The following is a 144,179-nucleotide window of genomic DNA, read 5'->3' as shown; positions in this document are numbered from 1 at the left end:
ATGGGACACATAGGAGATAAAGGGACAGAAAGTTTCAAGAGATACAATTTTTTTTTAAAGATTTTATTTATTTATTTGACAGAGAGAGAGACAGCCAGCGAGAGAGGGAACACAAGCAGGGAGAGTGGGAGAGGAAGAAGCAGGCTCCCAGCAGAGGAGCCTGACGTGGGCCTCGATCCCAGAACGCCGGGATCACGCCCTGGGCTGAAGGCACACGCTTAACCGCTGTGCCACCCAGGCGCCCCAAGAGATACAATTTTTAGATAGAGTGATCAGGTCACTTTTCTGAGGTGATAGTAGTTGAGCAGAGACAGTGGATATCTGGGGGAGAATTTTTTAAAAAACTTATTTATTTATTTTAGAGAGAGAGAGCCTGAGCACTAGCAGGAGGAGGGGCAGAGGGAGATGGAGAGAATCTCAAGCAGACTCCCTGCTGAGCACGGAGCCCACGTGGGGCTTGAATTCACACCCCCTGGGATCAAGACCTGAGCCAAAATCAAGAGTAGGATGCTTAACCGACTGCACCACCCAGGCACCCCATCTGGGGGGGGAGGGAATATTCTAAGCAGAGATTAGCAAAAGCAGCCTGGAAGCAGAACAAGTGTGGTATGTCTGACAAATAGTAAGAGGAATCTTGTGGCTTTAGAAGAGTAAGTGGGAGAAGGAACTGTAGGAATTGAGGTCAGAGAAGTCTTAGACATCTGACATCATAGGATTGAGGTAATGGTAAGGATATTATTCTGATCTATACATACATATCCCTATGTTAATATATTTGGACATTATTTTAATATAGTATGGGAAACCACTGATGGTTTTAAATAGAAGGCTATGATTTCTTTTCGAAATGATTATTCTGACTTCTCTGTGAATGGTAAATGGGAGATAGGCAAGAGTGAAAACAGACAGACTAATTAGAAGGCAAATTGCCATAATCCAGGTATTGGCATGGAATGATAGCAAGTGGACTAGGAAAGTAATAGTACAATGAATGCAAAATGGTTAGTTTCCAGATTCATTATGAAGGGGAGCCAAGGGAAAATATGGAGGAGAGGGAAGGAGAGGAGGGGAGGGAAGGGGGAGAGAAGAAAAAAGATAGTAATATCTAGTAATAATCTACTTTCCTTTTTGCTTGGAACAGTTTCTTCCCATTTTTTATAAGCCCCCCAAAAGTGAGATTGATCTTGTGATCTAACCTATGTATTAGACATATTCAGTCTGAGAAACACATTCCATCTCCCCAACTTGTGAAGCCATGTCTAAATAGTCCCTTGTGGGATGTGCTGTTCCTGTTCCCATCAGTTGGTCACCTAACTTAGCTTACACTTAGGTCCTTACTTTGCAACACTGCTAAGGAGCTATATAATAAATAGCCCAGAAGTTTGGACTTATGTCTGTTACATTTATTCAGACTCAGGCTCTGAAGGACATTTTATCTATTAAGGTCAGTTTTGCTCTAATTTATAAATGCTTTGAAAGTAAATTATATTAAATGTCTTCTTATCGGGTGTCTTAACAATAGGCTTCAGTGTTTTCCATTGTCTACTTAAAATGCACTGACTGACAAGAATAGTCACTGATCACTCCCAGCCATAGGCTTCTCCTCAAAGTCTGTGCCCTTCTATTTCCTCTTGGGTTAGGCTGTTTCTTAAGATTGTGTTCGTTGCCTGTATATGCCACTTATACTTATCAGGGCAATACCTAACTTGATGAGATATTTGCAAATTGACATAACATGAAAACAAAATTTACTGCATTGTTAGGTATTGATGAATACAGGTTGCTAAAATAAATCCAAGGCTTTGGTGTTGGAGAGGTAACTAAAAACTAGGATGATATTATAAAGATTAAGGAAGGATTGTGACCAAGTCCTGAATTAACATCAAGTGTTGAATCCGGATTGCTTCCCCTGCCTGTTCAAGCTCTGATTAAACTGAAGGAGGGGAAGGAGGAGGGGGAAAAAGGAGGAATGGAAGTATGTAAAAAGAAATCCATAGAGGAAGACACAAAAAAGAAACAAATTGAAACTAAAAAGATGTATTTGGGATGTGATTCGTGTAAGCGAGACAATGTAGAACTTTAATTAAATCCACAGAAAATGCCACATGTCTGCATCTTTATACCAAATATTCACAAATAAATGCTTTCAAAATTAAAACTAAAATGTTTAAGAAACGTCTGTCTCATTTTTATTAGATGCACTGTAAAACTAACTTTTTATACCTACCACCAATTTTCTTATTATATTGGTATTTATCTGTATGGATTTATTTCTGGCTTAGAATAACTGATTAGGTTTGTTTGGTTTTTTTTGTTGTTGTTGTTGGGTTTTGTTTTGTTTTGTTTTGTTAAGTAGGCTCCACATCCTACATGGGGCTCAAACTCATGACCCTGAGATCAAGAGTTGCATGCTCTACAGACTGAGCCGGCCAGGTGCCCTACTAACTGATTAGTTTCATTTTTTAAAGGGGCCAATGTTGGGGAACCTGGGCTCAGTCGTTAAGTGTCTGCCTTTGGCTCAGGGCGTGATCCTAGGGTCCTGGGATCGAACCCTGCATTGGGCTTCCTGCTCTGCTGGGAGCCTGCTTCTTCCTTCCCCACTCCACCTGCTTGTGTTCCCTCTCTCGCTGGCTGTCTCGCTCTCTGTCAAATAAATAAATAAATAAAATCTTTAAAAAAATAAAAAATAAAAAAAATAAAGGGGCCAATGTTGCTGCAAAACAACCTGGCAAAAATAGCTTATTATGATGAAAGAATTTAATAATCAGTTGACCTGTGTCTTTGAACCTTTCATCCCATTCTCATCATTATATATGCATTTATTCTTGTCATTACATATTCATTTGAGTGGAGTTTAAAGTTAAATTTAAAATATGTAAAGTACACTTTACAGATTTGGCTTTAACAGTACACAATTATCAATATTTATCAGTTTCTTATTTGTTAATTTTGAAAAACATAACATAAATAATGTAATTAAATATGCTTATTTGGAAAACAAAATAAAACATCTGAGTCTTCTAAAAAAAAGGGAGAGAAAATTGATTCAGAAGAAGAAAGAAATGGCAGAAAGAACTACAAAGGAAAAACGTTTCCTGTGTCACTTTCAAATTCTCAGAATAGAATGCATTTGTGTCTAGTTGGGTAGATAATTATGCAGACTTTTATGATTTTTTTTAATTTGAAAATCTGTGTTAACTTTTACGTGATTTAGTAAAGAAAGAATAGCCCAGCTCCAAGCTTAGTTTTATTATGAGTCTCCTGTGAGATAGTTCCCGTTTTCAAGTATTTGCTCTAAGCCAGGCACTATACTATCGCATTTATTCCTTCTAACAATCCTTCCAAATAAATATTGTCATCCTCATTTTCTACATGAGAGATAGGGGCTTAGAAAGAGGCGAAACACACAATGAATGGCCAAATGGGGATGTGAGCTTACCTCTGCCTCATAACAAAAGCTGCATATTTCACCACACCCTAAACTGTCTCAATTCATCTGTTCATGTCTCAATTTCTTCTGCTGTAAATTGTGGGAAAAAAATCATCTGCTTTCCCCAGAGTAGGTCAAATGAAATGAAAAATGAGAAAATTCCTAGTGTTTTGCAAATGTCAGGTTGTGTTTATGATTATTATGATCAATCAAAGAAAGAAAACGGTCAGAGAAAAACAGAGCAGAGGAGCTTGTCTCGGAGATGTGGAAACGTGTTCAGCCCTCAGTGTCGGCTCGTGCTTCCAATCCGCCCTCTTGTCACCCCTGTTCTCCCCAGCAAGGGCTCGGAGGGCTGACCAAGGGGTCCTGCATTTTTCTGCTGCTTCTCAGTGGCTCAGAGAATTGTCAGATTAACTTCCCACAGAACTTCCTTTCGTAATAAGGAGGAACTAGAGGTTGGGTTAAGTCCAGGTTCTCTTTTTAACAGGAGCCAGTGACCAGCTATCAGCAAGGATGGTTGCTCATGATGAAAGGAAACGATAAAATGAACACTGCAGAGAGTTATTTTACTGTCTATTAGGTAAAAGGTAGGGAGACTATTTTGAAAATACATTTGAACACATGCCTGGTTTTATTAAAATGTGATGTCAATGATGAGAACTGTGTAAGATTCCTAAAAATAAACCCAGAACAACCCCAGGTTTACTTAGGAAACAAAAAAATCCTGAGTAAAAGATAACAAAAATGTAGTGTCTTTTCCAATTGAGTTTAATAAATCAGTTTTTTAAATTTGTCACTGAACTAAATGGTTCTTGGCTATATCAACAGCAAAAAAAAAAAATCAAAAGAAAAAATCAAGGGATTTCGAGTCAAAATGATGGCCAGATAGAAGTGGCTTGGGGGTAATTATAATCAAGATTTTACTGAACAGGATAGAAGATAATATACCTCATGAGTGAGTTTTAGGGGAAACGGTGAGATCAATAATAGTATTGAAGTGATAGTATTAAATATTAGTATTTGTCGGGAGCATGCCCTTCCAGAAACCCACTAATAAAGTAAATCTTTATAATTATTTTTTTTCGAACATAATGTATTAACTTTGACTTGATACCTCAGGGAGCAAGGGGCTAGAAGAAGGTGAACGGAGGGTTAAGATACATATTGAGTAAATAATAAGAAACCAATAGGGAACTGTTCAAATTCCCACCCTTGGGGGCCTGATTTCCGGGTGTCGGCAGATGGTGCTTCTTCTAGTTTCCCACAGTGTCCTAAATGAGAAAGTTTTCCAAAATACTTAGCTGAAAAAAAAAATCAGAGTTTTCCATCCAAAAATCGAGTCAAATCACCCAAGAAAACAGAAACAATACTTACAGGTGAACTTTTATTATGTGCCTGACTCATGAGAGGACTGTAATAGGATCGTGAAAGAAAATGCTCTACTCAACAAATTCTCAAATGGCAATGTTCTACCAGATTTTAGCGGGAGTGCTTGCCGGTGAAGTTTGGGAATGTCTATTTTTGTTTTCTTTGCACATTCACAATGCACGAGAAGTTGTGCTGTAAAGAAATCAGCCTAGCTTTGTTATACCAGTATTTCCTATTTTATTTCCCAAAAGTACAGTTTTTAAAATTCTTAATGACACACTGAGTGATAGCTTCCTGAATACCTATGGATATGGTTGTCATGCATTGGGACTGATTCATGGTAACTCTCCCTGCGTTCTTGCCCATAGGTGCTAATGGGCAGAGAATACTGCCTGTCTCCTCATTTATGTTGAACGCCTAGCACAGTGCCTGGCATGTAACACATGCTCAGTGAATATCTGTTGCACTGAACTGAACAAGACCCGTTATTCTTTGATTGATATTTAGTCAGCGATGTGGTCCTAATAATGAAATATTCACACTTAACACACACATGATGCATACTCACACATGGAACTGATATTTGAATTACAGCTTAGAGTTTACAAAATAGTTTTAGGTGTATTGTCGATTTTATCTCTGTAAGCACCTGTGAAATAGCGTGGAGAAGGTGGCTAGCTGTCCACCAAAATTAATATTTCTTCATTTGTAATATAACGTCATTGCTGAAAAGTGACCATTTAGGTAGAAACTATATTTCTCAGTCCCCCTTCGTTCCTTATATTTGGCTGTGACTATTTTTCACCAATGCAATGAGTGGAGGTGAGATTTATCACGTATGGGCCAAGGCTTTTAAGCAGTATGTGCACCCTTTTCTTCACTGTCATTTGCCTTGAGCAACTGCATAAATTCAGCAATGTCACAATGTGGGCAAAACCTGGGTCTGTATATTGCCTTGGAGAGAGCTGAGTACCAACGTGGAACAACCACATTGGACTGTTACATGTAGAAGAAAAAAAATTAAAGTATTGACACTGGGTTTGTTACAGCAGCTAGTGTTACCCTGCTAAATAAAAATAGCTATTGGTATTCTAGCACGTTAGAGAAGGTGAAATGTGGAAGAGTTAAATGTCTTAATTAATGCTAATTTGTGAAAAACCCGTTTGCAATCCAGGTATTTTCAATACAAATGCTGTGCTCCTTTGAACACCCTATGCTAACTGCCAGCCAAACACTCATCAGCGTTGGCCAGGCAGAATTATCGGTGGAAGAGTTCCTTCTTTCTAAAGGCTCAAATTCAGTATCTTGAGTTCCTGAAGTCAGTTTGACAACTCAACATGAGAATGGTAATTTTAATAATGAAAATAATAATATCATCATACATTTTCAGTGCTTTATAGTTGATAAAGTTTTTTTCTTATATGGCTCATTTAATCAAAGGAAAAAAATAGAATAAGAATTACCCTACTTGGCTCTCTGGAGCAAAATATTTACCTAGCCGTAATCATGTATGCACGATAGTGCCTGGGTAGTGCATTAATCAATGCACGATAGTGATAAAACTAAATAGAGCCTATGAGATAGAGAGGTGGGGTTGAGTTGTAAGAGACCTAAATCCTCATAGCAGGAACTCTGTGGGTAATATTTGGAATCAAATAATCAGAAAATAGCAGTCTGTGCATGTTGTTTGTACATAGAGAAATAACCGCTAGAGGAAACAGTGGGAAGGATTAAACGTTGTTGCCTCTGAGGTGATGCAACTTAGGGGTGGGGTGCAGGGTTTAGATTTTCAGTGTACATCTCTGTAGTATTGGGGGTTTTAATCACATGTATATGTTATTATAATTAGAAGTCACATTTATTTTAAGTGACTTTAAAAAATGAGAAATGCCTAATACTAGTCAGCATGATATATTTATAGATCTGGTGTCCACTTCTTATCCTGAGGGAATCCCCTAGGGCAGGTGGTATGGTTAACTTAGATCCCACAAGGCAAGAGCTAGAAGTGGAAGCACCTCTTACTCAGAGATGGGGGTGTGTAGGGAATAGGCTGTAGGGGGGCAAGAACAGGTGTAGAGAGAACATTCAGCAGCAACTTTCATAGACTAAGTAACAGAGTTTAAGTCTGGACTAAAGAGAAGAGTCCGTGAGTATGGTAAGGATTCTAGTTTTGAAGGCAGAAACAATGGATTTGCAGATGGATTGGATATTGACTATGTGAACAAGAGGGAAATCAACAAGGACTTTACAGCTTGGTTCTGAACAACACAAAGAATGAAATTGCCATTTATAGAGAAGACTGTGTAAGGAACATATTGGGGGATTAAAATCAGGATTTCATTATTGGACGTGATAAACTTAGCTCTGCCTATTAAATAACCCCTGGGTGGAAATGTCAAGTATTTAGATATTTGAATTTGTGAATTCGTGAATAGTTCTAAGATAGAGATATAAAATTGAGAGTCAGTGGGTAGATGGTATTTAAAGCCACAAAGAAATGAGGTCACCTAAGGAGTGAGCATAGAGAGTGAAGAAATACAGTCTGGGGGTGGAGTCTTGATCACTCTGAAGTTTAGACATAGGGATAAGAAGGATCCAGAATAGGAGACATAGAAATGGCCAGGAAAGTATGAGGATGAGCCCAGGTGGTATCCAAGTAGTCAAGAAAAGATAGCATTTCAAGGCGATGGGAATAAGCAACGTTTTGTATGCTGTTGAGGAATTATACTGAGGAGTAAGTGATCCTTGCATATGACCACATGCAGGCCATTGCAGTCATTAACATGAACTCTTTCAGTAATGTGATTGGAGCCAAAATGAGTCCAAGAAAAAAAAATGGAAATAGATAGCGGGAACTTTGAGTCTAGACATCTTTTTCTGAGTATTGCTGAAAGAGAAGCAAGCTTATTAGGCAGTAGCTAGGGACGCATGTAGGGTGAAGAGAAGGTTTTTGGCTCTTGTTTATGTTTAATGAAGTATGTTATAGTATGTCTGCTGATGGGAATGAGACTACAGTCAGGGAAGAATTCATGCTGTAAAACAAATGGGGAAAATGAGTCGAGTTAGGCCTTTGAGAAGACACGAGGGAGCGGGGCTAGTGCACAGGTATAAGACATGAGTATGTGTGTAGGATTTCGGATCCGAGGTGGGAGCATGTGGAAGTTCTCTCTTAATCTCTTTGCTTCTGTTTTCCCTGGGGAACGAGAAGTAAAATAACCTGAGTGAGGCCAGAGGAATTGTGGAAATTTGAGGACAGACAAGTGAAGTCACCACGCAGCAGACTGAGAGAGAAGGCTGCCTGAAGAAATGCAGGATGGTCCTGGAGCACCAGGGGCGCGCTTGAGGGTTCTGGTCACGACACCGTGTGTTTCTCTCCAGCCACATGCGGCTGCTCAGGTGCCTGAACACTAGCCTTATATGTTCAGAGTTGGGTTCAACCAACACCGGCGTTTTCCCAAATTAGTTCAACAAGGTAAGAGGGGGAATGGGAAGGGGTCTATGCAGGGGAGTGGTGGTGTGGGTGCACCATGGACTTGGAGTTAGGTGAGAAAAGACGAGAGATCATGGTTGATGACGAGGCAGTAGGGTCAGTAGGTCTCAAATATATATGGAATTATAGGAATTGAGGTAGGAGAAAAGAGGGGTGAGAGCTGGGAGAATAGAGGCAACAAGAAGGGGTAAGAGGCTGGGTATTGAAGACGTTCGCTTCAAAGAATCTGGGTGTTTAGGGAAGACAGTGGCCTGGCTGTTGCAACGAGTAGCAAACAGGAGGCTTATCCACCTTCAAGCTGAGTGGTACATGGGATATAACAGGGAAAAGAGCCCCAGCTTATGGACACTACAGGCACTTGAGCCTTCTGTATGGATAGACAGATGCCCGACAAGAGAAAGAATGCCAATTTAGCCTCATTTCTTTTAGAATTTTTAAAGAATGTGATATATTTTTTCTGAAAATAAACATTTCTAATATTTTTTCTAACAAGATATTGTAAAGTAGAAAATGTATAATTTATATAATATGTGTCTCTATATCTACGCATTTGTTCTCCTCTATTATAAGAATGAGAGGAAAAGGGAACTGGTTTCAAGAAACATTAATATTGCGCACAACCATTACTGGATTGTCAAGCTGCTTTCTCAGAATTTTGTTAACTTAAATCTTACACATTAGCACCAGTTTAAAATATTCCTTTTGTCACTTAAATATTCACCACTCAGCGTTTTGCAAATGACTTCATAGTATCTTTGTTAGCAATAACTTCCTTTGGCTCCTTTGCCAAGTAGTCGATATCCAGATGCTCGTAAGCACAATAATGTGTTGGCATAAACTAATTATCTGCCATGTGCAACTATTTATACATCCTCACTACGTTAGTAAGATATGAAAGCGATTTACAATTCCCTTTAAATAGCCACATGCACCTGCAGGCAGTTTTGGTTCAATAATACAGAAATGAATGATAAAGATAGGTTAGGCATCTTTGTTCTTTATGGCTTTAAGAGTTCAAATGATTATGAACAAAACATTTCCTTTCACTTTGCAGCATTGCAAACACTGTGACAGCTTTCTTGGTAAATTCCTGAGTTAATTCTGGAGCTTTATATCTTGGAAGCAAAGAAACCGGAGTCCTACAGACTCATAGAATTCAGGCAGATAAGGTTGTTACATTATTATTATTATTATTGTTTTAATTTGGGAGAAGTGAGAAAAAAAGGTGAGACTGGTGATTTGATGGTCACAATGAGAGAAGTAAGTAGAAGAACAGGCTTTCTGAATTCAGTCCATAGGGATCGAGTGAATCCTGTGTCTGCACGGCCAGCATAACTCTTAGGCACAGTAGGCATGATATGTGGGCCCATGGTTTTTGTTTTTGTTTTTGTTTTTAGAGACTCACAAAATATTTTTTTAAAAGATTTATTTATTAATTTGAGAAAGAGAATGAGAGAGAGCGCAGGAGGGAGGGGAAGAAGGAGAGGGAAAAAGAGTCTTAAGCAGACTCCACACTGAACACAGAGCCCTACACAGGGCTTCATCTCAGGACCCTGAGATCACAACCTGAGCCAAAACCAAGAGTTGGTCGCTTAACCTACTATGCCATCCAGGAGCCCCAGAGACTCACAAAATATTTTACTTTTAATTTCTCTTAAAATCAGAAAAGAAACAATTAAACATAATAATGATGAATATATAATAGTGAAGCCAGGGTGTATAATAATTGTCTTTATACTTAAGCTGTTAACAAGATACTGCTTTTCATTTTATTGTTGTTTTATTAAATTATTTATTATTATTATTATAATTATTATTATTTTATTGAGGAAGGGGTCCACAAAGGCAAAACAGCCTGGGATTTATGAAGTTATCATACAGATCTGAGCGGCTCTATCACTTTGGATGAATAACTTAGAATAATTTAACCAGGTTGTACCTTATTCTCCTAATCTTTAAAGCAGAGCTAATAGCCGAGAGGGCTGTTAGAAGAAACTGGTGAGATCCTATATATAAGGTTCTTTGTACAGTGTCATGCACAGTCAATAAATGTGAATTAGTATTGTTTTACCAAAAATGTAGAATTTTGCCTCCATAGAAAAATGGCTAAGTAACTCCATCTCTCTATCTCTGTCTCTTTCTTTTAACACTGCTTACTACATTGCTACTGGATGAAAGTGATTGAGAGGTTTGGCAGCTACAATTAGAAAAGTTCTTTATAAAGATAACCGATGGCTAGGGCACCTGGTGGCTCAGTCAGTTAAGGGTCTGCCTTTGACTCAGATCATGATCGTAGGGTCCTGGGATCGAGCCCCACGTTGGGCTCTCTGCTCAGCAGGGAGTTTGTTTCTCCCTGTTCCTCTGTGCTCTCTCTCGCTCTCTCTCTCTCAAATAAATAAAACCTTAAAAAAAAAAGATAACTAATGGCTTTATAAGTTAACTGCTTGTTTTTAACTACCCAGTCATTGAACTGAAATATCTTGGACTCTTCAACCTGATTCCTTAGTTAAGCAGAGCCCATGTATTTCATGAACTTTGTGTCCATTTACTTTTTTTTTTTTTGATGATTTGTAAATGAGTGAAAAACTAAGTTCTTGACCAAATTCCTAAAAAAATGACTAGAGACAATTTCTTTTAATTTGAAAAAGGATTGTGTATGAACCCTACTTCTACCATACGAAGTATGGTAGAATTCTTATGAAATGTAACTGATGAAACTAAAGTCATAGTATCCTTCCTTCCCCAGCAGCCAGTGATAGAAGCCAGAGTTTCAGCCAAACAGTAAAAACCCAGAAACATTCCTAATTTTATTTGCTGCTTTTTGGTGAAAAGATGATGGAGAGTGAAGGGAAAGAGGAACCTGAACATTAATCTTCTCCAAATAGACTCTGATATAAATGTCAATCTGCATGTGGGGACAAGGTAGACCTTCCCAAGGTCAGATGGTGTAAGACTCTGCTTGGTTTCCTGTTTCTATACTGTTCTAACCTTCCCAGTCCTGGTTATTAACTTATTAATCACGCCCTCCCCCAAGTAGAGAATCTCGTAGTATCTAATGATTTCTTGGCCAGTAGCTTAGACTTGCTAACTTTTCCTCTGTCTTGAGCTCTGATCCGTGGCTATAAATCTGTTATCTTTCAGTTTCAATCCTACTCATGCTAGCATGTGCCATGGCAAGCCTTCTTTGGGGAAAGATACTAAAACTTAAAATATCTTTGGCTCTGACTTGTGTACCAACAACCATGTTTAAGAGTTGCTTTCCATATTATCTGCAAGTGTTCTGGAAATAAAACACCTTTTCTGCCCCAAACTCTCCTATCTATGTGGTAAGTTTCTTTTCCCAGGGAGACCCTGTCCAAGTATAAGAGCCTAGACTCAAATGTGAGTAAGCCTTCCCTTTTTGTACCCACTCCAGCCAACTTGTGTCACTATTGCTACCTTTAGCCCTATGCCAACTAGAAAGCCCTGGCAACATTTTCTTAAACACCAGCTGCTCACTCCTTGTTTTCTCATTTTCAAACTCTACAGTTCCTTTGAACAGTTCCAAATTACTCAAGTGTGCCAAAACCAATTTGGTCCTTCAGTGAATGTCAGGTTTTCTTGGTAAACATCAGCAACCACCTCTGGTTAGAGGCAATCCCCACCCTGCTACCTCTCTAGCAGATGTTAAGTCACCGTGAAAACACATCTTAAGCCAAAATCTGCCAAATAGAAGACATTTATTAACAACCAGACATAATAGCAGAACTTTTTAAGCTTAATTAAGAAAGGTTTATTCTTTTGCCCTCAGGTTCACAGATGAGCATCATCCATGAAAAAAACTCAGTCTGAGTGAGGCACAAGACGTTCTAAGGGCAGGATCTGCAGGCTGCGTAACTGGAAACAGTGGGAAAATGTTTCCTGGTGAAATGTCCTAGAGATGGAGTGTTGCACTCAGGCCATTGGTTGTTGTTGAGCGTGGTCTTCTCATACTTCAATCCTGCAAGGATCTTAAGCTCCCCTTTACTTTTCACATATCCCCAATCCCATTACTATCACCAAGAAAAAGTTATTTCCTATAGGTCTAATGTAAATTAATTAACCCAAAGGGGCTGTTTGATAGTGAGACATTTCTTAGGCTAATTAAGTCTCTCCAGAATATTGGTTAAATTTAATTTGTCCATACATATATGTCATAGTACTTATACTGAATTATTTAAAGTTAATTACATCCAGAAAATATAACAAGCAAACTAGTTGGTGGGATGGTGGTGGTGGGAGGATTCTTCAGTAATGTCCTAGATGACTTAATAAAGTCAATGGAATCTTGAAGTTTTTCAGCTTTAGAGATCAGACATACTTCAGGTAGAAGTGGATAGTAGAATAAGTATAGAGGGCATTTAAGGTCTTGTAACACTTGAGTCTATGATTCTCTAAAGTCAGTGTGCTTCTTTATCCATTAGGCTTTGTTATCCTTTTCTAAGATTGTGCTATTTTATGGGCCAGACCCTTTTTCACTGTTAGATAAAACGCTAAGAAAAGACAAAGAAGAAATTAAAGAAAAAAATAATAACAGAGCCAGGGGATGCACAGGGTTCAAGATGGTGATTTGAGGTCCCCAGATGACCAGGAAGAACAAAATAGTAACTGATTCTTTAAAGAGAGGGGATATTAAAGAGGGAGCCAAAGCAGGAGTCTGGTGTGAAATAATAAAGTGGGATCCCAAGTATTGTCTGGGAATTATTAAATTAAATAATTAATCTAACCAAAGAACTCTATTACTTACCACAACTATAGGGACAGATCAGAACGGAACCCCAAGAAGTCTGACTTGAGGTCTGGTCATCAAATTCTGGTTCCAGGATATTCTTCATTGTTTAGCTCTAGTTATTTTCAGAGCTTAGGGTGGGATCCACCCTTGGGAACAGTTAAATGACCTACAAAGTTTTACAGGAACAAAATAGCACCTTCTTGCTTTTTCCCCGATGTTTTCCTAGTGTTAAGAATAGTTAGGTCGTTGCACTAATATTTTCATGTAGTCATTCAATGTTCCTACTGTATATTTGAAGGAAGTCTCTCACTCTCTCCATAGCCACTTCCCTGTTTTATTTAGATATCCATAACTTCTACCAAATAATAGTAGAAAAGTCAAAGCCCAAGAGTTCACATTCATCTGTAGAAAGACCAACATTTTGGACTTTGGTTTTGAAAAGAATCAGTTGCTTGACAGTTGGTGGGCAATGATACCTGAAGAAAGAATTCCATCTGCTCTTGTTTAATTTAATTTAGTTTTATCTCTGCTTTCAGATACTTTGATAAAACTTCAATCGGTGTGAATTGTTATTGTTTAGTTCATTACATTTTGTAAGTTAAATAGTAGAAATGTTTTAGGACAACCCTGTCACAAAAGACAAACTGCGCTAGAACACCAGGAAATTCCTACACGGAGTGTAGGTGACAATGGACAGGTGACATCAACATGAGTACTTATAGAATTATCAGGTAGGAAGATGTTTATCTGCACAAAACATATTTTTTCACCTGTCAGGCCAACTTGTTTCAGGATCTTATGACTGATGGCTGGTATAGTCATGTAGAATATCAATGTTCCTTTGACCCAGTCGTCCATCCATATATCCATTTATCCATTCTTTCAACAACTTTTTATTGAGAACTCATTACTGTGCTATCAGAGGGGACACAGAAATAAATCATTAGCTTCTGTCCTCAAAGAGTTCACATTCCACCTGGGGAGATGGGTGAACATATTTTGACAATATAGGGTGATGATTTGAGCAGAAGCTGATACTATGGGAGCACAGGGCAAGGGCATGCACTGATACAGAGGATGTACCTTTAGTTTTTGGTACAGATCACACATTCTTTCATCAAACTCTTTCTTGAAAAGGTGGTGAACCTGTTTTTGTTTTGTTTTGTTTTGTTTTTAATTTTAAATAAGGCCGACCAGAGTTGGCTTTACATTTTATAAATTGTATATACAAATATTTTTAATTCTTCTTTTGGAAAAACAAAGGCAACTACTTAATTCTCTTAGTCATTTTTTGGATACTAATTGAAGTATATTCCCACAGGAGCTAGAAAGGAGACTTCCAAATAGTAATTGTTGAAGGAAAGTGTAAAAGAATCGCCTTGTTATGCAGCTTAACGTAAAACTCTGTTACTTAGTTCACAGGTTGGTAAGCTTTTTGTCTTAAAGGATCAGAAAGAAATGTTTTGGGCTTTGTGGGCCACATGGACTCTGTTGCAACTATTTGGTTCTGTCTGTAGCACAGAAGAGTGGAATACATAAATGAACGTGCATGGCTGTGACCCAATAAACTTTCATACACAAAAGTAGGTGGCAGAACAGATTTTGCAACAGCTATTTACTGACTCCCGAGTCTTAACTGACTAGTTCCGATCATGTTATAAATATATGTATATACAAGTCTGCAAAAATTCAGTTAGTTACATATTTATGCTAGGTAAAATACATTTCTCTGAACATATACTTGGATTGATAAGGATAAAGAACAGATGAAGAGTTCATTTAACTCAAGAGCTTAGGATTTAGTAAAAATTGATGCAAAAAGATAATTATCATTTGTAATAAAATTCCTCGGGAAATTAGATAAGGAGAATTTTTATAAAATAAGAATATATAAGTAATAAAAGTCATCTTACAGTTCATCTACTGCAATTCCTTCATGACAAAGATCTTACTGAATACTTATTGAACTTGAATCTACATGGTGCACATGGGGCTGCTAATTAGTCATACAATCTGGCTAAATAAGGATAGGTCACCCCATTATAAGCAGAGAATACTAAGGCAAGATTTATTGGAATGCTCAATTCTTGAACACTGGAAAACACATGTATTTTGTCTTATCCATTGAAGTCAAGAATCCATTGACCTCCATTGTTACCACGTGGTTGTCTTTCTTGTCATTCCTTTTTCTGGTCTACCTTGACTGAATTACCTCCCACCCACTTGGTATCAGCAAAGTGTGTCCTCTTCTCATTTCTCATGACATGGTCTTCAGCCAGTAGTTCTCCATAGACTCTATGAATGTGGCAACAATCCAAATTACTGAACTGTAGTATTTATTTTTAGGGGTATGAGATGCTAGTTTTGAAAATGACATTATACATCTAATCCAGTGTTTTTTATACGGTCATTTATTCCTTCATTTTGCCCCCAACAACTACTTATTAAGTGCTTACTCTAAGACAGACAGGATACTAATTGCAGGGGATCAATGTTAAGGAAAAATAAGCATTGTCTCCGAACTCCTGGAATATATAGCATAGTTGGGTAACAGATCTTTATCAAATAGTCACACATACTGATTTAAAAAAAAACCTGAGACAAATTCTCGAGGAGAAAGCCCATTTAATAAAGAAATCTAATAGAGACTGGTGGGTAAAGGCTATGTCAGTGAGGCTTATTGAGGGAGTGCTTCCTAATTTTTTATATGAAGGCTGAACAGGTGTGTAGAGGGGGTAGGAGCTTTCCAGCAGAGAGAACATGTGCTACAATGCCTTATGGCAGGAGGAGAAATAACAGTAGGAAGCCAGGCAAATTCCAGGAATCGAAAGGCTGCTGTTCATGGAGCAAGGGAATCAATGGTTCAAGGCCAGGCAGGAGTCAAGGCATCCAGGACAGCTTTCATGATAAGGCTCTTGGTCTTAACCTTATGAGAAACAGGGAATATTTGAAGGATTTTAAGTTATGCAGTGACATGAACAGATCTGTATTTTGGAAAGATCACTCAGACCACTGCATGGAGGCCAGGACAGAAAGGTCAAAATGACGAACAGATGAGCTACGGTGAATAACATTTATGAACTCTTTGACACACCCTTGCATTAATTTATTCATTTATTCATTTATTTATTCACTCATTTATTCTTCCTTCAATTAACACTTACTGAGCACTTAGAATATGAGAAGTCTGGTAAGGGTAAAAAGAGAGACAGATCATAGTTTCTGGTCCCTTGAGAGCTTATTAAAAACGTATATATTTGTCTTCTCACAATTTGAATGTTAAATTGTTGCAAGAGTTGGTATTTGAATGACGTTGACTGACTAGCTAAAAGCAGTTTCAACCTAGAAATTTTTGCTCCAGTAACTTGTGTAATGACAACAACACAATTTGTATTAAAATCCATGACTAACTGGCCTTTTCTACCTTGTTGAAAATCTCTGAAAATGGCTTTAAAATTTTCACGCTCTATATTTAGGTCAGAGTCAATTCCTTTTATTTTTCTTTATGTTGTAGACATAGGGAGATAAATCCCTAACATGAATTTCTATTCAGAATCAGTCTTCTCACCCATCTCTCTTCAACCTCAGCGTCTAGTACTTGCTATCCAGTCAGGTCTCTTGTCTCACCTCTTCTCTTTTTATCATTTTTCCATTTTATTTCTGGGACCTATTGGATGTTTTGGCAATGGGAGTTCCTGTTGGAATTCAACGAATATCATCCCGTCCACCCCCTAACCCCTCCATCACCGCTATTTTCAATGTCTGGCCTCAATGGGGAAGGATGAAGTAGAGATTCAGAACTGTTTGTCAAAAATAACCTCAGACGTTGTCTCAATCCCTCTGGATGCTTAGGTGCAGAAAGAAAGCAAAGGACCATTAAGAGATGGACACAAAACACAGATATTACCAAAGATCAATTCGTTCAGACTTAGGCAAGCAAATATTTATATGCTGTCATTTCAAGATCTTTAAGAAAGTCTCCCCTGTCAGAAAATATTTTCTGTGTCACTCCATCATTCCAGAGTTGGTATTAAAAAAACAAACAAACACACACACACACAAAACAAAACTTCCTTTTCATCCTTCAGAATTCAAAGTCAAAATAGATCAAGTTATTTTGTCATTAAATACCACCCCAACTTTTAGAGACCTAAAACAAATATTTATTTCTAGCTCATGCTATATGTCCAGTACAGGTCAGCTGGGAGCTCCGATCTTTGTTGTCCTCACTCAAGGTGCCACTGAGTGATCACCAGCTACAGTTCTCACTGACCACAAGCAGACAGTGGGGAAAGAAGCAGCACGGTGAGCCTGACACTGGAGCATTCAGAAATGGCCATGTAGAAATGGCCCCTGTTTCTTTTGCTCACCTCTCATTGATCAGAGCAAGTTTCATTGTCACCTGTAATTTCAAGGAGAGTAAGGAAATTTAATCTGTTCCCACACCTAGGCTGGAAACTGGCAATATTTGCTGGATGGTACTAATATCTGTCATTAAGTCTCTTGGAAATGTCTGTCTTCAAAAAAGACCAAAAACCAAAAAACCATAAAACAGCCCTTGAAGGATAATTTGGTATCTCCTAACTCATAATGCAAAGAGTTCCCTTATTTCTTGTTTCCAACTGAGTAGCTTAAAGATACTGGATACCTGGAAGTCACACACAGAAAAAAAGGAGTAACTTGTAACCATATTTTAATCTAGGGTATGACTAGCAAGATACCCAGAAGCTTCAGTGTGGATTACTGGCTTTGGCTCTCTGCATATTACAGATGTGGATCTCTTTTAAAGAGAAGATTCAATGTGTAGCAATTTCTTTGTTGCAGGCAAACCAGTAGCCAATTCAAAGAAGAAAGTCATTTGACTTTTCTATTCAGTTCATATAATGAATCAATAAAATACACTCGAGTGGATTTGACAGCATGACTTATACAGAGACCTACACACAGAAACAGAGGCAGGGATGCCCAGGGCTTTGCAGTGCTGGCACTCACATTTCTATGCCTAAATAGACTCTTTCTTTTCCATGTCTGCTCTTCTAAAACACCTTCCTCCATATGACAAAAGACAAGCGTACAGACAAATGCAGACTTACGCTGTGTATGAATATTATTGAGAAAGGGAGAGGGAAAGGGAACAATAGAGAACTAATAAAAGGTGGAAATGCAGGCCAAGCTGCAATAAAAAGGAGGGCATGGTATACTAAAAAGAGGACGGGAAAGAGAGAGAGAGGCAGAGAGAGAGAGAGAGAAAGAGAGAGAGAGAATGAGGGAAACAATGTCTTCCTGGAAAAAAAAAAAAAAAAGACACCATAAGAGAATGTGGGTATTTCTGGAGGGTTCTGACTGATTGTTGTGCAAAGGTGGGAATATGAATGTTAGTAGGAAAGAGTAGATGGGAACATATGGAAAAAGATGAGTCAAAAGATTCAATACATTTAGTGGCAAGGAGTACAACTCATCTCATCTACTAAGTGTCAAGGCAGTGAACTAACAGCTTTCGAATACTTCAGTACTATCAGCAAACACTGTGTGGTATTGTCTACGATCCAGGTGTCATCCTGTGCACAAATACCAACTTACAGAGTATTCACGAAGATCACGTGAGTAGAGTCACAGTTACCGTTCCTCTACAAGTGAGACAACAGGCGTAGCAAAGCTGAAGAATTAATCTAAAGTTGCATAGTGAGTAAGTAGTAGAACCAGGATTTGAACAGCACCAGAGTGCTTATTCTGACCGCTATTTTCCATTGTACCTCATTTCCTTGGAAGAGAGAGAGTACTGTGGTTCTCAGCATGAACCTGTGAAGGCACAGATGCTCATGTAATCTCTCATTTAGTCATCAGGTTGTTCATTCATTCATTGATTCTTTCTTTCTTTCATTCATTCCTCAAGAATTTCTTGAGATTATATATGCCTGGTTCTGTGCTAGACACTTGGCAGAAAAAGATGATTAAGGTGAGGCTCATTGTTTTTAAAGGGTTCACAGGCTAATAGGGTAAGATAGAAACGTTAGTAAGTAAATTCAATTGGATAGTCTTTAGGCTTCATGTTACTTGCCTGTGCTATGTTCGGCAGGATTACAAAAGGTGGTGTGGACAATTTCATCTGAAAGGGTAAGAAATAGTCTATAGGCCTGAGGTTTGAAGTGTTGCCAGGTAGACAGAATGAAAGTGGCATTCCAGTTGAAGGGGACAATGAGAACCAAAAGTGTAGAGGCCTGAAATATTTGGTTGTTGAGAGAAACATAAGCAATTTCATTTGTAGGGAGCAAAGAGGACAGGACAATGGGTTCTGTGTGTACATGCATATGCACATGTGTGACAACATGTGTGTGGAAACAGGGGTGGCTCAGTCGGTTAAGCCTCTGACTCTTGATTTTGGCTCAGGTCATGATCTCAGGGTTGTGAGATGGAGCCTTGCTTTGGGCTCCACACAGGGCGTGGAGCCTGCTCAAGATTCTCTCTCTCTCCCTCTGCCCTGCTCCTCTGTCCCTCTCCAAAAAACAAACACACAAACAAAAAACAAAACAAAATAAAACAAAACAACTTGTATGTGGAAAGAGCAGAGTGGAGGCTGGAGATACAAACAGTGGTCAGCGGTGATATACAAAAGAGTTCACACCCTATACTTTTGTCAAGAAAGGATTTTAGATGATCGAATGACACTATCCAACTGGTTTTGGGAGACACGTGTTGGCTCTGTGGAAAACAAACTGAAGAAAGCAGAGATTGGAGGCAGAGAAACTAGTTAGTAGGCTCCTGCTTATTGGTAATGCAGTCGTCCAAGTGAGGACAGAGCTAAGGCCATGGAACTGGTAATGGAGAGGATGGATCAGAGACAATGATAGATAGCAGACATTTTCTCAGCAACAGCAAATGTGTGGTGGTGGTGGTGGTGTATGTGTGGGTGTTGAGAAAAAGAGTCTAGAATGACTCCCAGTTTTCAGGATTTGGGTGGGGGGATGGTGGTAAGATAGAGAACATTAGAGGAGACAATTTCTGAGGAAAAAAACACGTCTACTGGGGATACACAGTGAGCTGTTAGAGATCTTAGAGACTTTCCAGGAGATATTATAGCCAAGACTGCCCAAGGTCATGCCATTTTTAACTCTGGTACCAAAGCTCCCAATTTGTATTCCAAAGCGCTTAACTCTACGAAGAAATCAGCGATTATTGATTGTGCGTCTCTGAGCAAGTTCCTTTGGCAAATACAAAGAGGTCTCTAGCAAGGAGAAATGATCTACATATTATTATTTAAAATAATTTGATATCCATAATTAATTTGCCATGGCATTATTCACTTTTTCTTAGAAATAATTGGTTTCTATTTTCCCTTTCATATCTCTTTGACTGACCATGAAATACTCATAGCCTGATTGTATTTTTCATTTATTTCTTCACAATACATATACTCTCTCTTCTTCTCAAGATGGAACAGTTTTGATGTTAAAAATAATGATATTGAAATATTTCTTCATTTGGGACCAATCTTAGCCCACTTGAAATGTATGTAAATGGGCCCAAATTAGGTCCTGGATTCCCTCTTTTCTCTGATTTTGTTCTTGTTATTGGCTGCCTCAGCATAATTTTACCTGTTATTATTCGGAAAGTATCCGTAAAAACTAGAAATTTTTTCATTCTGGACATAAACTTTTCCTGGTCCTGGGAGTTCGTAGGTGGCTTTTTTGTGCCATAGAAAGTCCTTAATTATGTTCATAATAATAATCCATTTATTAATTGTTATATGGGAACAACTCGATTTATAAATTGTTAATTAAATGTAAAACTCCCTGTGTTGAATTTTTTTTTTAAGGTTTTATTTATTTATTTATTTGACAGAGAGAGAGGCAGCAAGAGAGGGAACACAAGCAGGGGGAGTGGGAGAGGGAGAAGCAGGCTTCGTGCAGAGCAGGGAGCCGATGTGGGGCTTGATGTGGGGCTCAATGTGAGGCTGATGTGGGGCTGATGTGGGGATCGATCCCAGAACGCCAGGATCATGACCTGAGCCAAAGGCAGACGCTTAATGACTAAGCCACCCAGGCACCCCTGCATTCTTTTTCTTAAGCTGTGTGTTACTCCTTAGTCAAGATAGTATTGTTTGGGAAACATTTAAAAGTTTTTAGAGTATATGTATAAGCCTGGGCCATTAATTTGTTTGCAATTAATAGCATATGTTACTTCATGCTTTCTGAGGGTAGGGACCATGTCTTAATCATCGTTATATCCAGAGTGGTACCTAAAGAGTGTCTTGTAAATTGCAGACACTCAGTAAGACTTGTTGAATGAATATATGGCTGTTATTCACAGATTTACACTACCTTCATAACACTAACACATTAACAGTTAAATATCTCATCCAAAGCTTCAATGGTGAGACTGCACATAAGAAGTTAGAAGTTTGGCTGCCATGGAGTAACATAGAGGCAATATAGTATAGTAGTTAAGCGTGGAGACTATGGAGCCATATTGCTGGGTTCTACTCCTGGCTCTACCAGTAGGAGACCTTGAGCCAGATTAAGCTTTCTGTGCCTCAAATTTCTCACCAGTGAAATGGGAATAATAAAAACCTAATCTTTACTTGTGAAGGTTAAGTAAATTAATACATGCAAAATATTTGGAATGGGGTCTATTTTCTTATACAAGTGAGGACGTTACAGGTTTATTTTTATTATTTCCATTACTATGATTATTATTTACAAATCACGCCTACAGGCAAAGGTGGCCAGTCATGTAGCATCAAGAAATGCAGAGTATATTTTTGTTTTGCATTACTGGAATATTATCTTTGTTTTAGGAAGTAGTTCAATACCTTGGAAATAAATTTTATCTATAATTTTATGAAAAGAAGGCAAAAGGATTTCCTTACAAATTACTCTTTATAAGTGTTTGATGTAAGTAGTCTTCAAAATCTCAGAAACCACCAGGATATCCTGAATGCATGATATATTTGATTTGCAAGTTAGATAAGGATTTGCAAAATTACTTTATAAACAGACTTACTCTGTTTGAAGAAGGTAATATGCATAGTTCATCCAAGCTAGTGTACATGATATATTTAGTTCTAATGAAATGTGACCTAAATACATTAATGTAACAGAGTAGTTTTGGAATTATTTGTTTATAAGGCTAGATATGCCCACCTTCCAGCTGTTTCTTCTTTCAAAAGCTTCGAGTCTAGCGGACATATTAGAACCATCCATCTAAATTCAACTCCCAGGAAAAATGGAGCTTAACCACTCCACGGTTATGACCAATTGGGTACTTGTTCTAGTTTTTGTTTGTTTACTTGTTTTGTTTTTAATCATAATGTAGTGAATATATGAGAACAGACTTGCACTCCAAGAAACTTTGAAATTAGTAAAGCATTCTGGGGAAAAATATAGAATAATATTTAATTCTGTGAAAACAGGAAAATGTATGCTTTAGTTCTTAATTTTTCACAAATTTATGTTCTCATTCGAATGGATGACTCAGATGGGATGTGCAGTTAAAGTGTATATAAGTTTATTATATAGAATACATGCTGATATTTTAAAATTGTAAATACAGTGAAAGGCTATTTCTGTTGAATTCTTGTACTTCTCTTCAAAGTAAATAAAAATCACTATGATTAAATTATGTTATTGAGGCTAAATGCACTTTGTAGAGATGTATTATATAAATGTTATCCTCATTAAAGTCCTTATGCCTATTTTTATTAGTTCAGATATCTGTCTTTCTACAGATAAATGTCTGTATATCTGTATGCATGCATGTGTGTATATAATATATATAATGTATGTATATATTATATGTAATATACACATATTACTGTATAGAACGTTAAGATTTATGAGGTCTCCTAGGGCATATAGAGTAGTAGTTCCCTGGAACAGTAGTGATAAGTCTATATGGCTGGGCCCTAAAAAGGGAAGTTCTCCAAAACATCTGTTCCAAAAACAACAACAACAACAACAAAAAAAGTCTTATAATGAATTTTAAAAATGTGCGATATTGTAAGATATCTATCAGGAAAGAAAAGTCAGAAAAAGCCAAGATCTCCCCAATTCCTTGTCTTTCTTTTATTCTTGTTCTTCATATGGAAATGTTCTTAGAGCCTAGGGTGTTAAGGATAAGGAATTTATAAGAAGTGACCCCCACCCCCCACCTCCCAATCCGATTTGTGGGAGAGTAATCCAAACAAATTCAAACAGAAGGTTTTGCACTGCCCTAGCCTGGGCAGAAACAAATTTAGATTTACTGGCAACCAATTAGTTGTCAATTCTTTTCTACAGGACTGGTTGCCTTAGGACATGCTCCAAAAGGAGTGGGTAGGAAGAGCTTAGTCACAACCTACCCAGGCTGGCTCTCAAATCACAGGCAGTGCACCGTGCTCCATCACAGAGAGAGAAGAAAGAAATCAGACTGGATTTGTCGGGTATTTGTGGAAGCTGGATGATCCTCGAAGATATTTGGCTGGACTAGCAACACAGTGAAATATCAGTATAGATAAAGCAATAAAAGTAAAGGTCCACTGCCTGCAATAAGTTTTTCTGATTTCCATTTCCTTTAATGTACTTTGAAGTCAAATCACAGCTACCCAACTTCAATAACATTGCAAAACATTTTGTGGGGAAGAACTAAAAAGTATGGTTTATAATGAATTATTGGAATCTAGTTTTTACTGAAGTCTGTCTCAACTAAGTACATACCCAAATCTATAGATTGTTTGAACATAATAGTTAAAAAAAATGGTGAAAATCATCCCAAATAGCTCGAACTTTGTGCAATTCCAGGTAAATGGGCCATATGACAATGAGATTACAAATTTATTAAGGGTGCTAATGGGAAAGCCTAATTTTTTTTTAGAACACATCATTCAAATAGATACAAATTTTGAGGTAAAACAAACAAACCTAAAATCGATAATTCAGCATTAGAATCCAGAAAAAAAAAACCTACATTGGTAAATATGAAAATAATCTATGAAAATAATCTATGAGGGTATTTACAAAAATTGTGACATTCATAAAAGAGTAATTTTGTGGAGCAGAAAGTTAAGGTTGGGAAGAAACCATGAGCTGTTCAACTTCCATGATCAAAATATAAACAATTTAGTAGTAATATAAATGGCACTGATAGAGATCTTAATGAAGACTGACTCACAGAAATGGAAAATAGGAAATTACAGTAGGAAGTAAAGTGTTCACACCAAGTAGAAGATGTTTAGATTCCCTAGCTGCAAGGTTTTAAATGGCATGCTTTTTATCTTTGTGAATTTCAATTAGACTCTGCAATGGGCAAGTCAGGAAGGGAATATTAATGATGGAGGAGAAGGCTGGGTGGTGTTCCATTCTTCACAGAGCCAGCTAAATAGGAGAGCAAATGTTTGTTTAGGTTGTAGCATATTAAATGCTCATTCAGAAAGTGGTGATTAATAGGTTAAAAAGAACAGCTTGAAATATTTACAATGTAAAGGTTTTACTCTCCTCACATAATCTTCAAAGCAAAGCTAAAATTTACTGTAGATTAGCAGTGTCTGTTGTTATGAAAACTGCACCATCTAGGAAAAACATCTGAATTTTTGGTTCATAACTAACGAAATTGAAGTGTTTGGCACATATTGACTCTGAATGTAATATGAGAAAAACATATCAGCATACTTATCTTTTCCCCCTTTTAAAGTGTCTAACGTTTATAACAACTTCTTGAAGAGCTAAACACCTGCTCTGCTTTGCCTTAGTAGGATGTGCATAACATTCTGTCTTATGTGCAGTACAAAAAGAAAAATGTCTTTCTCTCTCTCTTTTTTTCTGTTCAAGTTGGACATTTGGATTTTATCTTCTCAGATAAAATAGAAGAGAAATGAGACAGATCAAACACAATACTGAAAGTGTACTATGGGAGTGGAATTACAACAGGTCCCTTTACCAGCGAAAACCCTACATGGGGAAAACCTCAAACCCTGCGAGACTGCGTCTCCTATCCGCCCCGCCCCCCGACCCCCGCCCCAAGAATTGCAGAGACAGTAGAAGCACAGCTTGTACCTTTTTGCTGGGGTGGGGTGGGTGCGGGGGTGCGGGATGTAAACTTTTTTAGAGCTTTGTTGATTGAGTTTGATCACGTAGGGAGGACGCCCGTTAAAAGACGTTGGGGAAAAGAATTGCCCAGAGGGAGCGGGAGGTTTCCCAAGGTGCATAATCTGCAAATGGACTTCGCTGACCCGTTGGAGGGAAGTCTCCAGCCCTCAGAGCTCTGAGGGGAAATTGGTCCTGATTGCAGAAGTGTGAAGGAATGAGTGGTATATCAAGAGGGCTCAGGAAATCAAAGAAACTTCCTGCTGTCTGATTCCACGCAACATGCGTTGAACTTGATCCTGCGTGGATGCGCTGATGACTAAGTCGAGGCTGATTAGAGTCCCCTCGCCCTCCAGCGGGAGTGGTACCTCTTTACCTCTCCTCAGCAGCCACGTAGCTCCGGAGCCAGGGGATGTTGGGGGGCGGGCGGCAGGGCGAGGCCCCAGGGATCTACGGCCGCACATTCACACTGCGTTTCCTACTCCGCACCAACACCCACCGGCAGCCTTCCCCCCCCCCCCACGCCAGGAACCTCGGGGGCTCGGGGGAGCACCGGCGGGCTGCGGCCGGGAGCAGTCCGGGGCGGCGCGTGGGCTCCGCTCCTCCGGCGGGGCGTGGGCGCGGGGAGCAGCGCTCGGGGCGCACGGGGGAGCTTGCAGCCGCCCGGGGCTGTGCCGCCGCAGGTGCCCGGCGGGGGGCGGGCGGTTACCCTGGATCCGGGCGGGGGTGGGGGTCCCTGCGTTCCCGGGAACCTCATTAGCCCTCCTCCCGGGCCTGGCTCCTCCTCCTCCAGGCGTGGGGCTCGTGCCCGCCACAGCCTGCGCGCACCGCGCCTCGGCTCGCGTCCCCCCCCACCCCGCCCGCTCCTGCCAACGCTTCCCCTCCTCCTCTTCCTCCTCCTCCGCCCATCACCGCCACTACGGACGCCTTTGCCTCCATCTACTCCTCACACCGTGGCCGCCGCTCTCCGCGCTCCCCTCCGGCTTCCACCAGCCCATCGCTCCCCGCTCGCTCGGCTGCTGCAGTCGCGCGCTCTCTCTCTCTCTCACTCGCGCTCTCTCTCGCTCTCCCTCAAGTTTCCTATCTCCTCAGATCAGGGCAAAGGGAAGAAAACACCCGATTCTGCTTGCTGTTTCAGGTAAGGTCGCACACGTCGGTCCCAGCAGGGACCCCTTCCCATTTGCCTTTGCCTCGGGTGCATGCCTTGTCTCCCCCACCACACTCTCCGATGCTCCCTGAAACCCAGGAGGTTCAGGTCGCCTCCTCCTCCCCAGCACATTTAAAAAAATAATTTCGATACTCATCACCAGAAGCGTATCTGCAACTACAATAAGATCCGAGACGCCCGCCCTCCCGCCCGGCAGGCGGCACGTTAGCCTGGCTCTTTTATAGTCTTCAACTTTGCACAGTGTGATTGCCGCTGCCTGCCTGCCGCGGCTGGATCCGGGAGCCTCGCGCTCGGGCTCGGATTGTGGTCCTCGGCTCCGGAACAGCTGTCAAACGCGTCGTTTCGCAGCAGTTGATCCGAACCCGGCTGCCTCCAAGACGTGGTCTTGGGCAAACTGCAGGGGCAGGGAGGGAGGTTCTTTTCTTTTCTATTATTTTAGAGGGAGTGAAGAAGTGAAGACGTGAGGACTGCAGTTCACTGTAATGAAAAGAATAATCGAAAAAGTGGGCTGGCCGCCCCTTGCTTTTCCCGCTGGGGTTGCGGGGGTGGCCTTGGTTGAGGAGGTTGTGGCACCAAGTACCCATCTCTCCTACCCCTTTTCACTCTCCCCTCCGACCCATTCTCTTCTTGAGCTCCTATGTCAGTTCAGGGTCCCGTGTGTTATTATTACGTGTGTGTGAGCACAAAACAGTTTGCTGACGATGGGGCTGGGGGAAGTTCCTGGCAGAGCAAAGTCTGATTATTTGGTCATCTTGCTGTCAAAAGAAAAAAAGAAAGACAAGACAACACCCCCCCCCGCACCTCCTCCACCCCCACCCCCCATCATCACACCCTACACTCGCTCCGCTGGAATAATTCTGTAGCTTTAACTCCAGTTCTCAATTGGATTGACATTCTTTGGGGCTATTTGGATGGTGGTACTGAATGTAATTTTAAGTGTATTTTATTTTTCTTCCATGGCTTTACAAAGAGCGGCAATGAAGACGAAATTAAACACCTACAACATGCAGTTGCTGCTTCTTGTTTTCTTGGTGTGGGACCCAGCCAGGTGAGACATTTATTTATTGTATTTGACTTTTTAAATTCAGGGTAACGGTGTGTTTCTTGAATGCTATCAATGCTGAGGTGGCCTTTGAGAAGCTGAAGTATTTTGAAGAGTCCACTCGAATGAAAAAAAGAGGTTGTATCAGGAAATTGAACTATGAAGTGGCAGAGGCTATAAAAAGTTCACTGCTTCTTGTTTTTAATGATAAAAAACAAAAGTGATCAGAAACATTTTCTTAAAAAAAAAAAAAGAAAGAAAGAAAAGAAAATCTCAAGAGAAAAGACTTATCTTTTGAATGGCATATTCTTGCAAGGAATGGAAGTGGTTAAGTTATATGTGTTTATAACACCAAGATTCAGTAAAATAGCCAACAGTTTTTCTTTAAGCCAAACAAAAGCACAAGCTAAAATGATTTGATTAACTTTTTTTCCCTTCCTTCTTTTTTTTTCTTCTTTCTTTCTTTCATCTTCCCTTTTTTAATGGTCTAGGCTCTCTTCAGTCAAGTAGAAAACCCAGAGGATGTGTGAGTCTTTAACCTCTAGGTGGAGGTAGTACACAACTTCACAACCACAAACAATAAAACAAAAGCTTGATTTATTAATCCACTTTTCGTATTAGTGATTTAGAGATCTTTTATTCCTAAAATGGTTACTGTCATAAACAGTACTTATTTTAAACATGTAACTAAGTTTGTTTTGCCTATGTTCTACAAACATGAAATTGATTTTTATTGCTTTCAGTAACGTCTTAATGGTAGTCTTTTCTGATTTTTATCATCACTTGGGCATTTTTTATTTATTGTCTAAATTTAGGATATGGTTTTCAAAATATTAGAGGACTTGAAATATAAGAGTTATAAGAATGTTCATGTAACCATTCCTTTGAAAAATAATGTCTTTATTATATTTTTATTTCCTTTTTAATTTTTCATTTTCCTGTCCAAGTAATTGTCAAAGTATGAAAATACTTTCTAGAATTGAGAAGAAATCTCTTTATGAGGCTTATTTTTAATTGGAAAATAGCTCCTCATTTAACATCTTAATATTGAATTTAGAAAAAAATATGACATGTGATCAAATAACACTTTTCAGTGAAAACCTCTATGTGGAACTTTATGATTATTGTAGTGATTGGTTTTAAAATTAGCTTAAGGTAATATAGAAACTTTTGATGATGGAGTTTTGATGAACTAATTTGCTTACGTAATTTTTAAATGTTTACCTTTGTATCAGTGTTTTAATATTTTCTCTGCCCTCAAGACAATATTTGTTTGAAGTTGGTTACCAGTTTTTTAATGTATCGTGACTATTTTTAGTTACTAGCTGTGTAATCATTTAAATGCAAATGGACTCTGTCAGTGATATTTTATACAATACACCTTGCTCAGAATGCAATCACATATAATCTTTGATTTTAAGGGAGTGAACACACCACGGTCAATTAGTAATCATTGAAGATCCTCAGTGCTTAACCATATTTCCCTCTACTAGTTTTCTGTTCTATATTTGACCAGTAATGCTCATGCCAGTATTTTATTCTATTATATAAATGATTCTTTTTTGGGGCCAGTAATTTAAATCTCTGAATCATTCTAGGGGGAAAAAATGGCAGGGAAAAGGGACATTCTGTTTTATGCATCCAGTTGCTGCTGCACCAAATTGCTGGATGTCACAAAATCAGGTCTCTGGCTTTCTGATGGAGAAATAATGGAGAAAATCACTGTTTCTAACCCTTTTCTGATGATATTTTAAGACCATTTGTTCTTTCCGCAAATTTATCACGCACACACACAAAAGTGGCGAGGCATTTTAATCTTCAGGCAACCCCTATTGCTCTCCTCAGAGACCAGTCAGGAGGGGTACTCCTCCAAGGCTGTGTGCAGCCCTGTGTGTGTTCCTGTTCCTTTGAGAGCCCACCTCCACCGCCTGGCTACAGTGGAGCCTGGAATACAGCCAGTGGAGTTTCCCTGATGTCTATATTGCACTTGGCCATTGGGTGGAGGTATACCCAAAGTAAGGAAATAATCTTGGTTTAAAAGAGAAAAATGACATAAAGGGGAAAAAAAAGGCATTTATGAGGAAGATAGAGACATTTTCTGCCTCCAGGGAGACGATTTATTTTCCAATTAATATTCAGAGCACTGAAGTATTATTTTAGGAGCCGTTTTGGTTATTGTACCTTTCTTACTGCAGAATAACATTACTAATAGTGTCTGCATGTGATCATCTACAGTCATAATAGATTCTAGAGGATGGCTTTTAGACAAAATGAATATTCTACACTGAATGCTAAGTGGTAGAAACCTGAAATAATTTTGACATCAAACTTTCTGATAATCTTGTATTTAGTGTCCATTTTCAACAACATGTTTATCTCCTCCACAGATATGCTGGTATTTATAAAAGTGATAAAAGGAGAAAATGGGTGGCCCTAATAGCTTCGAGAGGCTTAGAATTCAAACCAAGGAAGAAGAGCATGCTGGCACTTGTACAACACACATATGTATATGTGTGTAAGTGTATATGTATATATATACATATATATATATATATATCATCTTGTAAAATTGTCTGTTTAGGATGGTGCTGGCTAACATCCAAGAAGATGAGGCTAAAAATAACATTACCATCTTTACAAGAATTCTAGACAGACTTCTGGATGGTTACGATAATCGGCTTAGACCAGGACTGGGAGGTAAAAGTAGTTTTCCTTTTTTTAAACTCTCACGAAATAATGCTTTTAAAAGTTATGAGTAATATTAATATTCTAATACATTTCATATATGAATGCATGTATTAAAAAACATAAATAATAGAACGTAAGGTATATGAAATAAATGTTCCTTTTACGCATGCACAATGTACTTAACATAAGTTTTAAGAATGCCTAAAGTCATATGGAGCCTAGACTTCCTGCATGAAGAGTTCTTAAGTTAGTTTATTTATAATTTTTCAAACTTAAAGTATATTACAATGAAACATTACTGGGCAGCTATGCTTGTATAGTATCTTCACATTTTACAGATGCCTATTTTCACAGCAGTATAGATACGAAGAATTGAGACACATTAAAAAAAGTATCTGGGTTGTATTTCAACAAATACACAGTTTAGGATCCTATGATGCTATTTCTTTACACATACATATGATGTTTCTAAAATGCAGCACTGGTTTGGCATTCTTGAAACTTTCAAAGACATTTTAGCTATACATTAGCTCTAGGCCTAAATTTACTGGACTGTGGCATAGCTTGATTTCAAATTTAAATATTAATTTTCAGCTCAGAAAAACAAATCTGTTTTTATCCATAAAAATAAAGGAAATTAGGCTTGGCCAAAATGTTAATTTTTAAAATATGTATAATTTTAATTATCCTCTAATTATCCTTAGCTAGGTGATACCAAGGAAATTAGGTGAAGGTAAAGTAGATTAAGGTGTGCAATTCCTAAAGGATTCTGAATCAAAATGTTGTTACTCATCAATTATAACATGACATATATATTTCCATACATACATTTATCACATGTATGTTATACTTATTTGGATGTTTGGTTTAACCAGTAATTAAAAATTAAGAAAAAATAGTTGAACAATTGATACTAATAAAGATTTATATAATTAGCCAGGTTATTACTGGCAACTTTGTAATATGAAATTGCTTACAAAGATGTGTATTGACTAAATGCCTAGATATTTATGTAAATACTTTCTTTGAAAAATGTAGGTGGTGGTTAATTCTATGTATATTTCCCAGTGTATGGTTTGGAGTGTCCAGGACTCAGAAAAAGTCAGAAAAAGACCCAACTTGTTAAATAATATGCCATTTAATGCTGTTAGTTTTTACTGGAATCCCTGAGAGGTATCTCTCACTTTAAGATAAGTACAGGGACGAATAATATTAAAAAACATGGCCCATTGTATCATTCAGAGAAAAGTCCATTGCTTAATATACACTTCGTTTTCTAAAAGGAAAAACTAAAAGGAAAATAATATTTCTTCAGTAATTAATATTTCTAATGAGCATGTATGTAAGGAACCACTCTCTGATTCCTGATGTGACAATGAGCCATTGCCAAACTCATACCGTAGAAGTGTGCCTAGCATAAATCTGTCATCATTCATGATAGTGGTTTAAGAGGTAGTTTGCACTAAGGCAGATAGTTTTCCTAAGTCATAGATTTTATTTTTTATTTTTTATTTTTATTTTTATTTTTTTAAGATTTTATTTATTTATTTGACAGAGACAGAGATAGCCAGCAAGAGAGGGAACACAAGCAGGGGGAGTGGGAGAGGAAGAAGCAGGCTCATAGCAGAGGAGCCTGATGTGGGGCTCGATCCCATAACGCCGGGATCACGCCCTGAGCCGAAGGCAGACGCTTAACCGCTGTGCCACCCAGGCGCCCCAGATTTTATTTTTTAAAATAAATAATGTGCTGTCAAGAATCTTAATATTTGAGCTAGACCTTGGGTTTTGTGTCTGGGAGTTTTTAGGGCAAGTACCTACGCTGTCGGTGCGTGCTTGGGGAGTAGAAACTACCTGTTTCAGGACGTGGGTCTTGCCATTTAGCTCTTCATATTTCTTTGGTAATATCTCTTACATTCTTTTTTACTTGCATTGTCGCTGCTCAGATATGGATCCTTGTCACTTTATTTGGGTTAAGTGACTCTTCTTGGCAGGTGTCTTCTTCCCCAGTCCTTCTCTGATATTGCTCGTATGCCAATATTTCCCAGTCGGATGAGTTTTCTTTTATTCTTACAACGCTTTCCACATACCCCTCACTTTTCTTGATCATAGAACTTCAGTGGCTCCCCTTTGCCTTCGGCAGGTGGCAGGAGTAGAAGAAGGTGGTAGAAGGAATATAGGCCTGGGAGGTCGATAGATCTAGGTGCAATTTCAATTCCATCCACACACGAAGCTGTGTCTTGGCCAGATAATCTCTGTTTCCTTTCATTTACAATGGTCATGATATATCTACCTTTCTGCTTTATAGGGTTGTTGAGAGGATTATATAAACAAAAAGTGTCTACAAAGCTGGTGCCACATAGTAACAATTCAACAAAGATGTAGTTCTTCTTCCTTCCTTAGAGTCCTAATTTGCCAATCAAGGTTTTCTACATTCTGTTTCTGGGGCTTCATTTTTATTTTGCCTTCCCGTTCATCCTGTACTTCAAAGCATTGGTTCTCTGTCTCTTGCTAATCCATTCCTATCTGCTCCCTTGGCCTTTGGTCATATTCTTTCCTTTCCCTGGAAGTATTTTTCTCATCGTCTCTGATGATCGAAACCCTTCCTTTTCTGTAAAGACCACCTCAACACTGGTCCTCTAGTAAAGATCTTTCTTAACTGAATTGAAGCACCCGGATTCAATTTTCTCTCTGTTGAATTTCTTCAGTGGTTGTTGGCTCTATATTTCATTTGGAACTTATTATGTGCTGGTTTGGATTATTTATTACCTTTTTGTGTGTCTCTTGTTACCTTAACAAGATTGTTAGTTCGTGGAGGCAAGATATTGTATCATAAATCCTCTGTGCTCTTAGCAACTGAATATTGATTTGCATATTGTGGCCATCAGGTAAATGTTGATTGCTTGATTAACTTTTCTATGACCAGTTAATCATCTGTAAAATGGGGCTACTTATATTTAGCTGACCTTTTAGTTAGAAGTGTTGAGGCGATAGGTCAGGCATCATGTTGCAGGAAGGTAGTGTGGCTTAGTGAAGACCTACCTAACTTTAGAATGTGGAGATTTAGGTAAAATCCCAGCTCTGGTCCTGAGCAGTCCTGTGACCTTGAAATACTCAGCCTCTCTGGGTCCACATCTGTCATCTATAGAGTGTGATTACTCATACTGTTCTTAAAGCATTTGACGAATATGACATACAATGATATACGCAAAGAATTTAGCACAGTGATATGGTAGAGAGTTAATGAATAACAATGCCTAAAAGACTTTCAAAAACTTTCTAAATTCACTGTTGTAAATTTAAATTATTATGATTACTTCTGCATCCCAAATTCTTAGCCTACATGTTCATATGTTATTTCAAATAGAAAGTCCAAGGAAATTACTTGCATCATTATGTCCCAGAAATTAATAAGAAGGAAAAAATGAGTTTGATTCGATTTTAATATATCAAGCTGAACATCTCTATTGATGAAAAATCTGGATAATTAATCTCAATTATTATTTTCTTTCCTTTATAACTTTAAAATGAGTATATAGGAAAGAGCAATCAGTTTTGGATTACGAGTTAGAAAAATTGTTCTTTTTCTCCTGGCTCTACCACTTACTAGATTTTACCCTAGCCAAGTTGCTTAGGCATTCTGACTCTTGGTATTTTCTTTGGGAAAATGGCAATAATGGTATTTTATCTTGAAAGGAGGAGAGTAAATTGAGATTCATATATATGATAAGGATTATATGAAACATTGAGCAATAAAATTTTAAGATATTTTATGATTAATAATAGAGTCTCTTTAAAATTTAAGTTACGTCATGCCACTCAACTGCTCAAAATTCTGCAATCATTTCTACTTCACTCAGAATAAAAATCAGGTTCCTTGTGGTGGTCTCCAAGGCCCTGCATGATCTGACTCCTTATTCTTTCTTTGACCTCCCCTCATACAACTCACCTTGCTAACACTGCTGCAGTCACATTGGCTTCCTTTTTGTTCTTTGAACACACCAGGATATTCCTTAGAGCTTTTTCCCTGGCTGTTCCCACTTCCCTGGATATCCTTTGATCTCACCTTCTCAATGAGGCCTATCCTGACCAACCAAATAAATACTATAACCTGTCCGCCTCTTGATAATTCTGATCCCTTGTACACACCTTCATTTTTTTCTTTTTTCCTTAATACTTATTATCCTTTAATATTTAAGATAATCTATTTCTTTATCACTGTTATGTCGATTGCTTATTTTTGTCTCTTTTGCTAGAATGTAGGCTCACTGAAGTCAGGGATTTGTGTCTGTTTTGTTGCTTGATTCACTGATGCATCATCTATCCCAAGCATCTAGAACAATACCTGGCATATAGTAAGCTCTCACATATTTCTGGAATGAATTTTAATTTAACTTTAATTTAATTTAATTTAATTTAATTTAATTTAATTTAATTTAATTTTTACTGTGCTATCATGAAAAGAATTGACTATAGAACTTACCTGATCCTTAAATCAGTGGAGCAGTTATCATTTAATTAACACACTGAACTTCTCCTGTTAGCATCAGCATATTTTAGGCTGACATCTTGGTGAATTAGAGCTATTATTACACCAGTTACTCAAATCCTGACTTAATGTTAACCATGATTCTGCCTTGAACTTTGTGATTTTGGGTGATTCATTTATCCCATCTGTGACTTAATTTACACATCTGTGAAATGGCAGGAGAGGATCTACTCATTCTATTTAAATCTCACAAGGATACCACGTGGTTAAAGTAAGTTAAAATTCTTGAGAGATCGTAGTGTGAAATACAATTGATAAGCATTAGTATTGTCAGGAATATGAAAAGGATTATTCCAGAAGAACATCTTAGGAGGCAGTGTCCTTTGAAAACATGCCAAGAAAATACTGGTATGTCTTGTGCATTTGGTAGGCTTACATCTTTGTGAGTCTGGAAACCTGAGATGGGCTTGCCTTGATATCTTATCTACCAAGACCATGCATTTAGATCACCTAGAACTAATAACTGGATTAATTTTTCCTCTTGTCTTCATTTTAGTCATTAGAACTAACAATTTGGAGTATCACGCATGGATTTTTACATTCCATAAGAGGCTTTCAAATTGTTATAAATAACAATTTATAAATAAAATTTGTAAATAAAAAGAGCAGCATTTGTTTTTTGGACCAATTTTGTGGGGTCATTGGAAAAATGAATGTGTAGACAGGTCTCGTACATTTATGACAGCTAACATCCACAGTGCTCAACAGTGACAACTATTAGAAATGACAAGGCTTGGTATCTAAATTATAGATTCAATCTGGAAAACCTAGATTGAGCACCATGCTTAACTGCATTTTGAAAAGCTCTTTCGAGGAGGTCGTCCAGATAGATTTTTTTCCTTCCATGCTCTTGTTTTATACTCTGAAATCTTGAAGAAACTTTATGCTTAAATCCATGAAAAACATGATGTCAGATCATAGGCTTGGGGTCTGAGTGTCAGTTTCCAAGTTCGTTCTTGGATATTTATCTTCAGGCTGTAGAGAGATAGATGACAACACATTTCTATGAATTTTACTGCTCTCAAATTTATAAAAATAAAATATAGTCTATTCAATGAGAGAAATTAATATAGAAAAATCTGATCCCTCCCAGAACCTAAGAGGAATTCTGACCTCAAAATAGCATGATATTACTGTATAAAGTAACGCTTAAGGTCAGTGCCTCTGGATACCAGCACCTTTGGATTTGAATTCTGTTGCCACCGTATGATAACTACAGAACTTTCAGCATGCTACTCAATCTCTCCTTGCTTTGGTGTTTTATTTGTAAAATGGGAGTAAAAATATGTGACTTACTGGTTTGTTGGGGATGTAATTTTTTTTTTTTTTTGACATCTTAATCCTTTGGACAGGGTATGGCAAGCAGAGTAGGAACGCAATACACGTAAGCGTTAATGCTGCTGCTTTGGCATTAGAATGCAATAGAGAGCATCACCCAGTGGTTCGCTTAATGTATAAAAGCTATGACTTTTTAAAAAAATGATAAATTTGTAGTACACATAACCCAGTTTTATTTTTTTAAAAAGATTTATTGTTTTGAGATAGAAGGAGAGAGAGAGAAGGAATATGAGAGGGAGGGGCAGAGGGAGAGGGAGAGAGAGAAACTTAAGCAGAGTCCACACTGAGCGGGGAGCTCGACTCGGGGCTCGATCTCAGTACGCTGAGATTACGACCTGAGCTGAAAGCAAGAGCGGGATGCTTAACTGACCACACCACCCAGGGGCCCCCGCATAACCCAGTTTTAAAGAAAGGAGAGATTGTATATTTCTCATGCAATTAGTTTCATTTTGTAGACACACCTTTGTATGTGTACAGAATCTCTGAAAACAAAGGTAGTCACCAAAGAAGTATGACATATGGGTTGCTCTTTATAATTATTATCATGACATGCAATAATTTGGTATCATCAATTCATGGTAATAAATTTGCCTTTGGGAGAAAAGATATAGTTACAGAATAAAACTTTAGTCTGTGACATTAATGATGATTTGAGGGACATAAAACCAAAAGCGTGTCCATCAACCTTACCTGGGATTGTGCCAGGTACTTGAGTGGCAAAAACTCTGGGTCTTGCAGCAACAGAGTATGTGCCCGATGCTTGAAGGTGTCTTTTGAGATGATGGGTGATGGAGGCAATGGACTAATAGAACATACAAAGAATAGTCTGAGATCTCTACATGCTATTAGAAATGGAGGGGGGAGTGGGTTGCAAGATGAGCAGGAAAAGAGACATTGAGTGTTACGAAGTTCTGGTCTCAGATGGAGGCAGGGTAAACTCCAGGACTGGGGACCCCCCCCTCTCCGTAAAGCTGTGAAGTTTGGCATTCTGCTCCTCTTTCAGAGTCTGTGGTTGGGGCTGATGTTCGCAAAGAGGCCCGAGGCAGCTGAGAATATCATCTCCCTTCCCTTTCTGACTCAGCCTTCTGGGGCTCCCTGCAGTGTCTGGAGTAGGCTAACCTTCAGAATAAGCTGTAGTAGGCAAAAGAAGATTTCAGAGCCTTTTTACGCTCTCGGCCACTGTCTTCTTCGCCCACTTGAGTTTGCCTAAAGGTCACAGGGAAAGCTGCATTTGATTATTTCATGAGTGAGAAAATGGAAATAAGTTGGGGAGATTTCACACAAGTGTGCAAAAGAGCTTTTCATAAAAGTGTAAAGGATCATTATCATTTGTCATTTCCTGTCTATTTAAAATTATTTTGTGGGAGGTACAAAAGATAAAAAGCAGAGAGGTACTGGCTGCTTGAAGTGGGGTGCTTTGGGGAGGCTGGAAACTCTGGGTCTGACCTCCAGAAATCGGTTCCTTCAGTTTTGTCTGGGACCTGTTGTACTACTCTCCCTCTGGCATGGAGATAATATGGGCTTCATCACAGTGCGAGCTCGCTTAAACTAGAAGCATGGTAATGTTATGTACAGTTTTCTGGATTCTTTTTGATATTTTGATGCAAGAACGTCGTAGCATTTCTGCACACCCTCTCTAACGCTGTGTTGCTTGTTCACTCCCTGTCAGAGAATGGCACTAAGACAGGCTTCTTCAGAAATGGTTAGATTGAGGTAGTTTGCAGAATTCTTTCTCAGTTTGTTGTATGAACTTGTGCACAGCTTGTGATTTACTTTACAGGAAAAGCAGACTGGATACATGGCAGCAAGGGTATGCATTACATTAGATGGTGGCATTTTCCTCCCAAACAGCATCTCTCCGGCAGAATTCAAGGTGACATCATTGAAATGCGTGACCAAGAGAATACTACTCATGTTTTCATAAAGTAACGCTAACACTTTGTTTTCACCTTAAAAAATACTTGATTAGCCATTTTTTCTCTCAATCATTGCTGCTAGAAAAGCATTGCCCTCGGTCTTAATTCTGAGGGATTATTATTTTTGTTTTTTCAGGCACAAGCATGCTTCACTCACTGTGTTTTCTGGCTAGCATTTAAGCTCAGGTGCAATCAGCGTTTCTCTTTTTACCCCCTTAACACAGTGGATAAATTGGACCATAGGCATGACCAATCCATTTGTTTTAGTGTTATTTTTTGATTGCTACAGCTCAATCATATTGTAGAAATCTATATTGGTAGTGGAGATGGCCAAGTGAACAGCTTGGCCAGTCAGCAATTCATTACTTTTCATTGTGTTAACATGCAAAGAGTCAAATTAAATTATTCTAGTATTCTGTTTCTTAGCACATGTCTATTGAAGGCTTATGATTTCCAGACATTCTGCAGAATATAAAGATGTGTACATGGTGTGTTATTGGTCTCTGGTGATTGAAGTCCCTCGGAAGGCAGATAAGGTAGATACGCTATGATTCTCAAAATAACTTGAAATATTACAACATACATTTTAAGAACATGTTATTGAAGTTTTGAGAAGAATTCACTTTTCTTGTACCATATAACCAGAGTTGGCCAAGTTCTGTATCTATAATCATGGTTCATGCATTCAACTATTTCTTATTAAGGGCCAGTTATTTGCTGAGTCTTATTTTAAATGCTGGAAATATTTTGATGTATAAGACCCAGACTTTGCAGAAATTCATATCACACCATATTTTGGTTCTTTCTGCCTTTCAAGTGTCCTAGACATTGACTTCTTCCTTTTCTCCTTAATTAAAAATACCATATAACCACCCTATGTTTTCTTTATTGAATGTTATTGATTGTCTTTTCTCATAACGGGAAGAGTGAATTTTGGTTTATTTACTGTCAGCCTGAGAGTTTTATCTGTAGGGGAGTATGACATTCAGAGAGCGTGTCTTTTTGGGTCTGTAGCAGAGGTGTTGAGGGTTAAGTGTAGTATTCTTAGAGTCCAGTTGAAGCTTCTAGACATTTCTCGTTCTCTTTTTAAAGAAATTTTTTTGCCTTATTTTAAGTTCTTTTGAGCCAGAGATGCGTTCAATAATAACTAGACATTCCTTGTGAAATAAAAGAAATAAATTACATGATGTGGAATGTAATGAGTATTAAGTTTATTTCTTTTGAATTTTTAATGGTCTTGACACCATAAAGAATTCTGAAAACTTGTTTTTAACTTGAAATATGTCATCCTTTGAGGTACAGATCTTATCATTTAAAAGTAATGTATAAGAATAAATTAATGTTTAAATCTAAACATATTTCATATAGAAGTTCACCATATCAAGGGTATCACTTATGATGAGATGTAAATCTCTCAAATTCTCCATAGTTTTTTGCATTTTAAGAAACTTTGATTAAGTAATAGTTTTGATATCTTTGTATGTTTTTATTAGACCTTTGCAAAAAATAAAAAACTAGTATATAGAAAATATGAACCCATCTCCATCTTAGTTTGACGTAAGTTATGATGTCAATTTTTATTTTGTCTTTCTTATGTTCCTTCTTGTTTATTTCAATATTTAAAACATGTTAAAACAAAAGAAAAAATTTTCCCATAAAATTAAAAAAATAGTACTATTATAAGAACATAATTTTAAGAAGTATCTTTATTAGCATTCGGGATGTTAGTTTTTTTCCTCTTTTTTTTTTTTTCCTAGGGGAAAGAATGCAAAATGTAGCACAAAGATTGTTCCAGGAACATGTGTGGTGACATTCTTTCTGCATAAACGTATTTCAAATTCTTGGAGGATATGTTTAGTTAGGACATTGCTAATTTGATTTAAAACACAATAAAAGAAAACGTATGGCTCTTCTTCTGATATAGTACCCACAGGAAAATATATGTCAAAAAGAAGATACTGCTATTTCAACTATTTTGTGGAGACAGTTAGTAAATTGTAACAGATTTTAGGGATATTTCAGGACTATGATATAATGAGTAGTACAATTGGATTTTGTTTCTGAATAAAAGAGTAGAGTTATGTCACAAGATTAAAGAAGGGTGAAGAAAGGATAAAAATTATAAATGTCTTTTCATAGCATTCCCAAACCTGTATTTAGACTGTTTTGTGGGGATACCTATGGTATCTTAGTAAGTATTAGGGAGATATTTGACTTTTATTAAGAAAGTAGAAGGCTTGGGTGCTTTTAGAATGGTATGTGTTAAAAGATTTCTGGGACAGAAAAGATCTCCAGACTTGAATTGGAGGAGTGATTTGGAGAGGAGGAGGGACGTCAAGGGGGACTTTTAGAAAAGGATTAAAAAAGAAATAAAAAAGAGAGAAGTCCACTTTACCTCTAATTACTCATAAGAAGATTTTAGCTTTTGAAGCAGAAGATGCTGAGTTACTACCTAGATATTTGGGTTGGAGAGTCCAAATGCATTCAATTATATGAACTCTCTAGAAGCCTTTACAATAGAAATTAACCAAATCAGCCGTAGTCAGAAAATAGGGTAAATGGAACAAATTCATTTTTGTTACCACGATTACATAAACTCTCCAGTTTCTCAAGAAAGGAAACAGTGGGCTAAAATGCCAGCCAGGTTTACATGGAAGATTAAAATGTGGATACCAAGAGAGAGGGAGGCTTAATTAAAAGAAAATGGAATCACAAGGCTGGTATTCAGGTCGGGTAGAGGAGAATATGGGAGGGTAGACTTAATTAGTTATCTAGGGCATGTAAGAGGATAATCATCAAAGCAAAAAATGTGAGGCTGACGACTGTGCTTTGTAAAATAGCAAAAGAATCATCCAACATGTATTGGAGGAAAAGAAACTGTAGACCCTTAAGAGAGTAAGTGGGGTGGCTTGAGGTGATGAAAATGTCACAAAGGAATGGGAGTGAATGTAGAGCCATTTTAAAGGAAGTCATCATTGGAGCACTCCTGGGAGAACAGCAAGTCCCTTGATAACTAAAAATTAAAACTAAGTATTCTTTCATCGTCTTGAGTAGCTTCTGCCTTAATAATGATAACAGAATTGCAGGATCAAAGATAACTAACAAGAAACTATATATAGAACCATATGACTAGTAGTGCTTATATTAAAGTATGTCGGCATTTAAAATAGATTAAATGTAAAAAAAAAATGACTCATTATTCTTAAAACATACAAAATCAAGTAATAGTGTCTGAATTCTTAAAGGACCAGGCAGATAAAGTAGTGAGGAGAGTATCTGTAGCAGAATTCTTTTCAACGGTCTTTCTTTCAAGATTCCCAGATAATCTGAAGGGCTCTTGAAGATGTTTTTGGCTGCCGCCAAACTGATGGTATGACTCATAACTTCAGTAGGCAGGGTGGGTCATTTAGGATTTACATTATTATCTGTGAAATACGGGGCTGATGAGAGGTCCCATGGGACCCAGTTGCTGACTCAGAGATGTGTACACTTCGATGCAGTTCTGCTTGTTACGCTGGTGCTGCCTGCCTTCATCACTCTCCTTTGACTGCTGCCACGCCCGATCTAGACTTTGTCGTTTTTGGTGGCAGCTTCTAATATAGGCGTCTTACTGTCAGACATCTGATTGCCACCAGGTGCAGAGAGCAGCTGCACTTCCTGCCGCTGTTGCTCTGCCTTGGAACAGCTGGGAGGTTAAGCAAAACCTATCAGCAGATACGGAAAGTGGGCAGGTGCATGTTTAAGTGAGTGGATATGAAAGTTAGTGGGGTGGAAAGCACATGTCTCTTCAAATCCCTTCCTTTTAGGGAACTGTGTTGTCGTCTGTCATTTCTATGATTTTCCCCACCTGGTCGGAGAGCGTGGTGTAACACTTTACCTACTTCTGTTTGAGGACATTAGAAGAGGATATAGTAATGCCAAGTGGCTTTTTATAGTGCAAGTTTGATTCCAGTTGGAAATATAGGCGGGAGCAAGCATTGGAATAACAATAAAATATAGGTGAAGGAATGTTATCATAGCCTATATCCATTAGGGATGTGTTTGTCAGAAACGAACAGAAAAACCTATTGACAGTGATCTCAATGGGGGTCAGTTTTTCTCACAAAAAAAGGTCTGTAGGCAGGTGGTTTCAAATGAAGACTGAGCTCTTACATGATGGCATCAAACTTCAGGAACCCAAACTGTTTTTATTTTCCCACTTCCTCTTCCTTAGCATTGGCTTTTGTCCTTAATGCTGTCACCTCATGATCTCAAAATGGCTGCTGCAGCTCCAGCTATGATGTCCACAGTACAGGCTGGAATAAAAGGAAAGGATGGCACTAGCTCTGTTACTTCCTTTCATTTGAAAAATAAACCTTCCCAGCTCTTGCAGCTGATTTCCACATTTATCTCATAGCTATTCCAAGCTAAGAGAGCATCTGGGAAAATTGGAGATCTATTAGAAAGAAGGAAGATGCATTTGATATTCAGTAGGCTTCTAGCAATGCCTGTCACATCTTACTGATGCTAATGGAAAAATTACTTAATTTCTTTGTGCCTCAATTTCCTGCTCTGTAAAATGGATAATATTAGTTCCAATGGTTAGTTTAGATTTATCTGAAGTATTTAAAACTTTAATTTGCATATGAATAACCTGGATAGTGATTGTCAAGATGCAGATTTTGATTCTGTCTGTGACTGTGGAGCTCAAGATGCTGCCTTTGTAACAAACCCCCAGGTGATACCAATGTGGCTGGTCCTGGGGCTACACTTTAAGTAGCCAGGAGGTACTCAGCTAAGGCTACCATGTTGTACAACCCTCAGGGGCCTCTGTAAAGAATACAGTGCAATGGAGAGGTTCTTTGAGTGCTCACGAAGTGGTGGTGGTGTTATTATTATTATTGTTATTACTACTACTACTACTATTAGTCATGGTTTACTCTGACAATTACGAATTCATAATTTCTGTTTCTAAAGGTTGTGGTGATAAACCTTATTTTGACCACAGCATAATCATACATAAATTTATTCCTTATAACGTGCTTTTACAACATTGCTAGTAAATATTAGATTGACCATTAATTCCTGTGAATATGCTGCATATTTTTTAATTTAGTTATCACTAAATTAACACTCTAATGCTACCATATTCTGTAAAGAAGAACATATCCCTGTAAAACGGAAAACACTAATCTCTGATAATGCCATGGTGGAATCTGAACTCTGCTTGATTAAGATGTGTTGGAGATTGCAGCTCTTACTAGTTGTGGCAAAAATAATATTGACATGAATGTTGTAAAATAAACTAGTATAAGTAATTGATGATAAGAAATGAATTTAATCCTTAAATATAGTATTGTGGTAAATAAAATTTTGCCACATGTGTAATCTCCACGGTAGAAAAATAATAGAGCTCTCTTCTTGTATTTTCTATTTCAGATGCTTCAAAATTTTCTTTTTAGGCAGATAAAAAATGTGATTTCCTTAAAATGTATTATACACGGCTTATATTCGAGTGCCTGCCAGAGACCAGATTATAAACCTGGAGGATCCTAAATTCTTAAAGAACTGATTTTATTTTAATTTTAAAAACACTAAGAGGCAAAGGGCCTTTGCTATGATCAGAAGAGTCTGTGATGGCAAAGCAGTGTATAAAAGCATGAAAACCATTATTTATGTGAAAAACCCCTTTGTTTTTATAAAAGCTCTATGACCTTGAGCAAGCCAGTTAGCATCTCAGTGCCTCAGTTTCTAAAACATGAAGAGGGGGAGACTGTAGCTAAGACCAGCGATGTCCCTTCCATCTAAAATTTCTCTCATCTTTTGTGGCTTATTTCAAGGCAAATAGAGTAGAAAATAAGGTTCTTGGAACAGAAATCTAAAACCAATTTTTTCTTCATTGTAGAGAAATAGAGTATGGGCCTGAATCGAAGCAAGCAGAATTAGGCGGCTGAACCTCTAAAGTCTGGCCTGCCAAGGAAAGTACAAAGGCTGTTTGGTCTTCCAACTGCCAGCAATTAGGAGTTTGTACAAAACTAGGTAGTTCCATTGCCTGAAAATTTCAATTAAGAGCTTCTCTTAAAGCTGAGTAAGGTTTGAATACGAAGCGATTGGTACAGTGACGTAGTGATAAACATACAAAATTATACTGACCAACCTCCGTGGTCCTGAACATTGCCCTGCTCTCTTTGTGGAGGTGATGTGAATGACAGCATCTCTTCAGAGCTTACCCTCCGGGACTTCTCGGCTCTGTTTAATATGATAGATCCACCCCCTTATAGATCTACCCCCTCTTGAAACTCGGTTCTGGTAGCTGGGTCTTGGTCTTTTCCCCCTCCTTTATCTGTCTCATTCTTTGGTTTCTCTTCCATCTTCTCTCTTCCTAAATGTGATCCCGTAGGGTCTGTACTTTCAACACCTAAACACGTATCACTTTAATGATTTTCTCAGAACAATCTCATTCAATTCCGTATCCTCAAATATTGACCCATATGTAGATTATCTCTGGTTCTGAAGCTGTTTTCTGGTGTGGATTTGCTTGTCATCTTCCAGGTGAACTCCCTTCTACGACCACCCACGGCTTTCAGGAGCAAGTCCAGAGCACTTAAGGTAGTCTCTGCAGACTCTGGCCTCTGCTCACGTTTCTCTCCTCATTTCTCGCTACTAATCACTACATTGCACCAAGTGGTTTAGACCAACTGTTCTTGTTTCCATTTTTATTTTTTAATACACGTGGCTTTCTGTAACCTTTACACAGACTTTTGCTTCTTTTGGGACATACATTATCCTTTCTTCACGTTCTAGCTTAGATGTCACTACTTTCTAGCCGCCTTACAGGACTGTCACCCTTCCACACACGCGTGCGCGCGCGCACACACACACACACACACACACACACATCTCTGTGGAACAAATCATCCATTACCACATTTGGCATAACATGAGTGTAGTGTTTTGTAACTCTGTGTTCCATCTGTTGGAAACTAAGATCTCTGCAGGCAGAGATCTGTGACTCCTCGTCTCTTGTTCTAGCCCCAGTACCACGTGTAGGAGGTAGGTAGTAACCGTAATGCCTGTCGAATAGATAACAAACTAATGATGAACTGTATCTTTCATATATGAATTTCTTAAACTTCCAGAAACTAAATTCATAATTTTATCACCTAAAACTACTTTTCATCCTGTGGTTCTTAATGGAGTCCATATTTGTCAACCTACAAGGGCTAAAAATCCATTGAGAACAGTTTTTCAAATTCTCTTACTTCTTTCCAGTCTCCTGACTCTAATTCTGCTGTCCTCCGATACGCAGATAACAACCAATTGATTGGCTTATTTTTTGGTTTAAAAAATAATAATTTACTTAAAGCATTTAGAAATCAGGACATTTCCAATAAAAAATGTGGATGTCTATCTTCTCTTTTAAAAATCGCAGATCTGGTGAACCCAGGCTGAAACTGATGACAGAAACTGAAATAGAAATTGAATTGATGATAGCAGTTGAAACTAAGTAACAGTTTTCTAAATGGAGGCAGTATGGTCTTCACATTTAGCCGAAGATCTCATTTTGTTCATGTCACTCAGTCAGGTTACCTGCTTGGCCAGTAAATAATGTGCTGCCCGTCTCCAAACACTTGCATATGTAAAGCACTATCCTATTTTCTATATTGCCAAATTTTAATTTTTTAGTTAAATTTGATTATGTAATTCTTTTGCTCAACAGTCTTCAATGATTTTCTTTTTTCTCACTTTCCAAAACACAATCTCCAGTCTGTATAACAGAAATCAGAATAAAGGGACCCAAACTCTATTACTCCCTTGGGCTGGGCAATAAAAAAAATGAGTTGACATTATGGAGACAAGACCTGAGGCATGGCTATGCATTTTGCGAAGGTGGCTGTGTTTTATCTGATTATTGCCATATAAGTATTTGAGATAAGAGTCGCCAGATATTCTAATTATTTTTCAAAAGTAGAAATACCAATTTTTATGAGAAGTTTCTTAATTTTTAAAGGCCAACCAATTCTAATTCAATCAAAACAAACATAATCTTGTGTATCCTGGACAAAATACACCTGAGTATTAGTTTACAGCCTCGGGACCCAAACCAAGAGATTTTATAAAGGTTATGAAGAAATCATTTGGGGAATTTGTTAAATACAAATTTAACCAATCCTCAAAAATTTGGTCGGTTTTGGTTTGGGCCCTGGAGGGCATTTCATCAAATGTTCTTGATTCTGATGCAGGTGTCTGTTTGGATTCACTGGGTGGAATCATGTGTCTTTGAGTTTCTGTTTAAAAATGATGGTATCTTCTTCCATTCTCTCGTAGTACTTTATTTGTGTCCTTTTAATTAAAAGTGAGAAATCAGTGTGTATGGTAAGATCAATCTGTTAATAGATGAGTCTGGTCGCATTTTCCTCAATAATTTGAAAGAGGGGCTTTTGTGCCCTACTCTGCTGAGCTAGCTGTTACATAGGGTCAGAGACCTGGGTTTGTTCCTAAGTTGATTCGTCTGAATTAACTGGCTTATGCTGTGGTAATAACTCTTAGCTTAAAACATCACGTTTTATTTCTTTCTCACGACCTAACACTGTCCACTGAAGGTGGATGGGTCTGGAGGGGTTGGGCTCTCCTATACATCATCCTCACTTAGGGTCTCAGGCTGATAGATTTCCACCATTTAAAATATTGCTGGTCGCTGTGTCAGGGAAAGAACACATGGTCATAGTGTTCTTTAGAGCTTCTGCCTGGATGTGACACTGTGTCACTTCTACTCGGATTCATTGCTCAAAGGAAGGTATATAGACATGCTTAACTTCAAGGGTGAGGAGAAGTACAACTCAGAAGTAGACTTGGGGATTCTTGGCAGCTTAATGACCACCACGATCAGCAAGAAGTACCCCATTCTCAGGGTGCAGCTCATCTTCAGTAGTCACAGCTAATACACCGTGTGCTGGCACAGGTCATGTTTTGTTTCAAGGTATAAACCTTGTGAACTATATTTTGTGTATTACATACGTAGCATGTTTATTAGTTAATTGTTATGCTTTTTTGACAAATTGGCTTGATATACCTTCAGAGCCTTTCCCAGGTCCCAGGAATAAAGAGCTTTGCCACTTGAGCTGTAAAACCATAGCCTGAATTGCAGGTACTTAGAAGGAGATAGTCTTTGAAACGTTAGCCTGAAATCTCAAACCTCTGTGACAGTGATTGCCAGGGAGAGTGGAATTAAATGGCCGAGGAGCAGAGGCCATGTCATTCCAGTTTGCTACTGTGTCCTCAGTGGCTGGCGTGGTCCCTAGAATTCATTTTTTGTCAATGATTATTTATTTATACGAATCCAACACTCCTATATGTAAAAATACATAGACACAGCCTTACTTAGGACAACTACTGATTTGGGGTTCTCACATACATTTTAGGCACTTAGCAATCAGTTTTATCTTTAAATTTTAGTGATTCAGACTTCTGACATTGCTTACAATGAGTCATCTCTCTCAGAAACAATGCGGATTGATCTATGTGTTCAGTGGCTGGGCTGAACGTTGAATGCAGTAGCACATAAAATTAGAGCCATTAGGATGGGCTTGTACTTAATACAGGGAAATAGATGAACGCACCGGCCCTTGCTGTTACTGAACTGGGGGGCTATACGAGCCATGATGGTGGACAAAAGGCTACATGGGTGCTGTTGTCTGCAGCGATGTGGCTGGCACTGCATTCTAACACTGAGACAAAAGCTCCAGGCGAGCCACCAGTTGCATAGGATAGTAACAAAAACAGATGACAGAAATGCATTTCCAAAGCCTGAGTAGCGTAAGTCTAAATTGTTTTTTTTTTTATGTTGAGATTCTGCAAAACCATTATTAGCTTCATGCAGTCTGTTTAAATTTCTCAATTGTCTTGTGGAAGCCCTCTAATTAAATATTATAAAATATTGCTAATCATAATAAATTAATAATCATGTCTACCATGTTTCGAGTGCCAGGTAATATGCTAAGCACTTTACCTATGATTTAATACTCATTATTAGTGCCATGAGGTAGGTAATTTGATGATTCTCACTTTCCTAGTAAGAAAAAGAGAGCCAGAGACCAATTATCTGCCCTTTGTCACGTAATTATTTTGTGATAGAGTGGGCATTCCAGATGCATCTTTCTCCAGAGACTTTGATAAATCAGAAGTTAGGAACCCCCAAATCCAACAAAGGTGCTGAATAGCAATGGAAATATCTCTGCTCTGGATGTCAAGAGGTCATTGTTTATTACAATTGTGTAACCATTGGCCTCTGGATAAGGACTTCAGGAAAGAAAAGGATGGTTTACAACACGACTCATTTATTTGCTTGGGGGTTCTTATTACCACATTTCTTGGTCAGCCTTGACTTTGACGTATATCTGGGACTTGGATCTGAGTTGAGATATGAAGAGACAGAAAGAACATTTATTAGTAGAAAATCTCTCAGGGCACTGGTGATTTAAAGCCAGAATCTTTGATTTTCACTCTGCTGTTTTTACCCCTTACTTGATGTGAGTCAGAATTTTTACTGTTCTTATGCTCAAGCATATCTAATGAGGACACAAGATGACCATGTGGCGTAGGTAGATAATTAAACATTGTTTGATACATAATATATTGGTCCTTAGATTATTTGTAGAGTTAATAAAGCACTGATGCAACCATTCATATAAATTTCAGCTTTGATGGGTTTATCATAAGTTAAGAATAGGATATGTGAAAAGGTATAAGTCTATGAAAGCCAAAGAAATGGATTATTCAATGCAAGAGATCTTTTTCTTAGATGGATTTTCTTTTGCCACCATCTGACTCATGTCAATCTTATGAGAAAGTGTAGTGTACTTTGGAAAGATCAGGCTTTGGAGTCTGATAAACCCAGGTTTGTATTCTGCCTTTAGAATGTTCTATCTATGTGGGTTTTGTACACATTAGTTATACCTTGTCTGAGCCTCAGTTTCTTCAGAGATAAAATAGGTATCAAGTAACTACCATTCATAGGAATGTTAAAAAATGACATGGCAATATGTGTGCAGTGTTCCCATAAGAGTACCTGGCACGTGGTCATGTTCGCTAGTGGCCAACTTCCCAGTTGCCCTTTGATTTTTGCTAACATGTCATAACATGGAGATTTGTTCACAATTTGGGAAATAGGAATTTAAATGAGAGATCCTTTAAAAATAGGACATGAGTAGCTATTATTTTAAGAGAATTCATGAAACTGGATGATTTTTAACTACTTACCCTGGGGTTAGCTGTGATTAAACTTTTCCTTTATGGGATGCCTTTCCAGTAGAAGTTTGTTACAGAATCAAACTTCAGAAATTTGTCAAAATCTGTGAATCGCATGGTATTTCTTGCCACACATTGGAGCTAAATGAAAGAGAATTTCTGGCTTTCAAAATTATGTCTATGGAAGTACAGAACAAACCAGGAAAATAAGGCGTTCTGGGAAAAATGAGCTGGCAGGTAAAAGATAGTCTAGTTTCTTCTGGCTTTTCTTTAGAAATTCAAAGTCCCATAAATATGTTGTATCTTCTGTGTATAAATATAATTAAATACTAATGGTATGACAACATATGGGGTTTTATTAGGTTTCTAATCATAATTATCTATTTCTTCAAATCTTAAAAACTATACCTTTTTAAAATGATTGAAAGTATTTTACGATAGACAACTATTAAGACTGTTACCACAACTACTGTGGTAGGTAGAATTCTAAGATGTCCCCCATGGTTCCTGCAGCAAGTTTAATAAATCCTTTAAAATCCCTGGGACTGTGAATGTATCTAGCGTCATGAGTAGGCTCTATGGCACTTTGCCTTTAAGAAAGAGAGATTATGCAGGTGGGCTTAACCTAATCTTATAAACCCTTTAAATCTGATTCTGGAGGTCAGAGGTGGAGAAGTGAGGGAGAGTTGAAACACAATAGGGAGTTAACGTGAAGGAGATTGTCCACTGCTGGAGGGGAGCACATGGCAAGGACTGTGGACAACCACCAGGAGATGAGACATGGCAGCCAGCAAGGATGCGGAGACCTTAATTTTACAACTGCAAGGAACTGCATTCAGTCCACAGTTTGAGTGAGCATGTCAGCTGATTTGTCCCCAATCTCCAGAAAGGAACACAGCCCAGCTGACACCTTGATTTCAGCCTCAGGCCCTGAGCAGAGAACCCAGTTACACCAAGCTGGATTTCTTTTCTTTTTTTTTTTAAAGATTTTATTTATTTATTTGACAGAGATAGAGACAGCCAGCGAGAGAGGGAACACAAGCAGGGGGAGTGGGAGAGGAAGAAGCAGGCTCATAGCGGAGGAGCCTGATGTGGGGCTCGATCCCAGAACGCCAGGATCATGCCCTGAGCCGAAGGCAGATGCTTAACCGCTGTGCCACCCAGGCGCCCCACCAAGCTGGATTTCTGACCTACAGAACTAAGAAACGTGTGTTGTTTCAGGCTGGAATAATTTGTTGTGCAATACAAAATTAGTACAATTGCGATTATTAATGAAAATATACCATTTTTTAAAATTGTTTAACCTGTGCCAGACCCAGTATACTTTACAAACATCATTTCATTTAATTCTTACAAAAACACTATGACATTAACATTCTAAACCCCATCTGTGAGAAAGTTGCCAACACACAATTTAAGTAATGTGTGCAGGTCCACAAAATTCTTAGTGTATAACTCTGATCTAAACTTAAATTTCTCTGATTCCCAGTTTTGGGATCTTATGTGTCCCATAATTATGTAGGAATGGAATTTCATGGAGATGATAACGTGCCATCTATAGGATGAGATCTGGCATTGATGTGATACTTGATCTACAAAATGAACCTTTCAAGAGATAGAGAAATTTCATTTCATTTTTTATGTAGCAAGATTATCAGTTGTAGGTGTAGTTTTAAGCCATTATGTGTGAATGCATTTTTCCTTTAAAATTATTATGGAAAAGTTGAATTAGGCTCAACAATGTTTTTTAGATGTCAGTTGCTCAAAATTGACGTTAATCTGAATAAAATTACATATTCTGAAATGACTGGCTTTTAAAGTGCATTATTGATAATTCATAATAATTATTTTTATTTTTATCACCTTTGCCTATATTGAATAAATGCCTCTGGAAACCATTTTAAGATTGTTAATGGTTTTGCATCTTTATTAAATATTTTACGAAATAGTCTCAGGATATTAACTTTATAGCTGAAAGGCTAAATTATTATACATTAGTAATTCTATATAATAAAGGATATTTTTTCTTTAAGAGTGCAACGGCTAAATTCATCTTTAAATTAGTTAAAAGTCATTATATATGCTCAAATAGGTCATTATCTTGTGTTAGTATTAGTGCGTTTCTGGCTCTTTTCTCTCTGATGTCCTCTTCTCTTTCTCCTTCGATACAAGTAGATATTTCTTACTCCTATTTTCATTCTTGATGTGGGTCTCATCTATTCCCAGGGATTTAGCTGCCCCTATGTGTTCACATTTCTAAAGCCTTTTCTTAGCTTGGAGACCTCACGCCTGCTGTATCTCTGCAGGTGTAGACATCTCCTAGTTCACCTATTAGCTGTCTCCACAGAGTTTTAACCCTCCCCCTGCCACCTGTCTCCTTTCTGTCCTGTTGAGGTTCATTCCGTCCATTCATTATCCCTCTTTTATCATCTATCTTACCCACTGCTGCTTTATTCATTTTCAAAAACACCTGATTTTGAGTATGTCTTGCAGTGAGTGCCTATATAACCTGTTAGACTAGGTGAGCCAAGGATGGCTCAAAGGCTTTTGACTTAGGCAAATTTGTTGGAAAAACTGCTGACCTTTACTTAAAATAGCAAAGATCTGAATTATTGTTATTTTTGTACATGCCTTAGCTTCCTGAGAAGATTATGAATTTCTTGACTATAAGAACTAAGTCTTCTTGATTGTCTTATCCCCACAGTACTGAGCACAACACCCTGCACAGAGTGTCCCTCAGGAAATGTTTAATCATTGAATAAGCTGGCTTAACATCATCATCTTTGTCCTTTGGCAAACTGTAGTTTCGCTGCGTATAAGTCTGCTAAGACTTGAATTTCTCTCTTCTTAATAATGACCAGCAACCATATGGCAGATGCTTATAATCAGTCATTAAAAGTTTCGAAACAATCCCAAATTATTTGCTTAGTAGTTTTTTTCTGGTTTTGTTGTGATGACATCATCTAAAGATGTTTGAATCTGGCTCTGTTTCCAAACTGTGCTTTTCTTGTTGGATAGAATATAAGTTAATGCAAAATGTTTTTTTTTAATGACGTTTCTTTTTTCAAGCTTTAAGGAATGCCATTTTTATTATTTTTGGATTTCCTGAACGTATCGCATTTCCTAAAGAGCTATAAGGCATTGCGTCTAGTTTCATTGCTTCCAGAACTAGGAGGACAGGAGAAGGGACTCTTCTTTTCATCAGTTGGTTTTCTTCCTTCATCCCTATTTTTTCAGGGGTGTGAGTGGAGATCCCACTGCTCTTGCTGTCACTTAGCATTGCATTGTAATGAACAAATAAGTCACTATATGAGGAGTCTTTCCATGCTGAAAGTAATGACTTTTGAAAAAAAAAAAAAAGAATTCTGAACAGTAGAAAGATCCTCAGATGCTTTCCAAATATTACTTGGTTTATTAAAAATATATTAGAACCAGGCAATTGTAGATATGTTGTTTAAAATATACAACACATAACCGAACAGAGAAAGATAGGATACTTATTGATTATATTTGACAGGGCTGCCAGTGCCTTTGTCTGGGGCCCACAGAGTAAAGTATAATGAATATCACAAGTGGCCACAATAACAAGTGGATGCAGAGGTGTCAGGAATGTTAAGTCCCATTAAGGTTTAGTTTAAGCATATCTCCTTAAATTTGGAGTGAGCGATTTGCATTAGACTTCACAACATAAGTGGAGAGGATGTGTCAAAGAATGTTAGGTCTCATAAGGAATTTATTTCAGAGTATCTCCTTAAATTTGTAGTGAGTGATTTCCATTAGACTTTAAAACATGAATGGCCAGTTTTTGATAAAATTCTGCAGATCAGTGTCTGTAGTTTGATGGACTTGGGGTCAGGAGGAATATATTTTGGTGAATGCCTCTGCTCCTTATTATCCTCATGACCCTGTATACAGTGTAATATTTAAGTTCTCCCAAGTTTCGATTTCCTATTTCAAAATGAAGACAAAATTGCAGATCACAACTTTCGTAAATAACATGTGTCTTGATGGCTGAAAGAATGGGTGAAGAAATGAGCTGTGTTTGATAGTTAATCCATTACCTGTGAACACAATTCATCAGTCCTTCTGCACATTAGTGTGGCTGAGATAAATAGATCTGTCACAGATGATTAAACAGGAATTCAAACACACAAATTCTAACAAGTAACCAAGCTAGTACATAAGATCCTCATAACTGGCATGGGATGTAGATAAAAGGACTCTGATAGAAGAGTATGCCGAGAATTTTGTCGGAGAAGAATCTAGATCAGTTGCACAGGAGCCAGTGGCTATCGAGGAACTAAGTTCAGGAGGGTTTGTGTAGCCAGTTCTGTACTAGAACCAACCCAGCAAATATGTAAGCCCGGAATCCCTAACCGGCAAATGTGTGTGACTGAGATAATAATTAGAACACTCTTAAAGAAATGCCAATTCTGTGTGCAGAAGCGCTGGGTGGGGTGGCAGGAGGCCCGGGGGGTGCCAGGCTCTGGTTGCGGTGAAGCTTGTGAGAAGGAGGAGGGGAAAATCCAGTGAAGCCTAATGACCTGTCTCTGCAGTGGCAAAAACAACTTGAATGAGCCAGTAATTGGGCCAAGAAAGGCCTCACGGAGATCTTCACCATCCCCCACCTGCCAAGCATCTTCTTTCCCTCTCTCCCTTCCCTTCATATCCTCTCCGCTCCCTCTTTCTCTACACATCTGCCTGGTCCCTTCAACAGTTAAATAAAATCCTAAATCATGAGTTAAAAAAAAAGAAGAAGAAGAAATGCCAGCTTTGTTTGTCAACATCCTCGTTGACTTTATAGCCGTATTTATTTAGCAATACCCTAGTGTCATAAAGGAGACTATGAGAAAATAATTTTTTCAATATTGCCTACCACAATCCAATTAAAAGTATGATATACAGAGCATGGTTTACTTGAATGTTGCAAAACAAAACGCACGTGCCAAATGAAAGCCCTGTCTTTTCCTCCTGACACAGCATGGCATATTAAATAACAGTATCCTCTAAGGAGGTGAGTGTAGGGTGTGCAAGTGGAGTTGAGAAATCAGAAGGTATAAAGTATTTTCACCTGAGATGCATCACTACATCCTGGGGCTTCTGAAGCGTAGAGATAATCACAGAGAAAGAAGAATGCATTAGTAGCAAGAATTGTTCAGTTAGGGTTAGCACTGCTTCCCTAACTGAAGCAGAGTGACGTCATCATCATCATCACCATCACCATCACCATCACCATCATCATCATCATCATCACTTATGGAGTGCTTACTATGCTCCAGGCACCACTGTAAGTACATCTGATATGCTAACCCACGGAATCCTCATACTGACCTTAAGTCGTACGTATAACCATTTCAGTTGTACAGAATGAAATCTCTGTAAATGCAGACATTTTAGACATGTGTCCTCCGACCCTAGAACGGTGCCTGGCACTTAGTATGTGCTCATCAAATATTAGTTGAATGTACAATTGAGGAAACTGAGGCACTAGTCAAGTGAAATTCAACATTTTGGGTGAAAGGCATGTAGAATTGTTCCTCTTCAGCTGTTGAGGATCTATGAGGCCAGTATTAAGATTCTTTTATTTCCTTCTTAAATTCCAACTCAAACAGAACCTAGACATAAAAAGCAGACATATGGAGATCAGAGTGTCAAACCTAGATTGGAGAATGTGGCTTAGATATTGGTTATCCTCAGTCTCCCCAACACTTCATTCACCCCAGGGAGTATTTGGGCCTAAGGATGCAGACACATACTCCTGGCCACTGTTCTATGTGTGTAGAACCCCAAAATGTAGAACCAGAAAGGGGCACTGTCAGCTCTGTCTCTAAATGACAATCATAGCCTGATATTTTTTATCATGGGAAGAAAGAACATAGGGTACAGTTCTCCTGGGGCAGGTAGCTGGTAAACCAGAGAAGGTAGCAGAGCTGACATGTTCGGTTCCTTCTCCCGAACTCACTTGTCATAAAAATTACTTCTCTCTCAGGGGAGTTCTGAACAAGTAGTGACTGGGGCTGGAAGTGTTATTTCTTTTTTCTTTTTTTCCCCAGTGGGCTTCTTTGGATATTATTAATATATTTGAGTATAGATGACACACATGTTATATTAGCTTAAGGTATAGAACATAGTGATTCAGCATCTCTGTATGTTACGCTATGCTCACCACAAGTGGAACTAAAAAGTGTTGTTTCAAGATTGTTCCCTCTAGGGAGGGGAAGGTCTGTGAAAATGTGAGGAATGGGAAATAAGCGTTCTCCCTAACACTAGATCAGACCTCTGCCGGGCAGCCATGTGGTCTTGGTCCTTCCACCTCCCTAGGAAAATAGACTGTGCTAATTCTGAAACCATTTGATTTGTCCCTGATTGTCCTATAACAATCTCTGCAGACCCAGAGCTCGTGTAAATCTTGGTGATTTCGATATGCAGATTCTAAATCCCTCAAAGGCTTACCAATCCCATACAGCTGCCACCAACCCCTGTAACTGCCTGATAAACATCAAGGAGAGGAAGCATGAGAGACTATGGACTCTGAGAAACAAACTGAGGGCTTCAGAGGGGAGGGGGGTGGGGGAATGGGATAGACCGGTGATGGGTAGTAAGGAGGGCATGTATTGCATGGTGCACTGGGTGTTATACGCAACTGATGAATCATCGAACTTTACATCAGAAACCAGGGATGTACTGTATTATGGTGACTAACATAATATAATAAAAAAACATTAAAATAAAAAAACATCAAGGAGAGGAACTGCTCGATGCCATCAATTTGGGAAGCTGGAAAGCGGTGGCTGCTTTCTGCTCAGTGGGTTTGCCGTACCCCCCAGATAATAGCGAGACGCTTTGTGCCTGGGCAAGAGTGTGAAGAAGCAGCAGCTGTGGCAAACAGGTTCTCGAATGGGAGATTCCAAGAAAGTCAGAAAATTGACTGGCAGACTGGCTTTGGCAGATTTATAGAGAAGGACTGGACGGGATGAAATCAGAGGTCTGGGGAAAAGAGATGACAAGCTGAGCAAAGGAAAACGGACTTTGATTTTTGGAGAACTCCAGAATTATTAAAGTTCTGCGAGGAGCATAGCAGAACAGTGGTTGAGGAAATTGATTTTAGGAGCTTAAAGGGTGCATTTGGAAGTAAGTGGTGTTCTTCCATGAGGACTGATGTGGGCTGGGGCACCGAGGGCCGTGATCCAACTAGCAGTTAACAGGGAAATGATGTTGAAGCCCTATGTGAGGCAAGGGATGTTACATCCCAACACGTTTAATGAAGCTGGGCATGAGTGCTCGTGGCTCTTGGAATAGGTAATACTTCGGTGCCATTATGAGAATAACGGAAGAGAAATGTAAACAAAATTGTAACAACATTTACTTCCAAGTGGTCTAATAAGCCAATAAAGCGTATATTTAGAAAGAGCCTTTAAGAGTCTTACGGTTGAACTGCCATTCTAATTGACTCAGTTATATTTTAAAGTAATGCAGAAAATGATAAATAAATGAAAACAAGGCAGAAAACTTGTAGCATATTGGACAGTGATGTAGTTTCTTCCAGTAGTGCTCTGGTAGTGCTGTGCCTGGCATAGTCCTGATTATTTGAGGGTTCTTGTGCCCCTGAGGGGCATGTTTGGCAGTGGGAAAATCAGGAATCCTACATATTTAAATGAGCCACCCTGCAGGAAGTGCTGAAGTGAATAGCTTTGTACGTGTAACAATTCTTCTCTTATTTTCTTTAATTTAATAATAACTTTGATTTAAAAAGAAATTCGAGAATCCATTGAAGAAAAGTTATTTGCAGTTAAAGGGTCTACTGGGGAGAAAATGGAGCATAGCCTGACCCCAAAGGATATATTATCTCCTCACTGAGCTTGCAGAGGAAGGGACAACTGCTGTTTAAGGCACCATTTAGAAAGACAATCTGTTGAAGTATTTTTAAAGCATGATGGATGTTTAATCCTCAAAAATATTGTTTAGTGCATTGAAATGCTAGGAGTCTATTGACTGCTGTACATTCCTCCATTTTTATACCATAGGAAGTGAACAGTTGCAGTTAGAAAGACTATTCAGGTTAAGAAAATACGGACAAAAAAAGAAAGCAAGAATTTGGGATTGAAGCATTTAATATAAATTTCCAGCACTGATATGACTCACCAGGCAAATGAGAAAGAAAGGGAAGTGTTGGCGTGGGTGGAGGGTGCCTCCGAAGGGAGTAGACCAGGATATTTTTATCAGAATGCACATATTAAGAGTCTACTCAGTTGATGGCTGCCTGTAAGGTATGTATAAAGCGAGTTCGTGTGTGTAATTATATCCAGGCCTCTCCTCCTCCAAGGAATTTTGGAATCTAAGACACAAGTGGTGCCAGGTCTGACATAGATGGGGCAGAAGTGGGTGACAAATTCAGATCTAAAATGAGCTAATGTGCGCAAGAAGAGAGACAAGTATAGGTATTGCGTTAATGGAAGGTCAAGAACAGAGGTCAAGCATTAAAGAAGCTTAGGAGTAATTCCCAGGAGAAAACTGAGAAGCAAGATATGATGAAATGAATTAAAAGGATAACCAATTAAAATTCACTCATGTTCCTTGTGTTTTCCTTGCCTTTTCCTATAAAAAATTATGAGCCGGTATCTTCTTTTGAAAATTTTTGTAAATTAGGATTAGACTCTGGGAAAAACCTATCGCTTGATAATTACTTTCTGCTTCCCAGTCTCCAAAGCTTAAATCCTTTCCTACACCTAACAAAACTTAGGATGATGCAGAAGTGTGTAGTGAATCAAGTTGCTATTTTCAGCATGTCACAGTGCTAACATCCAGAGTCTTAGAGTTGGACATGAGTTTCAATCCTGGCTCTGCCACTTACCTGCTGCGTAACCTTGGATAAGTAACAAACTTTTCTAAATGTCAGTTTCTGCCTTTGTCAAGAGGAGGAATAGTACCTACCTCACAGGGTTTTGTGAGAGGAGCCAAGATAATGAGTGCAAAATACTTAGCAGAGCACTGGCGTCTAGTAGGCATTCAGTAAAAGATAGCTGTTTTTAATGCTTTCTTTCATAAATGTATTCATTTATTTAATAAGTGTTTATTGGGTGCCAAGTATGGCCAGCAACTGTTTTAATCCATTGGAATGCATCAGTGGACAAAATAGATTCCTGCTCCTTAGTTTACATCTTCGTGAGTGGTGCAGAAATAAATAAACACAGTCAATAAGGGCAATACGTAGTCTGGCCATACGTGATGAATCCTATGGAAAAAATAAAAATAAATAAAAGCAGAGCAGGGACATGAATAGTGGGAAAACTGGGCGTAAGAGAGCATTTTCCAGTTTCTCGGGTCGTCAATATTAGCCGTGGACAGTCTACTTTCATCCTTCTTTAAGGATGAAGATTTAAAGAAGGTTGAAGGAGTGGCCTATGTGGACAGCTGGGAAAAGAGCACTTTAGGATGGGGAAGGGTGGAGTCCGTTCAAAGGCTTTAAGGTTAAAGTGTGCGTAGAGCAAGGAGGCCAAGTTGATGGAGGGGGAAGTTAGTAGGAGATGAAGTTAGATATGGAACGGAGAGGATGGCCGCATTGCTTAGGGCTTTGTTGGCTGTTATACAAGCCTTGGCTTTTACTCTAAGTGAAATGGGTAATTATTTCAGAGTTCCAAGCAGAAGGGTGGCATGATTCCATTTTGTAAGATCCACTCTGTGTGAGGTGATGAAAGTAGACTGTCCAAGGGAAAAGATGGAAGTTGGGAGACCAGTTAAGAGGGCATTATTGTTATCCAGGTGAGAGACAGAGAGGCTTGGACCACAGTGGTAGAAGTAGAGATCATGGCAGCTGGTAGGATTTGGGATATTTTGATGACAGAACCAACAGATGTCCTCATGGATGGATGTGGAAAATGCAAGTCAAGAATAATTACCAGGTCTTGGCCTAAGTATCAAGAATGGTTATATATAAATATAATTATTATCTTACAATTTGTGGCTTCTTGTTTTATACACTTAAGAAAGAACAATGAACTCCCTTGTGCTTCTTTACATCCTCCACAGCACTGTGAAAATGATATACCCAAAGTTGGAGCTGAGTAAATGAAATAGTCGTTGAATCTTTGGGGGACATGGGGACAACTTTATTGCTCAGAGAAAACATTAGGCATGAAAAAATAGTAAGGCCTTTCAGAGAAATCTTCTTGACTTTACAGATTGATCTAGGTCCAGCCCTAACTATTCATCCCCCATCAAATTGTCTGACCCAGGCACTCTGCTCCAGACATTCTGCAGAATCAGTGTGGATGCACACAGCCTTCTTGATTGTGGAAAATAGTCTCCCTTGTTAAGAGCCATAGTAGTGATCTGGCCTCATTGTTTTCTGGCCACATAGAGACAAGTCCTATGCATAGGAATGGACACTGTATGAAATTACCTAAGTAAGTCCTAAAAAGCCTAAATTTCCTCTTACATGGGCAAAAGGGGATTTCAGTTCTTCTTTTTATGTGGTGATATATTCTTAGGAACTAAGAGAACTGCCCAGTATTTTCTGGAAATGATATATTTCATCTCTGCATTGGATTTATATTCTTGTGAACATTTACAGATGGGATACATAAAAACTTTCACACTGAGAGGAGAAGCAAACATTATTTCTGGGAGGACCAAAGGAAAAATAAATTATGTAGCTCACTTACTATTTCTGTTTTGTCATCGTAATCAGTGAGTCACAAATCTAAGCAGTATGTTGAAGCTCAACAGTTGTAAATAGAGTTCAGAAATGTGGTGCCGGCTCCAAACAGGAGAGCTGGGGGTGAGGAGTATCAGGGTACAAATGAAATACCTTGATTGAGCCATAACTGTCCCTGTCACTATAAACTGGGTGTGTTTTTACTGCATGAGGTGCAAAGGCTCGTTTATCAGTGATTCTCTGCCCTTCCAGCAAAAGGGCTGAGAGTCCCACTTCTGCGCTCAGTGAAGGCAAACATGGGGTGAATCTCTTTGATCTATTAGCTGCGGTCGTACCGCAGCTGCCTTTCGAGACTGTCTGGAGAGTTGAAACAGCACTTTAAAAGACTACCAGGAATGACCAGAATAAGTAAAGGTGAGCAGTGGGAATCGCTTTCTGGTAAAACCCCAAATGTGTCAACTCACAAATTTATACAACAAATACTTTTATAGGCAGTGGTGCTGGAATCTGAATTGAGGATGGGGGGAAAATCAACTGTTCGTAACACTGTATCAGAGTGTAGAAGGAAAAGGGACAAAATTTAAGTGCAAATGAAAGAGGAATAAAGCAACTTGAACACTTACATTGAAATACTTATGTGAGAGATGTGATCAGAGCTGAGAAATTAAAGGTATACTCTACACTAATAAATAGTGAATCCCATTTTGATTTCAAATATGGTCTGTAGTTGCTATTTTTGAAAGGTCAATTTTTCATGCATAAGTCTTGACTGTTATTACATATGTATCTTTTTAAATATTCTGACTTTAAAAATTTTGATTGTAAAAAAAAATTCTATCTCTACAATTTTTTAGTAGCAATTCTCTAAAATAAAAATATTTTTTTGTTTGAAAATGTGTAGACGTAATTAGAATTCAGGGACAGATCCAGAACAGATCGAAGTAAAATAATATTGTGAATCGCAAAGCATGTTGAGTTTGGGAACTTGAGTTAAATTAAAATGACTATTTCCTGACCACATCTAGGTGTAAAACCCGAAACAATTTTTAAAAACCACCAGAAAAATCTGTCGTCATTTTAATTTCATAGTTAACTTTTCAAAGTCCTTTCATTTCTTTCTTGCATGTAGTGAATCTTTTCTGTTAAGTTCCTTCTACTACCGGTTCTTGCACTCATTTTGAGGTCCACATCCTATGCTGTAATCTATATTCTTAGGATTTTCCCCTTAGGTAAAAATCAAGGTTTCCTAAAATTTCACCAAAGAGGCCTATCACAAGTATAAATATTTAGTAAAGGTAAAAGCTACCCTGCCTTTTCTTCTTAGCTTGCGACTGTGAGACTGTAATAAAATGAGTTGAAGTGATGGGAGGGAAATGTTCTGAGACCAAAAGAAAAAATAAGTAAAAAGAAGCGTGCTTTGTAGATAAAAGAATGGCTTACAAAGCCTTCTCTGACTCCTCAGCTCTGAGTTCAGTGCTACGGCTCTCTCCTTACCACTTCGACCTCCTCACACCACACTTTAGCAGATTTGATGATTTTTACCATTTATGCACTCTTCTATTTATTTGTTTCCATTCCCTCCAAGACGATGGCTACAAACTGTTCCTTGTCTTTTATCTAAGTGAATTACATAGTGTAACAGGCATTCAAATATGTTTTATTTTGAGGGAAGGAAAACAGGAAGAAAGAAAGGAGAAAGGAAAGAAAATTCATTTCTCCATTTCTCCATGTCTTTCTGCATGTAGCTGTCTTCAGAAGTTCCAGATCGAGCTAGAGTGATATGTCTTTTGATTTAAATAAGGGGTGGTTCAACACCAAAATTTGTATATTGATATGTGTGTGTGCACGCACACACATACATATATAACACGATAAAATCTATATACCAATATATAATACACACTCATTTATATAGAGCATGTATGTGTGTATACACATAAGATACATATATGATATATATTATAAGATGAAAAGTATATATGTGTGTATGTCACATACATATCCCTGTAAGGTTTTCATGCTGACCTTTCAATGAGATGTTTTGTGTAAAACTAGCACTGACTACTTAACTAGATGACAGGTTTCTTTATTATTTCTGTATTATTACATCTCTCTAAATATGTAACTTGAGGCTGGTGTCTGACGGATGTGTAATAAATGTATATGGTTTGATTATACTGGTGCTGCTGGACATACCAAACAGTCTTAACCGAAACGAAAAATCCTTGTGTTTTTGAATGACATTTTATTATTGGAGTAGCTATGAGGATGAGATGTAAGCCAGAGAAAAATGTTTCAACGCAGCTCTCTGTCTTATCAGCTATTGTATTTAGATGAGGGATAAAGTGAATATAATTAAGTATAGTTCGTATGATGATCATAAAAATAAAATTTGATAATATATATATATTTAACCTAGTCCAGGCATACAGTAAATGCTTAATAGGCGGTAAGTTCCTTTTATTATCACACAATGGGAATTCAACAGATAGGACAAGTCTTAAAGGTTGCTACATAAGTTTCTAAAAGTTTCTAATTACAGGTTAAGTGTAGAGTAATCATAACATTTTCCAGTGCATATGCCATCAGGAAATAGCATCCAGTGATGGGTGATAAAGTTAATTACTTCGGAGATTTCTTTTTTCCTTCTATACCACTTTAAGCCAAATTTATTTTTAAGAAGTAAAGTGATACTATCATCAAATTAGAATATCAATAAGCTCTATGTTATAAGTACAGTTTCTTTTGAGGCTGATCCAAGAGATTCAGGGAAAGATAGCAATGGTTTGTAATATTGCCAACAAGGCTCCCCATGCATTTAACTTTGGAATGTTGTAGATGAAAAATGTTGGATTTTTGAATGTGAGAACTGCATTCTACTTGAAAAAAAAAGCAAATGATCTAATGTTTTTAGCATATAAATCTAAAACTTTGCTTTAAAATTTTTCCATATATGATTAATGCAATTTAACCATTTTACCACCATCATAATACTCCTACATGTAATTTATTTCAGATTATCTAAGGCATAAAGAGAAACTTGGTTTATCTCATGTTTAAGTGTGTCAGCATTCATATGGCCTTATCTGTGATCATAATCTTGAACAAGAAGATCAAAATGAATTTCCTACTTAAGCCATATTTCTAAAGAAAATGTAAACTACACGATAACAAACAGTAATGATAAGTGATTGTTTTTAGGATGTTTTTTAATATTCTGTGATTATCTGCAATGCTCCATGTTACTCATATAAAACGAAGTGCTGGGAGCTTTTGAGTGGTGAATAGAGCCGGGGGAACACAGGACCGTCTGATAACTTCTCATGCATTAAAAGTTACAAGGTGATTTGATTGTTTCATTTAAAGGAGTAAAAACTTCTGGAACCAACAGAAAGACTAATTAAATACTCCAGGGATGGCAAGGACAGCTTCACAGAGGACGTGCTGTCTGAGCTTATCTTTTTTAAGAACAGGGTTAATTGAGAAGAGACTTTATATAGAGGGAAAGAGCAAGTATGAAAAAAAGCAAAGAAATGAAGGAGAATGACATGGAGTGTTGCATGGCGGAGGTAGGCGGTATAGAACAGTATTGGATCAGGATGGAAATGTGGACAAAGACAGATCATGAGGGACAAAGACAGTCTTACGTGCCATGCTATAATCTTCAAACTTGATCATTAAGCAAAGGAGGGTCATTGAAAAAAAGTTTGATCAGATGATAAGAGAAGAAGCATCACACAATTTCTACTTAGGAGGGAATAGCTAGCAGTGTCACAGAAGGCAGATAGGAGTTGGCAAGATGGGAGGCAAGAGGACTAAAAGAGGCCATTCCAGACACTATTGCTAGTGAGTATGGGGAAGAAAGGGAAATTCAAGAAATATGTAGGAAATGTAATCGATAGAGCCCGGCGAGCAATTAAAATGTAGAGTATGAGTAAGAATGTCAGACTGAGTCTAAGAGTTTGACAACTGACGTGGTACCTTTTACCAAGACTAGAAATAGGCAGAATTTTGTATTTTTGAAAGCCACGTTCAATATGAGCTTTTGAAATTGTTTGGATTGTATTTTCCAATAGTTATACTTGTATTACATTTAAATGCTTCCCTTCTACAAAATAGTAAAGAAAGAACAGAAAAGTTATTTTGCACGATGAACATTATTTTGCTGTCGACAGCAGTATTCTGTAGGGATGGTGAAAAGATCATAAAATAAACACAGTTGGCATGCTTTAACTTACGTACCTTTTTATAATAAATTAAATGAATACAGTAAGGTTTTTCGATCCATTGATAATTAGAAATATATATGAATTCTATTTCTTAGTGCATTAAGAATTCTCAATTCATGTTGACAAAATAATTCATTATCTTAAGATGATACAAGTTTATCTTTATTATATGTTGGATATGAGAATCCTTTCTTATGCATATGCATTTTGGGAGCAAAATGTAAATTTGTATGAGCATAGTTTTCATTCTTAAATTCTCACAAGTTAGTTGTTAATGGTTTCTATCAGTACTTAGAGAACAACTAATAAGCTCCAAGTTACTAACTCAGGAATACTAGATTTGTAACAGCCTGTGCCCAGACTGAAATATGGACGCTTAGTGTTCTAGCATATTCCATGTGCTCTAGATGTCATCTTTTACAGTTTGAAAGGATGGGGTCACTAGAATCTCCTCACAAGAGAATCTAACTTGAAGTAGTAGAAGTGATATCTTTGAGCACATCTTCTGTCTTTCGCTTGTCAGAGTCCCAGACTGAGCATGTAGCAACTGCTTGATGAAACATTACCTTGAGGAACATAAATTACTTCTGGTACCACATACAAGTTCCCTTTGGAAACATTCTCTCCCTGTCTGTCAGGCTGTGGTTGTCTCTGGACTGTACTTAGTAACCCCTTAGTAGTTACTTGTTAATTGTGCCAAACGGCCCCACTAAACTGATGGGAATCAGTGTGCATTCAGTCTCCTCTTCCCTTTCCTGTTTGATTTCCTTTGCTAGTGCTTTGGGGAGAGAGGTGTGTCTTCAGTTTCCTCACTGGAGTAAGCTGAATCGTTCGATATTAAAGAAGGACATTTCAAAGAGAGGCACTGTGATGTTCTACCTGGTGATGGTTCTATGGGCCAGAATAGTCCAAAACCCTTTTGGGGATAGAAAAAACCCGCAGTATTTTAATTCAGATTGATCTGTAACTCAGAATCAAAGACTGTCATGATGGGATGTATTTAGTTTATTCTTTCAGGACTTTTTGTTTCTTGTTCATAAGCATATAGTCATCTTGATACTTGTTCAGAATTCTTTTTTTTTTTTATCCTTGTTCGGGATTCTTAAATGAGCTATACTTTTAAATTAACCCGTTTTCATCAGTAGGATAAAATCAAAGTAAAACAAAACCACAAGAACAATATATAAAGAAGCAACAATTAAAAAGCACCAGAAATCTTACACTGAGAGGAAATTTCATGTATTTAATATATGTTGATATTTCACATGTCCAAATCATCACAAAGAATTGAAGACCAAAATATAGAGCTATAATGAAAACTGATTATACTGAAACGTAGTACATACTGAATTTTTTATTGTTCTTAATTCTTCTTACTTTCGTAGGCACTTTGCTAACCATTCAAATGCAGCCCTGTACTGTTCGCCATTCCTTTTTATCAAACACATATTGGGCAAGGTGCAGCAATTCCTTTGTGGTCGAATGGCAACAAATTGCATTATCAAATTCAAAGTTTCCAGCTTTTAATAGGGAACACTAAGTGCCATATACACAAAAGTCAATAAGTATTTTTTGGTTTTAACAAAACTGAATGATGACAAATGGCACATGTAGGTGTTATGGGAATCATCCCAGGAAGCAAAATGTCCTTGTTGTCGCTGAGAGAGTTAAAGCGAAACACAGAAATGACTAACTTGTTTTAAAATATATGCGTGACATTCTATTTATGATACATGATAAGCAAAATTATTAGTATCTTAATCTTGAAGGGATGTCCTCCACAGTTTGATTTTGCTCTCAGTATTGCAAGTTCATGTCCTTATTAATATCACTGTTAAGATCCAAATTACATGGGTAAAGACAACATAGCTAATTGCTTGGATAGTTAGCTCCAGCAAATACAGTGACTATCTTTCCTGTGTCTTTAATTATTATCATTTTTTTCTTCTTAGAATAACTGAACAGTGTTTGCATTTAGCTTTCGTTTCTCTCAGGAGCAGACTGTAAGCTATGCATTAACTTCAGAAGTCCTATCAGGAAGCACTAGAAGAGGGGATGGCTACGTGACACAGGGAAAGGGGGGCAGCCAAGACAGGGTACAGGTATCGAGCAGATTACTGCTGAGGATGACTGGGGTCTGGTCTCCCCTGCCACTGACATCCTCCAAGAAATGGGTGTGAAAAATGCCTTAAAGTTGTCTCCACTGAGGAGGAGAGAAAGCTCAGTTCTATTTCCCCCAACTCCCATCAGTCATTGACTGACGGTTGTTCCCAGGAGTGTGAGATTCTCTGCACTTCAGGCTGCCCTGCGCAGCCGGGCAAAGCCTCCAGGCAGAGGATCAAGGTGATTGCAGCAGAATACCACAGCAGGTAGAGCAACTGGGATTGTCGAGGGAGTGTGGACGAAGAACTGGCAGCAGATGTTACGTTGGTCTTCTGTGGATATATACTATTTTAAATGTTGTTTATATGATCATTTAAATATCAAACTTTTACTTGAAATCATTATCTCGTATACTGAGAATGATGGACGGATATTTTGCACGTAACTTGAGATTTCTCTTCTCTTCAAGAACTTCCTTAACTGTCTCACCATCAGACCTAAAAACCTGCTTCCATTCATTTCCACACTCTTTCTATTCACTCCTGATATAATCAAGGATATTCCCCCCTCCTCCTTCCTTCCATGTATGCATTGTCAGTCCCTTAATGCATGCACTGCCTGCTTACCCAGGAATGTTCCTCTGTCACCGATCTTTTTCTCTCTACCCCAGTCGCTCCATCTGTACTGCCATATGCTCAAACATCTTCCACCTTAAACAAGCGAAGAGCTCTTTTCCCTCACCTTTCTCTGTTGCTAGAGTTCTCTTTCCCTTCACAATCAAACTCCTGAAGAGTTGTTTCAAATCACTCTAGCCTTTTCCTCTTCTCCCCCTTCTCTCACTCCATGCCGGCCTCTGCACATATTCTTTCCTCTGCTAATGGCTCCCAGGTCTCCAAATGCAGTGAATATTCCAGACGTCAGATGACGTGATCTCTCCGTTACTACTGTAACTTTAGTTACCATCATCTTCCTATAGTAACACTGCTTCTACCCATTCACCCATACAGTCTCTTACTCTTTTATAATAGCTTTCTTGAGATATAATTCACATAATATAAAATACACCCTTTTTAAAGTATACAATTCAGTGGTTTTTAGGATAGGGTTGTACAACATCACTACCATCTAACCTTTGAACATTTTTATCATCAGAAATAAACCCTGCACAGATTCCCTATTCTCCCTCCCTCCAGGCTCTGATGACTAATAATTCAGTTTCTGTTTCTATGGATTTGCTTATTCTGGACATTTCATATAAATGGAATCCCTTCTATAACCGTATGTTAACTAAAATTTAAATAACAATTTAATTTTATTGTATGCTGCATTACCCAAAGAAAAATAATTTTTATCAATTAACTTAAGCCCTTCTTGAAATTATGTATATGCTCATTTCGGATATCCTTCAGGGCCATCTATTATTTTTTTTCTATGAAGTATTTCAAACATTCAAAAGAGTACAGAGAATAGAATGATTTATTTCATGACCAGCTTCATCAAATCTTAGAATTTGCCAAAATTAAGATCAAATTTTAAAAAAGGAGAATAATAGAATACATTGGAAGCCATTAGAAATCCCGTCTGTAACCCTGAGAAGGTTATTCTCCTTTCTCTCTCCAGTGATAAACTGCCTCTCAAATCCTGAATTTGATGATTGCTCCTAAGGATCACCCCTTTTATTTTTTTAAGACTTTATGTTTATTATTATTTATTTGTCAAGAGAGAGAGGGCACAAGCAGGGGGAGCAGCAGGCAGAGGGAGAAACAGGCTTCCCGCTGAGCAAGGACACGAGGCTCTATCCCAGGACCCTGGGATCATGACCTGAGCTAAATGCAGATGCTTAACTGACTGAGCCACCCAGGCGTCCCAGGATCACACCTTTTATGTTTACTACATGTAGTCCTTATTTCTCCTCAGGTACTTATTATTAACCTCATGGTGTTTTGTGTTTGGAAAAATCTATATAGAAGATCCTTGTTTGCATATTTTGCTGTTGGCATTTCTAAAGCCGAGAATTTAGATTATAAACAATTATTTTGAGGTAACTCATGATATACATTTCTGTTAAAAGCCGCCTACTGTTTGTTCAAAAGTTAAATTTTGGTTTCCACTGAAATAGTGCCTTCCCTAAATATGTTCTTTCCTTTTGTTTGATTTAAAGTTTCCTCACTGAAATCCAGTTCCCTAGGCTTTCAGACTCCCTCTATCAATGGACAGTTTGGGCTCTGTCTTCACGAATGACAGTACCCATTCCGCTATTCATGGCCACTTGTAATGTTGGTGAAATATTTTGGGAAAAGGTGTATATTCTACATGAACTATAATGAAAAATTATTTGTTAATTCAGGGGCGCCTGGGTGGCACAGCGGTTAAGCGTCTGCCTTCAGCTCAGGGCGTGATCCCGGCGTTATGGGATTGAGCCCCACATCAGGCTCCTCTGCTATGAGCCTGCTTCTTCCTCTCCCACTCCCCCTGCTTGTGTTCCCTCTCTCACTGGCTGTCTCTATCTCTGTCAAATAAATAAATAAAATCTTTAAAAAAAATTATTTGTTAATTCAAACATAAGACACCTAATATGTGGCAGGCATTGTGCTAAGCACTGGTGATAGGACAATGACATATCATTGTCTTTTCGTGAATCTGAATCCTGGTTGGGGAGATAGACCAAACAAAAACAAAAACAAAAAGTGAGTAAAAAAAGTTAAGGCATGAAAATAATGGCAAATTCTAAAAAGTCCTATGAAAAGGAATTATCAGGGAGAAAATAAGGGGAAGCGGACTTACATTATAGAGGGGGCATAGTGAACCTCTGCTCTGAGGAGAAGACATTTAAGTAGAGACTTGAAGGCAGGTAAGCAATCAACTGAGAAGGGAAGAGAAAGGGGAAGTAGCCAAGATGAAGGTCCTGAGGCAGGACAGTGCAAGGTGAGTCCATTCAATGTAATCAGGACTTGAGAAGGTAACTCGTGGTACTTAAAGCGAAGAGACTGAGGTTGCCGCCAGAATATCAGTTCATTTGTTTACTCTGTGACAGACACCTGTCACATGGATCTGAATATTATAACAGGTATTAATCAGCAACACAATTTAACCCTGTTCCAAATCCATATGGGAAAACAAAAATTAACCAGAAGATACTATGGACTTTGACAAATTAGTGTCACAAGATCCCCAAATAACCGATATTCATAAATTCTTATTTCTTCTCTCCTCCCCTCTTCTTTCCTTCCTTTCTCTTCTCTTATGGAAAGCCAAATCATAATCAAAGATAGCATTCTGAATGTAGAACCTTAGAAAACGGTGTTAGATGTATCAAATATCTGTAGCCATCACCCTAAAATATTTTACTAATTCCTGTCGGTTGTTTACAACTCTATTGCAACAACCAAGAACCACTTTCTCAATCTCCTAGCTATTGGGTACTCCTGGTCAGTGTTTGCCTTGCTGATTTTCCTTTTTTTGAACTTTAATAGCTGGAGAATATTCCTTGCAATGCATACATTCTTTCACTGTGCTTATGAAGTTGATAAACCATGAAATCATTTATTTAAGGTAATTTGCATATCTGTGTTCTGTGTCTTCAGGTGTTGCTCTTACTGCTTAGAGCTTTGAGGGTAATCTTATTTTTCTCTTTGATTCTTAGCTGCCACTTCCCTGCAGCCACAAGATACTGATAACACCCTTCCGTACCCTTTACTTGCCATTTGGCATATAATGGATAGTCTTCATATCCTTAGCATAAATATATTCACACATTTTTGTCATCTCTCTTCTCTAGTTTTGCTACTCCAGACTAAGGAGAATAATTTCATTTGCCTCTATCTGGGTGAAAACTACCTCGCCATTTACATTTTTCTTCTCTGGAACATTTTAAATCAGTATCTATAATGACTAAAGTTTTATTCAGTTGTTTATTGAATAAGTGTGACAGTATTGATTTGGTATGAATAAGAGTCCCGTTTTCATAATTTCTTTCTAATAGCGTATATAATTCACGTCTAGGACTAGCTACGTAATTTGTGAGGCCTAGTCCAAGAGGAAAATGCAGGGCCCTTTATTCAAAAGGTAATTAAGAACCTTAAGAGAGAAAAACAGAACATTAAGCAAGCATGGAGCTTTTCTGAGCGCAGGGCTGTATGAGATGGCACGAGCTACATGCCCGCAAAGCTGACCCTGTGCAGGTCTTTGGGGCAGCTGGTAGCTGAGAATTAACTTTATAAACATATTTATGTCCCAAATGAGTTTTATGGTAAAATTTCATGAAAACAGTTTTTGGAATAAAATAGAATAGAAAATAATAAAGCTGAATAATATATCTATTTGGAACACTATATGTTTTTGGTGCAGAGTATTACAGTGAATATGGTAAATAGAAATACATAGTTAATGAGAAAACACTTTTAGCTTTGGTTTACCCTTAGGGCTTAGGAGCCAGATTGCTGGGGTTCTAAAACCTGGCTCTATTTACTCTACCAAGTGTGGGTCGTTGGGCACATTTCCTTACCTTTCTGTATGTACATAAGTGTACGTGTACAGATTGAGATTATAACAGAGAATCTACCCATTGGATTGTCAAGCAGATTATTATATTTTAAGTCATTTAAAGCCTAAGCATTCAAAGTCTACCCTGTGTATTTTGGTTTTAGTGGATACGATATCCCCAGGCTTAGTTTACTCTCTTTTATGGTTGTGAATTAGTGTCCAATATAATATTAAAAATATTTTGTGATATTGCTTCTGTGGAGTTACAGATTTGATGGATGAGGCATCCAGTTCATGATGATAGAAATTAATGATGTCTTGTTTTTTTCTATAAGTACTTTGGAAGAATTTTTCTTCTTAAGTCTTTTCTTTGAGCCTTTCCCCCATCACCATTTGGCTTATTTAAAATCAAAGCTCTCAATCACCTGTTTAAAACAGCAATCCAGTTATTTCTGTTACGGTTAATAAGTTATATAACATTTGAATCCAATTCAAGTCAATCTTAACATTTCATGCATTTGTAAATGCCTTTAAAAGGCAAGTTTGTCTGGAAGTAATCTGTTGTGATTAATGTCTATTAATTGCTTTTATTTTTATATCACTGAATAATGAAGCTTTTTTATATTAACTTGAATTATATTTATTTTTAAGAAATAACAGTTCATTTCTGTGCTTTATTGAGAAGATATTTACAATCTGCAAACTAATTTACAATCTACAGACTAACCCTCTACCATCATGAAGTACCATCTGAAATATTTAGTTTAAAAACCAAATTTAGAACTCAATCAAACAGCAACCATACTAACCACACTTTATTTTTAGTATTGGTAGTAAATTTATTGTAAACTAGCTCAGTTAAGACAGATTCTAAGAAACTAGTAGTTCTCAGAAATATGTTTAAAACAGAAGGCTCTAAATCAGGCATAGTTTCCAAGTAAGAGTGCCATAATACTTCAAGGCGTTTAGCATTTAGGATTGTGAGAACCTATGAAATAATTGAGCAATATAGAAGTTTTTGTTGTTTGTACAGGTTGAAAAGAAATTAAAAAGCAATATTCCTAAATATCGCACAGCTTTCTAATCATTTCATGTACTTGACCCCTTCTCTTTCAGTGGCTCTCATTATATATTATCTATATTTAATCTCTTTTTCTCATATCAGACAGTATTACTGAAGTCTTCACTAACATCTACGTGACCAGTTTTGGCCCTGTCTCAGATACAGATATGGTGAGTTTTTCATTAAATAGTATTTGTACTTCATATTATGTTCCCATTATATGGGGGGAGGTTAGAATAAACAAGTATTTTTAGTGTTGTAGGATTTTGTGTCTGTCTCATGCCTAGTCTATCCAAATACTTGGAGAGTTAAGGATACTTGTTTGTGTCAATGGTACACTATTCCTCCTTGAGTGTTTATAGTAACCCTTTACATTTTATATTCTTTTCAGAGCTTGCCTACCTAGCTGCAGTGTGGTAGTTAAATACAAATAATTATGTTACTGAGAACCATTTTCTAGGATTCGAGGACTTGCTTGGACTTTGATAAGTAAAATCAGTATAGTTTTGTAAACAACCACTTCTTACAGAATGTGCTCATGGTCAGTGCCATGAATGTAAAGCTTCCATTGGGAGTAAATGAGGTGGGTTCCTTCTCACACTATCCAAACACATACAGTACCTACAAGCTACATACATAGTAGGCATATATAAATCAATCTGAAGAAAACCAGAATTCTTGGATTCAATGCAATTGGTATTTATTTTTCTTTAAAATGAGATGGGTAAAAAGAGGGAAATTGGTCTGTTGGGTTAGCAACTGGCAGGCTAGAAACATCATAGATAATTATTGATTAAGCATCAAAATGTTAGTATTCGGTCTTCCATTTCTACTGCTAACTGCAGTGCTCAGTAATAGAAATTGTTGTTGAAATAATTTTCGTCCACCTTCCTTATAGCCCAGGAAGTGAGAATGAGAGGAAATGCCCTTATCCTTTCTTTACCTGGTCATCTTCCATCATGTCACCTTTCCCCAGCTTCTTCCCTTTCTCTGACAACCCAAGGCAAAGGACACCAAGTTTGATGGCTTTTCACTGGGATAAATACACAAAAACTAAGTTTTCCTTTAATGCAGGCATCAGTAAACACCAGCCAATTCACTGGTACCACTCTGCCTTTCCTTCAGGAAGCAGATACGCCCCTTCTATCTTTGAAAACCTCTGCTTTGTCCTCCACCAGGGTCTCGTCTCTGACTGCATAGTCCTTTTCTTACATTGACTTGCATGCCTGAAACTGTAAGGTAGCACAGGGGTGATGACCGCCAACTTTGGAGATGTGGTTGATAACAAACACTGGCAGGTCTTTGAAGTTATTTCAAATGCCAATGTGAAGATTTAAGTGCTTTTTTCCCCTCTCTTAACTCCAGGCCACAATTCCACAGCAACGGAAGAAATCCTACTTTCAACATAATCTTCCCTGTTCCCTTGGGGTATCTTCTATTGTGATCTGAAATATTAATCTGCCTCTTTCCATAGGTCAGTTTCAAGTGTACAGGAACTCGAAAATATGACAGAGACATATTTAGCAAGAATATGCATCTCAAATATTATTGGTTGGCTGTAAAGACAATGTATCTGTGCAGTTTGTCTCAGTAGATGTTCCCAAATATTAGAGACACAGTGAGAGTGAGCACCTGACCTCTGTGGAATCAAGGAGAGTTAGAATTTCGTCTGACACTGAAGAACTAGCAAGATAGTATGTAGATGGTTCTTTTATGATAACCTTTGGTGCCTCATTACCAGCCAAAACAGAAAGGCAAATAATATTAATTTGGGCCCCAAATCTCATAGTTTTCAATGTCGCGTATCTTGTGTTGTGAATATTAGTGCTCACAGTTACTTTCAATGTTTTGGTTTTTATTTTTAACTTTTTTTGCAAAGGGAATTATTCTACCTAAAAAATCAATAATGGAAAAATAAATACTTCTTTTAGACATATTAAATATTTGTTTTCTGGAGGTTTTGGACAAGCTCACTCATATATTTTTGGCAAAGTGTGTCAGGTGACTTTTTTCCGGTGGTGACAAGGGGTTAGACTCTTTGTTCTGACTATAGGGTCAGATTACTAACACACATTTAGAAATCAGGTAGTTTCAACTCAAAATGGATTAAAGGGGCGCCTGGGTGGTGCAGTCGTTAAAGCGTCTGCCTTCAGCTCAGGGCGTGATCCTGGCGTTCCGGGATCGAGTCCCACATCGGGCTCCTCCGCTGGGAGCCTGCCTGCTTCTTCCTTTCCCACTCCCCCCGCTGTGTTCCCTCTCTCGCTGGCTGTCTCTCTGTCACATAAATAAATAAAATCTTTAAAAAAATGGATTAAAGACTTGAACAGAACAACTGAAACCATAAAACCACTAGAAGAAAACATGGGAGAGAAACCATTGGACATCAGTGTTAATAATGTTTTTTTTGGACCTGAGATCAAAAGCAAAAATAAAGAAGTGGGACTACATCAAACTGAAAAGCTTTTTCACAGCAAAAGAAACCATCAACAAAACGGAAAGGAACCTACACATGGGGCAAAATATTTGCAAATCATATATCTGATAAGGTGTTAATAACCAAAATAAAGAACTGAAACAACTCAATAGCAAAAAATCACCCAAACAATCCAATTTAAAAAGGGAAGACAAACTGAACAGACATTTTTACAAAGAAGAATACAAATAGCCAACAGATACATGACAAGTACCCAACATTATTAATCATCAGGAAAATGCAAATCTTTACCACCATGAGATACCACCTCACACCTGTTAGTATGGCTGTCATTACAAAGATGAGAGATAAGTGGTGTTTATCATGTGGAGAAAAAGGAACTCTTGTGCACTGTTGGTGAAAATGTAAATTGTGCAGCCACCATGGAAAACTGTAAGGAGTTTTCTCAAAATTTAAAAAGGGAATTCATTTTTTAAAAAGATTTTATTTATATATTTGACAGAGAGAGAGTAGGGAGCACAAGCAGGGGGAGTGGCAGAGGGAGAGGAGAAGCAGGCTCCCTATGAGGGGCTCGATCTCAGGACTGTGGGATCGTGACCTGAGCTGAAGGCAGATACTTAACCAACTGAGGCACCCAGGCACCTCAAAAAGGGAACTATTATATGATTCATTAATTCCATTTCTGGGTATATATTCAAGGAAATGAAAACAGGATTTCAAAGAGATTTCTACACTCCCATGTTCATTGCAGCATTATTCATAAGAGCCAAGATATGGAAACATTATATATATTATATGTATATATAGTTCATATATAATTCATATATTATATATATGAATATTTTTTGGCCATGGGAAAAAACCAAAATCTGGATTTGTGGCAACACGGATGGACCTTGAGGTTATTATGCTAAGTTAAATAAGCCAAACAGAGGAAGACAAATACTGCATGATATCATTTACACATGGAATAATTTTTTTTTTAATTCAAACTCAAGAACAGAGAGTAGATAAGTAGTTGCCAGGGGTTGGGGGTGGGGTAATAGGGAGAAGTTGGTAAAAGAGTACACATTTTCAGCTACAAGATGAATAAGGTCTGAGGATCTAATGTAAAGCATGGTGACTATAGTTAATAACACTGGACTGTATAATTGAAATTTGCTAAGAGAGTAGAGCTTAACTGTTTTCACACACACACAAAAAGATAAATATAAGTTGATGGATATGTTAATTAATTAGAAGGGGGAATGCTTTCACAATGTATATGTATATCAGTCACTACTGTGTACACTTTAAATAGCTTATAATTTTTTTTTAAAGATTTTATTTATTTATTTCACAGAGATAGAGACAGCCAGCGAGAGAGGGAACACAAGCAGGGGGAGTGGGAGAGGAAGAAGCAGGCTCATAGCGGAGGAGCCTGACGTGGGGCTCGATCCCATAACGCCGGGATCACGCCCTGAGCCGAAGGCAGGCGCTTAACCGCTGTGCCACCCAGGCGCCCCTAAATAGCTTATAATTTTATTTGTCAGTTATACCTTAGTAAAGCTGAAGTTTAGGGGAAAAAAAAGGAAAAGGGAAAAGAAACTGCGATCATTTAGTGTTTCCATGTAGAAATTCCTTGCAGGCATTTGTTGGGAAATTTATATGTTTTTACAAATCCTAAATTCTGGGAAAAATCAAGTAAGAAAAAAAATGGGAAAAACATTATAATTCTCCGTCAAGAATGAAAGCTTAGCAGTCAACATAAGGAATCCACTGATGTCAGGTTGAAATGCAGCACAGGGAATGCTGACATGAGAAGCTGAAGACTCCAAGGTTAAGGACAGCATGCCCCAGAACTGGGACAGAACCATGTACGAGCGAAGCCGTCATTAGCAGGCAATCATACTTCTAGTGGTTATGGGTCTGTGGTTCTGTTTGCTGCTGTCATTCTTAAAAATAGGGTTCATATTAACAAGCTGATGCACAAAAAATAAAAGTAAAAAGCTGGTAGCTGTTGTCAGGTATGAGGTCATTAGCAACAGAACAAATTTAAACTCTTTTGTCTGAGTTGAATTAAATATTTTGCCCTCTTCAGTGAATCTAGCTTAAGAACTTTGAAAAATTTGAGCAGGCTCCAGACAGGCTTCATATTTGGGAGGACCCTACTACAGATTATATTAAACATTTAAATGCACTCACAATCCAAACGATATAGGTTAAATTAAATTAAACTAGAGTTGTAGTTGGAAACATTTAAATAAAAAATTACTTTGAATTTTTAGTTTTCCTTTACTATTTTGTGGTGTGTGTGTGAGTAAGGTACATGTGCCCTTGTATGTAGAGGTGTTCCCTAAAATGAAGTACGTATTTAACATCTTGGTAGGATCTTGAGACAGCTGAAGGCCCTAGACCTTTTTCCTAATGATTCATTTTCCTTGAATTACCTAGCCTAACATGGTCCTATAGAATTATTTTGGTCATGTTAGATTTTCTACATTATTTCCATCTTTATTCACCTTGTTTATTCAGTTTTACCAATAGTTGGCTTGGAGGAAGTCTGATGAATTACAAAACCATCAAGGGGGTATATACTTTATCAACAGAGTCTAGTCAGAGGAAAGGATCTATAACTGTAGTTTAAACAGGGAAAATCTAATAAAAGGTATTATTAACTAGAACAAGGTGCTTTAATAATGAAACAGGGTAAAAGAAGGCTGTAAGTAATACAGAACTAGTAAGAGCAGAAGGCAGCATCTACTTTTAGGGGTGAAGCATCATGAACAAGCAAGGAACACACACACACACACACACACACACACACACACACACACACAGAGCTATCTTACAAAAAAAGGGGAAAGGAGCCTGCATTTGGAGCTGAGAGACAATACGCTAATAATTGGTACACATAATAATGTGTGATATGGAAAGGATTTTGAGTGAGAGACAAGAGATAGTTTCATCACTCATCATGTATTGTTTGTTATTTGTCCAAATCTAAGAAGAAAGATGAAGCTGGGGAAAATTAAAGTTGAGTAATCTCTATACACATGTAACATATACATGTGTGCACGCGTGTGCACACACACACACACACACACAACTCCTATTGTAAACCTATTAGGGAAAACAACTCAACTTAAAAACATATATACATTTTATAAAGAGAAATGATTTGGTCTTCATCATCACCAAATGAAATGATTTTCAATCTTGATACTACTTTTGTTGGAAAGCAAGATAAATAATGAGGAAAAATTTGAATTTATGTTAGTATAAAGGGCCAAGAAATGAAACTTATATGCGACACTCTAAAGAGGAAGGAATTTATTAAATGTGGAAGGAAGACACATTATTATTAACCAGATGTGCAAGTGGGCATGAAGATATCTAACTCATGTCTTACAGAAGCAGTTTAGTAATGAGAAAAAAGTAAAGAATAAATTTAATTTCACTTCTAATAGCTTAGCTGATACACTCATTTCTATGCAGTGTGCATGGACCCAAACCCCTACATCCTGTTCAGGTCAGTGATACAGATTTGTTGTGACATTAGCCTGAGAGGAAAAAGCAGCATAACAAAAAGAATTAAGAACCCGAAGAACACACACACACACACACACACACACACACACACACACATTCTGCTATCTCAGAATCATTAACTAGTGTAATTGTCCAAAGAAAGTTGCAGATCTAAATTATAATTAAAGATTCTAATTACAGTGTCTGCAATTAAGTTTAAAATCTTTTATTTCAACATTTAAAAAATTCACGAGTAAGAAGGTAATTAAAGTTGGGAATGTACTAGTAGCTGACAGTTGACAAAGTTTGTAATAGGTATGTGCATTTTAGCAATTTATAACTCACTCTTCTGTTATTTGTTTTTTCTTTTCTCCTTAGTTTCTATGTAGGTCTTTTCCCATATTAGTAAACATTTTCACTGCGTGTACATATTCTTCAGGCGTAAGTGGTATAGCTACCAATTACTACACTAAAACCTAAACTGAGAACCTCAGTCCAAATGGTAATCTCTTGCAGTGCTAAGTGTTAGGGTTAGAAATTGAGCAGTGCAAACTTTGAAATCACCTCAAGGTTTCTGAACCTGGGTTTCCCATTAGACTGTTAAGAAGCAGGCAGTCAGGTAAGTTATAACTTTGGTTTATTTTATTTTATTTTTTTTAATGTTTTTTTATTACATTATGTTAGTCACCATACAGTACATCCCTGGTTTCTGATGTAAAGTTCGATGATTCATTAGTTGCGTATAACACCCAGTGCACCATGCAATACGTGCCCTCCTTACTACCCATCACCAGTTTGGTTTATTGATCATTTAAATCCCCTTGGTTAATATTTTCTGTCCTTTTGAAAACAAAGTGCTTTATCTCTTAGACTCACCAGAAGCTATTGAGATCTTATGTATTTTGGTGGTTAACATCATAGGGAGGTTTAGAGAGTTATTAGGTCTCGACATTTGGTCAAAGATTGACACTGGACTTCGTTGTTAACCCTTATTAGAAGTTGTCATTTGTAAATGTAGCTAGGTAAGAAAACCTGTTATAAACATGGCAAATACTGTTTACCACACGTAAAGTAGTCATTTTACTCACTTCAAAGTTGGCATGTAGAAGTTGATTACTGGAAAGTTATTGATATTTTGGAAGGATAGGAATTAGACTTTGAGAACATTCATTCATTCAGTCGATATTTTCCAGTATCCTCTTAGAGTTTTTAATAGGGTCCCTTAAAATGTGATTAGACACTTGAATTGGATTGTTTCCTGGGTTCCTTCTACAGTCTGTGGAATCATAATTGCTAGTTGTGGGGCATGTCAGTCTACATTTTAACAGGTTAAGGTATTTGACTTTATGCTGAAGGCAGCAAAAAGCCATTTTAGGGTAGGGGGGTTGGTGTAATATAGAGACCATGTGATGGAGTCTGATTTTCTGCAATCCAATAATTTGTATTAGAGAATTGGGAAAAGAAAAAAAAATAGTTTGAAAGCTCTTTTATTCCACACAAGAACGACTGTGGACTGGGCCAGAGTCGTGGTACCAAAGATGGAAACAATGAAAAGATTTAGAAGCTCTCCACGTGGTAAAATTAGTCAGACTTGGTGATCTGGTGGATGTGGGGGTTGAAGGGAGCACAGGGTGAAGGCTTGGGAGATTGGGTGGATGGTACCATTCACTGGGGTATGATACACAGGAGGAAGAGTTTACTTTGCTGTTGTTTTGGTGTTTGGGAGATGAGTACTTATGTTTTGGATACACTAAGTTTGAGTATCTGTGAGAGATTTAATTGGAGATGTCTAGGTGCGGGCATATATCCAGAGCTTGGGAGAAAGGCTGGCGTGCAGATGGTGTGGGGAGCCATCTGATGGTAGTTGAAACCATGGGCATGTATAACATTGTGCAAGAAAGAGATTTCGAGTGAAATGGTCATTGTACTTTCACAGAAACTCTAGCGTACAAGAGAATAAAACAGATTTTAGAGGAGACTGAAAAGTGGCTATGGGTGTCTGTCAACATGAAGGGGGATTTCCTTCTCTGAAACAGACTATGTTTTGATCCTTAACAACAAAAGTTAGAAACCACTGCCTTTTATTCCTTATCGGATGCAATAATGCACAGTTGTCAGATATTTGTGTCACTTACAGCTCTTTGGCAAGGTAGGATTCTGTATACTGACGGTGGTATTGTTCATTCGGTAATGGGAAGGACTCATGGGTTTTTCCCAGAGTAAAATCTAAACTAGGGAGGGGGTAACAGTTTCAGAAAAGAGGGCAAATAAAGGCAGTTTGACTAGGTTGACTCCATCCTACATTCCTGCAAGAGGGAGGGTTCAGGTGAGAGTTCTCTTGACTTCCTACGGAGAGGGGCATTCCTTAACATCCCCCCATTCTTTTTTATAAACTAAATAATAAACAGCTATAATTTCTGAACATGAAGTGGTTTTTTAAAAATTAAAATTGCAGAAGTTGCATGTTCTTTCCCCAGGTTTCAAGAGTGGAATCTCTCTTCTGGGGGGAGCCACACAGAATTTGTTTGCAGTAGTGAAGAATAATAGATATTGTTTATTGGTGCTACTCGCATACATTTTCAAGGGTTACCATTACATGTAGATTGTTGGCCGACACAGAAGGTCTCAGATCCCGTGGTGAGGATTTTCCCAATGGTTTCCTCCAACACCAGGAGAATATAGTTGAATACCAACCCAAGACAGCACTGCAAAACAGGGAGAGAACAGGGTGTCATATGTTATGGAAAAGCCAAGAAAAGGATTCGAATGTGTCATTAGATTAAGAACACGGAGGTATTTGCTGATCGTGGTAAAAGCAACCAGATTGCAGTGGGTTGAGCGTGTGGGAGGTGAGGAAATGGAGAAATCGTGGAGGCAACATTTTTAAGCAACATGGTTGAGGAGAGGAGGCGAGACAGAGGGCAGTAGCTGTAAGACATTATAACCATCAGGGAGGCTTTTCTTTTTAAAGATTGCATTGAACTTCTCACTGTTTTCTGAACATTCCATTATCTTTAACACCCCTACGGAGATGTTTTTCACTTTTCTTGTGATGCTTTCCTCCTCCTTTGCCAACTGGAGATCTTTCATTTATTCAAGGCCAAACTCAAATTTCATCTTCTCCGATGTCTTTGTGGGCTACTCCAAGTAGGGTCAGTCCTTCTCGTCCTTGTGTTCTGCCACACGGTGTACTCACGTTTTTACGCCTTTACATACTGGATTATAAAAATCTTTACATGTGTTTCTTCTTTACTGCCGTCTGAGCTACTACGAGGTGTGAGTTGTGTTTGTTCATTTCAACAAGATTTACTAAGTACGTGCTCTGTGTCTCTCACCGTGTGGGAGCTGAAATCCCTAAGTATAACCAGTGCTTGTCCTCAAGTTGTTCACAGTGATGTGGGGAAACAGCTAAGAAAAGTTGTCAACTTTGAAACAGTGGGATCATGCTTTTATTGAAGTATTTGCGGATGACTGTGTGGCAGAGGGTATGTGGGTATAGGATATCTGTATCCGAGGAGATTTCTAGGAAAAGAAGGTAACTGAAGAGGACAAATGAGGAGAGTGTTCTAGCACGAAGTGGAAGGGCTGGTTGAATTTAGTAAAATGCAAAAATTCAGTGTGACTTGAGCCTAGAATGCTTTAAGGGATCTAGGGGGTGGGGCGGGGGGAGAGATGAGGCTAGAAAAGAACACAGAGCCAGATCACGAAGGCCTTATGGCCAGTTGCCCAAAAAAGAGAGCCGCAAAACCATCCCCAAATGAAACTTTAAAACACAGGAGATCTCTTTTACCAGAAGATTGGTTATGGCATAGCTTTTTTGATACGTGTCAACATTCTGTAAAATGTAACTACTGTACAGAATAAAAGACCTCTGTGGTTAGTTTAATATAGTTCCACAAACACACACATGCAAACATTACTTCACACTTGTTAAATTTAAGGGTTTAGAGTATTACATGCAGGGGACTGTTTGCCATAAGATACCTGAGAGCTTATCTACCATCTGCCTCTGCTGATGGCTTTCTCCTTATGGAATTAGAGCTCTTGTTGCCCAGAATCCTTGTTACTACCTTTAATTTCTTTTTTTTTTTAAAGATTTTATTTATTTATTCGACAGAGATAGAGACAGCCAGCGAGAGAGGGAACACAAGCAGGGGGAGTGGGAGAGGAAGAAGCAGGTTCATAGCAGAGGAGCCTGATGTGGGGCTCGATCCCATAACGCTGGGATCACGCCCGGAGCCGAAGGCAGACGCTTAACTGCTGTGCCACCCAGGCGCCCCTACCTTTAATTTCTAATGATGCCTCTCATTCATTCATTCATCAACTAGTTATTGTTTATTTCCTATGTTCCGTGCAGTTCGTTAGACGCTGTTGTTACACTATCGAAGAAGGTGATCACAGCCCTTGTTAGCGTGGAGTAAACGTTGGCCAAATGTAGGGACTGGCAGGGAAGAGCCGCTGCAGCAGAGATCAGTGAGTTCGGGGAGTTAGTTGGAACAGGACACATCAGAGGCCCCGCAGTATCAGTATTGCTCCGGGCAGAGTGGAGTGGGAGGGTGGGGACTGCCAAACCCCCGGCTAGAGAGGAAGGGGAGGGAGAGATCATGCTGGCACTTGGATGCTGAAATTCAACTGACCAAATTCAAGGACAGTCATTTTTGGATCTCCCCCCCCCCCATCGTGACAATATCTTGAGTGTATCCTGTAGCTTTCTGTTCACTTTCAGATATCAAAGAGTCCGGTGCAGGCCATTTTAAACATCAGTCTTTTATGCCTGTTAGATCTCTCCTTTTCGCAGCCATGTTCACAGCTAAGGGATGTGCAGTGGGCAAAAGGCTATGATCTGCTCTTTCTCTCCTCTTTCTGGGTCTGCCAGAGTTGAGGCAGGGGAAAGGGAGATTATAAAAATGAAGGAAAATATGTTTTTACTTAGCTTCTTCTGTCGGTGCTTCTTTCTTGGCATTTAGGGCCATTCGTATAGCTAGCAAATGCAGGCTCTCATGGGGCGCATTTGTGATTTCTTCTCAGTGACCTCTTTATTGTCCAAAACACCGAAAACACAGGTGGCTTATTCCTTAATGGACTTTTTGTGGCTCACCCCATACCCTTGGCACTTTACTTCATGACCTTTTGCAGCTGGCTGCCCCTCGCTTGTCAGACTGCCCCGTGGCTGAGTGTGGGGAATGGGGGGAGAAATGTATTTTGAAGGTGATTTATATCAAGCTACCTCCCTTAATGTCCAAACTGTTTCTAAGAACTTTACACATATTATCTCACTTCGTCCTTATAAGGAGAAGTAGGTTTTATTATTATCACCATTTTATAGATAAGTCAACTGCAATAGTGAGATTAAAAGACCTGCTCAAGGTTGAGCACCCTAATCAACCCAACCTCAGAGCCCAAGCCTTTAGCATCTATTTTATATTACTTAATTTATTATTTTGTTATCTTTTGATCTAATGTTTAAGTCAGTTTTCGATGTGGAAAGACTTTGATAGAGACTCTAAAACTCCATTCTCAGAGAGCTCTGCAACCAAATTCTCTCTGTAACCTTCCATAATCCATGACTAACTTCTGTTTATTGGTCTATAAAAGATGGAAATTTCACTCTGACATCCTGCCTTCAAGGATTACGTTTACGTATGATGTAACAAAGGGCACGGTGTTAGAAAGCACAGTTGAATTCAAAGCTTGGCATTCTCTCTCTTTTTTTAAATGGGTATGGTTTCTGAGGTATTCCCACCTGTGAAATGAGGATATTTTGCATATTTTATAATGTTATTGTGAGTTTAAAAATTATATTAAAGTGAATTGCAATTAACTATTATAACTCTTCATCATTTTGAATATTTTAATTAGATATATTTTAATAATCTACTCTCAGATCCTGAATCTGTAGGATTGATTTTTAATTTGTTTGTGAAACTTGCCCAGCCCCTAGTTCCAAAAAGCCTAGATGCCTTACCTGCACAATGGTCAGAGCATGCTGTAGCTGACCTTTGCATAATAGGGTTTTATGATCTTGTATTAATTGGGTTGATTGGCACCCTGCTGCTCTGTTCTAAAACTTCTCCATTTTTTTGCAATTTTTGCAGTGCTAATACTGGGCTGCATGTGTTGTTCACACCCCTTCCGAGTACCAACTGGAAGTGTTTGAGCTTACCCGTTCTTGTGTATTCCAAGGGTGTTATTTTCTCTAATAGCTACATACCTGCTTCATAAACCACATTTTTCTTTGTTATAGAGGAAATACACTGGTTGGAATTTACGCAGTGGAGACTAGCCTTTATTAGCAAAAAGAGTAAAAGGAAATAAATTTTGGTACTTTAAAATATGCTCAGTAAGTCAAAGTAAATGAGAACTCACCCCAAGAGCAGTCCTGCAGTTTGGTTGTGTTTCAGTGAGTAGATAGAATTCTTCAGAAATTGGCTACATGCATTGACTTATAATTAATGTAGTCAGGCACTAAAAAATATTCTGCCTTCACTAAGTTAACGTGCTCTTGAAATCATGTTTATACAATGAACTGTGCAATAAAAGAGTGATTTCCTTGTTTGCAGTACCAATTATGGAAAAAATACTTATTGGTAGTTAAAACATTGGACTGGAAATTGTATCCTTATATGAGTTCTGCCCCTACCAACTTGGACACAGGAAACTGACACAATTTATCTACAACCCCATCTATAAAAAGGAGAATTTGGATGAAGCTTCCTTTAAAGAATTTTTCAAATCTTGAGGTGTGTGGATTCTTCAACTCTTCAGTCCCACCCGACAGTCCGAGTCACGTCTCCTGAGCATAGACCGTGGGATAGCTGCATGCTGATCTGTCTTTGTGAATTTTTTGGTTTCTTTCTAATTTTGCTTCTTAGTTGTTTGCATATTCCCTGAGGGATTTTGTAGTTGATCTTGTTGTTATTTATTCCTTTTAGAATCTCAATTCATGGTTCTAAGTCTTAAGTTTATATGAAGAAGTTGCTTTGTTTTGTATTTCTGGCAATTTTCTTGTAACACACAAATCAAGCAATTACTTACTCTATTAGTACATACTCATGGCAAACCTGAGGTTAATTTTAAAGAGTCTTTCAAGAAAATTTTTTCCAAATACTAAGAATATGCATTTTATATGCATTTAAGGAGATCAAGTGCAAATAATTTGGAAATCCTGTTATTCTTAGTGGATATGCAATGCATATTATTTGACTGAAATACTCCTTACCCTTCCTTTTTAATCTAGAAAATAAAACCACAAAAACGAGTGAACCAACTGTATTTATTTATATATTTATATATCTGTATACTTTTTATTAATATATTAAAATATAAGCACTAGTGCAGAAATTTGAATAATAAAAGGTAAAATATGTATCATTTCAGAAATAATTATATTTATTAATAAAATAGATTTGGTTTTGCTCTCATTTAAGATTGCTATTCATGATAATATTTTAGCAATTAATCTGTTTGAATGTATTTTATTTTTAAATATCTTTCTTAAGTACTTTAAAATATTAACAATCAAAGATCTGATTCTAAATTTGTATTTTATTACTTATTTTGATAACTTATAAATGAAAAAGATATAAATTCAAATTTAAGAAATGCATCATTGGTTATTGGTTCCTGAACCATCATGCTAATTTTTAAAAACTCATCCACCAATTCTAGTAGTTTTTAAAACAACTTGCTGTTTGCAGTGGCCTTCTGCCACAGTAACCAGTATCTCAAGGTACAATATGTGCTTAAGATGAATGTCATCATTAAGAAGCCGTGGTTATAAACTCATATTTTAAATAGCCTCATTGATAATTATAAATTTCTTTTTAGACTTGATTAGTTCATCATTCTTCACGTGGCTAATGAAGACCTTATGTTAGGCATAGAACTGATATTCCTTCTTGCTGTTGTTGTTCACTTGTGCTTGCGTAATGATTAGTGTTTTCTTCAATCCATGCTGTCATTTAGCAATGATCTTTTGAAGCCATTTGTCTATTTTTGCTGGAGTTAGTTTAATCAAAACTAAATACTATAACTTTCAAATTCACCTGATTCCAAATCACAATACACTGAGAGCAAATGAAGGAGATGTCACTTGACCATTCCCGTTGTGTCTTCTCTTCCCGTAGAATGGCTTACCTATATGACCAGCATAGACTTATGGGCACAGTGAGAGTGCCAATATCATTCTTTATATTATCCATTAGCAAGGCTTCACTTCTTATATTTAGATGAGAATTTCACTTAAAGATAAATATTCCATATTTTCTTCTTACAGCTACAAGGATGTACATACCCCACTTTGTAAACCACTGCTCTAAGCTGAATATCCCGTTTGTGCTTACAGTCTCTCTCTTCATTTAGGTATGATACAGTTGATTACAGTTATATTTACTGACTTAAAACCAACCTGCCTCCCTTATATTAGACCCATGTAACTTTCATTAGACTCACATGATGAAGTAAAATTTCACATGTTTTCAAACTCCTTATTCATTCACACAAATCTTTAATTTTCTCTTACGGGGGCCAGTGTGATAGGTTGCAGTCATGGCCCCCATTCTTTACCCCTTTTTATATCCACATCTTTTTCCACTTAACTTTATAATGCTCTTCCACTGAGAGTGGGGTGACTTGCTATAATACTTGTCATTAAATTCAACCACGTGACTTGCTTTGGCCAATGAGATGTTAGCAGACATTACACAAGTGATGACTTGAAATGCATTAGGGTTTGTTCTTCTGTACTTCTGCCACTGTCATGAGAAAGATAAGCCCAAGGTAGCCTTGTGGTCCCTGGAGGAGGATAAGAGGCACATGGAGCAGAGTTCAGTTGCCCCAGTGGTCCTATACAATGGCAGCCTAGATCAGCCAATGGCCAACTAACCCCCAGATGCACGAGCAAGAACAGCTGAGGTCAACAGAGCCCAGGTGAGATCAACTGTGACCCCCAGTCTCACGTCTTCTGAGGTAATAATGAATAGTTGCTATTAAAAGCTACTTCATTTTGGGTGTTTTTTACACAGGAATAGCTAAGTGATATTAACTAGTCTCTAAGTTTTACTGGTTAAACTCTGATTCCCCTTAATGGCATTTACAAACTCAGGAGTAGGGAGAGTACTTTAACTTCTGCCGTTTGTACCCTCCGTTCACTCCTAACCCATTGCATTCTGCCTTCTGGACTCGCTTTTTTAAACTAAGCTCAAGGTCTTTCAGCCCTATTTGACACTCTTTATCTCTACATGCTTCTTAAAATTTCTTTTTTCTTAGTTTGGTATTCTTCTTTCCTGCTATTCTGTGTGTATGTGTGTATCTGTGTTCTTTAATTTTCTAGAGTTTTTTCTTCTTTATTTTCATCAGTTAATCATGAAACATCTATACAAGTGATCCCTTCTATCTTCATAATTTTAATTATCACTGCTAAAAACAGTATAGCCTGGGGATATGTCTGATATATTAGTAATCACATTAAATGTAAATGGACTGAATTACCATTATCTCCGAAGATATTTTTAATAAATTGGAAATGGTATTTTCAGAACATAGTCTCTTATTACAAATGCAGTAAAATTAAACATCAATGACAAAAATATAATTAAGGAAACCAACACATTTGGAAATACAAAAACGCTTCACAGTATCTCCTACATAAAGAAAAAGTCATAATGGGAATTAAAGATTGTCTTTGGCTGAATAATCTGGAATATACTATTAATTATGCTTGTTATATAGCTGTAGTAATCATGACTTTGGAATTAATGCAGGGATAGATAAACAATAGAAAAGAAGAGAGATCTCAGAAACATGCCAATCCCTATATGGACAATATACACTTGAGAGAAATGACATTACAAATCTGTGCAGAAAGATGAATCAGTCAGTAAATGGTACTAGAAAGTTGTTTTTCCATTTGAGAACAAACAAACAACAGTGAATTTTTATCGCACATAATACATGATAATTCTATGACCTAAATGTTAAAAAGCAGAACTTTTACATCTTTAGAAGAAATATACAGGCATATATTTATGATATTTGCATACCTTTATACTCTTTATTAGAATTCTTACTGAGTAGTATATTTAATAAAATAGTTACATGTAGAAAATGTAAATAATTTCTATTACTCAATAAGAAAAAGACAACCTAAAAGGAAACTGAGTACATGAAATTATTAGAGTACATGAAATAGACTCTTCTAAAAAAAAAAGGAAAGTGTTTAATAAATATATGAAAATGTGTTAAATTTCACTAGTCAGTAGAGAAATCCAAACAGTAGCAGTATCAGCCATTTCACACTAATCATAATGGCTAAAATGAAATATTCTATGTATATCAAGTTGTAGAGAAACAGAGTTCAATGTGTACAGACCTCTAGGATTTCAATTTGAAAATATCTTGTTATGTTGAGGATGCAAATACAATACATTCTGGTAATCCCACTTGTAGATTTACTGTAGAGCAGTGGTGGGCATACCGTGGTCCATGGGCCAAATCCTATCAGTTACCTATTTTTATAAACAAAGACATTGGAATATAACCACTCTGACTCATTTATGTATCGTCTGTGAAGGCTTTCACACTACAGTAGCAAAGGTGGGTGGTTGTGATACCGTAAGACCTGTAAAGCCTACAGTGTTTACTCATTGGCCCCTTATGGAGAAAGTTTGCTCTGGTTTAGAGTAACTCTTGGGTCTTTGTCCTAAAAGTGTAGTATAATAATGCTTATAGCAGTTTTGCTTGCTAGAGTGACAGATTGGAAATAGAAAAAAATTAAGAACATAGAAAAAGGATGAATATTGTGAAATATTCTTAAAAGATGAGGCTATGTAACAATGACAATGAGTCAAAGTACTAGATGTATTGCCATGAATGAATTTCAGTAATGTAACTAAAAAAGTCAGTGTCAGGAAAGTGTACACACTATATGATACCATTTACATAAATGTTGAAAATGTGATATAGAAACACATATATTTATGTAGTAAATATTTAAGTACATGTATGGGAATGATAAACACCAAATCCAAAATAATTATTTCCTCAGAGAGTTGGGGGAATGTGATTGAGAGGGAATAAATGAGAGAGAGGGCTTCAATAATATTTGTGATGGCATTTCTGCTGGGAATGTTTACAAGGCCTTTATGATATTCTTTATACTCTCATGTATGTCTGAAGACAAACCAAAATAATACACAGATGAAAGCCATGGTGCCTTTTGTGAAGATTTGCAAGCTTGTCTGGAGGCAGAGGAACAAACACACAATTGCAGCGTGAGATCTTACAGTAATAGAATGCTTTACGAGTAATGAAGGTATACAGACAGCTGGCTATGTATTTTCTGGGTGTTCAAAGGACTGGGAGTGTGGTTGTGAGCAGTTCCTGATGCAGGCAGATAGGAAACTTGCTTTAGGGGAGAAATGGTAAGAAGAGGAGATTGTTAAAATTGCCTACAACATAACATGAGTGCCTGTTGGAGTGGGGTGGGGGAGAAAAAGGCACAGATCATTCTCAGTAGGTTGACAGACACACTTGGGACACCATGAATGCTCAGGAACAGTGTTTCTGAAAACACTTTTTAAAAAGAACTCACCTGAAACATCCTGTTTATAAACCTTGCATATCTCCTATGGGGTAGGTCTGCAAGAAATGATTGCCTTAGCAACAGCTTCTGAAACAGACAAAACCTATCATAATTTGACAGAAATGGAAAATTTGAGTTTGATGTTTTATAAAAAGTTGTAAAATGCATTCAATTTTCTTGGACAAATAAATGTCTTATGTATTCACATCAGGCTTGGATTTGAAGGAACCATGGTTGGAAAGAAACACTTGCCTAAAAACTTTGATAGTGAAGACTCATCTCTTAATCTAGATGTTTTTTAAATACTGAGTTATATCTATATGGAATTAAACATTTTTAAATAGGACTAAACCACTGAGAGTGAGTGTCAATTCAATCATGAAATTGTCTTGTCAGGGTCAGGGACAAAGTCCAGAGCCATTGCTTATTTCCTGTTCCTATGTCATGACCTATGGCCGTTACTTACTCTCTTCATCCATTCAATTTTTGAGCGATCACGGGAATCATTTACTTCATTTAAGTTTGTACAAATAATTTGATATTTTCATAAGTATATGGCCTTTTTAATCTGTCCTTTTTTATATGCATAATTTTAGTTGACTGAAATTGCCAATTGCTAAGGTGTTTGTTTCAAATGTGATGGCTGTGACTTTGAGCTCAAAGGACTTTCTGAATTTCACATTCTCAGGTGTGTAATTGAATATTTTGGTGATCTATCATGTGAGTGCACAAAAATTTTCATATTAATAGATGGTCAGTATTAATCACAGTTGTGAATTGTACCTCTTGTCTAAAATGTATACATTCTCTTCCAAGAAAGAGAGAGAGAGAGAGAAAGGAAGACAGAGCAGAGGAATGAGGAAGAGAGGTTGAGAAAGATATTGATTGATTAAGCTACCTAAAAATGTTGGACAATGGTAATATAGGAATTGACCACTCGTCTGTATGAATATTTAAAAGTACATTTTAAACTGAGGGCATTTATTTGCAAAATATTTGTATTTTAAGTATTATAATAACTTGTATAAGTATTTTTATTACAACTAATTTTATAAAATAAACTCTTTAAATTATCATCCCCTAATACATTCTTGCTAGCAATATGGTATCTCACCATTTTTTTAGGATTAAAAAAGATGTATGATATTTTATAGTTCCTTTGGCAACATCAGATGATGACTCATACAGATTTGACAGTAGGTTTAATGTTTCTTTTTTTCTTTTTTTTTTTTTTGGCTACTGAGAAGGCTGCCTGCTTACTCTTTGTTGAGATAAACTACTTAGACCAATAACCAAGACCCTGCTCTCAAGCATGCTCTTTGTCCTATACTGAGTTACAGGATGCAGGAAAGCAGTTTAAGACCTTGTTCAATTGATAGAGGCCAGAATAAAGTAGATTTATTCTTTTCTTTTCATTGTATGTAGCTAATTGTGTAAACACATATGCTTATCTCATTTTAAGTGGCAACATTTATTGATAAAGAAATGATCTTTCAAAACTTACTTCTCCCAGTATAGTGTTCTCTCTTTTTAAGCTATTATTATTATTATTTTTGTTGGAATTTTATAGTGACCTTGTATCTAAAACATTTATTATTTTCCAAAGAATTCTATTTTATATTTCAGGAATATACAATTGATGTTTTCTTTCGACAAAAATGGAAAGATGAACGGTTAAAATTTAAAGGTCCTATGAACATTCTTCGACTTAACAATTTAATGGCTAGCAAAATCTGGACTCCTGATACTTTCTTTCACAATGGGAAAAAATCAGTAGCTCATAATATGACAATGCCAAATAAGCTTCTCCGAATCCAGGATGATGGGACGCTGCTGTACACAATGAGGTAGGTTCTCAGGTTTGATATGTGGCAATAAAATACTGAGAAATCCATGTATTAAACAACCAGCCAAACTAGTTGTCAAGTATTAGCACAAATTGAACATTTTTATAACAGATTATTGAGGTACATATAGCATCCTTTATAAACCCCTGGATATTAAAATAAGATAAAATAGGGGCGCCTGAGTGACTCAGTCAGTCCAGCATGTGACTCCTGATTTCTGCTCAGGTCATGATCTCAGGGCCGCAAGATGCAACCCCATGGCGGGTTTTGTGCTAGGAGAGGAGCTGCTTAAGATTCTCTCTTTCTCTCCCTCCTTCTGTCCTTCCCCCCCAACTCACACACATTTGCCCCCCCCCAAATAAATAAATAAATAAATAAATAAATAAATAAATAAAATCTTTTTTAAAAATTGAAGAAATATACAGTTGCTGACTGTATATTTACATATATATTTATATAGTGTAACAACTATTCCATTTTAACTCTTCTAATGAATTAATCTTTTAAAATAAGTTACTTATACAAGAAAGAAAACAATCACAAATCTAATAAAGTGATGTGTAATCTAAAATTTAAATGCTTAATAAAGGCTTTAAAGCATGGGTGACTTTTATCAGCACAAAATATAGATTAGACATGTATTCTAGGCATTTGATGTGTTATTATTTCATATGAAACGTTAGGTGGTGGATTTCAGTTGTGTAAGTTATTTAAGAAGGGGCAAAAATACAACCCTGAACTTTAAAGATAAAACTCTTGAGGACTCATTACTAAATGACCATTACCTAAAATGGAAGTGCTAGCTATGCTTTGTCTCTCTGAATCTTACAAACGGATGCAGTATCCCTGTTGGTTTTACACTTTGAACATTGCTGTGGATTAAGACAATGTTTGGAAATTTTGGCTTTAAACAAAATGTTGGCAGAGAACACACAGAGTTTTGGAAAATATTGCATGGAGTTCTACTTAAATGCTCTCTTAGAATTATATAAGTTATAATTAAATTGTTGGCCACATTTGTTTTGCTCATCATAAGAGTCTTCCATAAGTTCAACTTAATACCATTTCTATCCATTTTACCTGTGTGTGAAATGGAAAAATTGATGACTGTCTTTATAACAAGTTTGCTATGATTACGCTTTTTTTTGCTATGATTACTCTTTAATGTGATCGTGTAGATACAGAAAAAAATATTTATTTAACAATACATAACTTGTGCTCATAATTTAGCTAATAGTCTAGTTTCAAAAAGATATTTTTAAGAGGCACATCTATGTATTATCTATATCTACTTCTATATTTAAACCCATGTACCTGTATATTGTATGTGATACTCATTCACAGTTGACATATTTTTGGAGGGAGTTCCTGTGAGCTAGTATTGAATTCTTATATCAATTTTGCTATATGGTTGCTGTTGACGTGAGGGAGGAAAATAGCATTCTTTTCATGATAAATTTTCTTTTTTTTTCTCTAGGATTTCAAATGTTAATAATGAATGTTAACGTGAAAATAGCCCTTCAAAAATGCATATATAACTTCTTTATTTCTTAATAAAAAAAACTTCTTTACTTCTTAACAAGCCGCAGAGTTCCAAATGTTAAGTGTATTTGTAAATAAATATTGTTATTTGAGCTCAGATTTTGTATATGCTAATGTCTTCTGAAGGATCACCTAAATGTGAAAGAACAAAAATATTGAAATGTGAATTAGCCTAGTGCGATGCTATAATGAAGGTCCTACTTCATCCTTGATGCTGTTGACAACAGTAAGGAGTGATTTATCTTGACTTGTCAATTTACTTAAAGTGGGAAATTTTTGCTTTTAGGCTTACAGTTCAAGCTGAATGTCCAATGCACCTGGAGGATTTTCCTATGGATGCCCATTCATGTCCTCTAAAGTTTGGCAGCTGTAAGTATGGGGGTGAAGTTACACATTTTGGGTCTGTAGAATCAAGGATAGTCAGCAGCATTGCTTACCTGTACCGTTTCTTCTAATATTATGGAATGCTTAATATTTGCCCAAAAAGATATAGAAGTAAAAGACTTGCTGATTTTCCTCAAGGAACTAATTGACTAGCCCTATCGCACTCTCAAATATCATTATATTTTAATCATGGTGTTTAAATTATCACTTGCTTTACTGCTATTAAAGAGCATCATGTGTTTTTATACATGGGGAAAGGTAGTCCAGGAGCTCCTAGTGAAGGTCAAGACCATGTCATTTACCTTCTTTTCCAAGTTCTAGCACCTTAAAAATGCAAAATGCATTTTTTTTATAACTAAGAATGAATTGTCAAGGATAGATTGTATTGTTTATTAAGGTAGTAATCAGCCTGTTGCAAAGCTGAATCTGTGCAATTATCTTCCTACTTTCCAACTAATGGAAAGAATTTTTCTTAATTTTCTAAAATAAATTTTAAGGAGATGATGTAACTGGATGGCTATGTGCAGGCACCTTCTGCTTACATAATATTTCAGAAAAGGCTCTGTGCATTTGGCCATTCTCTAGGTCACTGAGGTTACAGCTTGTATTCAAGCAGAAGCATTCACTCTCCCAGAATAATTGCAAAGAGGGGAGGTCAAATCATCTCCCTAGGCCCACATTTAGGGCAGGTTCACAATAAATTCATGGACACAGCTATAGCAGCTTCTCTCTTGTGTTAGCATGTCTTACCACCTGACCTTTTCAAAAACCTTGCTCTTTCTGGTATCTCCATCTTTATCCATTCAGGGCACCTTTTGACTTTTCATTCACTTGAACAGAAATGCAGTTCCTTCATCTGGTTAAAAATATGTATGATTGAATAGGTGCCTTCACCCCACAGACTGTATCAAGTAAAAGAAAAGAGAATGATGGCTGAGATGAATGCACACTCCTCTAATTATTTTGATGACCATAGTTCTGTAGAATGAGAAGTTCAATCTTGTTTGTTCTATTCGTTCTTACAAAAGGTGTCAGCTCTCAATTTTCTTTGAGAATCTCTTCTTTGTTTAACTACAAAGCCTTCTTTTATTGTCATGGAAACCATCGCTTCAATACTGGCATTTTTCCCCAAATTATTTAAGATAGTCAATCATGTTATACAACGTAAACATGATGTGGAAAAAACTACAGCAGATGCAGCAGAGAAAAACTCATTTGCATTACGTAAATGGCATTAAAGAGAAAATTGAAAAGCCTTGATAACCAATGAAAGGATTTATTCAAAATGCAGTATGGTATGAGAAGGAAAGGAATTTTTCACTGGACAAGTTAGTGCCATTAAGGCACCAAATATAACTGATGTGATGTCTTAATTCTGAATATGAAATAAATATGCCTGAAAATATTTTAAATAAAACTTTAAAATCCCTTGTACTGTATCTACAGAGTCGTGAAATGTTGCACGTGTGACTTTCTATATCAAGAAGTGATTGATCTAGACAACAAGCAAAGCTTATTGTTATGCATTCTCGAAGTAATCGCTTTCCATTCATTTTCTTCATGTTTATTTTCTGACAGATTGAATAAACAATTTGATTTACATATTATTTTATCTATCCTTGCCAATAGTAAGTGGTGGATACATAAGTGTTAAAAGTATGGACTTTAAGGCTGCCTGGGTAGTGCAGTCGGTTAAGTGTCAGACTCTTGATTTCAGCTCAGGTCACAATCTCAGAGTCTTGAGATCGAGCCCCACCTTGGGGCTCCTCACAAAACATGAAGCCTGCTTGAGATTCTCTCTCTCTGTTTCTCCCTTTGCCTCCCCCCCTTCTCTCTCAAGAAAACAAAAAGAAAACAAAAAAGTATGGGCATTAAACATTATGTAATGGATTAGCCAACCCAAGCTTTAAAATGTTGGCACAACAGATTTTGGCAGAAGCAGCCATGGCTTTTTCTTCTAGTCATTTATTCTTCTCTTGCTTAAAAGCCACCTAAAGTGATAGAATTTCTGGAAATTTATCATTGTTCTTAAAGAAGCATCTTTTGTTTAAGTTTATAATTTTGAATTCATTTTTGTTTTGCTTTATTTCTCTTGCCTTATATCTTTATATATTTTCTTGCTGTTCAACATAATTAAAAGTTCCGAAATGGGAGTCTGGATGTGTCCTGTGCATTAGTCCAAAAGAAATTATAAATCATCTTTTGGGATAAAAATTAATAATTAAAAATGATTTGGGGATTTTTTTTCTGGTTACCAAATATTAAGAATCAGTTAGTAGGCATTTGATGTTTAATGCAGATTAGGACTCAAAAATGGATTATTTAACAGAATTAAATGAAATTATTTAACTAAAATCTAATTTAGAGATGGAATTTACAGTGTAATTTGTAGAACAAACTATCTTTCTCTCCTTTTATACTTTACTGAAAAACACTGCAGTGGTCTCCTGGTTTATATGGTGTTGGTGGACCGGGAGTGCCTCAAAGCTGCATGACTTTCTTCTCTGTCTTCTCTCACCAGACTCAAAATCTAAAAAACATATTCCTATCTAACTAATGAAATGTTGCATTACTTCTCCATAAAAGACATGGGAAGTATCAGTCACCTTCTTTAGCATGTTCTTGGGCTGCTATGCAGATTTCCATCTTCATAAAAATAAATAACATAATTAAAATATTATGAGTTTATTGATTAATCTAGCAAGAACAATCTGAGAACTTTTTCTGGGTGACAGGCTCTGTGCCAGGTGCAAGCAGTGTAGATATGAACAAGATAGAGTCCCTGCCCCTTAGTGTCTCCCTAGTTTCTCAAAAATGTCACTGCATTTGTAAGATTTCATTTTCTCTTACTTATGTTTAAAAATAAACATCAAAATTCAAAAATGGAATCATTATACTTAAGAAAAGTTCATAATTTATTAGTATTCACAACTACTAATGTGTATTCATAGGGAAAAAAAAAACAAGCCACTTAAATAATGTGCAAATGGATTGCTAGTTATCCACATTACTAATGTTCCTTATTTAATCATAGCGGCAGAATCATCAATGATTCACTGATTGAAATTAATACAAATTTAGACCTTAGAGTAACCAGAATTCATTCATATACAAGCTATAGGCATATGTCTGCTATTAAAATACATATGTTTTACACATATATATAAAGATAAACACACATCTACATATTTTTAGAGTCTTCGTTCAAAAATTGTTTCACAGAATATAATTTAATTATGGATATAGGTGAATATGTGTACAATGAAAACAGTATTTCACTGATATGAACATTTAGTAGTAACACGCAGAAACCAGACAACATTGTAGTATGTCATTAAAAGGCCACACAACAAAGACACAAACTCATAGACATTCACATTACTGTGACTGATGCTTAAGTGTGAATTGGTCTGTGATCCGTAGACCTTGGATCAAGGTAAGTAGCAGGGCCATCCCAGAACAATGTTATCAAACTAGAAAACCGAACCAGGAGTAACCACTACTTCTAAACATTCCTATGAGCAAAAGTACATAGAAGTTCTTCAAAAGATCAGTAGGATAGCAAGAATTATCTGTTACTTCAACTGTGTAGAGACTTCCCGCATGGAGAGGTCAGCTGTTCCCCACCCGGACAGGCCTAAAGAAAGTGCCAGGGCCAGAGATAGGCTGCCTGCCCTCCAGTGCTAGAATTATCTAACTTCTGCTGAGTTCAGCATTTTGGCCAAATAAATCAGAAGTTACACCTGGTCTGTGTGTGTTTTGTCTCCTACCAATCCATAGGTCTGGGTGCATTAATTTTAAAATGATCATGTTTTAAGGAGTATTTATATCTTGATGAAACCATAGCATTTTGATCTATTTTACATGTTCTGCAATAATTAATTCTCATTCTTCTAATGGAATGCATTGTATCATGATAGCTAAGTCATTTAATTCTTAACGAGGTGAAGGTTTTGAAGAAAAACCTACAAAACTAACTACAAAAATAGTAATTAAAATAAATACAATGCATTTCGTCAATATTCTCATATGATAATAAGTTACTTTTATGTCCGGAGAGTGATATCATTTTTAATTATAAATGTTATTTCATGAGCAGTTGCTATCTCCAAATAAACCATTTAAGTGGGCTTTAGGCATTTATAACCTGTGTACTACAATGTCTTCATCTACTACCTGGGAACCATAGAGGACGTTTGAACCATCTCAGGGCCCAGTGATTTTTGCAGGCTCGGAAGAGAAATTTGCTGTTCACTTCTCAAAGTGGTTGCAATGAAAATACTCTATGGTCATGATTTTCTCTCTTGGTCCACCTCACACTCTTCATACTGAAAATTCTAAATTTCAAAGATACATTTTACTCTACAAAATATGATCCATAAATATCAATCTTTATAATAAATAGTGATTCTATGCAATATATAACTTTTGATGTTGCACTTTATTGATGGTTCTTACTAAAGTTCTTAAATTTTTTTTCTGATTTCCTACAGATGCATATACAACCTCAGAGGTCACTTATATTTGGACTTATAATGCATCCGATTCAGTACAAGTTGCTCCTGATGGCTCCAGATTAAATCAGTATGATCTTCTGGGCCAATCCATTGGAAAGGAAACAATTAAATCCAGTACAGGTTAGTAAAAGGACTCTTAAAAAAAAACTAGTTTCTAAGAAAATTGATGGGTTGAAGTCACTGAAATACGTTAGTTTGCTTCAAAAGTTTTGTTCTTGGGGTCCAAGAACTACCAGCGTAGATTGTAAGAGCTTTTTAGATATTTACAGTCTCAGACCCGACCCCTTACTAAGTCAAGATCTGCACGTTAACAAGATTCCAAGGAAGTGTGCATGAAGTTTGAGAAACACCGGTCTAAAATATACTGTCAATTCAAAAAGTGTGTGACTTTTCAGACAAGCCAATCTTACCTTCAAACAGTGTCACAATTTTCCTAGTTTTCTAATTCTTTTCCTCCTATTCTGGATAATTTGTGACTATCAACTCTTGATTTATGGATCATTACTACTGGCCTGTGTGGGAAAGCTGATGCCCTTACTAAGGGCCACACTCATCTAAGAAAAAGCTGCCATGTTGAACTGACGATGTTACCTCTGGTTGGATGTAAGCCCAGAAAGCAGAAAGGAAGGTCGCTCTCAGGATTGGATAGAAATGATGGCAGTGAGTTAGAGTACACATGCAACATTGAGAGATTCTAAATGGGTGACAGGGTCAAAAGTGGAACATTTGGGTCAAAAGCCTGGGTCAGTCTTAGAGATGTGGCCAGAGACTGACACTTTAAAAAGGCAGGGAGTTAGAACAATCAAAGCAGAGACTTGAAGTTGGTACCAGGCGGGATGAGAGACATGAGAAGATAATTCGTGGTCAAAGAGCATTTGCGAATCCTGTATCTCCTTGGTCAGAGGCATGACCTGGAGAGAAAAACAAATGTACCTTGGATATGTATTGCAAATTTCTTGATAATATTAAAATTCTTTTAAAAATATTCTTGCTATGTTAAAGAGGCATTTAAAGGTTTATACTTTTCATGTTGTATATGTGATGAATTCTTTTTTTCTTATTTTCAAATCAGGGACTGTTCTTTCTCAAATCCGTTCCATTTCCAAAATGTTCAAACTATTGACTATTATAGTTCCTTAAGCTTCTTAAATTTTTCTTCTAGGTGAATATACCGTAATGACAGCTCATTTCCACTTGAAAAGAAAAATTGGGTATTTTGTGATTCAGACATATCTGCCTTGCATCATGACTGTCATTCTCTCCCAAGTGTCATTCTGGCTTAACAGAGAATCTGTGCCTGCAAGAACAGTGTTCGGTGAGTGAATAGCTACACGCTTTCTTGTGTAGCACATTATGTTTTGTGGCATACTTTTAAAAGCATTCTCTTTCTTGATACTCACACCAATAATTTGTGGTGTGTGGGGCAGGGCATATTGTCTCCACCTTGTAGATGAGGAAGCTGAGGCTCAGAGAGGCAAAATACAGAGTCAGTGCCACACTATTAATAAGAGATAGAAACACTACTCAGATCTTCTGGAAACTCAGTCTTCTTACTGTTTTGCTCCTCTTTTCATCATTTGTCTTCATGTTTGTATAAGGAGAAATTCTTAGAGGCTTTGACTTGGAGTATAACAGTACCATATCTCTAGGCTTTCCTTGCTTATTTTTGCTTTGTTTTGTTTTTAGATGGACAAAGATGATCTTTGTATTTCAGGTTAGAGAGAGAAAGGGAAGAAGAGAAAGAAAGAGAACCCTCATTCACTACCACTAGTGTGTTTAATGACAAAGTTAATTCTCTTGATTTAAACCATGCGGGGGGGGGGGGGGGCGGGAGTTGGCTTCTCCCTCTGCCCCTCCCCCCTGCTAGTGCTGTCTTTCTCACTCTCAAGGGCGCTTGCACTCACTCTCTCTGTCTCATAAATAAGTAAAATCTTAAAAAAAAAATAAACCATGCAGGGGAATGACTGCTTTTTGGATGAATGAACTAGGCTGAGCACACTTTGTGCAAAGCAGATTGTCTTTTTGTGTTCAGTACCCTTGTTCATTTAGGAAAGTTTTATCGAGAATCCAGTCTGTTGGATATTGCACCAAGCCCTAGAGCTCAAATACATGTAAAACATAGTCCCTACATTCAATCAGTTAAGTATAGTGGAGGGCAACAGAATAGGCAGAAAAGATAATGGCAACACAGATTAATGGTTATAAAAGAGGTGCATACAAGTTGTTACAAGATAGTGAGAACTGATTAAGTAGCTTAGTTAACATTTAGCTAAGTCTCTTTCTTTTTAGTTAAGTTTTTTAATTTTAATTCCAGTATAATCAGCATATAGTGTTATATTAGTTTCAGGTGTACAATATAGTGATTGAACAATTCTATACCTCATTACTCAGTGCTCATCATGATAAGTGTCCTCTTAATCCCCTTCACTATTTCACCCATCCTCCCACCCAACTCCCCTCTGAAATGCTTTATTTTAAATGAGTGCCCTCAGTTAAAGTTATTGGGCCAAGGCTTGAAGGATGAGTGGGAGTTTCTCAGACAGATGAGATGGGGCAAAAATCCTAGCCTAAAAGGATCAACTGTGCCATAACATCAAGGAATGAAAGCACATAGTGTGTTCAGTGACAGTGAGCTGTTTCCGTGTCAGTGTGGATACATTAGATAGAATTATAGTTTGAGGCCTAGATGAGAATGGCCTTCTAAGCCATGCTAATACAGTGTACCTTTATCTTATAGGCTATAGCAACCCATTTTAGTATTCTGAAGGCATAAATATGTAAAACTTTTAGAACAATGCCTGCCATTTAATACATGCTATAAAACATTAGCTATTCTCATTATCAATGCACAAAAATCAGTTTGATTTTCAACACTGGCAATGAATAATTCAAAAGGAAATTAAAAAAATAATTCGATTTACAGTGGCATCCGAAAGAATAAAATACCTCGGAATAAATCTAACCAAGTACATATAAGACTTGTCCACAGAAAACTACCAAACTTTGCTGAGAGAAATTAAAGAATACCTAACTAAATACCTAATTAAAAACCTAATTATTGGGAGAGACATCCATGTTCATGGATTAGAAAGCGATACTATTAAAATGGGAATAATCCCCGAAGCGATCTATAGGTTCAAAAAATCCAATGGCCTTTTTCTGCAGAAATGGTAAAAGCCAATCCTCAAATTCATATGGAATTACAAGAAGCTCCAAATAGCCAAAACAATATTGATAAAGAAAAACAAAGTTGGTGACTTCACACTTCCCAGTTTCAAAACTTAGTACAAAGCTACATGAATCAAAACAGTGTGGTAGTGTCATAAAGATAGACGTATAGATCAATAGAATAAAATCAGGATAGAAACAAACTCAAGACATGCCTGGGTGGCTCAGTCGGTTAAGCATCTGCCTTTGGCTCAGGTCATGATCCCAGGAAGAGTCCTTTATTGGGCTCCTTTTTCAGCAGGGAGCCTGCTTCTGCCTCTGCCTGCTGCTCCCCCTGCTTGTGCTCTCTCTCTCCCTCTCTCTGACAAATTAAAAAGAAAAGAGAAGAAGAAACAAACTCAAACATTCATGGTGAATCGATTTTCAACAAGTGTGTTAAGAACATTCTATGGGATTTTCAGCAAGGATACCAGAAGCTCAATGACTACCACATGCAAAGGAATGACGTTGGACTCCTACCACATTTCGGATATAGCAATGAACACAAATGGATACAAAACTTTAATATAAAATCTAAAATTATAAAGTTATGAGATGAAAACATATGATAAATCTTTACCATCTTAGATCTAACAATGGATATTTAGATTTGACACCAAAAGCATGAGTAACAATGAAAAAATAAGTAAACTGGATTTCATTAAAATTGAAAACTTTTGTGCCTCAAGGAACATTATCAAAAATGTGAAAAGACAACTTCCATATGGAAGAAAATATTTGCAAATCGTATATCTGATAAGAATTTAATATCCTGACTAAATAAAGAATTCTAAAAACTCAAAAACAAAAAAGCAAAAAGCTATATTTAAAGAATGGGCAAAGAAGTTGAATAGATTTTTTTCTCTAGAGAAAGTATACAAATGGCAAATAAGCACGTAAAATGATATGAAACAACATTGAACATTAAAGAAACACAAAAACCACAATAAAGTGCATTTCACACACACTGGGATGGCTATAATAATAATAAAATAAAACAAAACAAAACAAAGACAAGAAATAAGTGTTGGTGAGGATGGGGAGAATAGAAACCCTTATATATTGCTGGTGAGAATGTAAAATGATGCAGCCTCCGTGGACAGCAGTTTGGCAGTTCTTGAAAAGTTAAACGTAGAATAATTCCCATATGACCCACCGATTCCACTTTGAGGTATATAGCCAAGATTTGTGAAAACATATGTTCACATGGAAACCCGTACACAGATGTTTATAGCAACATTATTCCTAATAGTCAAAAAGTAGAAACAACCTAGATTTTCTCCAGTGGATTAATGGATAACCAAAATGTACTTTATACTGACAATAGGATGTTACCCACCCATAAGAGTGATTAAGTAGCGTGCTACAATGTGAGTGAACTTCAAAAACACCATGTTAAGTGAAAGCAGGTGGGCACAAAAGGTCACATATTGTATGGCTCCTTTCATAAGAATTATCCAGAACAGGCAAATCCATAGAGACAGACAGCAGTTTCGTGGTTGCTAGTAGATAGAGGGCAGGGGAAATGGGGAGTTATTACTTAATAAGAACAGTATATTCTTCTAGGATGATGAACAAGTTTGAAACTAGGGAGAGGTGGTGGTTGGCAGAGCATTGTGAATGCATAAATGCCACTGAATTGTACACTTTAAAACGGTTAATTATATACTTCTGGATTTCACCTTAGTGAAATAATTTTAAAAAGTCATGAGTTGGAAAAAAAAAAAAGTAAGGAATGAGTGCATCAAAGCTTTCTCAGGATGATTTAGTTTCAGAAGTTCCTTTTCAGATATCTACTTCAAAAATGTAAATTTTTAAATCAAACCCCCCCCCACCCAAAATGATGGGACCAAAAATAAGAGAAAATTTCCATTCAGATGGAATGGAATAAATAAAAAACTTGCATGATTTTCAGAAGACAAATAATACAGAAGAGAAGTTTTAGGAAGAAATTACACAATTGGTGTTGAATTAATATTCCAGAAAGATCTAAATTTATATGTAAATATAAATTTACATATTGTTTGTTTAATAGTGTTTGAAAATGTTTAAAAGTGTTTAATAAAGGTTGTGAAGGAAATAAAATATTGAGGCAAATAAAGACAGATTTCATAGCATAAATCACAGAGATACATTTGTTAAAAGAGGCCAATGGTAGTCTACTTATAAACATAGAGGAGAGATAAATAGAAGAATAAATACTTAACTTTGAATGAATAGAATGTGTTAGTGTCAGGGCTGCTAAGCTGAATGATAAAAAATATACAAAAGTTTTTAGATTGGTTATAAAAGTAACATATATAAACATATATAAAATTAAAAATCCAGGCTATATTTTATATGAATTACTTACAATACAGATGTAGGGATCCAAAAGTCAGATTTTCATATCGATTGAAACCGGTAGGTGAGGGGCGCCTGGGTGGCTCAGTCGTTGGGCATCTGCCTTCGGCTGGCTCAGGGCGTGATCCCGGAGTCCTGGGATCGAGCCCCACATTGGGCTCCTCTGCTGGGAGCCTGATTCTTCCTCTCCCACTCCCCCTGCTTGTGTTCCCTCTCTCTCTGGCTTTCTCTTTCTCTGTCAAATAAATAAATAAAACCTTTTAAAAAAAAAAGAAAGAAAGAAAAAGAAACCGGTAGGTGGTAAGAGCATTTTGAGTATTATCTCTACAAGTTATTCTGTGTAAAGTTTGTAATAAATACAGTTCTGTGTGAGTGTATGTGTGCGTGTGTGTGCAAGTAAAAGTTAAACAAAAATCTTAACGTCTTGCTGGAATGGGCCTTGAAAGCAGCCCAGCTGTCCTACTCCACACCCTCATCCCATCTTTCACTGTTTTCTGCCTCTTTTTGATTTGAACAACATCGTCTGACAGATACACAGCAGTTATTAAACCAAATTTCTACCCTCTTCAAATTTCTCTCTCTGAATTCATAGTCAGGTTTACAAGCTAGAGAGATCATTAAATCATCTGCCCTCTTCATGCTTGTAAGGCTTTCTGTGATGGATAGCCCACCCAAGTAAAAAACGACCACAGTTAAGAAATTAATATGCCCCGAGAGACAGATGTCAAATTTTTCAACCTTTGAGATCTGGTTTCACACTGTGAACCGAATAAGAAAGTAGGGCAAACAAGACAGTAAGCATAGGAATTGAAATTACAATGCACATCCCTTGACATCAGAGACTTCGTTCCATTATATTGGGTTTTATCTGTTCAGTTTTTTGTAGATTACGTTTATTTTGTAGCTGAAGAGCCAGCCTAATTTTTTTTCAAAGATCTTTCTTTGAAGGGATTGCCTGTGTATCTTGTGATGATAAAAGCCTCCGTTGACTTCCTCTGGGTGTTCAAGCCCAGTTCATGGAACACCAACGAAATACTTATTGAATCTGTTTATCAGCACTGTTGTAGATATTTGGGGTAAGTTCCTGAATAAAAACCGAACAAAACTGTCTTCATGATGAGGCAACTGCCCTCTGTCGTCACTAGTATAAGAAGGCACTTGGGAAACTTTTACCCTCAGACCTTGGGTTTTGTGCTTTCAGAGCTCCTGTGAGCAGACGGTGCATTTGCAATCTGCCAACCTCATTTTGAGTTTGAATAGACATATACATTCCCTCATTTTGTGAAATTGTGGCCCTGGTTCTTTTAGTTGATTAACAGCCTTCAGCACTTCACATAAATGAGAGATAATCATAGCGAATTTGCCAATTATTATCTCCATATTTGAATCCAAATCATTTTTCAAAATTTAGGGATCAGTTTATGAATATATGACTAAGTTTCTATATGAACATGTGAATATGTGAATAAGCTTATATATAAGAAATGTGTACTGGTATTTTTATCTTAATGTTATATTAAGCATGGAATAGAGAATTTTAGCTATTAAAAACTAAAATCAGGGGCGCCTGGGTGGCTCAGTCGGTTAAGCATCTGCCTTTGGCCCAGGTCCTGATCTTGGGGTCCTGGGATGGAGCCCCATGTTAGGCTTCTTGCTCAGTTCAGAGTCTGTCTGTCCCTTGCCCTCTGCCCATCCCCCTGTATGTTCTCTCTTGCTCTTTCTCTCTCTCTCTCTCTCTCAAATGAATAACTAAAATCTTTAAAAAAAAACCTAAAATCAAATAACAAATATCTGTTAGGGTTTAGGTTTTTCAAGTAAAAGAGGACAGGGAGCTCAAAGGTTTATATTTCATGCATCATTCATGGCATATGCGAGGGCCTTACTATTTATCGTATATGAATTTTGGAATAATTAAAACTCCAAAAGGGATATGTTTGGATTGCTCATTTTTCTTCTATTTTCACTATTCAGGTTGACTGTTTATATCAGAGAATCCCAAATATAGTGGCTTGAATGTATGACTTTTTTTTTCCATCTAAAAGAAATCCTCAAGTAGATGGTCCAAGACTAGTGTGGCAACACTTGTGGGTATCAGGGACCCGGTCTCTTTCTGTCTCCCTTCTTTGATATCCTCAGCATGGGGTTTTGCTTCGTAGGCCCAAAAGGCTGTTGGTGCTCCAGCTATAACATTCATATTCAGGAAACAGGAAGGAATAAGCAAAAAGGGCAAAAGACCTCTTCCAGCTCTTTGTTTGCCATTAATAAGCTTTCCCAGAAGTCCCTCCCAATAATTTCTATTTATATATCATTCGTCCAACTTGTCTCATAACTGAGACTCTGAGAAATTGCCATCTGGAATAAATTCAGTGTTCTAATGTTATAGACTGACCAAATATGGGATTTGTAGTTCATGGGTTCTGCTACCGTAAGAAAAAAAGTAGTTGTTTGCTCTAAAGTCCATAAAATTAAGAGTGCATATTCTGGAAACACAGTATCTTGGTTCAAAATCTGGCTCTGCTATAAACAAATTAGGTTACTTCGGGCAAAGTTTTTTTTTTTTTTTTTAAAGATTTTATTTATTTATTTGACAGACATAGAAACAGCCAGCAAGAGAGAGGGAACACAAGCAGGGGGAGTGGGAGAGGAAGAAGCAGGCTCACAGCGGAGGAGCCCGATGTGGGGCTCGATCCCATAACGCCGGATCACACCCTGAGCCAAAGGCAGACGCCTAACCGCTGTGCCACCCAGGTGCCCCCGGGCAAAGTTTTTTTTAACCTCTTTGCACCTTAGTTTCAACCCACTGTAAAATTGGGATGATAATATCTCCCTCATGAGGTAATTTTTTGGAATAAACAGACACACACACACACACACACACACACACACACACACACGGAGCACTTAGAACAATTGTGGCACATAGTAAGTACTATGTAATTATTTGCTAATATTATTGCTATTTATTACCTACTACTTAATTATCTCCTTCTTGTCAAGATATACATTAAGGATGGTCAGATCTTGCTTTAGTTTGAGTAGCAGTAATCCCTTCCCAAGGTGGCATATTTCAAGAGTCTTGAACTCTATAAATCTCTGGGTAAGACAGATCTGGGCAGGAATCCAGCTTCTTTGACATATTAGTGTTTAGTTTGTTTGAAGGGAATTTCAGAATCTTTCATATTCCTTTATTGAAGTGTAATATGCCAGTGTATGTTAAGTTTTAGTCAAGGCTCCTTTAATTACAGTGAAATGAACCCCAAGTCAAGCTGGCTTATGCCTCCTTGTTAACTTCATTCTTAATTAACCATGAACTTGTATAGGTGTAGACAAGAAACACATCTTAGATGTGCATCCCATCTCAAAATCCCATAATTGATTCTTATTGGTTAGACAGGTTCACGTGCTCATCCCTGATGCAATTTTCATGGCCACACACACAATTATTAGCAAGACTTGGGTCACGGGCCACTCCTTGAGCCAGTGGGTACTGTCAGATCCACTACACAAATGGAGAAGGAGTAGTTCCTGAAGGATAGAAGAATTGCAGGCTTCTATTAGAAGGAAGTAATTCCTCACACATCCTCACTCTGCTCTTTGTATCTCATTTATATCTCACTTAGCTCTGTGATGATGACTTTGATTTCTATTTCATTGAGAAAACTGAAGCAACTAGAAAGACTCTCCCTAGAATCCCATAGCCTCATCTATTTAAGCGTCTACACTCACAAACTCTGCTTGACTACAGTTCTTTATGATGCTGACCAATCCACCTGTGCACTAGGATACAGCTCTTCTCCACTTCTTTAAGGATATCATTCCAGCGGTCCTCTCCATTCTCTCTAATGTCAGCTGTGTCTGCAATCCTTAATCATCCTAACAGAAATGCAAATACGGTGTTATTTACCCAATCCTCAGATCAAATTCCCATGATTCTACTAAACCCCTGGATTCTGCCTCATTTTGTTGCTCTCCTTTTCAGTAGTTTTACTTGGAAGAATTATATTTACTGTCCTCAATTTTTGTTCTCCTTTGATCTCTCAAACCCACTCACATCAAGCTTTTGTCTCCAGTACACCACCAGAACTACTCTTTTCAAGGTCCTTGTCATTGCTAAATCCAGTGGCCAATTCTCAGATCAGTTTACTTGATCTAATAGCAAGCAGCCTTTGACAGGGTAAATGAGAAAACTACTAAATGAGAAACATTTGTTGGAAAGAATTTCTTCATTTGGTTTCCAAGATAGCCACATACTCTTGTCTCCCTTCTTTTCATGCCTTCCTAATCTCCTTTGCAGGTCCATACACCTTCCCAGACCACTTAAATATAGGAGGGCTCCAAGCTCAATATTTAGCCATTCTCTTCTCTGTATTTTCTACTTTGGTGACCTCATCCTTTATCATGGCATACTGTAATTTTCATGTGATAATTACAAATTTATAGCTTCTGTCCAGACCTCTTCCCTTTATACATCTTCATCCAATGGTCTTCCTTATATCTCCACTTGAATTTCCAGTATACATCTCAAACTCACTATACACAAAATTGAACTTTCAATCCTCTGCTCCTCAAAATCTGTGACCTTGCTTATACCCTAGACCAAACCATCATTTCTCTCCTTGATCACTGAATGTCTTAGTCTGTGTGGGATGCCATAACATAATACCACAGACTGGGAGGCTTAAACAACAGAAATTTATTTTCTCACAGTTCTAGAAGCTAAAGATCCATGATCAAGGCCCGGCAGGGTTGGTTTCCAGTGAGAGGTTTCTTCCTGGCTTATAGATGGCGACCATCTCATTATGTCCACACTTGGCCTTCTTTGGTGTGTTCACATGGGGTTGAGGCAGGGGACAGAAAGAGAGGGAGAGAGCCCTCTGGTGTGTCTTATTATAAGGACACTAATCCTATTCAATCCCACTGAATCAGGAGCCCATCCTTACAACCTCAATTAATTTTAATTACTTCCTTAGAGACTCCGTCTCCAAATACAGCCACAGTAAGCATTAAGGCTTCAAAATATGAATTTTGGAAGGGTGTAAACATTCAATCCATAACACTGCACTAGACTTTTTACTGTTTCTTGCTTCCACTCTTTGGGACTTTTTTCCCAACATGGGATACTTTCAAAATGTAAGTCAGATCATGTCATACTTGTTCTCTAAACCCATTGGCTCACCAGAATACTCAGAGTAAAAATGAAAGGCCCTTCAGAGGTCAATAAGTCCTGATGCAGTAGGAGCTCCCTCTACCTCCAACCTCTGCTTCTGCTACACTGGCCTCTTCCTTATGAACCTGGCAGTCATTCGCTTACGAGCTTTGTCTCTTCTCTCTGCCTGGACCTCTTTTTTTCCCCAGATACCTGTGTGGTTCATTCTTTCCATTTCCTTAGGGATTTTCTAAACTCTCATTTTCTCAAAGAAGACTACGTAACAGTCTAACTTAAAATTGTTAACTGCTTCCCAATCCTGTTTCTGTTCCCCAGCCTACTCTAATTTTGTCTTCATTGCACATATCATCTTTGAATATGTTATAGAAAAATACTTTTTACATAATTTGTCTCCCCCTCTAGAATTTAAATTTCAGGAGTGCGGTTATTTTTGCCTCTTTTTAAAGTCATAGAAAATAAGTAAGTTGAACTGAGACAATAGTAAATGCAAAATGATTTTACATAGATAAATGATAGATGAACAGGTGGACAGATAAGCACACACATTTGTGAGTTCAAAGGAGGTAGATTGGCAAAAGCAAAATCGTATAAAGCAAGTTTGGAGGTCAGAGGACTATTTCCAAAAGAAGGTTGAATGACTACTGGGAAAAAAAAAATAAATGAAAATCATCCATTGCAATTGGTTAGCCAACTGTGTTTAGAAGGAACACAGTGCAGAGGGCTGCAATCATTCTGATATTAATTATACGATCAGGGGTTCCCAAAACTTCCCTGGGGTTTGATAAGTCACTGGAACTTACAGCGTATACTGAAAGCTGTTACACTCACAGTTATGGTTTATTACAGGGAAGAGATACAGGCTAAAATCAGCCAGGGAAGAAGTGCATAGAGTGTGGGCAAAGTTCAGATGCTGCACTTCCCTTGTCCTGTTCACACAGAGCCATGGACAACATTACTTTCCTGGCACTGATATGTGACAATACATACAGAGCATTGCTCACCAGGAAGGCTTCCCTGCACCTTGGTGTGTGAGTGTTTGCTGGGGCTCTGTCACAGGGGCATGACTGACTTGCCTTGTGGTTGATCTCAGTTTCCAGCTGCTTAGGAGGATAAGCTGATGTGGCCTGCTAAAAAACCAAAACCAAAACCAAACCAAAACCCAAAAAACAAAACAAACCCCCCAAAACAAAAACACCCTAAATTCCATTGTTACTGGCTGGCTGGCCCATAGCCCCCAGGCAAACTAAGCCATTCCTCTCAGGTATATCATTCCAAGGCCTAAAAATCTACCTCCCAGAAGCTGAGGGCAAAGGCCAGACCTCTCTCAGGATAAGGTTAAATTTTTTATTAAACATACAGTATACATTATGAAACCAAATATTAAATATCTAATTATTAAATTGTCATTTTGAGTTATCAATATATCTACTTATTACATGCCTTTATCAATGTTGTCTCTCATTTTCTTCCTCCCTTCCCACGTTCTTAACCTTCTTCTTTATCCTGTTTCCTTCATCATTGTCTAATTCTGTCAGCATTTAGTCCTACTGTGTGGCATTCCTTTCCCCTCACCAGCATGTCCAGCAGGTCATACAGTATTAGAAACATCTTGTTTACAGTGAAATTGCTGAGTGAAAAACAAGCTTCTTCATTTAGTTCTAGAAAGCTATACACAGAATGGGCTCTGCACACCTGGTATATGAAACACAGCTCAGTACTGAAGATGGCCATAAAATTGGTACATAAGAAGAACATCCCACTAAAACTTTGAGAGGCCAGTCATCTGTCAGGCAGAAAATTCCCTAATAATGAGGTGATTGTCATTTAATAAAGAGAATCATGATCTGAAGTAGACTAGATCTGAATATAGATTTTTTTCCTTAATAATAAAGCAGCTGACACTATTGAGCGCTTACTACTTGTTTGAAAAAATATTGTATCAAGAGCAAAGAGAGCTGCTGTCAGGTCCTATCTCTACTTCTAGATTAAGCAAGTGTGTAGCCTTTCCAAACATGGTTTTCCCCACTGTAAATGGATGTAAGACGTGTGCCAGCTACCTCCTCGAGGTGCTGAGAGGATCCATGAAACAGCATGTGCACAGGGCTTATTAAGTCTTAGAGCAAACATAGACTTTCATTGTGTACTTTATATATTCAACAAACAGCAAGTTTGGGTATTTCCTGAGAACCGAGGGTACTGTAGGATATTCTCTGAATCCAAGTGGTGTGTGTGTGTGTGTGTGTGTGTGTGTGTGTGTGTGTTTCTTTCTTGAATTCAAATTCCTTTAGCCAGAACTTATAATCTCCAGTTCTACCAAGTTTCAGCTACTTCCCATATTTGTATACAAAACCATTTCTTATATTTAGTTTATCTGAACCAGCTGCTGAGTATCATAAGGTTACGTAGGACAAAAAAGATGATAGATAGATTTTACATACAAAATATATTTGCTAGTGTCTTACTATATGTATATTTAATCATGGGCAAATATTTATATGTATACATGCTAATAATTTTCATTGTTTGAAAAAAATCAGAAAATTTGGTAAAACAGGGACTTGTATTCTTGCATGACAACGCGGAAGTGGAACTGAGTAGCGACAGCCCCTTCGGACATGCGATCTCTAGTCTGCCACAGCCCCTGCCACTCCCTATCGCCCACCTTCCCTGTGTATTTTCCCCACCTGGTCCCTGTGGACATTGGAATTTGCACCTATGACCAAGGCATGAAGAGATGGGAAAGGGCATTCCACAAGAACTGGAAAAAAAAATCAAAAGCAAAGGGAGAGAAAGTTGAACTCACAGAAAGGAGAGTTAGAATGGTGGCTGCCAGGGGCTGGCGGGTGAGGGGAATCCCAGGAAGCCGGTAAAAGGGCATAAATTTCAGTTAGAAGATGAATACGAATGAAGATCTAACGTATGACATGGTAACTGTGGTTGATACTACTGTATTGTATTGAAATTTGCTGAGTGACTAGAACTCAAGTGTTTTCACCAAAAGCAGGGGAAACGAGGTAAATATGTGAGGTGACGGGTGGATTAATTAAGTCTCTGGCAGGGATTCTTTCGCCACGTATGTCAACTCGTCACATGGTACAGTTCAAATACAAGTTTGTCAATTATACCTCAATAAAGCTGAAAAAAATTTAATTAAAAAAAATAGAGGGAGAAAATCAGAAAGTGTGTTGGGCCAGCCTTGGAAGGAGACATAGCTGGTTTTAATTGTATGATAGTGGGAAGGGGGCATCGGGAGTAGAACGCTTGGGTGGTAGCGGGACATGAAACCAAGGAACAGAAAGCCGGTGCAGGGCACACACAGTGTCTGCAAAACGCATTCCAGATCCCTGCCTTCCACAGGGCTTGGGCTGCGGCGGCTAACAGGAGGCACACCTGGCCTCCCAGAATTGACTTTGGCACAAGGCAGCACATGCTAATCAGCAAGCTGCCAGCCCACCAGCCGCCCTCCTTCCCGCTGTCGGAGACGCATCCCAGTCAGCCGCTGCCAATTAGGAAAGTGACTGAGGCAAAATACATTAATAAACCATGGCAAGGAAAATTAGAAAGCCTTGCTAGTTCTACTCTAGAGGCAGATTTAGAAGTTGTTTCGGGAATATAGGTGGCCTGGTTAAGCTTGATTGATGAGAATGAATTATTAGTGAGGGCATGGGAAAAGAATTAAAAGTGTATGCTAGCGTTTTGTCTTTTTTTTTTTTTAATTTTTAGATTTTGTCCAGGATGTGCAAATATCACTTCAATAGTTATAACCATTCAAGTCACGAGGGCAGGTTATCCAGTCCTATGTTCTACACTGAAATCTCATAATAATGAGGAAAAAATTACGTAATAGCATTTATTGAACACTGTTGGTCATACACTTTCAGGCACTTCAAATTTACTCATTATTTAATTCTGAAAACAAAACAAAGCAAAGCTTCAGTTAGGAAAGTTAATTATCCCCCCTGTTCAGAAAAGAACGTCAGAACTCGAAGGTATTAACAACTGTTTCATTATCAGACAGCAGGTCAGTAACAAAGAGAGAATTTGACCTTGCAGCTCTCAGACCCCAGTGCTTTTGCGTGTTCTGCCGCACTGTTATGTTGTCCAACTACTTCGTCCTCCTTTTCCCTTCTTCTTTTAGAGCCTGAAGTCAGAAATATGCTGGGTGATTGCTTCTCACATGGGTAATTTCTGCTTGAGAGTCAGGCTTACTAAACATAGATCAGAACTTGAGGTGAACCTTCAGATTTGAATTTGCTAGTTAACTGTTAGGATCAGCAGCTGCTTACTGAGGTATTCTAGATTCCTTGCCCTAGTCCTTGCCCTGAAGTTGATGCAATCCGATTATGGCACAGCAACTAATACATCAAATGACTTTTCAAAGTTCAGTCCTTCCTGGTGTCATAGTCTGAATTTTTAAGCAGAATTAACCTGGTTCATCCAGGTCTTTAAAAGTATAGCTTCTTAAAATAGCATCACCTTAGTCATTAGAAACTCCTGTTTAATCTTAGGTGAAGAATTTGATTGTTGCTTTTGACTGCAGTCTATAAAACCATTTCTCTATAATTTACTTTGTCTTGGAACTCATCTGTGAAAGTTTGAGAACCTTATAGTGGATATGACAGAATCCAGGTGCTTCAAGAGGAGAGTTTTTGTTTTTTGTTGTTTTGTTTTAAATTTTTGTAAATATAATTTTTTTCTTCCCTTAAGCTTTGAAATAACAAACTGGAAAATAATAGCTTTTCTACCCTGATTATTTTACTGTTCATACAGGTTTAGGTCATTAAATTTTTAGTTTCACTATAGCAAAATTTTGAGTGCATATTTATCCTTAGGTTTTAAACTCTCAAAAAAAATTAAAGCTATTATTTATTTTCAAATATCCTAGACTTTCCAGGAAATGATTTCCATTTGGGTGACTTTTTTGTGATAAAATATTTTTAATAATGCATTATTCATCACAAATAACATAATATCTCCCCTGTTAAATCACCTCAGGGAGCTATAAGAAATCACCAGAACTATTAACATTTGAACAGCCACCCTGCATTTTATGGCAATGCAATTATAAGACTGAAATAGTGAAAGGGTTTGATAACAATGGAGAGTTTATACAAGATAGTTTTATGTAGTCTTCTATTCTTTTATTGTCTTACTGTCATCATACTGAATGTATTATTTTCTTTTAAATTCGTGAAATCAGAATATTACTGTTTTAGTTCAAGCTGCTTCAACAAAGTACACAGACTGGGTGGCTTGTAATAGAAATTTATTTCATACCGTTTTGGAGGCTGAAGTCTCAGATCAGGATGCCAGCGTGGTGGGGTCTGGTGAGGGCCCTCTTCTCAGCTGGGGATTGTCAGCCTCTCATTGTGTCCTCACATGGCTGAAAGAGAGTTAACTCTTTGGCCTCTTCTAATCCCATTCATGAAGGCTCCGCTCCACCTTTATGACCAAATCACCTGCTAAAGGCTCTACTTCCATCACATTGGGGATCAGATGTCAACATAAGAATTTGAGGGGAACACACATGCAGTCCATTATAACTACTGTGACATTTAGCAGTGACACTGGAATTTCTTGGGTAATGGAGTAGTGTTACAGGAATCCCAGAGTGATACTCCTGGCAGGTTGTGTTTGATTATTTTTAGATCCAGCCTTACTTTAATCCAGAACTTCCATCTCATTCCTGACATTATTTGAGCTTGGATGTGAACCATGCTAGGTTTCTTGGAAGTCACCTTGAAAATGTAATAGATGATGATTGATGGGTAGTTCTTACAAGAGATTGGTCTTAAGTCGTAATGATACTACTGAATCGATTTGATAGCAAAAGGCTTTCAAAGGACCTCAATCATATCTTTTTAGAAACCTAGGAACAGGGTAGTTCAGTCATGAAGATAATGGGTTTAACAAGACCAGAAATATGTGGATCCACTCTGAAAAGACTTGGGGCTTTCTTGGAACAAATGGAAGGATGGAGGGGAATCCAGTTCAAGGCTTTCCTTTCTCTTCTCTTGCAAGCCCCATCAGGCTATTTCTCAAGGTAGGAAATGAATAACTAAAATAAAAGAGCCTGAGGCTTTCTAAGCATCCCTTTAAGCAGTATAATCCCTGTGTCTTTTGATTTTACTTAAACCACCACTAGATGGGACTCTTGCATCCTTGGTTTGGATTCTTAGCTTCTTTATCCACACTTTGGGGGCCTAATAAACTCAGCAATAACAGGGAAGCTCTAGCACTCTTTATTTGAGAGGTTCTAAATGGGACATTTGCATATATCATTTAACGTTCAAGCATATAAAATATATATTATAATTCCCATTTTAAAGATAAAGTCACTGAGGCTGAGAGAGAGAAAGAGGGAGAGGGAAGGGAGAATTTAATATTTGTTGAGCAATTCTGTGCACTGGGCATATATACTTGTATCATCCTCCCAACATCTGTGAAAACTATCATTTCCATTTGGCAGATGGGGGAGGTACTGAAGCTTAGCCAAGTCACCTAACTGCTGTGGCAGAAGCAGAATCCAAACCCTTGCCTGATTTTAGTGCACATTTGTCTATGTACAGCCGCCTCTCAAGCAACATAAACACTTTAATGCATGATACAACTTTAAAGTTTATTTAGATCTGAAGGGCTTCAGCAATAGAATGCAAGGGTTAGATTCATGATATTGAAAAATATATGATATGGACATACAGCTGACTACTTACAGATTAGGCAGTATAATTTAGTAGTATGGACTTTTGAGACAGATTGCTGGGTTTGTATCCCACTTGTCCTACTTGATAACAGTATGATCTTCAGTAAGATCAAGGCTCAAATCACTTGGCCTCAGTTTCCTCAACAGCAAAAGAGGATGACAATAATACCTGGATAGTAGGCACTTCTCAGGGACACTTTTTATTATCCAATCTGGAATAATATAAGAATGTAAGACTTATGTGCAAAAGATTTATGCTATCTTTACATCACATTTATATTACAATGTTCTGATTAAAACTCTGTTTTATTTTAAAGCTTGTTAGATTCTGAACTTGTATATTCCTTCCGATAGAACTATCAATATGGTCCACCACTGTTACCGTTCAATTTTTAAAATTAGTTTTTTCAATCAGTGAACCAACAGATAATGAGTCTTCACTGTTGCCAGAATCTGAGTTCGGTGGCAGCATTTTAAAAAGACACAATGAGCCACATGCCCACAAGCCACTCAGAGCGTGGAGCAATGAGACAGACGTGTAAATAAGTAAGTGAAGTAAAGGATTATGGGTGCCAAGAAAGAAATATATTAAAATAAGGTAAGAGCAAAAAGAAGAAACAATTCTATCTGAAGAAGAAGCCTTCAGAGAAGCCCAAAGGGAAGAAGAGTCAAGTCAAGTCTTGCAAATTAGCATCATGGAAAAGGACATATTCTAAGCAGAAGGTATATAATTACCAAAAGTAAGATGAAGCATATGGAGAACAACCAGTTATTGACCAGCATATCTTAAGCGTGGGATTCATTTATTTGTAAGGATGTCTAGATCGATAGAAGCCGGTTCATGTATAGCCTTACATCCCGTGCTAAAGCCATGGAAACGACTTGAAAAGTGTTTTAGCAAGGGCGTAAAATTGACATACTTGAGCTTAGGGTAGAGTATTATGAGGAATATTGGATAAATAGATTTAAATGGAGTGAATAATACAGGGTGATTGTTAAGAGATTATTGGCATCTTCTGGGTGAGAAATAATAAAAGCATAAAATAGGACAATGAATATTAGTGGAAGAGGGAGTTATAGATTTGAGAGATATGAGGGAGGGAGAATATGCAGGACACTGGATCTGAAGGGGTGAGAAATGTAGTCATTGCAGAACACGCCTAGATTTCTAATTGAGTGACAAAGTGAATGTAACATTATTCCCAACAATAGAGAATTATGGAAGACATAATAGGCTTTGGTTCAGTTGTGAATGTTTAAAATTTGAGGTTTCTGTGGGACTCATCTCTGTCAGATTACCATAAATGCTTTCTCTGGTCTCCCTGTCCTTAGTCCTGCCTCCCTCCATTCCATTCTACACAGTGTGGCAAAAGCGATCTTTCTAAAACTCAATTTAGTTATGTAACGCTGTCTTGTATGAAACCTTTCTGTGACTCTACATTGCAGCCACGGACTGAAACTTCTACAGAATTGTAAGGTCTTCATGAGGCCTCCCCAGCCTAACCCACTGTGAGCCCACCCAGTGCTATGTTGACCTACATCAGTCCTAGAAGCATGTTTTTCCTTCATTAAACATATTCCCCCAGACTCCTCAAATCTCCTTTTATGTATCACTTCTTTCAGAAACCCTTCTTTTACTCCAAAATCCCAATTGTTGTCCTCAGGGAGTCTTAGAGCACCCCATACCTTCTCCATCACTTGTTATACTGTCTGTATAATATGCCTACCAATTATCTGCATCTTCTAGTAGGTTCTATTCTCCTTGAGCATTTATGTTTTTTTTTAATAGACACATCTAACAAAATGACAGATATGTAGTAGACTGAATACATTTTTAATGAAAAAAAATGAATGTGATATAGAAGGTTCAGAAAATTTTTATTGAGTCCATGTGGAGATTCAGGAGATGGTCAGATATTTGGGATTGAAGCTTATGAGATATACCCTTGAAGATATTCAGGGTATGGGAGAATGTTAGGAAGTGGAAAGAAATGATATTGTCAAGAGAGAGCAGAAACATAAGAAGAGTAGAAGAGCAGTATGTTGCTTTGTGGAATATGAGCAGTTCAGTGACCAGTAGTGAAGGACAGCCTACAGAAAGAATGCAAGAAGAGTGGGTAAAAGATGGAAAGTGCATAGACTATTAGTAGCTGTGGAATCTTTACTTAGATGGGACCAGGCTGTCTGGAAGGGGGACTGGGGACTGCCTTGAAGCTGCGTTTGCACAGCAAGCACATTGGCATGGCTAGCAGGAGGCCAATGTCTGCATGTTTGGTTTAGTTTTATTTATCAGGGAGTTTGGCATGTTAGAGAGTCAATACAAAACACTCCTTTGTTCCTTTCCTAAATTTTCATAGGAAAATTTCTGGACAGTCACAGGCCTACCTCTGTCAGAGATGATTGTCTTTAAATGAGTCACAAAATACTAGAAATTTTTATTCTAGTAGGGTGCACCAAATCAAGGCTACCGTTCTTTGCCTCTCTTACTGCTAGATGTAGTTGGATGACTAGTTCTAAAGACCTAGGAATAAAAACTAGGTGTATAATTTTCCCTTTGTGGCCTTCAGCTCAGAAACATGCTCCTAAAGTGAAAGGGTGTGGCTCTCCTCCCTTCCCCTTCTATTTGCTGGTGTGCAGATCGAGTGTTGGCAAGCCCTCTCAAACCTCCAGAATATGGGCAATACCTTAAAAATGGCAGAGAAGTAAGAAAGAGGAAGCCTAGGTCTTTGGTACCAAGGCAGGCCATCATGCCCTTGGATGTCTTATACCAAAATTCTCAAATGAAAGTTGGGAGGTGAGGGCTTTCATTGTATTTTGTTTGCTTTCCTACCTGTTCGCTCCAGAGAATAGTCTTTACCTGGTGTTTAGCTTAGTACCTTTTCCAAGATTTAACTGTAATATTATATATATATATATATACACACACACACATACACACTCACTTATACATATATATGTAATATATATTTATATATATTTTTATATCTACACTAAATATACTCTATATACTATTTGCACATCTTAAATATACAATATTTCGAATAGGGTTGTTGAGCGCGTAAAATGTTTACATAAAAACTCTTGGAATGGTCATACTTTGCTCTAATCTTAATATTACAAGGCATCCATTTCTCCAGTCGTTAAATTCTAGAAAAAATACCTGGCTTTAGCTCCAAACACACACAAATATATCCACTTATTTCTGTGTCTGTATCCACACAAATAGATGTATTTGCTTCATAAGCTATATTCATCGATTCAATTTGAAAATATGTGCCAGGCAGTATGCTAGATCTTTCAGACACAAAGTGAACAAGAAAGATATGATCCCTACTCACAGAGGTCACAGTCTGTTTGAGGAGGTGGGAAGGTAAATAATTGCATATATTACAATATGTAATATTCTGGGAATATGCAGGGTGCCCTCTGATAACATGGAGGGGGCACTCAGTCTAGATTTGGAATATTAACTGATCCTTATAGCTTGAGGCTCCACTCCTGATTCCCCAGAGTTCCTGAATATTCATATACATTTTCATGCATGTACTTCACATTCATAATGATTGTAAATAAATTTTAGACTATATCCATGAAGATTTTTAACCTATTACTAATTTAACTGTGTATGAACATGTTAAATTACGGTCTGTACCATTACTGTATGAACGTTCTTCTTACTTTCAGTCTTAAAATATAATTTTGATTATTCCTGTGGTGAAAGCATTAGATAATTTGACCAAACTTCACAGGTAATAGTTTTGCCGAAAATCAATCAAGCCAGCTTGTGGGGGGGGGGGGGGGAGTAGAGAATATTAGGTAAGTTGATTAAATAAATTAGGTACAAAGGATTAAAAACTTGGTTGATTTCTTGAATTTTTCTATTTTTCACGAGTTATTTTTAAATGATGTAGATACAGCAATATTAGAACAATACTCCCATATTATAATTCATTTGGATTTATTTTTGCATGTTTTCAAAGTTCCCTTCTAAGATTCAGCTAGCAGGAACACAGTGGATTGTTAGAGCACCTATGTTTCAAATTTAATTATGCTGGGCAAATTCAGAGATTTTTGAATTTGCCTTGTTGACTATCAGTCATCTGCTGACATCAGTTCCAGAAAGTGCCTGTATTATATTGATTGTGAAATATTCCCCAATTTTTCTGATGATCTGTCCAATTCAACTACCTAGAATACAACCAGAAATTCAGAAGTAGAAAAAATAGACATTTGACTAATAAAAAAAAATCTTGTTATAAAAAAATCTTGTATTAACATCAAGGCACTGGGCTTCAGGTTTTAGTGCTGACATGTGAAGAGCTTGCAAGTTGTCACTTCCATCCTTGCAACAAGGAAAAGCTGAACAAACTGAAAATTAAAGACTTTTATTGCATTTGTAAGAGAATCGAGGTGACAGGCAAACTGCCATCCCAAATTGTGAGGAGGCAGGCACATTCAGCGAGACACAGCTAAGTTGGGTTTTTTTGTTGTTTTTTTGTTTTTTTACCTGTAAGAGGTGCTGCTTAAAGCATCATGCCCTGGTAGAGGCACTTAAATGCTCATTCTGATGAATTGCTGGAGGCGGAGTATGGACATCTTCCATGAAACTCTTATCTTTTGTCTTCCCACCTTTCAGGCTTCTTTCCATCACTCTCATGTTTCCATTGCTCTTATGTTCCAATATCGTGTTTCCTCATGTCCCTGGCTTCAGCTTCCTGCGCGTGTGCTTTCCCCAGTCTAGCATTATCCTCCTATGCCTGGTGACCACTTTAGCTTTTCCCCTCATTTCCTTAGAGAAGCCTAACTCAAATCCCCAGGCGAGGTAGATCACCTGATTACAGTTCATCACAGACCTTGCCCTGTCGTGATGTTAGGTTTCTTTGTGCCCTTTTAAAAAAACATATTTTTATCTTTTATCTTTTTTGGTTTTGCTCACATCCCACTCGCAGCTCTACCATGTATGGCACACCATGAGGACTAAATGCATACTTGCATTAGAAAAGAAGAAATAAATTTCTTAACGGTTATCCTAATAAATTAATGCTTATCAGTTGCAAATCATTGGAGAAGTAGTTTCAGTAAATATTTGTTGATTTATTTAAAAACTATTTAACGACCTCCTCCTCTCTACTGAGTACCCTTTTACCATTGGGGGAGCAAACAAGGCTGTACTCCATCTAGTCTGTTGAGGGGATCTAGTCACGTAAGCCAACATAAATTCAAGAAAAGACAGTTTGATAGAGGTAAGACCAGGTCGCAGATGCCTTTAGGGGTGAAATCCTGCAGAATGAGCAAACTGTGCTGTATACGGCAGCCTCAGCAGGATGTACGCTCCCAGGGTGCAGGAATCTTTGCTATGTTGTTCATTGGTGTGTTCCCTGTGCCCGCAAAAATACTGGGCATGTAGTAGGCACTCCATAATTTACTTAGGGAAGAAGCAGGAATTCACTAAGTTAAAAAAGAGGGATGACTAAGAAGGAAAAGATCCGAGGTAGAGGAAACATTATGTTGACTAGACTGATAAATTACCCAAACAGAGAAAATATTCATGTCACTGCAACTTCAATCTCTGGTATGAAAATGGCTTTAGATCTTGGGGCCTTTCACTGAGAAAGGGGTTTCAGGAAGAAAAGGATTGAGTAAAGGGATATGAGTTTTAAATTTATTAAATCCAGAATACATTTAGGTAAGCAAAAAAAAAAAAAATTATAATCCTTCACAGTATTGTGCGCACTAAAAGTACCCTTTCAAACACCTTCTTCTAGATTATAATTGATAGTTTCTAAATTCTCACAAATTTTAAATTAGTGGAGTTTGACTTAATTAGGTTTTATGACAAGATACGTCATCTAAGTTCTAATTTCTGTCTCTAACATGAAGTTTCAACGTTTTATCTTTCAGATGTAGCACAGTTATGAGTTAAAATTGCAACCTTAAAAATAAAATAAAATTGTAACCTTTCATAGTGCATTCATACTCTACTTGTAAGTGTTAAAAAAAATCTAGCACTTGTATTATCAGAATGGCTGTTTTTTTCTGCCATTTCTAGCAGTAACCAGCAGGTGGTATCAAACAGTTTTACATTTGTGTTCTATTGCAGCTTTTGTGCCTGTTTGGTTCTGAGACTTCTTCCTAACTTCCACCCCACACCCAATCACAAACACTCACGTACAAGCATTTGATGGGGATAAAGGTCTAAAGGAGGATTGTGTTCTGTTTCATTTCATTTCATTTCTCTGATTTAAATTTGTCTTGACTTTGCTTTCAGGGTAATATTCTTTTGCACATGCACTGAGGTATCTTTTTATAATAAAGACACTGCTTTACATGCAGTAACTCGTTTGGTCACTCTATCAACACTATAGGAAAACACTATTCCCTTTTTTAAAGATTTATTTCTTTATTTTAGAGAGAAAGAGAGACCCAGAGAGAGAGAGAGAGAGCACGCGTGCAAATGTGCATGAGCAGAGGGAGGAGCAGGGGGAGGGGGAGAGAAGGTCTCAAGTCCGATGCAGAACTCGATCTCATGACCCCTGAGGTCAAGAGGTTTGGTCTATTTGCTCGGCTATGAGCAGTTGAGGTTTTGGCACCTGTACCTCGAAATAAGAAATATTAACATAGAATAAAACCAGAATATCAAAGAGCTGTATGTGTGATATTGTCTGTGTATGGGGAATGGTCACGTATTTCACATACATGCGTAGAATTTTAGTGCTGAAAGCACTTTAAGATACTTGCCTTTTATTTTCTGAAAAAGACACTGACACCTTCCAAGGAAGCATTGAGTTATGGCAGTCACACAGAGGAGATGAGGGAAGAGTCTGTTAAAGAAATGTGGGAACATTCATTTTTGGAGGCCCTAGTAGGTATAGAAAAATGCCCATTGTTGAGGGGGTCGGGCATGTGGAAGGTCTGTGAGCTTTCCAGGTAAGTGCATCTCTTTATTTAATGCCCACCTCTTGTATTTAAGGTGTGATGGGAACAGGCAAAGCTGAACCAGCAGGCAGAAAAGCTGGCGTAGGAGAATCACATCCTTCCAGTGAAAAGAAAAAAAGAGAAAGGAGGAAAAGAGGTAGAAACTTACAGTCCATGTTAACAATTTAATTACCAAGTTTACAAAATCAAAAGAAAGAAAATAAAATTTAGATATGGGAAAGATTTGAATATGCTGAAATATAGCCTCATAGTAGTAGATTCATATTGAAATTGCTATAAGGTTTTATTGGTTTGAATGACTAGACCCAGATCTAATTTTAAACTAGCAGTGTGGAATAAGAATCATAATTAAATTTATGGTTTGCCATAATTTGAACTTGCATTTTTTGATAGATTTGCTTTAAACTAGCATTAATGTATCCATCAGTCATTCCCAGAAATTCACACTTGAATTGCAAATGTTAAATGTCATCAAGTATCCCTTATTTAAATTAAAAATTGTATATATATATATATATATTTTTTTTTTTTTTCTTATCACAAAAGCAAAGCAAGTTCACTGCAGGGAAAAAAGGAAAGAAGAAAAAATGGATTCCCTTCAATATTAATTCCCCAAAGCAACTAAGACTACCATGTTAGATTCTATCCTTACAGATTTTATCCTTTCACGCTTTTCTGGTAAAATACCAAAGAAATAAAACAATAAAAAATCAGTCATAAGTCCATTTTCTATTTCATCCATCCAAGCCACAAAATACCTCTTCCCCACAGTGGTAACTGACATGTCACTTTTTAATTTTATGTTTTGTTTACTAAGCTCATGCCGGTATATCTATACTGATACACAAATCCAAGTGCATATGTTTTCATGAAAATTAAATCATGAAATGTTTTTAAGCAAAACGTATTATAGATATATTTGCAGTAAATGAATAACCCTACTCTACTCTTTGTAATGTTGTGATGTAATTACTAGTGTAGATAATCAACAATTTATTAAACTATTTACCAATCAATGAATATGCCAATGTTTGCTACTTTTTTTTTTACTTTTACAAAACGTTTTCACGTGAAGATCCTTGTGTATCATTTATTGCTATGTATTTTCCTGCTGTCATTTCAGTAAGATCGATTTCTAATAATTGCAGTAGTGATAACAACAAAAACGAGAAGAATTAAAATAGCTAACATTTATTGAATACTTACAATGTGCCAGGCTTTGTGCCAAATGCATACTTAACCTTCACAACATGCTTCTGAAGAAGGTATAGTTTATAATTCTGTTTTGTAGTTGAGGAAAGTAATGAGATTAGTTGAGGAACTTGCTCAAAGTCACATAAACAGCAAGTAGGGGAGCTAGGATTCAAACCTAGGCCATCCGACTGTGAGGCCATCTGAGGACATAGCAACACTGTTAACCAGTATCTTACACTGCTCCGCCCCATCTAGAAGAATTGCTGGGGCTTAGGGTAGATACTAACAAAAATGGTGGAGTAACACCTTCCAAATAAAAGCCTCCTGGTAGTAGGGGGAGGAAAGTGGAGTTCCTTCAGAAAGTATTGTCATCACCTTATGGTGTCTTCCTGGAAGGCATTTGCAAAAAACTTGTCTTTGTATATTACCCGACTCAGAATTCCCTAGTACAAAAGTTGCTACCAGGGAGATGCCACTGAAAGCATTTACAGGCAAATGTTGTTGTTGCTTCTGCCTCTGCTTCTGTAAAAGCAAACACAACCCAAAGCAAGAAGAAGGGAATTAGTACAAATCTGAACAGAGATAAATGGAATAGAGAATAGAAATAACATTAGAGAGGATCAACACACTACCATAAATTTCTTACCCTTGCAAGACTTTAGCTAGACTGACCAAGAAAAAAGTGAGAAAACACAAAACTTTAAATATAGGAAGCAAGAGGGGGACATTACTACTCTCCTTATGGAAATAAAAAAGATTCTAAGGGAATCTGTGAACAATTGTATCCCCCCAAATTAGATAACCTAGAGTGGACCAATTCCTAGAAACAACAAATTACCAAAAATGAGTCAAGAGTCTGAGCAAATCTATAGCAAGTGAGGTTATGAAGTGAGCAACAACAAAAAATCAATAGAAGTCCAAGGCCAGATGGCCTTGCTGGTGAATTTTACCAAACATTGAAAAAAGAATTAACATCATTCTTTCTCAAACGCTGAAAAAAAAACCGATGGAACTTCTTGACTCATTCTGTGGGGCCATTTACCAAGAAAATCAAAACAGACAAAGAAATAACAAGTAAAAAAATAAAACAAAACCCCAAAAAACCTCTACAGATCAATATCCCTTAGATATATAGATGTCTTCAACAAATAGTAGTGAAGTGAAACTGGCCACATATAAAAAAGATTACATGTGATGACCAAATGGGATTTATCCCGGGAGTGAAAGTTTGGTTCAACATACAAAAATCAATCAATGTAAACAACAAATTTATGGGGTATGGAAAAAACCTACAATCATTTCAAAACACTAAAAAATGAAACACAGCATCCTTTCATGATAAAAAACACCCAACAAACTGGCATGAGAAAAGGACTTTCTCAACCTGATACAAGTGGATGGAAGAAAAGTCCACAGCTAACATCCTACTCAGAGGTGAAGATTAAGAATTTCTGTGCTAACATCAGGAACAAGATAGGGACGTCTGCCTTCGTCAGTTCTACTCAACATGATACTGCAGGTTCTAGCCAGTGCAGTTAGGCAAGAAAAACAAATAAAAGGCATCCAGTTTGGAAAGGAACAATTCAAACTCTATTTATAGATGACATGATTTTATATACAGAAAACCTTTAGCAAACCGCATAAAAACTATTAGAGCTAATACATTCTGCAAAGTCGCAGGGTACAAGGTCAACAACAAAAAATCAACTGTTTCTGTATACTAGCAGCGAATAATCTAAAAAGGAAATTAAGAATATACTTCCATTTACATTAGCATCCAAATAAAGTACCTATAAATAAATTTACTTAAAGTGAAAGACTTGTACACTGAAAACTACAAAATGTTGCTAATAGAAAGTAAAGACGCTCTAAGTAAACAGATTACGTGTGTGTGTGTGTGTGTGTGTGTGTGTGTGTGTGTGTATACACACACAAAATTATAAAGGCTAAATCGATATCCCGTGTTCAGGGATTGGAAGACTTAATATAGTTAAGATGGCAATTGTGCTCAGAACAGTAGTTTAAATGCAATACCTATCAAAATTCCAACAATCTTTTTTGCAGCAATGAGCAAATTTATCATAAAACCACATGGAAATACAAGGGACTGTGAATAGCCAAAACAGTCTGAAAAAGGGTAAGAAATTTGGAGGATTCAAGCTTCCCAATTTCAACACTTACTCTAAAGCTACAGTCATCAAAACAGCCTGAAACTTGCATAAGGATCAATGTGCAGATTAATGGAATAGAACTGAAAGTGCAGAAACAAACCCATATACCTGTGATCAGTTGATTTCTTTTTTTTAAGTGTTCATTTAAATTCCAGTTAATATACAGTGTATATTAGTTTCAGTGATTCATCACTTCCATGCAACACCCAGTGCTCAACGCAAGTGCCCTCCTTCTTCCCCATCACCTATTTAATGCATCCCTTCACCCACCTCTCCTCTGCTAACCATCAGTCTGTCCTCTATAATTAAGAGTTCTGTTTCTGGGGCGCCTGGGTGGCTCAGTCGTTAAGCGTCTGCCTTCAGCTCAGTGCGTGATCCCAGAGTCCTGGGATCGAGCCCCATATCGGGCTCCTCCGCTGGGAGCCTGCTTCTTACTCTCCCACTGCCCTGCTTGTGTTCCCTTTCTTGCTGGCTGTCTCTCCCTCTGTCAAATAAATAAATAAAATCTTTTAAAAAAAAGTCTGTTTCTTGGTTCGTCTCTATATTTTCTTCCCCTAAGCTTGTTTGCTTTGTTTCTTAAATTCCACACACGAGTGAGATCACATGTTATTTCTTTTTCTCTGACTGACTTATTTCACTTAGCATAATGCTCTGTAGCTCCATTCACTTTGTTGCAAATGGCAAGATTCATTCTTTCTTATGGCTGAATAATATTCCATTGTATATATATAACACATCTTCTCTATCCATCCATTCATCGGTTGATGGACACTTGAGCAGTTTCCATAATTTGGCTATTGTAGATAATGCTGCTATACACATTGGTGTGCATGTATCCCTTTGAATTAGTGTTTTTGTATTCTTTGGATAAATACTTAATAGTATAATTGCTGGATCATAGGGTAGTTCTATTTTTAACTTTTTGAGGAATCTCCATACTGTTTTCCACAATGGCTGCACCAATCTGCATTCCCACCAACAGTGTAAGAGGGTTCCTCTTTCTTCACATCCTTATCAACACCTGTTGTTTCCTGTGGTGTTGATTTTAGCCATTCTGACAGGTGTGAGGTGATATCTCATTGATTTGTATTTCCGTGATGATCAGTGATGTTGAACATCTTTTCATGTGTCTGGTGGCCATCTGTGTATCTTCTTTGGAAAAATGTCTGTGTCTTCTGCCCATTTTTTAATTGGATTATTCATTTTGGGGGTACTGAGTTGATAAGTTCTTTATATATTTTGGGATACTGACCCTTTATCAGATATGCTTGCAAATATCTTACCCATTTTATAAGTTGCCTTTTAGTTTTGTTCATCGTTTCCTTCACTGTGCAGAAGCTTTTTATTTTGATGAAGTCCCTATAGTTTATTTTTGATTTGGTTTCCCTTGCCTCAGGAGACATATATAATAAGAAGTTGCTACGGTATGGTCTGTTGATTTCAACAACAATCCTAATACCATTCAATAGTGAAAGAAAAGTCTTTTCAACAAATGGTACTGGTACAACTGGCTATCCACATGCCCAAGAATGAATTTGGACATCTACTTCACACCATACATGAAAATTACTCTAAAATGGACCAAGACCTAAATGTCAGAGCAAAAAGTATAAAACTCATAGAAGAAAACATGGGCCTAAATCTTTATGACTTTGGATTAGGTAACAGTTTCTGAGATATGACACCAATTTGTAATCCCTATTCAGAGAGGATGTCCGTTATCCCACATTCTCCTCAATACTACCATGGTATAAATATTTTAAAGTTTGCTAACATTTTGCTGACTATATGATTTTAAAAAGGTATGTCATTATCACTTTGTTTGTATTTCCTTAACTGCTAGTGAAGTTAAATATATTTTCATATGTTGATTTGTCATTTGCATTGCTATACCGGTCACACATACAGGCGTTGAAGGATGATATGGTTTTGGTTGTGGGTATGTGTGGTTGTTTCTATCGTGTCTGCTATTTAATTATTATACTGTACCAAATTCTCAAAAGAAAACATCCTCACAATCTAAAACCTTTTAGTTTGATGCATGAAAAGGCAATGTGTTTCCATAGATGTGTTTTTTAATACTGGCTTAGCAGCAGGTGAACTGAATTTATTTTTCTATCTTTTATTCCTACTACTACCATCATATTCCTAGATGCATTCACTCATGATTAAATAGAATTATTTTGCTGTTTTGAATTACTAACTCTATTGTAGATGAGATGAAAAAGCTGCCTATTTATCCTAAGGGAAAGCAAAAAATACAATATGATAAAACTTTAATATATGAATGAACATTTCTTTAACATTGTAACTCTTTTAATTTAATGTATCCTCTATGTACATAATTAAACTTCTGTTGAATCTCTGATAAAACAGGTAATTGCAGACATTTTGACAGTTGATATTGCAACTTACCTCCTGAGTTATTGCTTTCTTTTTACTTAATTATTGTGACTCCCTGACTACTGGCAGAAAAGCTTTACAATGAAAGGGACTAAATTACTTTTTAAACCAACAGAGGCATAAAATATTCCTTAAAAGTAGTGATTTGCATTTTTATAAAGTTTGAGGTTTAGTTGCTTGTTTTATTTTCTATAGAGTCTAAGCTTCATTATGAAAGAAATTATGTCCTCACAATGTAAGTGATCCAGAATTAATTTCATATTTAGGTAGCTATACTTAGAATAAAGAACTTCTTAATCATAGTTCCATTGTGATCACTGGTGTGGATGATTGGTCCATTGCTGAGCATCATTTAAATAAATGATGAGCAAATTCATGTGAGGCTTTGTGTAGGATTTTTAAAAAATTAATGTTAATGTGAAATGGATCAATTTAAAGTAACTGCTTTCCTCATAGGAAATTCTACTTTGAATATCACCCGTCTGTTTAACCTGAACAATACTAAAAAGAGAAAAAGGAGATTCATACAAACAAAAATGAAAACTGAAGGCATTTCAGAGTTACTTCAAGAATCATAATAGCCATTTGTGATAATTAACTTTGCACTGTTCTTCCAGTTTGGCTTTTTTTTTTAAAGTGGATAGAACTGGCAGTGAAAGTAGCTTTAAAAAAGAATATTTCCAATTCTGTCTTGCTAGGATCTGTTGATGTTTTTGGTTTCTGTCTTTCTGCAGGAGTAACAACTGTTCTAACAATGACAACTCTGAGCATCAGCGCGAGGAATTCCCTCCCCAAAGTGGCATATGCAACTGCCATGGACTGGTTTATCGCTGTCTGCTATGCATTTGTGTTCTCTGCCCTAATTGAATTTGCAACTGTTAACTACTTCACCAAAAGAGGATGGGCTTGGGATGGGAAGAGTGTAGTAAATGACAAGGTAAGTGAGAACTTCCTTCTCACCATGATTAAGAGAATCCCCTAACAGATTTAGCTTGTAACGGATAGTTCCTAAAAATTGACATGAAGAACATTCAAATGTAAATTATCTGTATCTTTATATCTATGTCGTAGATATGTATATATATAGAAATCATGCAGATTTCTTTTAAAGGATGCTCTTGCCTGAAATTCTTTAGCGGTGCTTATTATAGTATTACTTCTGTTCAAACTCCCCAGCATCTGTTGAGCTCTGACTGTGTGTCAGGCATTGTGCTAAGTTTTTTACATATGTTCTATCATGTAATCTTTAAACTTTATGATTAGGGTCTCTTTTTAATTCTCATTCTTCTAATGAAGAAGCTAAGACTTAGTGAAATTATTTACTTGCCCACGCTCACACAACTAGTTAATAAATATACTTGAATGCAGATCTATCTGACCATGAAATTCATGCTCTTAAATACCACACTGCTTCTTAATCGAGAGATTTGGAAAAGAAAGTGGGCATTAATTTACCTGTTATAGAATTTCAGATCCTTCAGTGTGTTGAGTTACTCTTCACCTACCCCCATCTCTGTTGCTTGGATAGAATTTCAGGCAACATTGTTCTTTCTCCCAGGTTATATGGAATAAGTAGGTGCTGGAATGCCCAGAAATTTTAAGTTGCTAATGTAGTCTATAAGAGTTATTTGTTTTTAAGATGAATTTCTTTGGGAATTATTGGTGTCCATCTTTAGGTTGCAAGTACTGAAGCTAGTGGGAGTTTTGAGCATTAATATAATAGCTGTTTTGTGTATTTTATAGATTATTACTCATCTTCATTAAGAGGAAGTTTTGGATATATCACAATGAGATATTAAGTTTTCTTAATAGTTCAGTTCTACTTGGAGGGCTTCTTTTTAACAAAATATTTATTAAAATACTTCTTCCATTAAATTTAGAATGTTTTATGCCCTTCCATATTCAATGATTTTACTTCTTTATCAGTTATTTAAATATAATTTTTTCCCATTTCTAGGACCATATTGCAGTTTAAGCATATAAATGGTTGATGTGATAATTTAAAAGTCTTACTTTTTTTTCTTAATTTTATAAACTGTAAGTTTTAATAAGTACTAGTTCATTTCATTTTATAAGTGATGTTTTGCATAAGAACAGCCACTGAGTGAATATTAAATGGAATCTGATTAATTTTCTATGCTTAACTTCTAGGCTATTTCAGCATTTCCATCACATTTTATTGTTGATTTATGTTTTCATTTTCCATATAATGTACTGCTTTTTCATTGCTATCTATGCAATTACTTTTTTAAGTTATATTAGTTATACATGCACTTTCATACTAACTTTCTTTGAAGATTAAATGCTAGTTATGTTTATAAATGCCAGACATATTTACAAATAAGTCACAAAAGATAAATGGTTTGTGGTATAAATGCTCTGTATATTTATTGATAGATCACTTTTTAATGCTATGAAGGTGCCAGTCAAATTGACATTGTGATTTGGCATATCAAATAAAATACCTTCTCCCTGAACTTGGAAAACAGAGGTACTTACAAATGCAAAACACATTCTTGATAATGCATTCTAAAAGCAATAACCTAGTAGTAATGAATATTGGGTTTAAGTCAAACCACATACCAAATCACACAGAGCAAAGACAAATCTAGGACAAAATCATTGATGTTCCAACATAATCTTTAGGAAAATAATTAATAAGTTCTATATTATTTCAGTTCTAAGTGGTTCAAGTTCATGGTTAAGTTAAAGGAAACATTACATCCAGCATGTTGCTTGTTCTTATTCATTTTTCCATAGCTAGAGGGGCCAAGCACAACGGCAGGCACTTGCTAGCACTTCAGAGTTTTTTGTTGAATTAAAGAATCAATGAGTTTCTCTTATTAAGTCTGGCAATGCAACACCAATGAGAAGACTTCTTTGACTTCACAGAAAAGAGTTTAGAACTTGACAATGGTGAATTTGTCAGTGGGTAGTCAACCCAATTTCTTGATTCAAATGAATTTTGGGAGGTGCTTCCTAAACCTAGCTTGGAAATAACCAGGTCCTTAGAAGTGAATGGAAATCAAGTAGAGTGCCCCAAATTAGCATATCTGCCTTAAAAAAATGCTTCGGTATAATCTACTTTCAGCTATCTCTGCTGTAATTTTCCTTAGATTTAATTTTTAAGTGGAAAAATGATAATTTTCTTGATAAATTTCTTGAATCCACTGCCCATATTGGCATCCTGCTGGTTTTATCAGACAGGTAGAAGTCCTCTGCTTTTGAAGTTGGTATCATAAGCAAATGCAGTTAAATTATCTGTCAATCCAAAGAGCAGATGAAAAGTTCTTAAACATTTGTGAACTGGCAAATATTCTGTTGTCTCATAAGAATAATGTCTCAATGACACGTATCACTAGTATATGTTTGAAAAAAGAAATATGTATTTAACATACAATTTTTATGTAGATTGTACTCTGATGATCTTTAAAGTTAGTTTATGCCAATACATAAATCCACTCAATCCATTTTTCAAGCTGCATTTGAGCCCTCTGTTAAAAGACATAGCCTACCCTGCTTCTGTGATCTCGGACAAGATGTTATAGCACTTTTAGCCTCAGGTGTGAAACTAGATAACAAAACCTTATCATACTAAAAATGTAGTACTGGATCAAATGATTCGATTCCATGTTTTATGCCCTTTCATATATAAAAATATCATCTTGTGAAATTCCCCAAGTTTTTCTGGAACCTTCCCTGATACCCAACATTCTTCCACTGGCCAAAACTAATTCTTCCACTCCTGCTCTTAATCTCTTTCTTTTTTTCTTGTTCTTTTCTCAGCCTTGAACCAACAGTTAGTATTTCTTCTCCTTTCTTCAAAGCCATCTTTTCCTTTTTGACTGCCTCCTTCCTTTCAGTTAAAGAGTATGCTTAATTTACCATGAAACGAAACCAAAACTCTCTCCAGATCCAATGTCCCCATTCAGATTCTATCCTTTTTCTTCATTCAAGCTTTTTTGAAAGCATTTCTTACAATGTCTGTGTTCTTACTTTCAGTTGAATTCTCAGCCCACTGTAATCTGATTTCCTTTCCATTTATTGTCGTGTTAACTGAAGAACACCAATAACCCCCACATATTCAGATCAGGTAATAATTTTTCATTTTTCTCAAGGGATGCCCATTGAACCCATTGAATACTGCTGTGTTTCAGAACTCCATTGCAGGCCCAACCCAGCAGCATTTTCTCTTCTTTCCCTCTTTAAAACAGGCCTTAGAATATCAACTTCTTGCCCTCAGATTCTGGCAGCTGCCTCTATGCATTCTATTCTGAGAGTCTGCCTGAGTTCAGAGTAGATCCAGTCTCCCTAGTATCTGTCCTTGTTTTTCCCTAAAGACAGGCATTTGGCTTTATTTTATTGTTGTTTTTTGTCTTTACTAATCACTATGTGATTCTTACTTTAAAGGTTTTACTGACGATATTTGTGGGGATGTCTGCGACACTAAACACACTGTCCACCCATTTACTGTCCCCAAATAGATAGTCCCTATTCATCCTCAGCACAAGTGTCAGTCTTTAAGAAGCTTCTGAACCTTGTGTCTCCCAAATGATTCGATCTGATTGTAAGTGCATATTGTATCCTGCCATTTTGCATTAGATCCTTTATCGCAGTATGCAATTGCATATTTATGTCTCATTTTCTTCATTGATCATTATAACAATGACCACGTTTATTTCAATAAATCATTTATCCTTGGCCCTTTCACAGGGTCTTGTATATGTTAGATGCTCAATAAATATGGGATGAGGGGCGCCTGGGTGGCTCAGTCGTTAACCGTCTGCCTTTGGCTCAGGGCGTGATCCTGGCATTCTGGGATCAAGTCCCACATCAGGCTCTTCCGCTGGAAGCCTGCTTCTTCCTCTCCCACTCCCCTGCTTGTGTTCCCTCTCTCGCTGGCTGTCTCTATCTCTGTCGAATAAATAAATAAAATCTTTAAAAAAATAAAAATAATAAATAATAAATATGGGATGAATGAATGAAATAGAACCAAATCAATCTACAGCTCATGCCTTTATCGTACCTTCCACACTTATCACCTACAACCACACCCCATACTTCCTTTTAACTGTCAGGATCATATATCAAACCTGTCCCCTAGGCATTTCTATGTGAATACAACATCCCAATCTTTATGTGTCTCTTTTTTTAAAGAAAGAACAAACAAAAATAAAATCTTCTAAATTGACTTTCTATCTTTCCCCTGCCCACATGTATTTATTTACTTATTTTTTATCTATGGCAAAACCTAATCTCACATACCAACAACTTGGAAGTATCCCTTAACATCTAACCTGCCATCAGATGGTACCTGTTTTCCTGTCTCTTTGTCATGAACTATGCCCTCACTATCTCTCATTATTTTGAGTCTCATTATTTCTCCGTGTTCCTAGTCGTCTCCCTCCAGTCTGTCCTCCATACTAGTGCTAGGGTCATCTTTCTGAAACGGGAATCTGATCATTTCATTTTTCAGCTCTTTAAGGAATTGTTGAATTCTTAATGTTAATTGCTGAATTCTTTAATGAATTCTTGAAGCTGCTCAGCTAATATGGCCCAAATATATAGCTTTCTTGTAAGTTTGTTTATATATATGTTGAAAAATAAGGAAAATATCACTGTTATTTATTGTGCACTTACTACTACATGCCTGGGAATATCTCTGTGTTAGAAATGAGAAACTAGGGACACCTGGGTGGCTCAGCTGGTTAAGCGTCTGCCTTCGGCTTGGGTCATGATCCCAGGGTCCTGGGATGGAGCCCCACATCATGCTTGTTGCTCAGTGGGGAGCCTGCTTCTCCCTCTGCTTGCCACTCCCTCTGCTTGAGCTCACACAATTTCTCTTTCTCCCTCTGACAAAAAGAATAAAAATAAATAAAATCTTTAAAAAATAGAAATGAGAAACTATAAGATTGATCACATAAAATTACTTGCTCAGGATCACGTCTAATAAGTGGTGCATCCAAGACTGAACACAGAGCTAAAATCCATGCTCATATTCTTCCTCTAGCCTTTACAAACATCCCCAAATATCCATGCCACTACGCATCTCCGTGACATCAGATGTGCTGATCCCTTTTGCTAAATAGCCCCCTCCTTCCTTCCATAACTGATGAACTCCTATTTACTTCTTAATATCCATCTGATTTTACTTAATATTGAAGCTTTCTAAATGAATGTAATTGCCACCCCCTATTATGTTTTTAGAGTACCCGACACAAATTCCTTTTGTGTAACCTTATTAAATTATACTTTTACTATAAATATTTCTGTTTCCAACAGTAAGCTACATGATCTAAGAGGATAATAGTTTTGTCTTACTCATCATTTTCTCTGCTATTACCTCACCTAACAGTTAGCACATAGTTTATTTGAATTAAATTAAAAATAAATAACTTTAGTCTCTTGAGATTGTTTCCATTTCTAAATCTGAGTCAGTGGTTCTACACTGGCCAGAAAAAGCATACATAGTTCTATGGAAACACACTAGATATTAAATTACTTAAAACACAGACTTAACACATAATATCCAAACTAACATGAAATGTGCCATTGTTTTGTGATTCACGTCATGCCATTCATAGAAAACATCACATTTCAAGGGTTTTATTCATTTATTTGCATTTTTTAACATCTTGCCTTGTTCCAAAAGCATTTCAGTCAGTTTACCAAAAGAACGCATGTACTTAAACTCTTATAAAATAAAACATAAGTAGAAATAAGATATCAGGATGAAAGAAAATAGAATGCAAATATGTCCACCATTTGGGTCAGAACATTAAGAGCTAGAGAAGTTGAGCTTTAAATTCTGAGCTTCTTGTCTACCAGAGTAAGCCATGGGGTAGGGGGGGAGTTATTATCTTTTTTTAATCAAAAAATGGAAGCATAAATTTTCTTAGGGAAAATATTTTCCTACACTGAATTATATAAAACAGTATCTTACGGTTTTAATTTAGGGAAATCTGGGTACTGGTGAAAGTAATGTCAACATTTCCCAATAAACGCAGTAATGAATTTCATATTGATGTTTCTTGTAGTCCCCTTCAATAAAAGCTGAAGGCATTACATTAACATACAACTCAGTGAAGGCAATTCTTCAAGGAGCTAAGCTAATATGGTCCAAGTATATAGCTTTCTCATGGCCCAATTTAATCCAAGGAAAGACTTTAGAGTACTTAGAGAAGTGGATGGACTGTATAACCTTCAAACAATCTTCTGTAAGTATCACTTTTCTCAGTCAGGATGGTTAGCAGACAGTTAACAGCAGCATTATCTGACCAAAGAGCATGTTGTTGCTTTACAATTAATGGGCTTGCTAGTAGCCACAATTGACTAAAAAAGCAACATGGTATATATAGCAAGAGCATAGATACGCCACTTTGGCTACCTTGGGTTTTTTCCAAAGCCTGTCTTATTTAGTGTTACATTTATGAGGTCTCCATTTCCTTATTCTAAGGACAATCTCTGCTATTCTTTCCAATTCTGAAACCATGTGATTATTATTTTTATTTAGATCCCAGGTCACTTTGCTAATAGATGGCTATATTTTAGATAGAGCATTTGCTCAAGTTTTTAACACATTATTTTATCTAACACTCTAAGGTTGCTGAGATTAGTTTGCCCCATGGTGTAAGACATTTTAATTTCTATAATCAGGAATTTTCTAGTCTTGAAATCTTAAATATATATTCAGACATCCTAATGAAGTAATTAACTCAGAATATTCTGAATCCTATAAAATTGTTTAAAAAATAGAAAATTTAATTAGTATGGGCTATATTTCGTTTTCATTCCACTTCAGAAACAGCATCAACAAATTCTATAGCAGCATATTTTACTCTTTTCCCCAAATAATGTGTAAAAATACATAATTTACCTATTTTGTGTTTGGCCATATTTTCCCCCTTCCCACTTATATGAGTCTCAATTATAGCAACACAACTTTCACAAACATGTGGAATGGTAAATTTGAGGACTTTCAAGATAATTACATAGCAGAATTGTAGGACATACTATGGGAATCTAGTTTTTATGAATCTAACAAATGCCTACTCTACAAAATACTTGTTTTATATATGATATATTTTCTAAATATATATTTTTTTGTCACAGTAATCATTCTCATACATATAATTCACTGTAAAGTAAACATTTTGTGAACCTTTTCTGTGTCAGGAACTATGCTAGGAGCTCTGCTTTGCACAGTTTTTGCTTTCAAGGAGCTTACAATCAGTGGAAGAAAAAAATAAGTGAAAAAAGTATACGTGCCATTATTGAGACAAACACTAGGGCATTATGGAAGCACATGGAAGGAGTACTTACTGCAATAAGAAGTGATTTTCAGCTGAGTCAGTATAAAGTGGATCTGAGTAGGGGGTCGGTGTGGGTTGGTTATCAGTTCCTGGCTCAATTGTGGTATCATTTACAGATTAGGGAATGTAGGAAGGTGTACAGAATTAGGTTGGGAGTAAAAGTAACCTGAGTTCATTTCTGGATATTTTATGTTGTAATTACTTATGGCATGTGTAGATAGAGAAGTCTAGTGAAACGTAATGGGTAAGAATTCTGGTGAGAGGTATTATGTCAGTCATCCTTGAATTGGTAACAAAAACCTTAGGCGTTACTTAAAATTAATAGAAAATAGCAGTGTCCATTGGCTTTCATTTCCCCCATTTTCCTTCTGTTTGGTTTCATTCTTCACATTTAATATTGTTTTCTTTACTTACACTTTCTGACTTATATGAAGTGGCCTACCTAAGAGACTTAAAGCAGAAATACAGAATGATAAAATTAGACTATGGGAAATTAGGTAGTGTGAACTATCAGAGCTTGCCTAATTCTCAAAAGAAACAAAAACTTTATATAGGGATATGAACATAAAAAAAAAATCACCTTGTGGCAGTTAGTACTGGTTTGAAAGTTGATGCAACAATAGAGTTCATTGCACTATTTCTCTTCAAGGCTCTGAGGGTCTGAGTGTAAGGTAAGGGTCACATTGAGTAAAGTAACATTAGTCTGGAAGGGTCAAAATCATTGGCCCAAGCACTCAGCCTGCTGATGGTCTGCCTTAATCAGAGGCTTGCATGATACTCAAGGAGGATTTATAACATATGATATCAATTTGGTTCTTTTTAATAGAAGTTAGTAATGAATAGGGCAAGGTAATATCTTCTAGTAATGGCCTAGTGTCTGAATATTTTTTAATACTATCACTAGCACATCTATGTCTTACAAAGAACAGTAATAGAATATATTGTGTGGACTTCTCTGTGTACTCTGCTTTAGCAGATCTAAGAACTGTATGTCAGCTATGAAGTCAATAGGATTTTTTCTCTATATACATGATATTAGTAATTTTAAATAGATAGGAACAATTTGCTTTTCTGTAGATTTGTGACAATTACTTTCAAAAGGGGAGTTATTTTATCCTTTAAAACAAGACTTTGTAAGATCTGAGCCAGAAAGGCTTCACTGGGCTATGTCTAGGAATTGAGAAGGTTTAGCACCAGTGAGGGTGCCCTGTGTTTCATTTAATGAATTGGTAAGAAATTACAGGTGTCCACCACTGGGTTTTGACTAAAGATAGTACTCATGACTGTTGCACTTTTGCTTGCTGTTGGTTCTGAAAATAATCAAGTTTCCAAGTTCCAAGAGGGCATTTGAAGTCAAGCCATCATCTTGTCAGGTACTGAGCTTGCCTCTGAAGTTTATACTTATATTCAGAGATTGAAGCCATACTTTGGGCAACGAAGAAAAAAATATCATGAAATTTTGTTCTTTGTAGTTTAAGTCAATAAAAGTTTCAAACATACGTGAAAATTATTTTGAACACTGCTTATTATAGCATTCACAGAATTGGGATAAAAAAAACCCCACCAACATACAAACATGCAGGGGTGATATTTGGCTGGTACATACGGGCACAGCCCTCTGGGTATTTACAGGTGATACTTGTTCAGATTAGTTAGAGTACCTGTTCTGATTTGTTAGTGCGTCTGCTTCAGAGTTTGTTAAATAATTTTAGCATCACCTGTGGGTTTATATACAATCGAAGGTTATTTGTGTCGGGCAGGAAGGGAGTTGGTAAGAGTCAGTACAGAGTTTCTATGCATAGACTCCTCTTGTAACAAAGGACATTTGCATTTATGTTTCTTTGTCAAAATGTTTGGGACCTACACCATAAATCTTGACTTAACTTAAATGTCCCTCTTCCAAGACACCTTTTTTGAGTTCTTCCATGCAATGTTTATGTCTTCTTCCAAAGATATAAAGTATATTATCTATATATCTTATAAGTCAGCAATCATTGTTTAGCTTGTAATAGAGTTATAACTGTTACTACTCTCAACTAAGAGATTGTGCTTTTCAATGTGGTTTGAATATTCATCTATTCATTTAATTCTCACAGCAGCTCATTGTGGCTTTGGTATAATTATCCCCCTTTTTTCTTACTAGAAGCTGAAGCAGGGAGAGGTTAAGGAACATTCCCAAAGTCCAAATTCTAAGTGCAATTCGATATTATTTTAAATGATATTTAGGTAGAATTGAAATAATGGTAATATAAACATTACATGTTACATACTTTATGGTTTAAGGAGTCTTTTTAGAAGATCCACCTAGTGATATAAACTTCACTTGGAAAAATTTAAGAAAAAGTGTACTCGCAGGTTTCAAATAGCTTCCTCAAAAAGAAAGCCACACAGTATGATGTTTAAGCAGAGGTTTAGAAATCACACACATCTGAGTTTGTGCGCTTTTTCAGCCCCTTAGTAGACAGGAGACCTGCTTATGTCATGAAAGCTCTTTAGCCTCCATTTTAGAATTTGTAACATAAGGTTAACAATAGAACTTACCTCCTATCCAGTAGTGAAGTTTTTTATAAATGACACCCTCAGGCTTAACACTCACCCTGACACATCGTAGTGCTTAAAATGTATTAGCTATATCTGGCTATCAGTTATGTACTTGGGGATGACCCTCCATTTGTAACATGGGAACTGCATGTGTCATTACAGAAGAAAAGCTGTTTTATAGCTTTCATAACGGTAGGCCCTCAGCTCCTTTCCTTCTATACTTCAGCCAGATCTGGAAAAATGCGTCATCAGCAAGGGAAAGAAGAGAGGGAGAAACCCAATGCCAGTGAAGGACAGGAAATCCAGGCTTGTTTTCAGATCCTCCTGGGCTTTCAGAGGCCCTTTCTTATCTCATTTTGCCTGGACATTTTGAGAATTCTTTTTATTTTATTTTATTTTATTTTATTTTATTTTATTTTATTTTATTTTAATTATGTTCAATTAGAATTCTTAATTGAAAATAACTGATATTTGAAATTCTGTTCTAGGCCACTTGGTCCTCTAAATCTGTTGATTTACACTCTTCACAATTTTGGATAATTCATAGCCGGTTCAATTTTGTTTGCATTTAGATAACTAAGAAGACACTTAGTATAGAAATGCAGGTAAATATTATTTATGTTTTCAAGTTCATTAATTCAGCTGCATATTATATGCCTAGCTGGTGGAAAGCATCATGCTAAGTGTTCAGTTGATAATGGTAAACAAGACAGAAGTAGCACCAGGCTTTATTGAACTTCGATTCTAATGAGAAAGGAAGATGTCAGTCAAATAATTACACAACTAAAGAAAGAATTTATACATTTTGAAAAATGCCATGATTGGGGCACCTGGGTTGGCACAGCGGTTAAGCGTCTGCCTTCGGCTCAGGGCGTGATCCCAGCGTTCTGGGATCGAGCCCCACATCAGGCTCCTCCGCTATGAGCCTGCTTCTTCCTCTCCCACTCCCCCTGCTTGTGTTCCCTCTCTCACTGGCTGTCTCTGTCTCTGTCAAATAAATAAATAAAATCTTTTAAAAAAAAAAAAAAGAAAAGAAAAATGCCATGATGGAAGTAATCTGAATACTGTGGAGAGTGCAGATGGCCAAAAAGATTGCACTAGATGGAGTGGTGAGGAAGGTCTTTTTGAGGACCAACACTAAGCCAAGACCAAAGTATGAGAGGGGATTGATGACATGAAAAACAGGATGGAGGGAAGGCATTCCAGGCTAGGAAGTAGCATGGCAAAAGGCATCAAACAAAGAAGTATTCTTGAAAACTGAAATTATTTCATGGGATTGGTATATAATTAATGAAGTAAAGAAGCCATGGTAAGAACTACTGATTTTATTCTCAATTCCATGAGATAGTATTTAAGAGATTTAAGCTGAGGAGTGACATGATCCCATTGATGTCTTAAAAAAAAATCCCTGTGGCTGTAGTGTGTCTAATGATTGGACAAGGTCAAGTGAAGCTGGGAGAGCACAAAGCATGTTGTTTGGTCCAGGCAGAAGATAATTGTGAGTCAGATTTGAGTGGGTGGGGATTATGAGGAGAAACAGGTTATGGATGAGCTAGGCAAAAAAGGGAAGTTTGTATTTTATCTTTGTTCCATATTTTTAATATTTATTTCACTGCCAACTGTATATGCTTAGTTTCCTATCATATGAGTAAAGCGTTTGACAAGGAAGAGAGAAATCCTATTTTCTAGTTAAAGACGTTAAATTTCTTTCCTCAGAACTTGAGGTCATACATTGTAGATGATCATTCTTGTTAAAATATTTCTACATTTCATTTATTCATTCTATCATCGATTCAACAAATATTTGAATAACTTATAAGAGTCAAAATTTTGCATCATTTATTAAATGTGTGGTTTTGATTATTTGTTTTCCATGTAAACAACAACAAAAAATGGTTCTCCGGGAAAATGGTATCATTGATTTTACTGTGGGGCTTTCCTCATGGTTTCAGGACTCCTTTTATTTATTTACTAAATTTCATCTTTATAATGGATAATGATGTTTATCAAGATACTTTTCTTCGTAATTTGAACTGGAGTTTGGAAAATGTTAAGTGGCAGACTCAACCCACATTCTGTTAATTCTTGTATTTTTCAATAGAAAAAAGAAAAGGCCTCTGTCATGATACAGAACAATGCTTATGCGGTGGCTGTTGCCAATTATGCCCCGAATCTTTCAAAAGACCCAGTTCTCTCTACCATCTCCAAGAGCGCAACCACGCCAGAACCCAATAAGAAGCCGGAAAACAAGCCAGCGGAAGCCAAGAAAACCTTCAACAGTGTTAGCAAAATTGACAGAATGTCTAGAATAGTTTTCCCAGTTTTGTTTGGTACATTTAATTTAGTTTACTGGGCTACGTATTTAAACAGAGAACCTGTATTAGGGGTCAGTCCTTGAATCTAGACACAAGTTATCTTTGGGATGTATAGCAACATAGAACTTTGTTTGTTTTGCTATGTACAGTCTGACTAATAACTGCTAATTTGTGAACCAACATGTACAGTGTGTATCTAGCTCTAGAGCTCACCAGTAGACCTCTAACGGAGACACGCATTTGCTCACTCGTGGAACTGCAGGCAGAAAGCACCCCCTACCCAAAGAGCCATTGCCTTTTTTAAAGATTTACTCTAGGAACTCGTTTAAAGTGGGTTTCATGTGACCTGATCTGTTTCCTACTAGTGATGAAAATGGGGATCCTATACCACACTTGATGAACTCTTTTGATTTAGGTCTTAAATAGGACTCTTTTTTACTGTTGCCTAACTATAACGTAAGATAACACTGTCATTCCAGACAAATTCTTCTAAATCACAGAACCTCCTATCTGCGACATCAGTTCCCTTCATGAGTGCTCAGAATCCCTGCTAGTGTAATTGGAAGCTTAGCACACATCCGAAGAAAACTAGAGATCTGAAATCAGCTTTTAATTACTCTGTATAGTATCTATAGCAACATATTACCGCATGACAAGTTCAAATAATTACAAGTCACTCCTGACAGGATGTTAATTATGCCTAGAATTTAATAACTATCAGAATGTCATGGTCATTACATTTTAGCATCAGAGTTTATTGGGGAGTAATAATTGAAATCCTATAGATTATTTTAATCATTGGAAACTACCTTAAATTAAAAAAAAAAAAAAGACAAATGTGTCTTACTCTTTCCAGGTATGTGTTGTATTGAAATTGATCAGCTAAATTTTCTTGGTGCTGGAGACTGGAAAAAAGCATCCAGTTTGGCTGCTGTGGAGCAACATTCATATTGGATTAGAAAATTGTGCCAAAAACTCCCACCGATGAGAATTTATAGGTGTCCCAGAGTATAGATGAGCACTTACATGATTCTCTTCTTTCCTGTTTACTGCAAATTCTGCCTTAAGGCTTCTTGTCATCAGGACTCAGAAGCCACTAATTACAATGGAAAGGGCAGTTCGTTGGCACATTTTTCTGTCTTGAAGCAGCGCTTTCAGATAAGAATTAATGTAAATCTGCTTTTGTAAATTGAAACTTTAAATTTCACTGACTCAAATTTACAACAGCTTTATATACCAGAAGAGGTTTTGGTAAGAGTTGAACCTTTTTAAACAGAAACTTTAAAGCATCACCAACAGATTGTGGATTAGTTCACCTGCACACACGCAGACACACACACACACATTAACTAAATTACACACACACACACACAAATAGCTAAATTAGAAACCACAGTTTTCAATTTTATATAATTACTAATGATTAATGGGCAAAATTCATTTTTCTTCTAATATTTAAAATATACTCTCTATGCCCCTGAAATGTGTTAATAGAAGTTAACAATTGTGTCTCATGCCTAGATTTAGCATTTTTGGCAAACCCAAAATCCTTTTGACTCACATCCACATTAGCAGTTATTAGTTGACTTTTACTAATAGATACACCTTTATGATGGTGTTTTTGTAGAAACATAAGTAGTCAAATAGTGGCATTTCTTGCAGTTTTGTACAGTATTTCAGTATAGTGCATAAATAAGTATGTTCATAAAATCAAATAAAAGGAGTATCTTATGGAAATAAGCAAAATCACAACAAAAATTGCTATTCCTTTGCCTCGTTTAATTTTTTTTCATCTTCTTTGTTTTAGTGTGATTCTATTATGTGCTTTGCATGACTGTATTAATACCAAGGTCACAAATGCATCTTATTAACAGAATTTGCCATGAAGACAGCTTTGACATTAAAAATTCCCTCACAAAAGGTAATCCATAATTCTTAATAAAATTGTTACATCAGCTAATAAATGTAGTTCTTTAATTCCCTTCCAATAACAGCTCCTTTGTCATCTAAATAGTTTTAACGTATGCACTTTGTTCATACATTGAAATGGAAGCGATCCTATTTTCCTACACATTTAAATGTAACCTAGATCTTCGGTAGAGCTTAGGAAAGTGTACAAGAGACTAAGAAAGTGCACCATGCTTGAGGGCAAGCAGTAAAAATGCTTTGTAGGGTAGGCATTATTAGACACTCTAAAAATACTGTTCTTGTAAGTTCTGCATTTCCCCCTTCATGTCTGACTATAAATTATAAATTTATAAATATGTACATATGTAAAAAATAGTTGTAAATAGCAGTTTCTCTGTGACAGCAGAAAAGACTCATCTTTACCTTTGACAAAGGGCTGCACCTACATTGATGGCACAAGTTTTATTAACATTTATGGTAGATTGGCCAGAACAGTTATTCTTATTGTTGTCCTTATTTTTAGTTTTAATTGCCAAAACCTTATTTGAGCTTAATAACATCCCAACAGTTCAGATTTTCTGATAATGTAGATCAGGATTTTCTATTATTTCTCTACGTTGCTATATTTTTTTTAATGCACTTCTTAATCTTTTAAGGTTTAGATAAATCAAAGGGAGCTTTTGGTCTTGCCGGAGAGAGGGAGGATGTTCCATCGAAAATGATTTTAAATTATAGAACTATAGTGATTACAGTCATTCTCCCTTCCAGAAACCATTGTAAAGTTGCAAAATAAAAGTGACATGAATTTATTAAAATGAGACCAATTTTTCAGGAAATACATTTTTAATATACTAACAGAAGTCTCTTTGGCCCATAATATGATGCCTATTTTATGCAGTTGTACATTGACAAAAAGAGCTATGGTCTGTAAAAAATGTAGATAACAACCTGTGCATATACAGAGATAGAGTCTCATTATTGTAGAGCTGCTGCTCTGATTTAGCTAATATTTATTCAACAGATATTTTTTTACCTCCTACTATGTGCCATACCGTGGGGATGGTGTTAATAACACTCATATCACACTCACAGAATTTATTTGAAAATTAAAGTGCACCTTCTTCTAAAGACTTAAGATCAAAGGCTAAATGGAACATGTGAATTAATTTAGCACTAAGAGTTGTTCTAATGAGCTATAAGTTCATGAGTGTGTTAAGGTAGTGGCTGTTTTGTTTTTTCCTCCTATTCATGTTCCTATTTCTTTAATACAAAAATGGAACAAATATAACCATTTTGTAATGATTTTAAACGTCAGTGATTTTTAAAATGCCAATGTTACTGTTTAGCAATCTTCAGGGATCTCTCGAATTTATCTCAGGTTTGGATAAGTGATCCCCTTGAGTGACATTTCCAATTTTTTTCTTATATATTTCATAGTTTATTTTAAAAGAGCACAGATGCTGTTATTTCACTCATATTTTTCTTTGTGTATACATATATATGTGTGTGTATATATGCATATACACATATGTATATGATGAAATCCAATATTTAATTATGATGTGGTTCTTTTTATATTCCTGGCTAAGGGAACTGAATTCTGCCATGGTATCAT

At 37.1% G+C, this 144,179-nt stretch overlaps 1 protein-coding gene across 3 annotated transcripts; it reads left to right on the top strand.

Annotated features, from left to right (window-relative positions):
* The first annotated feature begins 27,239 nt into the window (after positions 1 to 27,239).
* GABRA2 (gamma-aminobutyric acid type A receptor subunit alpha2) lies at positions 27,240 to 140,739 on the top strand. Of its 3 annotated transcripts, none has more exons than XM_026508829.3 (10): positions 27,240 to 27,310; positions 29,886 to 30,001; positions 71,652 to 71,719; positions 90,701 to 90,921; positions 92,750 to 92,832; positions 97,341 to 97,484; positions 98,527 to 98,679; positions 128,223 to 128,425; positions 134,894 to 134,896; positions 140,443 to 140,739. In XM_026508829.3, the coding sequence occupies exons 1-10, from the start codon at positions 27,240 to 27,242 to the stop codon at positions 140,737 to 140,739; spliced, it is 1,359 nt and encodes a 452-aa protein (XP_026364614.2). The 3 variants fall into 3 exon arrangements, with proteins under 3 accessions (XP_026364614.2, XP_026364613.2, XP_026364615.2); XM_026508828.3 differs by lacking the exon at positions 134,894 to 134,896 and adding an exon at positions 134,526 to 134,705; XM_026508830.3 differs by lacking the exon at positions 134,894 to 134,896.
* Positions 140,740 to 144,179: the final 3,440 nt, after the last annotated feature.

This window comes from Ursus arctos, unplaced genomic scaffold (assembly GCF_023065955.2).
Source record: "Ursus arctos isolate Adak ecotype North America unplaced genomic scaffold, UrsArc2.0 scaffold_9, whole genome shotgun sequence".
Lineage (NCBI taxonomy): Eukaryota > Metazoa > Chordata > Mammalia > Carnivora > Ursidae > Ursus > Ursus arctos.
This window is presented reverse-complemented; position numbering and strand designations above follow the sequence as displayed.

Coding starts and splice junctions, on each gene's coding strand:
- GABRA2 (XM_026508828.3), top strand. CDS start 27,240: ATGAAGACGAAATTAAACACCTACAACATGCAGTTGCTGCTTCTTGTT. Junction 27,311..29,885: donor TTGGTGTGGGACCCAGCCAG/GTGAGACATTTA, acceptor TTGTCTGTTTAG/GATGGTGCTGGCTAACATCC. Junction 92,833..97,340: donor TCCTCTAAAGTTTGGCAGCT/GTAAGTATGGGG, acceptor GATTTCCTACAG/ATGCATATACAACCTCAGAG.